Source organism: Quercus robur, chromosome 8 (assembly GCF_932294415.1).
Source record: "Quercus robur chromosome 8, dhQueRobu3.1, whole genome shotgun sequence".
NCBI lineage: Eukaryota > Viridiplantae > Streptophyta > Magnoliopsida > Fagales > Fagaceae > Quercus > Quercus robur.
In genome coordinates this window covers 63,149,713-63,271,695 of record NC_065541.1, presented here as the reverse complement: position 1 = coordinate 63,271,695, position 121,983 = coordinate 63,149,713, and the positions used below count along the sequence as shown (strand labels likewise).

At 35.7% G+C, this 121,983-nt stretch overlaps 8 protein-coding genes, 1 long non-coding RNA gene and 5 pseudogenes across 10 annotated transcripts; 4 read left to right on the top strand and 10 right to left on the bottom strand.

Annotated features, from left to right (window-relative positions):
- Positions 1-2,647: 2,647 nt before the first annotated feature.
- Positions 2,648-4,900, bottom strand: LOC126697580 (uncharacterized protein At2g39795, mitochondrial-like). Its single transcript, XM_050394644.1, has 3 exons — positions 4,561-4,900; positions 3,167-3,561; positions 2,648-3,070 (listed from the first exon to the last, which is right to left on the bottom strand). The coding sequence occupies exons 1-3, from the start codon at positions 4,804-4,806 to the stop codon at positions 2,911-2,913; spliced, it is 801 nt and encodes a 266-aa protein (XP_050250601.1). The 5' UTR covers positions 4,807-4,900; the 3' UTR covers positions 2,648-2,910.
- A 7,001-nt stretch (positions 4,901-11,901) lies between these two features.
- Positions 11,902-14,151, bottom strand: LOC126697582 (uncharacterized protein At2g39795, mitochondrial-like; annotated as a pseudogene).
- Positions 13,826-18,055, top strand: LOC126697583 (uncharacterized). The gene is made up of 2 exons (XR_007646224.1): positions 13,826-13,896; positions 18,019-18,055. It is a non-coding gene; the product is annotated as an uncharacterized LOC126697583 (long non-coding RNA).
- LOC126697581 (uncharacterized protein At2g39795, mitochondrial-like) lies at positions 15,977-18,291 on the bottom strand. The gene is made up of 3 exons (XM_050394645.1): positions 17,914-18,291; positions 16,510-16,847; positions 15,977-16,409 (listed from the first exon to the last, which is right to left on the bottom strand). The coding sequence occupies exons 1-3, from the start codon at positions 18,187-18,189 to the stop codon at positions 16,250-16,252; spliced, it is 774 nt and encodes a 257-aa protein (XP_050250602.1). The 5' UTR covers positions 18,190-18,291; the 3' UTR covers positions 15,977-16,249.
- A 530-nt stretch (positions 18,292-18,821) lies between these two features.
- On the bottom strand, positions 18,822-22,928 carry LOC126696606 (uncharacterized). The gene has a single exon (XM_050393308.1). It carries the CDS (start codon positions 22,926-22,928, stop codon positions 18,822-18,824), a length of 4,107 nt encoding a protein of 1,368 aa, XP_050249265.1.
- Positions 22,929-25,589: 2,661 nt separating this feature from the next.
- On the bottom strand, positions 25,590-29,285 carry LOC126696605 (putative receptor-like protein kinase At3g47110; annotated as a pseudogene).
- Positions 29,286-34,056: 4,771 nt separating this feature from the next.
- LOC126696604 (putative receptor-like protein kinase At3g47110) lies at positions 34,057-36,377 on the bottom strand. Its single transcript, XM_050393307.1, has 4 exons — positions 36,203-36,377; positions 35,527-35,979; positions 35,351-35,457; positions 34,057-34,575 (listed from the first exon to the last, which is right to left on the bottom strand). Exons 1-4 carry the CDS (start codon positions 36,375-36,377, stop codon positions 34,057-34,059), a joined length of 1,254 nt encoding a protein of 417 aa, XP_050249264.1.
- Positions 36,378-36,548: 171 nt separating this feature from the next.
- LOC126696603 (protein-S-isoprenylcysteine O-methyltransferase B-like) lies at positions 36,549-40,379 on the top strand (annotated as a pseudogene).
- A 335-nt stretch (positions 40,380-40,714) lies between these two features.
- LOC126696602 (probable LRR receptor-like serine/threonine-protein kinase At3g47570) lies at positions 40,715-60,764 on the bottom strand (annotated as a pseudogene).
- A 5,787-nt stretch (positions 60,765-66,551) lies between these two features.
- Positions 66,552-82,932, bottom strand: LOC126697578 (probable LRR receptor-like serine/threonine-protein kinase At3g47570). 2 transcript variants are annotated; one of them, XM_050394642.1, is made up of 3 exons: positions 82,519-82,932; positions 68,037-70,486; positions 66,552-67,201 (listed from the first exon to the last, which is right to left on the bottom strand). In XM_050394642.1, exons 1-3 carry the CDS (start codon positions 82,740-82,742, stop codon positions 66,756-66,758), a joined length of 3,120 nt encoding a protein of 1,039 aa, XP_050250599.1. In that variant the 5' UTR covers positions 82,743-82,932; the 3' UTR covers positions 66,552-66,755. The 2 variants fall into 2 exon arrangements, with proteins under 2 accessions (XP_050250599.1, XP_050250598.1); XM_050394641.1 differs by lacking the exon at positions 82,519-82,932 and having other exon boundaries at positions 68,037-70,993.
- Positions 80,073-81,217, bottom strand: LOC126697579 (probable LRR receptor-like serine/threonine-protein kinase At3g47570). The gene has a single exon (XM_050394643.1). The coding sequence runs from the start codon at positions 81,058-81,060 to the stop codon at positions 80,206-80,208; it is 855 nt and encodes a 284-aa protein (XP_050250600.1). The 5' UTR covers positions 81,061-81,217; the 3' UTR covers positions 80,073-80,205.
- Positions 82,933-85,321: 2,389 nt separating the features above from the next.
- On the bottom strand, positions 85,322-88,988 carry LOC126697577 (mannose-1-phosphate guanylyltransferase 1). Its single transcript, XM_050394640.1, has 5 exons — positions 88,515-88,988; positions 87,260-87,393; positions 86,654-86,716; positions 86,330-86,569; positions 85,322-86,244 (listed from the first exon to the last, which is right to left on the bottom strand). Exons 2-5 carry the CDS (start codon positions 87,368-87,370, stop codon positions 85,573-85,575), a joined length of 1,086 nt encoding a protein of 361 aa, XP_050250597.1. The 5' UTR covers positions 87,371-87,393; positions 88,515-88,988; the 3' UTR covers positions 85,322-85,572.
- A 9,362-nt stretch (positions 88,989-98,350) lies between these two features.
- On the top strand, positions 98,351-101,781 carry LOC126696601 (uncharacterized; annotated as a pseudogene).
- Positions 101,782-103,516: 1,735 nt separating this feature from the next.
- Positions 103,517-105,801, top strand: LOC126694203 (uncharacterized). The gene is made up of 2 exons (XM_050390278.1): positions 103,517-103,923; positions 105,134-105,801. The coding sequence occupies exons 1-2, from the start codon at positions 103,545-103,547 to the stop codon at positions 105,616-105,618; spliced, it is 864 nt and encodes a 287-aa protein (XP_050246235.1). The 5' UTR covers positions 103,517-103,544; the 3' UTR covers positions 105,619-105,801.
- The last annotated feature ends 16,182 nt before the right edge of the window (positions 105,802-121,983 follow it).

Below are 121,983 nucleotides of genomic sequence, written 5' to 3'. Positions count from 1 at the left end.
TGCATAAGGAAGAGATCTCTGGAATCTAACAGGGAAAAAAAAAAAAAAAAAAAAAACTCAAATTTTATTTTCTAAGTTAAAATGATCTTAAATGGATTTTAATTAAAATAGTATCATAAGAGCACTCATATTTGTTCAGAAATCAAACTGAAATAAAATCTTGATTTCTAGAATTTTGAGAACTGGCTTTGTATTTCCATGCCATTCGGTTTGTATTTATATTGATTTGTCTAGTTTTTTATTTTATTTTATTTGGAGAGGGTAATATTGTATGTATAATTATCAAGTGATCTTGAGTCAAAAGCATATGAATTGTTTTAAGGGTAATATCAATTATTCTAGTTTTTTGACCATGCATATATGAATTTAGTGTGAATGCAAGTATTGCTAGGAAGCATCTTGTTATGTCGTAATGTCTGCTTTTTGTTTCTATTGGATAAAGAGTCAAAGTAAGTAGGGGAAACTTTTCTCAACAAAAGAAAGAAAAAGTAAGTGGGAAAAGAGGAGGAACATGCACCGGGACCTACTCGGTAAAAATCTTTACGAGTTAAATGGGAAGAGTTGTGGACCACGGAAATAAATACAAGATTGCTGACAGGATTGATAGTTTTACGTGGAAAGAGGAGTTAAAAACAGTAGCACCTCGATGGATGAAATGATTTCTTCCTTCCTTCATCTTCATGTGGAGGCACTGTTGTGTTGGGCACCGTTTTTGCTATATTGTATCTTTACCATCATCCCTCAAAACGCTTTCATTTTTATACTAAAAGCAACTTAACTAACCTCTCAATAAAAACCTGCCATTAATACAACATTTTCTCAAACTACTCAAGATTTTTCACCCAACAACTGTTTCTTCTATGGTATGTTTGGCAGTTCGGAAAGAAAGGAAAGGAAAAGGTATAATGGGGGAGGTAGAGGAGAGAGAGGAGAATGACATCTTAGAGAGTTACTTTGATTCATCTAAGCAAAAAAAATCGTTTTATAGCTGTTTGAGACCAGAAATTTGCGAAAATATTCTGCAGAAACCGTTTCTCTGTTCAGTCAAATCAGCACTTTCACACAGCGCCACTGAACCACACCATAAAGTAAATTTACTCACAAATTAGATCCTACATTGTATATATGCGCCTGGACATTTGTAATGTATACGTTCCCTTCAAAATGAAACAACAGTTTAATTTTGCTAGGAAGCATCTTGTTATGTAATGTCTTGTTATGTAAAAGTCTTCCCAGTTTATAACTACCACTCGAGGGGGTGGCCTATTAGTAGGAAGCCCTTATGACCCATTAAACCTATGAGTTTCGGAGTTGTGATTTCGAGTAGTGGCAAGTCCCATTAGTGCTTAAATAGTCTTATGCCATAATGCAATGCGGAGTTCAATGAGTGACCATACTTGCAAGTCCTCCTTTTTGTTTTTTTTGTTTTAGCTATTAAAAAAAAAAAAAGATTTATTGCGCCTGCGAAGTATTAAGTAGGGAAAAGAGGAGGAACATGCGCTTTGAGCTACTCTAATTGACACCGTAAACGTTTTATAAATTGTCATAGTACTGGACCACTGAAATAAATAGAAGGGTATCTCAAAAGATGAATGTTCACAAGATTTATGGTTTTATGTGGAAGAGGAGTTAGCAGACTAGCAGTAGCACCTTGATGGAGAAAATGAGTTTTGCATTCATGTGGAAGCAGCCTGTGTTGGGCACCATCTTGCTAGCAATGGACTCCACGAGTCCTTTCCTTTCCCCACTCTAGCTTCGGTTCTGCAATTGAGCTCCAATTGCAATCTCCAAGTCACGTTGGTAGTTTTGTGGTGGTTGCAATACTTCCTAAGCTCCAAGCAACACTAACAACTCAAAGGTAGTGATGGGTTTGATCTCCTCTCTTGAATTTGGTTGTTGAGAGAGGGAGAGAGAGAGAGACATCTGAGTTTTGTTCTAGGGTTTATGGGTTCTCACCAAATCTTATGGGAATTCAAGGTGTCAAAATCGTGGGAAATGATACTTAAAAAATGGGCTAAGAGGCTTAAACTGTAGAGAATTCAATTATGAGATTCTCTTCGGTTCTCTGATTTTCATACAATACAAACTTTGTATGAATAAGCCGCGAACTCACTAGTCCAACAAATTTTCAAACTTCAATTCCGTATCTTCTTTCGATTTCTTGCCTTGCAATCATAGGAGTGAAAATACTCAGCCGACTTCCCTTTTTGCACTATGACCACTTGAACTCACAAGCTCAATAAAATTGAAAGCCCACAAAATTACATAAAAACAATTAAAGTTGAGACCTAAAATACGATCAAATTTGTCATGGAATCAGCCAACATTACAAGTGCTAACATCATGCAATCCAGAGAACTACTGGGGGTCGAATCCAAGATGTCTAGGAATACAACTTATCCCAAGCCTCTAACCACTAAGCTGCAACCTGACAGGCCATATATGGCCTAAACATTCCCTCCAGAAAATATCATGCATTCATGTGAGCATGATACAACAACATCACAGCTTTGCTTTAAGCTACTATAAGCAGCATATGACCTTTTTCCCCAAATAATTGATATGGATCTTCATCAGAACATTGAAAGAGTTTACAGAACACTTCAGGAGTTATAAACAGATCCATTCAATCTTATTTAATTCTAAATTTAATTGAAACAACACCTTCATTTTTATATCAAAGCAACTTAACCAACTTTTCAAATACAAGCCTGCATAATGTCAAACTAGATTAGTTTTTCATGCCACAACTATTTGTTAATGACCAAGTGTGTAACTATCATACTCTTTTACATGATAGGTACTGTAAATAAATTGCAGCAACAGTATACCTCTATGCATAAGAAAACAAATAATCCAAACTTCGTCTTCGAGTTCTCTTCTACCAAAGTTGCTGTATTAGGCAAAAGTTCAGGCTTCTAAGAACTTCTTAAGTTTCTTCATCCAAATCAAATCTTCTTTACTGTGCTTATTGATCATGTACTTGTGCAAGAAATTAAATGTGCTGGGCTTGATTCCTCTTATTCTCAAATACCTCTTGAAAGCCTTCTGCAGGTCCTTATCCATATCACTGGAAGAGAAAACAGGAAGATACTCATTGATCATAAAAATATATAAACCACGATAATGAATTGATGATATACGAGTAAGAAGAATATATGCTTACATGAAGCTAGGGCCCTCATAGGTATTCTCATCATCAGAAATTTCAGGAAGTTTAAATACCAAGCTGTCAATCTCAATTTCATCAGGGTAAGAAATGCAACTGAACTCTAGACATCTGTCACCATACTCAAGCCTATATGGGTAAAAACCTAAACGTTCTTTTCGACTAGGTTTCATCTGCTTAGAGACACTAACAACTAGTGGCAAGATAGATAGTCTGGGCTTTTCACTGTTATCATTCCCATCATGATGATCATTATTTTCACCAGTAAATATATCAGGCATGTGAACTTCAACTTCTATATCTTCACCTTGGTATTTTCTTTTCAGTGTTAGAGTCTGAAGCCCTGGCTTATCCACGATTTCAAAAGGAAAATCACTTGGAATCTGTTCAACCTATCAAATAAAAAGAAGCAATCGCCACCATCAGTAAGGTAATAAATGATTGTAAAAGCAAAAGAAGAAAAAAGAAAATGATATGGTAAGATCCTAAAGCACTACTTTACTTGAGTATCAATAGTTTAAAAGATATCTACATCAAAGGAAGTTTTCACAAGCAATTGACAAATGTATACAAAAACGTTCAGTGAACATTAACAAACCAGTAAACGCTTCAACGAGTTCTGCAAAATCAAAACTATTCAGAGTATTATCTCCAAAATCTACCTCTGAGAACTCTGGATCATCTGGCTCTTTTAATAAAGCCAATGAGTACAGCTGAATAACAACCCATATAAGAGGCGTTACTAGCTATCACCGTAACTATCACGAGTCTTAATTCTGTTTGTCTATTTGAAAAGTCACAAGAATAAAAAGAGTAACTTCAACTTTTAAAAAACCTCCTCTAGCAGCTCGCAACTGATTTGCATTATTCAAAACTCTATCCTCCTTTCTTTTCTTGCCTCCTCTTTTTTTTTTTCAGTGACAATACAGAGAATGAAATTCCCATTCTTACTGAAGTTATTGACAATTCAGGACCCGAAAACAGAAGCAAAATCTCAACTCCACCTAACTACATTTTTTGACTAAGTTTATGCAATTCAGAACATCTAAAGTCATAACTTTTGAAGCTTCATTTCCCTCCATTACATTCCTCTTGGAGCAACAAAAGTCGCCTGAATTTTATTCTTTTTGAGAAAGAAAACCTTTACTACACAAGCAAACAGAGCAGCATGTAGCAAACGTTCAAGGAAATAAGATCCTAGATATCAAATTATTGATTTTTCCGTGCCCAAACACAACCATTCGATGAAATTGAGGTGGATTTTTCATCTTCTCCCAAAAACTAAAAAAAAAAAATCCATATAAGTTCCACTTTCTTTTCATTTTCCCACACTTTCTCATCAACCAAACAGCCCATAAACCCCCCCCCCCCCACAAAAAAAAAAGACTTACGCGGCCATGACCATCAGTCTCCCGCAAGCATTGAATCTTAGACTGAATCACAGGTAGAAGGGTCTCATCAGAACTGTGCTTATTCGAAACAGAAGAGTAGTGAAGGTTGGGAACCAAAGGGCTCAAAGAGGAGTGGGTTATGGCTGTAAAGAGGGCACAGTGGTAATTTCCATGGCCACGAGCGAGTTGACTTGCGAGTGTGGTCAAAGAAGAAGCCGACTTACGAAGAATGGAAGTGAAAGCCATTTCTCCGACTTGCAGAGAAGCCCTACAGGGTTTTAGAGTCACACGGGTACAAGGATTTTGGGCTCTCGGACTCGAAGGGTTTTAAGGGTTTTGACTAATTAGCACGTTTAACGTTTTGGAATTGTTTTTACTTTAGTTTTTATGTTTCAATATTTTATTTTAGCCTTTTGATTTCATTTTCATTTTTGCTCTTTCAGTTTCAAAATTTTCATTTTTATGTTTGATTCAATTTTTTGTTTGAAAATTTTATTAAGTTCTACATTGTGTAATTGTTTAATAAAAATTCAACTCGACATTTAACAAAAAATTTATTAGATCACCTCATTGCTTCATTCATTAGCCATGTATACAAGAAAATTAACAGGATTAGAGAGTCCAATAGTCTTTTTTGTTAAACTTTAGGGATTAAAGACACTTGTTTAAAAAATTAAGGACAAAAAGCATTTATCATGTCAATTTGAATCCCACATGTTTTTCTCTTTTAGAAATACCAAAATGTGTCAATTAGTTGAGCTACAAGAGTTAAACTTTCATAAATGGCCTAAATGTTCCCACCAAAAAAGATCATTTAAGCATGATACTATATTTTGTAGCAAATGGGTGGGGTGAGTTGGGTCATAAATAGGATGGGTATATAATTACCCATTTATTACTTGTTTAAATATAAATTAAATATCCATTATCCACCAAACCCATTTAATATTGTGACCCGCCCATTTAAACCAAAATGACCTCAATATCCTCTTGACCTCCAAAAATACCAAAATACCCCAAAATATACAAAATTACAAAAACACCCCTTTTGGCTTCTAAGATAACCTGACCAGTGTTTGGTATCCGAGAAATTGATTTACCCACCGTTTGGTTTCTTAGAAAATTGAGAATCGACCAAGATGAATATTCACTTTTGACTATGATCTTACACACAATTCTAATTTTAAGAGTAAAAGTTACTCAAATAAGCAAAATAAATTTAGATCAAATTTGAGTTAGATTCACAAAATCACCAAGAATTCAATTAAAAGCAAAACACCTATATGCATAACAACATCATATTAGTACCAAATCAAATGAAATAACGAACTATGATCGTATAGTACACAACTCCAAACACCGTTTGTTTCCCAAGAAAACTTTAACACCTAAATTTTCTTGAGAAAATATAATTTACAAAAAAAAAAAAAAAATCAGCATAAATTGAAAATTTTTTACCGATTTAAGATGATTTCTTTGTTGTTGTTTCAAGCTTCAACCTAAGATTTGTAGATTTCATGAACTACAAATCAAAATTGTAGGGTCACGTTTTGCGTCAACCCGCAGTAGAGTTGGGTTCGCACATAAATGGGCCCATACAATATCATTTGTAGAGAGTGGGATCGAAAGGCTAAGTCGTGTTTACCCGGCGGTGGTTTTATTAAGGAGCTCATGTATGGTTCGGGTGTATTCACCTCTAGAACCCCTCCTCCTTTTTTTTTCCGTGGGATTCCAGCCCCTTCTTTAGGTTACATATTTTCCTTTTATACTAGCATGCGTTCAATTTCCTTCGTCCACGTGTAGGGTCGACCTTTCCAAGACTGATACTTGTCCCATTTGTCCTAGACCTAAGTCGTTGGGAGTAGTTGATAAAGCTAAAGAGCATAGCTCTGTTAGGTGCCAAGTTCAGTCGGGGAAAAGGCAGTAAGGGCAGCCTGTCCTAGATATTTCAGATTTTATTTTAAGATTATCCCTATGCCGCTTTTGCCCCTTTTCTTGGTGGAGCTTTGGGCCAGCCGAGGGCTGTACCGTCCTCGGCCGCTTTTCTGGGCCCATTTGTGCTTTGCGCTAATGAGCTTGGACTGCCACCTTCTTCGGCTTTGGGCCTTAAAGCTTCTCGTGAACAAGTGGGCCTGGCCCATATATTGTTGGGCCCCACAATAGCCCCTCAAAACCCTGCTGTCCGACCTCTTGGTTGGAAAGGGGGGTTTTGGTAACTCCGAGCATTCATTACGGTTCATTTAATTTGACCCTTCCCTGACGTTGGCAATTCTCCAAATGCCCAGGAAACGCTCCGATATACGAGATATCCTTCTTGATTTAGCCTTGATACGTTCTGTCCGTTTGGCTACCCGAAGTAGGTCTTTAATGTTTTCCCTTCACGAGACCTCTCTAGTTCAACGGCTTCTGATAACGTAGGGGAGCGGAACAGGCGCATTCTTGTTGACAGATTTCCTTGAAGATCTGAACGTATTCAATACCATCCTCTTCGTCTCATATATAAAGAGGGTGAACATGTGTTGTTTCTTTCATATGTGAATCCCTTAATTCCTCAGAAAACTGAAGTCCTTAGATTCCTCCCAGAACTTACATTTACCCTCTGATTATACTTCTACTCTTAATACATTCACTACAGTCATAGGTGATGAAGAAACCTTCTCCGCCCCAAAAATGCCTTGTTCTGGCTAAGCTCGAGATGGCTCGATCGGGGCAAGGGTGGCGGAGACTCAAGATTCGTCTCGCCTACCTTTCAGCCAAAATCCGAAGCAGGAACTCGTCACGTTGCACCTTCGACGTGACTGAGCCGAGAACACACAGCATCATCACCACCCGCTCTCTCATGAGCATATCTAATGTGGTACCGGTGTGCTAGGAGTCAGGACTGGGGCAGGGACTAAATGCCCCTGCTTCTTCCTCTCTTCGTTCACTGGCGCCACCCTTTACTTTTCTTTCTTCTTCTTTCCCCCACCAGATCCATCCTGGTGCTTTTCTTTCTCCCTCTTTTGCTCCTTTTACTTTCTTTTCATTGCTTCCCTCTTCTTCTCCTCCTTCTCTTGCTCATGTCCTCCATCTTCTTCCTTTGCACTCTTCGGCGACAAGAGCTTGCTGAAGTGCTTCCATGTGTTCCAATTCTTCTTCCTTCTCCTTTATCTTTTTCTAAAAAAGGTTCTTCTCCTGATACGAGCAGTACTGAGGCAGAGATTGGAAAAGCTTTGAAGGCGAGTTTGAAAGGCAGCTGACTATTTACTTATCTGTATTGCAGATGCTAGTGTTGCTTTGACAGTTCATTTTTTGTATAGGCTTGTTCAAGCCCTTCTTTGTACGTTGTAACAATTTTCCATATTAATAAAAGTTGCTATTCATTTATTTCGTATGTTATGTTTTTATGCTTTTACAAGTTTACCAACGCTGCTCGGCACCGTAATATAGTATTTGAATCAATAATGACTAAGGCTAAAATGTTTGCTAATAAAAAAGGTGTCACCATGACTTTAATAAAATTATTTAACATAGCAAAGCCGACCAGTGAGGGACGAAACTCACCTTAAATTAGTCGGGATGGGGGCTAAGTGCTAGATAAGGTGTAAGAAGTAGCTATCCGAGGACATGTCACCTTTCCAATGAGTAGTTTCCTTAGGCTAACGATCATCAGGCCGTTTCGTCATCTCCTGAGCATACTGACCTTAACCTTTTCCAGTATTTGAGCCGAGAAACTTCTCCATCCGAGCAGTTGATTTCCCAAAAGGCTTGAGTCTGAGGACTTCGTAGCGCCTAGGTTCTGTCTTAAACTTAGATTTTTTCTCATTACTTGGTTTCCCCATAGGCTTGAGTCCGAGGACCATGCAAGCCCTAGGTTCTGTCCAAAACAAACTTAGGTTTTCTCAGCATTTGGTTTCCCCATAGGCTTGGGTCCGAGGACCACACAAGGCCTAGGTTCTGTCCAAGATTCTTTGAGTTCAGTTTCTCCTTTTTCTCAGGTATTTCACGAGGTGCCGAGCAACAAGTTGTCCTCGGCAACAGTTATTCCTCGGTGTGGGCCATGGCCCCTGGGCCCCCATGCAGAACAGGCCTGGACCGCGAATTTACTTGGCCCATAATTTTAGGGGTATTTACGTAGTTTATGGTTACGTGGTGCTTTCTGGCGTCCCAATGCTCGAGGTGCACCTTCCAGAGACTCCTTTAATCCCATGGTTACAGGTGGCATTGGAGATTGAGCCTAAGCCATCTTGTCCGTAGCGTTCCTTGGGGCGCTGCGTGCATTAAATGCCACCAACTTATTTCTTTAGATAAATAAATAGGAGAGAAAGTTACTTCACCCTCGCACCAACTCTTTAGTTTTCTCCCAAATCACAGCTCCTATACTCAGTGCTGTCCTCCCTTAGCATAACATATTCGAGGCGAGAGTTGGGAAGAAAGAATTCCCTCCGCCACAGGAGCGCCGTGCCCCTATGAGACTAAAAATGGTGAGGTATGGGCACAGGAAGCATAAGTTCAAGAGAGTGCTCCATTTCAATCGAGGGGAAAGGATGTTTCTCCCTCTTTTAGTCAAAATCCGAAGCAGGTCCTGTTCATGCCAGAACTTTGGTGTGTCAGAAGAAAGATTCTCCGCCATCACCGTCTCTGCCTTGTGGCGGGCGAATATTTAGAGAAAGCCCCTTAGCTTCCAACTCCCTGCACCTTTCCTTCAGCGGTGTCAGGCTCAAGTTGGGTCTCTTTTGCTGTTTGAGTTGTGGGCAAGTGAAAGCATTGAGGAAGAGCAGGGTCTTGGAGCTGTAGCCAACCTCTCCTCTGATCTACTTCCTCGGCTTTTATTTATTCTCTTGTATCTTCCTTTCTTTTGGTCGTGTAGTGAGCTTTGACATAAACTGATTCTAGCTTTTCATTGTACACTGTACTATCTCTTTGCTTTAATAAAAAAAAATGGCGATTTCTTTACTTGTTTTGAATGCTGTTCCTTTGATAAAGCCACTTGGTGAGTTGGTGCGCTCCATGTGTGTGTTTCTCCTCGGCAGTATTTAAAGCAAAAACTTTTGAAACACGATCCAACTAATTCTAATCTATCGACACTATCAGGCAGAATAATAATAATTCATAGCAAGTTAAACTTAGGAAACTAACCGAGATAACGGTTGAACGTTCCATAGTAAGCACGAGAATATTGTATGAGGACGACAAATTCTAAATAACTCATCCGAGGGAGTGACCGAGCATTGCATGACTTCAGTTATGCTTTCGGAAACACATTACTCCATTCCATACTGGTCCCTTTAGTGTCGAGGATCCGAGGGCAAACTAGAGAATCCATGTAACACAGTTTTCCCTTTTAAGTAGTTGGTTTCCCCAGAGGCTTGGGTCCGAGGACCATACAAGGCCTTGGTTCTGTCCAAAACTTGTATTCTCTTTTTAAGTAGTTGGTTTCCCCAGAGGCTTGGGTCCAAGGACCATACAAGGCCTTGGTTCTGTCCAAAACTTGTATTCTTCTTTTTAAGTAGTTGGTTTCCCCAGAGGCTTGGGTCCGAGGACCATACAAGGCCTTGGTTCTGTCCAAAACTTGTATTCTTCTTTTTAAGTAGTTGGTTTCCCCAGAGGCTTGGGTCCGAGGACCATACAAGGCCTTGGTTCTGTCCAAAACTTGTATTCTTCTTTTTAAGTAGTTGGTTTCCCCAGAGGCTTGGGTCCGAGGACCATACAAGGCCTTGGTTCTGTCCAAAACTTGTATTCTCTTTTATTTGCTTATCTTCCGAAGGTTTAACTCCTCGAATAAGGTGGGGGAAGCTGGCCTGATGTTTGAAGCCCCTAGGCTTGCCCATGTCGTTGACACCGTGGAACGTAGCCCCTAGTGGGAGCTTATGTTGGAATAGCAACAATGTGTCGCCGGTGATACAGGCACCCTCGTAGTCCCTTGTTCGACAGAAGCTCAACTTCGCCACCGCTCGAGCTAACACGCAAGCCTTCCCACAGACGGCGCCAATTGTAGGGTCACGTTTTGTGTCAACCCGCAGTAGAGTTGGGTTCGCACATAAATGGGCCCATACAATATCATTTGTAGAGAGTGGGATCGAAAGGCTAAGTCGTGTTTACCCGGCGGTGGTTTTATTAAGGAGCTCATGTATGGTTCGGGTGTATTCACCTCTAGAACCCCTCCTCCTTTTTTTTTTTCGTGGGATTCCAGCCCCTTCTTTAGGTTACATATTTTCCTTTTATACTAGCATGCGTTCAATTTCCTTCGTCCACGTGTAGGGTCGACCTTTCCAAGACTGATACTTGTCCCATTTGTCCTAGACCTAAGTCGTTGGGAGTAGTTGATAAAGCTAAAGAGCATAGCTCTGTTAGGTGCCAAGTTCAGTCGGGGAAAAGGCAGTAAGGGCAGCCTGTCCTAGATATTTCAGATTTTATTTTAAGATTATCCCTATGCCGCTTTTGCCCCTTTTCTTGGTGGAGCTTTGGGCCAGCCGAGGGCTGTACCGTCCTCGGCCGCTTTTCTGGGCCCATTTGTGCTTTGCGCTAATGAGCTTGGACTGCCACCTTCTTCGGCTTTGGGCCTTAAAGCTTCCCGTGAACAAGTGGGCCTGGCCCATATATTGTTGGGCCCCACAAAAATATTTTTGTTTTTTTCCAATCAAATTGAAAGGAAATCGAAAAATTTTCAAGAAATTTGGTGTTTTTGGCATTGGCTTAAAAAATCATTTTTTTTTACTATTCAGCTTATTTTTGCACTTTTTAGTACTATTAATGTGTTCCACTATACTATTTCAACTACTTTTTAGCTTTATCTACAGTACTTTCAACAAAAAGTTTTCAGTTTTAGCTAAATAAGTTGTTCCCAAACAGATACTTAGACAAGGAACTCTAAGGGCTTGGAGATATTGAAAGTTCTTGGTTGGAAAAATGAGCAAGAGATAGAGAGGGGTAGAGAATACGTTTGGTAGCTAAGAAAATGTGAAGGAAAAGGCAAGAAAGTCAATAGGAAGAAAGGTGAGGGAGATAGGGTTTGGCAGTTGTGTAGAGAAGCTAAGTTAGGCTTGGGGTATTATTATTAATTTTTTTAATGTATTAAAATTTTTAGATGGGTATCACTTGGTATCCAGTGGGTTTACCAATTAAAACTCATTTAATTGAATTACCCAATGTCTTTACCCATTTAACCCAAATGTTTAATTAGACTAGATTAATGCTTAATCAAATTAGGCGGATAATGGATTGATTGATAGGTTTAAATAAAAATTGCCACCCCTATACAACAATTACGCAACATCACGGCTCTGCTTTAAGCTACTATAAGCTCATATGACCTTTTTCACCAAATTATTTGAGATAGATATGGATCTTCATCAGAACATTAAAAAAGGTTATGGAACAAAAGGATTTATAAACAGATCCATTCGATCATAGTTGGTTCTAAATTCTAATTGAAACAACACTTCCATTCTATATCAAAAGCAACCTAACTAACCTCTCAATAAAAGACCTCACCCAACAGGGCCAACACGACTAGTTGCTAAAGACCAAGTGTAACTATCATAGGCCTTACATAAAAGGCTCTGTAAATAAATTGCAGCAACAGTATATCTCTATGCAGAAGAAAATATACAATATCAAAACTTGGTCCGTGAGTTCTTTACTACCAAAGTAGCTGTATTGGGCAAAAGTTCAGGCTTCAATGAACTTCTTAAGTTTCTTTATCCATATCAATTTTTTTTTACTGTTCTTATTGATCATGTACTCACGCAAGAACTTAATTGTGCTGGGCTTGATTCCTCTTAGTTTTAAGTACCTCTTGAAAGGCTTCCGCAGGTGAGGCAAATCACTGGAGAAGAAAATGTGAAGGCACTCATAAATTATAGATATTTATATAAAAAAAAAAAAAAAAAAAAACATATACCATGATATTGAATAGATGATATACAAGTATGAACAATAAATTCTTACTTGAAGCTAGGGCCCTTATAGGCAATCTCATCCTCAGAAATCCGGGACGTTTAACTGCCAAACTGTCAATCTCAATTTCATCAGGGTAAGAAATGCAATTAAACTCTAAACTACGTCTATTCTTCTTAGAGACACAAACAACCAGTGACAAGCTAGATATACTAGCCTTTTCACTATCATCCCCATCAGGATCATCATCATTTTCACTAGTAACTAGATCGGGCATGTGAACTTCAAGTTCTATCTCTTCACCTTGATAAGTTCTTTTCAGTGTTAGAGTTTGAAGTCCTGGATTATCCACAATTTTGAAAGGAAAATCACTTGGAATCTGTTCAACCTATTAAATAAAAAGATGCGATCACCACTATCAGTAAGGCAATAAGTAAGTGTATAAGCATACCCATCAAAAGAAGAAAAAAGAAAAAGACATGGTAAGATCCTAAAGCACTACTTTACCAGTATCAATAGTTAAAAGACATCCACATCAAAGGAAGTTTCCACGATTGAAGGACAAACGTATATAGGGATATTCGTTGAACATTAACAAACCAATAAATGTTTCTCTGAGTAATGCAAAACCAACACTATTCAGAGTATTATCTCCAAAATCCATCTGAAAACTCTGGATCATCGGGCTCTTTTTTATTAAAACCAAGAAGTGCAGCTGAATAAAAAACCCAAGTATGAGGCAACAATAACTATCATCATAAGTTAATAACTATCACAAGTCTTAATTCTGTTTATCTATTCAAAAAGTCAGAAGAATCAAAAGAATAACAACAACTATTAAAATACCTCCTATTGCTGCTTGCATGCTAAGAATTGCATTAATCAAAACTTGAGGCACAAACCTCTATCCTTCTTTCATTTCTTGCCTATTTTTGTTTTGTGACCGCTCAACCCCGCTTAACTACATTTTTTTTTTTACCAAGTTTCTGCAATTCAGAACATATAAAGTCATAACATTTAAAGCTTCATTTCCTTCCATTACATTCCTCTTGGAGCAACTAAATTCACCTGAATTTTTATTTTTTATTTTATTTATATATTAAAAAGACAACCTTTACCCCACAAGCAAACCGAGCAGCATCAGCATGTGCCTTCTATTGCCTAGAAAGATGGTAAACATTCAAGAAATTAAAATCCTAGATATCAAATTATTGATTTTTTCGGTGCCCAAACACAACCATTCGACGACATTGAGGTGGGTTTTTTCATCTTCTTTCCATTTTCCCACACATTCTCAGCAACCAAACAGCCCCTAAACCTCAAAAATATTTATTAAAAAAAAAAAAAAACAACCCGATCATGATCATCATTCTCCTGCAAGCATTGAATCTCTGACTGAATCACTCGTAAAAGGGTCTCATCAGAGCTGGGCTTCTTCGAAGCAGAAGAGTAGTGAAGGTTGGGAACCAAAGGACTCAGAAATGAGGGACTGTGACTGTTAGAAAAATTGGAGTGGGTTTTGGCAGTGAAGAGGGCATGATGGTAATTTCCCTGGCCACGAACAAGTCGAGTTGCGAGCGGGGCCAAAGAAGAACCGGACTTGCGAAGAATGGAAGTGAAAGCCATTTCTCTGACTTGAGTTTGAGTTGCAGAGAGAAGGGGTTTAGGGTTTTGGATTTTAGGGAGAAGGGAACAAGGATTTTGGACTAAGGTTTTAAGTAAATAGTACATACACCTTTTAAAGTTTGGTTTGGATTTATTTTTATTTTAGCTTTTAAGTTTCAAATTTTTTATTTTGAAATTATATTAACTTTTTACGTTTTAAAATTTTTATTTTTTGATTCAGTTCTTTATTTGCCTTTCATAAAAATGAAAATTTCAAACCTCAAGGGCCAGTAAGAAAATTGAAAATTAAAAACAAAAGGTTTTATACAAATACTTTTGGGTACTTTCTATTTAATAAAAATTCGACTCCACAATGTTCACATCTCTAAACAAAGTCACCTCATTGCTTTGTTAATCACATATACAAGAAAAACTAACCTACTTAGAGAGATTAATTGCATTCGTCTGTTAAACTTTAGTATGCATTTGAGAATTACTTTTCTTTTTTTTTTAAGAGAATTTCAATCTATGGCGTCCGTTCTTATTAATAGCTCTTTATTATCAAATCAAGACACCAATCAGTTTTTGGTGTAGGCAGGATTGAATCCTAGATCTCTTCTACAAGTATCAGAAACTTTATTAGTTAAGTAACGCGAATTACTTATTTCTAGTAGCTTATTTATATAGTGTGAGACAAAGCTAAAAGTTAGCTTATTTTTAAAAAACTGAAAGTTAGATTATGTGAAATAAAACTGAGAGTTTGAGGCAAAAGGTAATTTAGGAAACAGTGAATAATTTGAGCAAAAGACTAGTTTTTAATCCATCATCAAATGCACACTTATTTAAGACATTAGGGACAAAAGGTGTTTAATGTGTAAATTTTATGGATGAACAATGTATTTTGGCCAAAGTTGTTACTCCAACATTTTTATACAGCAAATTTAGTTGTACAATCAAGATCATCTGCAAAAAAAAAAAAAAAAAAAAAAAAAAAAAAAAAAAAAAAAAAAGGTTAAAAATTGGTTGACTCCACACTAGTGTTTATGAAAAAAAGAAAAGAAAAAAACCCCTTCATGGCCAGTATATTTCACTTGGGACATCTTCAACCATTTTATGAGATAATTGTCATGTGCAATTTTACCGGAGTGAATTCAAATTTGAAAGGTAGAAGTACCTCAACTTGGATTCTACCAAGTCTTCAGATCCTAGAACCAAGAAAAGCATTCTTTCTTTTGGTCATTCCACGCTACATGCAAGTCCAATCCCAAGGACCAAGACTATGCACTTATACACATTGGCTTCCAATTGACAAATGTTCACAATACCCTGAGTTTCTTCATCTGCTTCAATTTCATTCTCATTATTATCTTCTCTAGCTGCCACTGTTGCTGCTGGCAATGGCATTTCTTCAACCTCTTTAATGAGAAGGGTTTGGTCCACAACTTGAACAAGCCCATCCCGGCAATACTATATTAACAAAATTGTGGAGATTGATATCATTTTTATGTATTTCATCAGTTGGTCTCTTTCCCAGGCACAATTCTAGTAGAAATACTCCAAAGCTGTACACACCCCCTTGATTGATGCCTCGCTGCCCATGGCGTATCCTACAGTTTATCTTTATCATATGTAAGAAGATTTTGCAGTTATTGTTTATAATGAGATTTGATTTTTAATGAGAGTGCAAATACATTTCATTTGTCAAAAAAAGCAAAAAGAAGTTGAACTTAAGGAAGAACGGTATGGCACATTCTATCATTTCAAAATTTCATGTTAGAAAATATGATAATTTCTATATTAAAATGGCACCTCGTACATGTAGAATGGAAAATATGGTTAATGGTCTGGATTATGATAATCTAATTTAATTATTTTACACCTGTTACAATTTGCACACTTTATTAGGTACTAGACTTCCTAATGAAACACTTCAGGAGTTATAAACAGATCCATTCAATCATAGTTGGTTCTAAATTCTAATTGAAACAACACATTCATTCTATATCAAAAGCAACTTAACCAACTTCTCAATAAAAGACCTCTAACACAACTATTTGTTAATGACCAAGTGAAACTATCATAGGCCTTGCATAAAAGGCTCTGTAAATAAATTGCAGCAATGTATATCTCTATGCAGAAGAAAATACAATATCAAAACTTGGTCCTTGAGTTCTCTTCTACCAAAGTTGCTGTATAGGGCAAAAGTTCAGGCTTCAACAAACTTCTTAAGTTTCTTCATCCAAATCAATTCTTCTTTACTGTTCTTGTTGATCATGTACTCATGCAAGAAATTAATTGTGCTGGGCTTGATTCCTCTTATATTTAAATACCTCTTGAAAGCCTTCTGCAGGTCCTCATCCAAATCACTGGAAAAGAAAACGTGAAGACCCTCATAAATTATATATATAAATACATATACCATGATATTGAATTGATGATATAAAAGTAAGAACAATAAATTCTTACATGAAGCTAGGGCCCTTATAGGCAATCTCCTCATCAGAAATTTCTGGACGTTTAGCTGCCAAGCTGTCAATCTCAATTTCATCAGGGTAAGAAATGCAACTAAACTCTAGACTAGGTCCATCCTTCTTAGAGACACTAACAACCAGTGGCAAGCTAGATAGACTAGCCTTTTCACTATTATCCCCATCAGGATCATCATCATTTTCACCAGTAACTAGATCGGGCATGTGAACTTCAACTTCTATCTCTTCACCTTGATAAGTTCTTTTCAGTGTTAGAGTTTGAAGTCCTGGATTATCCACAATTTCGAAAGGAAAATCGCTTGGAATCTGTTCAACCTATCAAATAAAAAGATGTGATCACCACTATCAGTAAGGCAATTAATAAGTGTATAAGCATATTCATTAAAAGAAGAAAAAAAGAAAAAAAGAAGGTAAGCTCCTAAAGCACTACATTACAAGAGCATCAATAGTTAAAAGACATCCACATCAAAGGAAGTTTCCACAAGCGATCGACAAATGTATACAAGGATATCCGTTGAACATTAACAAACCAATAAATGTTTCTCTAAGTAAACCAAAACCAACACTATTCAGAGTATTATCTTGAAAATCCATCTGAAAACTCTGGATCATCTGGCTCTTTTTTATTAAAAACCAAGAATTACAGCCGAATAACAACCCAAGTATGAGGCAGCAATAACTATCACAAGTCTTAATTCTGTTTGTCTAACTGGAAAGTAATAAGAATAAAAAGAATAATTACAACTTTTAAAAAACCTCCTCTAGCTGCTTGCATATTAAGAATTGCAATAATCAAAACTTGAAGCACAAACCTCTATCCTTCTCTTTCATTTCTTGCCTTTTTTTTTTTGTTGACAATAAAGAAACTGAAATTCCCATTCTTACTAAAATTATTCACAATTCAGGTCCTAGGGCCTGAAAACAGAAGCAACCACTCAACCCCGCCTAAGTACATTTTTTTTACCAAGTTTCTGCAATTCAAAACATATAAAGTCATAACATTTAAAGCTTCATTTCCTTCCATTACATTCCTCTTGGAGCAACTAAATTTGCCTCACTTTTTTTGTTTTTAATTGTAAAAAGACAACCTTTAGTCCACAAGCAAACCGAGCAGCATCAGCATGTGCCTTATATTGCCTAGAAAGATAGTAAACATTCAAGAAATTAAAATCCTAGATATCAAATTATCATTGATTTTTCCGCGCCCAAACACAACCCTTCGATGACATTGAGTGGGTTTTTCATCTTCCCAAAAAACTACAAAAATAGCCCTATAAGTTCCATTTTCTTTTCATTTTCCCACACTTTCTCAGCAACCAAACAGCCCATAAACCCCAAAAAAAATTTATAAAAAATAGAATAAAATAACATAAATACCTACCCGATCATGATCATCAGTCTCCTGCAAGCACTGGATCTCTGACAGAATCACTCGTAAAAGGATCTCATCAGAGCTGGGCTTCTTCGAAGCAGAAGAGTAGTGAAGGTTGGGAACCAAAAGAGGGCTCAGAAATGAGATCCTGTGACTGTGAGAGAGATTGGAGTGGGTTTTGGCCGTGAAGAGGGCACGATGGTAATTTCTCTGGCCACGAACGAGTCGAGTTGCGAGTGGGGCCAAAGAAGAACCCGACTTGCGAAGAATGGAAGCGAAAGCCATTTCTCTAACTTGAGTTTGAGTTGCAGAGAGAAGGGGTTTAGGGTTTTAGGGACAAGGGTACAATGATTTTGGACTCTCAGAGGGTTTTAACTTTTAGTTACTTTTTAAAGTTTGGTTTGGTGCTATTTTTATTTGGCCTTTAAGTTTCAAAATTTTTTATTTTGATCCTTCCTATTTGAATTTTCTTGTTATTGACCTTTTACCTTTCAAATACTTTATTTTGGTCATTTTTATTTGATTCAGTTTTTTATTTGGCTCTTCATAAAACTGAAAATTTTGAAACTCAAGGGCCAGTAAGAAAATTTAAAATTTAAAACAAAAATTAAAATTTATTTGGCCCTTTTTTTTCCATGTTGTAATTATTTAATAAAAATTCAATTGCTAGATTTGGCAACATTTTGGATGATATACGCATGCTCTCTGCTGTTTTTCAGTTTGTAGACTTTGTTTTTGTTAGTCATCATTGTAATACAGTAACTGATGCTCTAGCTAAAAAAGCTAAGCTAATTGTTGGGGCTCAGGTTTGGCTGCATGAAGTGTCAGCAGACATTGCCCCTTTTTTTTTTTTTTGAGAAACCAGACTCGAAGGTCAGAATAAATTAAGAAAGAAAAAAAAGGAAAAAAACAGGGAATTACAAAAAGTCCCTCATTACAAGGGGAGCTATGTCCTCAGGAATGGCCTCACGCCAAACCTGTAGCTCATTGCCAAACTTGGCATGTCTAGCAAGAAAATGGGCAACCGAGTTACCTACACGTTTAATGTGAGCAAAATTACAAGCTCGAAAACTATCTGCTAAAACAAGGGCGTCCTGCAACACATGTCTGAATTCAGGATGAACCACCTCCTTAGCCAGTAATGCTCTAATGATAACTTCTGCGTCACCTTCACAAACGAACTCACTAATACCGAACTCTTTTGCAAAGTGAAGGGCACAGCGACACGCAAGAGCTTCCACCGTAGCAGCAGACATTGGAATTGGAATGCGTTCAACCAATGCTCCCACCACCAGCCCGCGCGAGTCACGAATCACCACGCCTAAGCCAGCAGCCCGGAGATCACTAAAGAGCGCTCCATCAAAATTAATTTTGAAGAGTGGGGAGTTGGGGGCCCTCCACCTAACTGCACTAGTACAAGCAGTTGGCAACCGATGCACAGGCCCCTGGGCCGATTGAAAGTCCAGCAAGAACACCTCTGCCTTAGCCCGAATATGATGGAGCTCCACCACTGAGTCCCCGACTCTAGCCGAGTTTCTTCTGTTCCAGACTAACCACATAATTATGCATAATAGATTTACATCAATTCGGTCCCTTAGAGAGAAGAACAACTCCAGTAAATCAGCAAAAACAGAGTACTTAAATCTTGAACACTTCAATAGCTCCGCATCCTTCTCCCAAACCACCACCAGCCTGTGACAGCCCCATAATGCGTGTACTGTATCCTCACAAGCAGCCTTACAATTTTGGCAGTAAGCGGTTTGAACCACCCTCCTTCTCTGCAGATTGTACAAGGTTGGAAGAGCTTCATTTGCTGCCCTCCAAATAAAGTGACGAACCTTGTACGGTACCTGCAAACTCCAAATGCCCTGCCAAATTTTACTAGATCTTCTGTTTGTAGAGCATGTTGGGATATTATTCCTCTTCGCTGAAGCCAGCAACTTGTAAGCAGACCGAGTTGTATAGACTCCATGTGATGAGGCTTGCCACACCTGTTTATCTGGGATATTTCGGTCACTTAGGGGGATGCCTTTTATTATGTTGGCTTCATGGGGTAAAAATTCTCGTGCGATCAAATCAGATTTCCACTGATGCTCGTCTTGATTAATGAGGTCGCAAACCATTGACCCGGGAGGCAAGACAGAGATTGGGGACACTATTTTTGGGGCTGTATTTTGGGGGAGCCACCTATCTCCCCTGATCTTAACTGATTTCCCGTCTCCTATTCTCCAAACCGAGCCCAAATCCATAACGTGCCTAGCCTGTACAATGCTTTTCCAAGCGTATGAACCCTTCGTAGAAACCTCACAGTCAAAGACCGAACAGTTGGGAAAGAACTTGGCCTTGAGCACTCTATGGAAAAGACACCCCTCATTACTCCCGAGTCTCCAAATCTGTTTTGCAAGCATAGAATCATTGAACTTGATTAACTCTTTGAAGCCCATCCCACCCTCCTTCTTGGGTTGACATAATTTTTCCCAACTAATCCAATGTATCTTCTTTTGGTCCCCTCTATAACCCCACCAGAATTTTCTTATTAGGGTCTCAATTTCTCTGATCAGACCTTTTGGCAACCTAAAACAGGACATAGTGAAGATAGGGATCGCTTGGATGACGGCCTTGACAAGAATTTCGCGGCCAGCCTGCGATAAGAGCCTCTCTTTCCACCCCTTCAACTTCTTCCAAATCCTTTCTTTGATGAGACTAAAAGACTTCTTCTTTGATCTGCCCACTAAGGACGGCAATCCCAAATATTGTTCAAATCTCGAAGTTACCGGTAAACCCAGGAAAGCTTTTATGGCTGCTTGAACCTCCGGGTGTGTATTTGAACTGAAAAAAAGATTTGTCTTGCCTTTGTTAATGCTCTGTCCAGAAGCATGCTCGTATCTGTAGAGAATGGATTGAATCTTTACACTTTCTGCAACTGTGGCTCTACAAAAGACTAAACTATCGTCTGCAAACAGTAGATGAGAAATCCGCGGACCCATCGGGCATAGAGAGACACCCCTAATTTCTCCACTGTCCTTAGCTTCTTCAAACAGAGCATGTAAACCCTCCGTCACTAGCAGGAAAAGGTAAGGCGATAATGGATCGCCTTGACGCAGCCCCCTGGTTGGAGCAATCAAGCCGTGGGGTTGACCGTTAAGCATAATTGAATACGTCACAGACCGGATACACATAGCAATTAGGTTGATCCATTTGCAGTTAAATCCCATTTTCTCCATGATCTTTTCTAAATAGATCCATTCGACTCGGTCGTAAGCTTTGGACATGTCAAGCTTCATGGACATAAAACCCATCTTACTCGTTCTTTTAGTCTTCAAGTAATGCAGAGTCTCATGTGCAATGAGAATATTGTCTGTAATAAGCCTCTCGGACATAAAGGCGCTTTGAGACTCAGAGATCAGAGTAGGCAGCATGGGTTTTAACCGGTTTGCCAATACTTTTGCAATTAATTTATATAACACATTACACAAGCTGATCGGCCGGAATTCAGTAACTTTCCTGGGGCTTTTGATTTTTGGAATCAAAGAAATGAAAGTGTGGTTTAGATGAGGAGGAAGGGTACCAGAGTTTAGCACTGAAAGGACTGCTTCCGACACCTCTGCACCCACCTTCTCCCAGAAATTCTTATAGAATAAAGGTGGGAAACCGTCTGGACCAGGGGCAGTATCCGGTTTCATTTGCTTGAGAGCAATGTGAACCTCCTCCATTCTGAAAGGTTTTAGCAGTTCCAAATTCATCGCTTCGGACACCCTTGGTTGCACTCCTCTGAGGACTGATTCCAACTCAGTTGGGTTAACTGTGGTAAAAAGATTTGAGTAGTAACTAGTTAACATCTCCCCAATCTGCTCCTCCCCCTCAATCCACTCCCCATGAGCATTTTCCAGCCCTGAGATAAAATTCTTTTTATTTCTCTCAGTTGCTCGACAGTGGAAATACTTAGTATTTTGGTCTCCGTATCTTAGCCACTCTGTTTTAGACCTCTGACTCCACATTCGTTCTTCGCAGTCCATTAGCCTAGATATTTCCTCAGAGAGGCGTTTAACCCGAGCATGATTCTTTCCAGCCATGGAATCACCTTCTGCTATAACCAGGAGCTTTCTATTTCTAGCCAAAGCCTTGCGAACATTCCCAAAAACGTTTTTGTCCCAAAGTTTAAGTTGGGTTTGACACTCCCCAACCTTACTCATTACCTTACTCACTGGGTCTCCGCCTGTATTCCTATCCCAAACAGAGTGAACCACACCCTCGCAACGCTCGTCATTGAGCCACATGGCCTCAAACCTAAACGGTTTTTTAGCTCGATTAAATCGGGTTTGGAGATCATCAGAAACCAGCCATAAAGGTTTGTGATCCAAGGACGAACCTGGCAAATGATGAAGGCGAGCCGTGGGGAATTTGAGAATCCAATCTGCTGTAGCCACCGCTCTATCTAGGCGAACCCAAACTAAAGCTTCATTGTATCTTCTATTACACCAAGTAAAAGGCAGACCCGAAAAACCCAGGTCCTTAAGACCACAAACATCCAAACAATCTCTGAAGTCTTGCATCTGTTTCTCTGGACGAATAGCCCCTCCCGATTTCTCGTCCACTCTTGTGATTTCATTAAAATCCCCGATACACACCCAAGGCAAGGCAAACTGGGCGCCGAGGTGTCGCAACACTGACCAAGAATCTTCCCGGTTGGCCGCTTCAGGAGCTCCGTAGAACCCCGTAAAGCGCCAGGCGTCATCAATTCCTGGATTTACCACAGCATCGATATGTCGCGGCGAGAACGTCCTAATATGCAAGTTAAGATCATTATTCCATAGCAAAGCCAGCCCACCCCCTAAATTCCTCCTTGGGACGATGAACATATTATCGTACTTCAACCGACATCTCAATCTCTCCAAATATGACTTTTTCTTCCTGGTTTCCATCAAGAAGATCACCCTGGGACCTTTCGCCTTCACTAATTCTGAAAGCTCGCGAACTCGCCGGTGGTTCCCAAGCCCCCGGCAGTTCCAGCTTAAGCAATTCATGGCTGACGGCGGGGCTGGGAGACAGCCACCACCGATGGGAGTTGATCGACTTCATTAATACTCACTGCTCTGCGTTTTTGTGCATGGGAGTCTGAGGGGTCAATCGCTGGACGTTCTCTAAACTTATCATAAGTAGCTTCCTTAAGTTTTGGCTCGTTGGTTGGGTGAATCAGCCTAGTCCACTTGCTCCCTAGGCTGCTTTGTTGAGTTTTTGACGGCCCAGTTTCGTTGGTTAAGTCCTTAAGGGGCGATCTGGGCCTCTTCACTTCTAAGCCCGCACAAGGAGAGTTGTTGGTGGTTAATTTGGGCCCAACAGCATTCAGCCCAACAGTATTTTCCTTGCCCGGTCCATTTCCCAAACCCCCCTCTCCTTTTTTAGTCTGAGCACTACCACATAATGGAACTTGATTTGACCTCTCTAACACCTCTGAAGAGCCTCCATACTTTTTGCCGTCACCTTTCTTGATATCACCGTAGTTAGTCTGAGGGGCAACCAAAGCAGTACCATCATGTTGACACTGATCCGAATTTTCCGTGGTTGGAAAGCCATGAGAAGCAACTTGCTCGGGAGCCACCCTGTCAAAACAGTAGATATCTCTGTCAATTTCAGCAATCACTTGTTCAAAAGAAGTAGGTTGGGTAGGTTGCAGCGGGGAAACCAAAAAGGAGGTCTCAGAGAAGTTCGGATTTTGAGCTGTCACATCTCCAGATTTGTCAGAAGCGTGATTTGCGTTTTCCTCCATGAGTTTTGGCGGCAAATTTTGTGGAGGTTCACACGCCATTACTGATGGAGTATTCTGATCATGGTGTTGTGCTCCGGTCTGGTTCGGATTGAATTTTTCAGCTTTCTTGTGGGCGTAAAAGCCCGGGACCGATAAAAATCCCTTTCTAGAGGCCGTGAAAGGTGCAGCTCTTAACCAAGGGCCGAAATGTTGATCCTCCTTTCTGAGTGTTCCCTCACTTTCGATCTATTTTTCGCAGTCTTTGTCAGGGTGAGTAAGACACCCACACCAGTAACACACGTTGGGGAGGCGTTCAAACCTGAAGGAGACCCAATGAGCCTCGTCATTTTCAAGGGTGAGGAGCCTACCACGACACAGAGGGAGCGTGATGTTTAAGGCCACTCGAACCCGAATAAAACTACCACCGTCGCTGTCGTTTGGGTTTTGCAGCTTTATCACAGTGCCCATAGCCTCACATATCTGTTCAGCCACTTCTCTGTTTCTGAATCGTAATGGAATATTGTGTACCTGTACCCAAAATGGCACAGTGGTCATGTCCGTGCTGCTAACAACTGCCGTATTCTCATATCTTGATACAACCATGATATGCTTATCAAAGCTCCATGGTGCTGCTGCCAGGATCCTGTTTACATCTTCCTCGGAGTCAAAAGAAAATAGAATAAGGTGGTCGCCAATAAATTTCATTCTAAACCCCGTCTTTGTTCTCCACAGGGGGTTGAAAGTTTGTGCTATGGCGTCCAGGTTAAGGGGGCGCTTTGTTAGGAATCGTGCCACCATCGAAACTTCTGTGGTGGCTTGGTCGGATTTCAGAGCCAAACCAGAGCCTTCCTTCTCCGATAGGGAGAGAGATTTCCACCGGTTCGACAGATCTTCCATAATGAGTTCGTAATAAGAAAGAAAGTGTTAGGGGAGAAGAAAAAAGTGTTTCCCTGTAATCCCAGTAAAAAAAAACCCAGCTAGCCTGTGAATAATAGTGTTATTCGCAGGGACGGTAACTCCTGTGAGAAGGAAACGGCAGTGCTACGAGGCAGGGAGAGGTTTTCAGAGAAAAACTTTCACTGTCAGGAGCCACTTTTTAGAATTCAAATAGGAATAATATTCAGACATTGCCCCTTTAGTTCTTCATGATGTCCACTGACTTTGAGTTTGGTTTCAATAAATGGCCCAGGTCCATGATCTGGCTTCTCAAAAAAAAAAAAAAAAAAGTTACTAAACAAAGTTTTTCCTAAAAAAAAAAAAAAACTAAACTAAACAAAGTCATCTCATTGCTTTGTTAGCCATATATACCAGAAAAATTAATGTAATTAGAGAGATTAATAGCATTAGTTTGTTAAACTTTAGTATCTGTTTTGAGAATTGCTTATTTCTAGTAGTTTATTTTTATTTGCATAATGTGAAACAAAAAGTTAAAAGTTAGGTTGTTTTATATAAAAAAAAACTGAAAGTTAGAATATTTAAAATAAAGTTTGAGACAAAAAGTAATTTAGGACCCACAAACAATGAATAATTTAAGCAAAAAGTTAGTTTTTAATTGGTTTCCAAAATGCACACTTATTTATTTATTTTTTTTCTGCTAAGAAAAATGCACACTTATTTAAGACATTAGGGACAAAATACATTTAATGATCCATATATAAATTTTATGGATCAACATATTTTGGCCAAAGTTGTTACTCCAACATTTTTATACAGAAATTTTAGTTGTACAATCAAGATCATCTGCACACACACACACACACACTCACACACACAAATTGAGACTCCACACTTGTGTTTATGAAAAAATACCCTTCATGGCCAGTACATTTCACTTCGGACGTCTTCAACAATTTTATGAGATAATTGTCATGTGAAATTTTGCTGGAGTAAATTCAAATTTGAAAGGTAGCAGGACCTCAACTTGGATTCTACTAAGTCTTCAAATCCTAGAACTAAGAAAAGTAATTTTGATCAAATGTAGTTCCCTGGTGACTTCCTCCATATTTATTCTTTCTTTTCGTGACTCCACGCTACATGCAAGTCCAATCTCTAGTACTGAGACTAAGCACTTGTACACATTGGCTTCCACTTGACAGAGGTTTACAATACCCTGAGTTTCTTCATCTGCTTCAATTTCATTCTCATTATTATCTTCTCTGGCTGCCAGTATTGCTGTTGGCATCTCTTCAACTTCTCTAATGAGAAGGGTTTGGTCCACAACTTGAACAAATCCTTCCGGCAATGCCATCTTAAGTTGTTAACAAAATTGTAGAGATTGAGATCATCTTTAAACATTTCATTAGTTGGTCTCTTTCCCAGGAACAACTCTAGTAGAAATACTCCAAAGCTATACACATCCCCCTCGATTGATGCCTTGCAGCCCATGCCATACTCTACAGTTTATGATATGTAAGAAGATTTGCAGTTCTTATTTGTAATGAGATTTGAGATTTAATGGGAGTACAAATTCATTTCACTTGCCAAAAAAGCAAAAAGAAGTTGAACTTAAGGAGACGGTATGATATGTATCATTTCAAAATTTCATTTATAAAAGATGATAATTTCTATATTAGAATAGCACCTGGTACATGTTGAACAGAAAATATGGTTAATGGTCAGGATTATGATAACCTAATTTAATTATTTTACAACTGTTACAATTTGCACACTTTACTTTAGGTACTTGACTAGAGCCAGGTTCAAATAAAATCACGAGTCCTATTATTATCTATTACTTGAATATTATTTGTTGACAGACGCAATAACAAATAACAAAAAACAATAGCATAATTCTGTTTTGAGGCCAGCTATTCCATATTTGATGTTGTTGATTGACAGGCTATCATCTTAACTTATAGAGTTGAGGAAGTGAATGCCGAAAAAAAATGCTTAGTCAATGGATAGTCAATTTGATGTCTGCCAATTAATCAAATCTATGATTTATCATGGCATAATTCATGTTTAGAGCTGTGTGTGTTTCTGTGCTGCATGTTAATACAAATAGAATAGGTTTTACCTAGAGCAGCATAGCCAATAGATCCTTTTACCCCAATTGTACTAGTTTGCGTTTCAGAAGAATAAGTCATGGTTGGGAGTAATTTCGCCAAACCAAAATCGCTTACATGATCAACAAGGTCATTGTCAAGAAGAATATTGCTAGGCTTCAAATCACAATGAATGATTGGTTGCATAGAATGGCTATGAAGATAATCTAATGCCGAGGCAACATCAATTGCAATATTTAGTCTTTGAAGAAGGCTCAAGTCCCTTGATCAATCTTCCCTATCTATCTCTGAATGCAGCTAGATATCTAAACTCCCATTTCTCATGAATTCAAAGACTAAAGCTTTGAATTGATTCCCACTGTAATCTATGCAGGAGCAACATGTTAATATCTTAACAAGATTCCTATACCAGATATTTGTTAACACATTACATTCAGCCAAAAAACTCCTAGAAGCACCCTTTCGTTGAAGGTTAAGGACCTTTATAGCAACTAATCTTTCTTCGGGGTGAAGAACTCCATTATATACAAATCCATAACTGCTAGTTCCAATTAAGTTACTTGGAGAAAATCCATTGGTTGCTTGATAAAGCATTTTGTATGACACATTTGGAAGGAGTTCTATTGTTGAGACAAAAGAAGAATCCCTTTTTGATTTTTTCCTCCAAAAAGGAACAAGAAGGAATGAAAATAGAAGGAAACATAGAATAACAACAACGATTGCAATTATTAGTTTGAATGAAAGGGACTTCCTTGGTTTCATGACTTTGACAGGACATGGAGGCAACTGCAGTTGTGGAACACCACCACATAGTTTAGTATTTCCGTTTACTGATATAGCACTTGCATTTTTGAAAACTCCCTCTGCTGGTACCTTACCCTCGATATCATTGAATGAGAGGTTCAATTTTTTTTTTTAGAAATGGAAGCTTTTCTAAACCTTTTGGAGTTGATCCTGACAGGTGATTTCTTGAAACATCAAGGAATTGAAGGCCTTTTAAGTAGGCCATAGATGAAGGTAAAGATCCTTCAAAGGAATTCCCTTGCAAGCTAAGGTATTCCAAGCTCAAAACAATTTCCTATAGAGCTAGGAATTTCCCAAACAAATTATTTTCTAAGATATCAAGTTGGTTAATGTTTTTCAGATTGCCTACTTCAGAAGGCAGTTTGCCATCAAATGAGTTGTGAGACAAATTGAGTAGTGTTGTAAGGGAAGTTAGACCAATAAGCTGCTGGGGGATGAATCCATGAAAATTATTTTGTGAAAGGTCTAAGTATTGCAAATTTTGGCAATTACCAATACTTGGAGGTATGCTTCCTTCTAATCTGCTTTCATCTAAATCAAGTAGGAATAACTGAGTAAGGTTGCCTATGGAAGTCGATATCTCTCCTAACAATCTATTTCCATTTAAAGCCAATAGTTGAATTTTCTAAAACTTCTTGAAAATAGTGGGAATGAGGCCTGTGAAAAGATTATACTCCATGCCTAAGGCAATTAAGTTGACAAGATTCCCTAATGTTACAGGAATAGTTCCAGAAATTTCATTGCTTCCAAATATAATTCAGTAAGTTGGGTTGACAAGTTGCCTACAAATATGGGCAAAACACCTCCAAATTGGTTTGTACTCAAATCCATTGTTTCTAGTTTACTACAATTTGTCAAAGATGTTAAGAAATCCAGGCTCCCTCCTAGGTCATTGTCACTCAAGGCTAGCCAATAAAAATATGGCAGATTTCCCAAATTAGTTGGAACTAATCCCAAAAAATAGTTTTCACCTAGATCAAGTATTTGAAGCTGAGATGCATTGCATAATGAAACAGGAATTGGCCCAGGGAATTTATTATTACCAAAGAGAAGACTATTGAGATTAGGAAGAGTGAGGCCTATGTTGTTTGGAAGTGCACCTTCAAGTTGGTTTTCTGAAAATGAAATGGTTTGGAGAGATGATATATTGTAAAGGGAAGAGGGGATTGTACCTGGTGGATTATTGACTGAAATTGAGAAAAAGCATAAGCCTTTTAGATTACCTATGCCATTTGGAATATTTCCCACCAATTTGTTATCTGATAGAGACAAAATTCTGAGTGAGGAAAGATTTACTTTTTTGTTAACGAGGAAAGATTTACAAAAGATGTTGGGATTTCTCCTGTCAGATTGTTTCCACTAAGCTGAAGTGTTTGAAGCTTCAACAAAGATCCTAACTCCGCTGGAAATTTCCCATTAAGTCTATTATGAAGAAGATTGATGAATTTGGCATTGGAGCAGTTGGACAAGCTGGATGGTATTTCACCTTCCAATGTGTTGTTGTTAAGGTTGAGTGTTTGTAGTCGGAACAAATGACCAACTTCATGTATGATTTCACCAAAAAAGTTGTTGTTTTGAAGACTGATGAACCTAAGAAAGGTGAGGTTGCTGATGTAAGGTGATATGGATCCTTGCAATATATAGCCTTGTAAGTACAAGGCCATGACTCTTTGGTGTCGTCGGCCACATGTGATTCCAAACCAGTTGCAGAAGTGCATAGAATCATTCCATGAGCTCAACATCATATATGGATCATGAGATATTGATTCTTTGAATTTTAGCAAAGCCAAACGATCAGTCTCATTTGTTGGAGCGTTGGCAGTCATGGTGGGTTGCAATAAACATAGGTTCATAGCAACGATAAGGTATATAGGCCAAAATGCATATAAATGTTTTTGGTGAAGCTTCATGTGGTTTAAGGAGCAGGAAGTTGGTAATTTTTTTGGTGTCACTCTCAGATATGCAACTGAACAACCTATTTCGCTTGGTTACAATTATGTAAGGGAGATGAGTGAAGGATTTAAAATAGAATTTATTTTATGTAAAGGTGACCTTACAATGAGAGCTAAGGTTGAAAAAAAAAAAAAAAAAAAAAAACAATCCTCATTGACCATAAAAGAATGACCTCTCAAATCAGCATCTCCTATACTGCATTGTCTTGCCGGCTCCTAATGCTCAATCCATGCTTCTTTCCCTCTTTTATGATAAAGAATATCAATTCTTGTGCCAATTGGATTCCATCGATGTCTCCACCTCATAGATCTTCTAGTCAATCGAACATTGTATGACTGAAATCATTTCACTCAATTGTATAATATGGGGTTGACCCTAATTATTTTTTTGAGAAAACATACTCGACTCCCAAAATTTTAGGATTAAGACTTGATTGTTGAAGAGTTTTCAGAATCCAAATAAAATGGAGTTAATACTTAGGAGTTTTTAGTCAAGTGAAGAGTCAATAGTTTTATTTGGTGAAAATTTCTTTTGACAAAGTATGATGTTCTTCAGTCATGTGAGTCTCTATGAACATCAAGTGTTAAACAGTGGCCATTTATCTAATGAGTTCCACTTAATTTAATATTTTGAAAGAGAAATTTTCACTGTTCCATACTAATTTCTTGTAGAAAAGAAGAAAAAGAATTTTGAAATTGAAAAAAATTAAGGCCAGGGGACCAAGGCCCCTGTGGTTTAAAGCATAGGTCCACCCCCGATGATATGCATATACAAGTATGACCCAAAAGAAGAGTGCACAACAAAAGGAAAATGCTAAAGTTAATATTAATTTTACCACAAAAATTTTACAAACTGAGTTGACAATGAATATCAACCATATAATAAATAATTTTTATTAATTTTGTTAATTAATAAATTAATTTATAAATCTATGTAATAAAATTTGTAGCATCATTAGTGCCATAACATGATAACAAAATCATCCACTAAAATTTTCAAACAAGATTTAACAAACATGAGAACATATTTTACGTATAAATGCCAAATCAACTGTAGAGTAAGGAGAATCCACAAATCTAGTTTTAATGTAGTTTCTTGCAATGCAATCCAAGTAAAAAATAGTTAAGTTTGTCATTTCATGTAAAATTAATATCCTGTCCAGTAAGGTCAGGTCTAAAAAACCGAATATGTTACTCAAATAATTTAATACATAAAATTTAGTTATACAATCAAGATCATCAACCCAAAAGAAAAAAAAAAAAGAAAAAAAAATAGTAATGGCCAGTATGTTACAACTTAGGACATCAACAATTTATGAGACAATTGTCATGTGCAATTTTATTTAAGCAAATTCAAATTTGAAATGTAGCAGGACCACAGCTTGGATTCTCTAACCTCTTCAAATCCTAGAACCAAGAAAAGCATTTTTTTATTGAATGTAGTTCCTTGCTAACTTCCTCCATATTCATTCTTTCTTTTGGTGACTCCACGAAACATGCAAGATCAATTTCAAGGACTGAGAATAAGCACTTATACACATTAGCTTCCACTTGGCAGTGATTAACATTACCTTGATTTACTTCATCTGCTTCAATTTCATTCTCATTATTATATTCTCTAGCTGCCACTACAGCTATTGGAATTTCTTCAACTTCTCTTATGAGAAGTGTTGGGTCCACAATTTGAACAAGTCGTTTTGGCAATGCCATCTTAACAAAATTGTGGAGATTGAGATCATCTTTAAACATTTCATCAGTTGGTCTCTTTCCCAAGAACATCTCCATTAGAAATACTCCAAAGCTATACACGTTCCCCTCTGTTGATACCTTGCCGCCCATGCCATACTCTACAATTTATGATATGTAAGAAGATTTTGCAGTTTTTATTATAATGAGATTTGGGATTTAATGAGAGTGCAAATTCATTTGATTCAACAAAAACCAAAAAGAATTTGAACTTAAGAAAGAAGGATAAGAAAGATGCTATCATTTCAAAATTTCATGTGAAAAAAATGAGAATTTCTACATTAGAATAGAACCTTAGGGTCTTTGGTGGAACTTGGGAGGTATTTTTTGATTTATATGAAGCACAAGAAACATGGTTAATGGTTAGGACTATGAAAATGTAACCAAATTATTTTACAATTGATATGGATATGTTGCACCCATTAGGTATTGGCATTCCTAAATGCCTTTGCTGGACCCATGTTCAAATAAAATCAGAGGTCCAATTATTATCCATTACTTGAATAATGTTGGTTGACATGCAGTAAAAAAAAAACATAAAACAATACATTAGATCTGTTTTGAGACCAGCTATACCATATCTGATATAGTTGATTGACAAGCTGTCATCACAACATACAGAGTTGAGGAAATAAATGTCTAAAAAAAGGCACAGCCAATGCACAGTCAATAATTAGCTCTGTCAATTAATGAAATTTATGATTTATCAAGATATAAATCATGTTGTGAGTTTGTGTGTTTCTGTGCTGCATATTAATACAAAGATAATTTTATATTGATAGTAGGATAATTGTAAAAACCAATTCAATATGTTTCAAAAACTATTATTAACTAGCCGCGAATCCGCGCGTTGCGCGTGATAATTATTTTTATGGTGGTTTTATTAATTTTTTTTTTACAATTTAAACTAATCTAATAATGAGTAATGTATTTCATAATTATATTTTTATTTATTATAGGAACAATCATAAATGTAATACAGGAACAATCCAAAACACCAAAAAAAACGTAAACTAAAAAAAATTAATAAAACTTAACGACGATTAATTGAACCAATATGAGGATAAAATTTTGTTTTTGATAATCTATTAAGGTTATTTTCTTTGTAGAAGTTATAATTTCGGCCGCCTAAAACATATTATCAAATAAACAATTATTAGCAAAACCTAAGAATTAAATTTCTATACATGCATTGTTATAAAATAATAATAATAATAAAAATAAAATTGCAAAAGTTAAAATTTGTCACCTATCCGATTATTTTCGTTCGGCTAACCTTTGCTTTTCTTTAAATAAATGGCATTATAAAGTACTTCTAATACAACTATTAGGAGTACTTTGTCCACCACAAAGAATTAGAAAATAAACAAAAATTAGTAAAGTCTCATAGTTTAACATCTAAATTGAGCACTATAAAAAATTATGCTAGGTAACAGAATAAATATCAAATTATCCAAATTATGCTATGTAATAGAATAATATTATATTTTTATATGCTATATTTAATTCTTTAGAACGCAATAGGATAACATTTAACAATCAAAGAGAATAAAAAAAAAAAAAAAAAACAATTTAAGAAACAAAACTAAATTATAATTTAAAAAACAAAACTAAATCGCATTAACCCAAAATAGGGTTTTAAAGAATATAAAAAATAAAAAAATCCACCAAAAAATTTAGAGAGAGAGAAGGAACCTTTTTTTTTTTTTTTTTTTTGTGAGGGAAAACTATGCATAGAATAGAATAGATAGTGACAAATTTATAGTAAGAGGTGAATAAGAAGAGACAAAAATAAAGGAAGATGAAGGGAAAGAGGAAAAATGATATGAATGTAGAGGGTAGTGGAAAGATGAAAAGGTAAGGGAAGGAGAAAGATTGAAAAAGTAGTGGGGAGATGAAAATGTAAATATTAAAAAAATAAATGTTAAAAAACAATTATAAGAAAATTGGAAAGAAAAAAAAAACCCTAAAGCTTGAAAGGCTTCAACGTTTTTTTTTTTTTTTTTTTTTTTTTTTTTTTTCAAAACGCTGAAAAGGCTCACACAAAACCCTAAAACTGAATTGAAAAGGCTTTGGGTTGGGCTTGATAGTGGAATTAAATAAATAAGAGGTGGGCTGAATTAATTATACAGATTTATTATAGGGTGATAGTGGAAGTAAATAAATAAGTAGTGGGCTGCATATATAGGGTTGAAAATCATAAAAACCATTTTAAAATTGTAGGACAAATTATATTTTAAAAAAGAAAAAAAAAAAAAAAGAATGATGTGGCAGCTGATGTGGTGCAACATGAGTGCAACAGCATTAAACGCTATGCTTCAACTTTTAGTAATATATAGGCAAGATCCATAATCATTTTTAAGAAATTAGACAGTTGGAAAGATAGTTACCTAGAGCAGCATAGCCAATAGACCCCTTTATCCCAATTGTACTAGTTTGCTTTTAATAAGAATCAGTAACAGTTGAGACGAGTCTTGCTAAACCAAAATCACTTACATGAGCCACCATGTCATTGTCAATAAGAATATTGCTTGGCTTCAAATCACAATGAATGATTGGTTGCACAAAATGGTTGTGAAGATAATCTAATGCATAAGCAATATCAATTGCAATGTTTAGTCTTTGACGAAGGCTCAAGACCCCTAATTGATCTTCCCTATCTATCTTTAGATGCAGCTAGGTATCTAGACTCCCACTTGTCAAGAATTCAAAGACTAGAGCATTAAATTGATTCCCACTGTAATCCATGCTTGAGCAACATGTTAATATCTTGACAAGATTCCTATGCCGGATATTTCTTAGTACATTACATTCAGCCATAAAACTCTTGGAAGCACCTTTTCGTTGAAGGTTAAGGACATTTACAGCCACTAATCTTTCCTCGTGGTGAAGAACTCCTTTATATACAACCAAAACTGCCAGTCCCAACTAAGTTACTAGGAGAAAATCCATTGGTTGCCTGATAAAGCATTTTATAAGAAACATTTGGAAGGAGGTCTATTGTTGAACCTAAAGAAGATGAATTTCTTTTTGATTTTTTCCTCCGATGAAGAAAAAGAATGAATGAAAACAGAAATAAACATACAACGACAACAATGATTGCAATTTTAAGTTTGAATGAAAGGGACTTTGTAGGTTTTATGACTTCAACAGGACATGGAGGCAACAATAATTGTGGAACACCACCACAAAGTTTAGTATTTCCAATCACTGATATAGCACTTGCATTTTTTAAAACTCCCTCTAGTGGTAACTCACCTTTGATATCATTGAATGAGAGGTTCAATTCTTTTAAAGAAGGAAGCTTTTCTAAACCTTTTGGAATTGAGCCTGATAGGTTATTTCTTGAAACATCAAGGAATTGGAGGCCTTTTAAGAAAGCCATGGATGACGGTAAGGATCCTTCAAAAGGAATTACCTTGCAAGCTAAGGTACTCCAAGCTCAAACAATTTCCTATAGAGCTAGGAATTTCCCTAGACAAATTATTCTCAGAGATATCAAGTTGGTTAATATTTTTCAGATTGCCTACTTCAAAAGGTAGTTTGCCGGTAAATGAGTTGTGAGACAAGTTAAGTAGTATTGAAAGGGAATGATGTGAACCCCATCAAGAATAACGAGACCCAACAGCGAAAGGGAACCCAAGATCGTTCTATGGACAGATTCAAATGGGAGACCTCGACCAGTTGTTTATGACAAACAAGAACCTCGGTATAAGGAAGACGCCACAAACGGTGGTGGAAACTCTGTTTGATAAGTCGAGATGAATGCCACGGGAATTCCCGATAAGTTCGAGTAGTTCTTCAAAGAACCAAAGAGAATAAACCTCACCAGTTTTATCAATAATATCTAAAAAACGTTTACAGACTTAGATGACTATTTAAGGGCTTCTTAAAACTTGACAGACAAGAAAATATATTCTAAAATAACTCCTAATTGATACCTAACCATATTAGGAATAAAGTTTGACCTAAAAAACATTAAATGCACCTAAAAACAAGGAAATAAATCACCTAAACCTAGAATAACGTTTTTTACATAGATCCAAAATATTTCATGCCAATTCTTAGCCTTGACCGGATCCTTCTAGAACTTGAATCAATGTGACGATTTTTTGTTGCCCACGTGGATCATGCTCAATGGGCCTCCACGAGTTTGCTTGAGCCCATAACTCTTGGATGAGTCTGTTGAGTACATTCTTGAACTTCTTTGCTCGTGCTCTTGTAACCGGCCCAATTGGTACTTGAACGAGATCCTTCGAAGCAATACCTTGATCTCCATCAGGGAAGATAGACCAATAAGCTGCAGGGGGGATGAATCCACTAAGATTATTTTATGAAATGTCTAAGATTTGCAAATTTTGGCAATTACCTAGACTTGGAGGTATGCTTCCTTCTAATCTGTTTTCATGTAAATTGAGTAGGAATAACGTAAGGTTGCCAATGGAGGTTGGTAATTCTCCTAACAATCTATTTCCTCCTAAATACAATGCTTGAATTTTTTGAAACTTCTTTAAAGTAGTGGGAATGAGGCCTGTGAAAAGATTATGCTCCAAGCCTAAGCCAATTAAGTTGACAAGATTCCCTAATGTTACTGGAATAGTTCCAGAAATTTCATTGCTTCCAAAATATAATTCAGTAAGTTGAGTTGACAAGTTGCCTACAGGTATAGGCAAAACACCTCCAAATTGGTTTCTACTTAAACCCAATATATCTAGTTTACTACAATTGGTCAAAGATTTTAAGAAATCCAGGCTCCGTCCTAGGTAATTGTTACTCAAGTCTAGCAACCGAAGATCAGGCAGATTTCCCAAATTAGTTGGAACTAATCCCAAAAATTGTTTTCATCAAGACCAATACTTTGAAGCCGAGATGCATTGCATAATGAAATGGGAATTGGCCCAAAGAATTCATTACCACCCAAAAAAGTACTTTTAGATTAGGGAGAGTGAGGCCAATGTTGGCTAGCAGTGTATCGTTGAGTTGGTTTATTGAGACTGAGATTCCTTGGAGAGATGATATATTGTAAAGGGAGGACGGTATTGTACCTGAGATTTTATTGGCTGAAATGCTGAAATGGACTAAGCTTTTTAGATGACCAACGCGATATGGTATATTTCCCACCAATTTGTTAACTGCTAGAGATAAATTTCTAATTGATGAAAGATTACCAAAAGATGGTGGAATTCTTCCTGTCAGATTGTTTGCACCAAGCCCAAGCATTTCAAGCTTCTTCAAAGAGCCTAACTCTGCTGGAATTTTCCCATTAAGTTTATTCCAATTAAAATTTATGATTTTAGCATTGGAGTAGTTGGATAAGATAGATGGTACTTCACCTTCCAATGTGTTATTGTTAAGATAGAGCTCTTGTAGTCGGAACAAACGACCAACTTCATGTGGGATTTTGTCATAGAAGCTGTTGTTTTGGAGATTGATGATCCTAAGGAAGGTGAGGTTGCTGATGTAAGGTGATATGGATCCTCGTAATTTATAGCCTTGTAGGTCAAGGCCGTGACTCTTTGGTGTCGTCGGCCACATGTGATTCCAAACCAGTTGCAGAAGTGCATAGAATCATTCCATGAGCTCAACATCATATATGGGTCATGAGTTATAGATTCATTGAATTTAATCAAAGCCAAATGATCAGTCTCATTTGTTGGAGCATTGGCAGTAATGGTGGGTTGCAATAAGTTTAAAGAAAAAAGAAGAATGACATGAAGGTGCATAGGCCAAAGTGCATATAAATTGGTTTGCTGAAGCTGCATTTGGTCTGAGGGGGCAGGAAGCTGTTAAATTTTTTGCTGGTGTCAGGTATGCAACTGAACAACCGACTTCACTTGGTTGCAATTATGTAAGGGAGACAAGTGAAGAGCTTTATGTAGAATTTATTTTTTGTGAAGGTGAACTTAAAATGAGAGCTAAGGTAAGGTTGGAACAGAAGCACGATATGTCACGAAAGTCTTAAAATAAATTTTTTTTTAATGTTTATTCAAATTGAAGGATAAAATAAGACCTGCAGTCAACCTCACAAACGGACTTTAGAACCTCCAGAAGACTAATAAGATTTATTTTTTTTTTGAGAATCAAACAAGGGAAGAATCAAAAGAAGACTAATAAGATTATTAAAACAGGACTCAAAAGTCCTGAGAGAAAGTCTAGCACCCCCGTCGTCAACTGAGTTGCATTCTCTCTTGGCCAACGAAATCTACAACTAGGAATTCAAACTTTGATAATTTTTTTTTTTTGAAAAAGTTAAAATATTACTAATGACATTGAAAATAGACCAATCAGGAGTTGAGTCCAGCGTGGTGTTATGTTTATGTGGTACCAAGATGCGTACCATTAGTCCATAACTAATAATACCAAGATAGCACCATTTAAAAAAAAAAAAAAAAAAAAAAAAAAAAAACCCACATTGACCATAAAAGAAGGACAACGTTTGGCTACAAGCTTAGTTGTAGCAAAAGGTTACAACTTCCATTAAAATATTTAATGTAACTATATATTTTGAAAATTTAACTATTGGATTGTATATTCTTTATGCTCTTAATATACAGGTTAAATTTTGTGTCAATCGGATGTTTATGCATAATTTTAGACTACAAAACCTTGCAAATTAAATAATTGATTGATGACGTAGCTATTGATCTTTAATCTTTTAAAAATTTTGCAACCATGGAGGATATAAAAAGTAAATGCAATCCAATGGTGGATTTACCAAAATTCATATCCAATAAAAAGATATTGAGTGAAGCTGTAACCTCAAACTACAACTAAGTTTGTAGCCAAACTTTGTCCTCCTATTAGCATCTCCTACTAAGTGTTGTTTGGGAACAGTTTATTTGACTGAAACTGAAAATTTTTTACTGAAAGTATTGTAAATAAAGCTAAGAGGTAGCTGAAATAGTACAGTGGATTTATGAATAGTACCAAAAAGTGCAATGAGACCCATGAATAGTAGCAAAAATAAATTGAATAGTAAAAAAAACTGGCTTTTTAAGCAATGCCAAATGCACACTAAGTCTTGGCGGCTCCTACTGGCTACTGCTAAGCTCGTGCTTCTTTCACTTTGCTATAGCACCCTCCATTGGAGTTGCTAAAGTTATTTATTTATTTTTTTTAGCAGCTAGTAAGTAACAACTTACTATAGCAAGTTGCTACTTCCTTTTTTATTATTATTTTATTTATTTCTCTCTCTCTCTCTCTCATCTTTTTTACTACCTCTCTCTTTCTCTCATCTCATTAAGTTGTTTTATTTTATTTTAATAGATTGTTTATATTATTTTAATGGGATGTATGTAAAAATATGAGATAAATTAACTTTTTGAGTTATTAAAAGCTTAATTTATTAGTATCACCAATGTGAATGCTCTTATGCTAAGAATGTCAATTCTTATGCCGGTTGGATTCATTAGTCTCCATTACCTCATTAGTCTTTTAGTCAATTGAACAGAAATCATTTCACTCATTCATTGTATTGGAATACTACTAGAGTACAACGAATATGTTGTCAACCTTCATTAATTAGTTGAGAATTCATTACTAATGCCCAAAATTGACTTGACTGTAGAGCGTTTTTAGAATTCTAATAAAACGGAGTTATTAGTTAGAGCACTTGAATCAGTGTTTGCATAATAGAAACAGTATCATATTTTAACCAATCAAGCCCAAAATTTACCCACATCAGGTTAAGCAAAGTTATGTAAAAATATATGGTTGCTATAGTAATCTTGTAAATTTACATTGGTACTATTCATTTTACATTTAGTTTTTAATTCTTACTTATATATAAAATAGTTTTATTTTTTGTTAAATAAAGGGTCTTCGGTGTGGACTCATCGACCCTACACCACATGTACCACTAGGACCTCCTGGGACAATCGCTCAAACCGCTGACCAAGCCACACTCCAATGGTGGTTATAAAATAGTTTTATTTATTGAAGATTTCTTTTGACAATGGATGATCAATGGTGTTGTTCAGTCATGTGACTCTCTAGTCTCAATGAACATTAAGTGATAAACAACGACCATTTTATCTAATGAGTTCCAATTAATTTAATATGTTGAAAGAGAAATTTTCATCTTTCCACAAAGAATTCTTGTCGAAAAAGAAGAACCAGATTTTCAAAATTTTAAAAACAACTTCTTGATAATTGTTATGTAGATTCTAGAAGCAAGAGCTTGCCTTGCTTGACGGTGCCAGAGGCCCAAGTCCCAGGACTTGATGGCTTTGCTTTGTGGATTGTAAGCCACTAGTTGGACCTTCTGTTGGGTCAATACTGCACACAGTCATACTTGTTGGGCTTATTTTCTGGCCTATCACTGCACACCAAAGGCTCACCATCAAGGACTCTTTTTTACATCATATCTCTCCTTACAATTTGTTTATGCTACAGTGTAGGCTCCCACTTGACATGATAGGCCACGCATTCTCTTCAATTTCACATTGTAATTAGTCTGCTTCCTTGCGGACACATGTTTGGGGGGATAAGATTTGGAACAGTTGTGTGTCATGTTACAGTTTTCTAGTTCTACACAGGTCTCTTGTTTTGATTCCTGGTTCTTTTGGCAGGAGATTTCATTCTTGAAGCGACTTTGGGGTGATTTGGAGATTCAATTTTCCATATTAATGTTTTATTCCCCTGCATCTTTTTCAGGTCTACAGTTAGCACCAAAACGTTTCTTTATCTAGTCCTTCAGTGAGGATAGCTATATATATGCCATTGAGGTCAGACTAGAATGAATTTGAGACAAAAACTGATTCCTTTTATTTGCAAAAATGACAAAAATCTTCACTTACTCAGCTTACAGACAGTTATGTCAGATGTTCGTTGCAATAATCTTCTTTCACAGTTCTGAATACATTTTAGCAATTGCCATTCATGGGACATCGAATGTTACTCTTAAATCTCTTCTGATCAGCAAAAACTATATCATGGCAATGCTCTTCTCACTGCTGGAGTAATTTATTGAAAATTTTTTTATTACCTGGGTTGAAGGAACACCAGTAGGTAAGCAACTTGGGCCTTGCAGTGGTTATATTTGGCGAAATCATTAGGAAAACATCAATTATTACAGCTGGTCAGTCCTTCACACATCTTATCAGGATTAATCATGAGGAGCATCACAAACTGATTACTCATGGAATCTATAAATGTGTCTGAAATCTTGGAAACTGGGGTTTCTTCATCTGGTCGGTTGGTACTCAGATAAATGCTCTATAATCCCCAAAACATGTATCCCCAGACGTAGTTTCTTGCGGTGCAACCCAATTAAAAATTAGTTATTTTTGTCCTTTCTTGTAAAGTTAATATCCCGTCCGGGGGTCTAAACAACCGAATATGTTACTCCAACATTTTGATAAAGAAGAAAATTTAGTTGTACAATCAAGATCATCTATCCAAAAAAAAAAAAAAAAAAGACCATAATGACCAGTATATTACAACTTAGGACATCACCATTTTATGAGGCAATTCTCATTTGCAATTTTATTTAAGCTAATTTGAAATTGAAATGTAGCATTACAACTTAGGACCTCAACTTGGATCCATTAACCTCTTCAAATCCTAGAACCTAGAAAAGCATTTTTTATTGAATGTAGTTCCTTGCTAACTTCCTCCATTTTCATTCTTTCCTTTTGCGACTCCACAGAGCATGCAAGACCAATTTCAAGGATTGAGACTAAGCACTTATACACATTAGCTTTCACTTGGCTGTGGTTGACAATACCTTGAGTTTCTTCATCTGCTTCAATTTCATTATCATTATAATATTCTCTAGCTGCCACTACGGTTGCTGGCATTTCTTCAACTTCTCTTATGAGAAGTGTTGAGTCCACGATTTGAACAAGTCGTTCTGGCAATGCCATCCTAACAAAACTATGGAGATTGAGATCATCTTTAAACATTTCATCAGTTGGTCTTTTTCCCAAAAACATCTCCAGTAGAAATACTCCAAAGCTATACACGTCCCCCTTAGTTGATACCTTGCTGCCCATGCCATACTCTACAATTTATGATATCTAAGAAGATTTTGCACTCCATGTTATAATGAGATTTGGGATTTAATAAGAGTGCAAATTCATTTGATTCATCAAAAACCAAAAAGAATTTGAACTTCAGAAAGAAGGGTATGATAGATGCTGTCATTTCAAAATTTCATGTGAGAAAAATGATAATTTCTACATTAGAATAGCACCATAGGGCCTTTGGTGGAATTTTTTTTTTCTTTTATATATATATATATATATATATATGAAGCAGAAGAAATATGGTTAATGGTTACGATTATGACAATGTAATCAAATTATTTTACAATTGATATCGATATGTTGCATACATTAGGTACTGGCCTTCCTAAATGGCTTCGCTAGACCCATGTTCAAATAAAATCAGGTGTCCTATTATTATTCATTACTTGATTAATGGTGGTTGACATGCAATGACAAAAAACATAAAACAAAACATTAGATCTGTTTTGAGACCAGCTATAACATATCTGATATAGTTGATTGACAAGCTATCATCACAACATACAGAGTTGAGGAAATAAATGCCTAAAAAAAAAGGCATGGCCAATGGATAGTCAATAATTGATGTCTGTCAATTAATCAAATTTATGATTTATCAAGGTATGAATCATGCCGTGAGTTTGTGTGTTTCTATGTTGCATATTAATACAAAGATAATTTTATATTAATAGTAAGATAATTTCAAAAAATAGCTCAATATGTTATGGGGAGAAGTACAATTCAATATGTTTTGAACAACTATTATTAACAAGATCTATAATCATTTTTAAGAAATTAGACACAGTTGGAAAGATAATTACCTGAAGCAGGATAGCCAATAGATCCCTTTATCCCAATTGTACTAGTTTGTTTTTGAGAAGAATCAGTAATGGTTGAGAGGAGTCTCGCTAAACCAAAAATCACTTAGATGAGCAATCATGTCATTGTCAAGAAGAATATTGCTTGGCTTCAAATCACAATGAATGATTGGTTGCACATAATAGTTGTGAAGATAATCTAATGCACAAGCAATATCAATTGCAATATTTAGTCTTTGAAGAAGGCTTAAGACCCCTGATTGATCTTCCCTGTCTATCTTTGGATGAAGCCAAATATCTAGACTCCCATTTGTCATGAATTCAAAGACTAGAGCTTTAAATTGATTCCTACTGTAATCCATGCTTGAGCAACATGTAAATATCTTGATGGTATTCCTATGTCGGATATTTCTTAGTACATTACATTCAGCCATAAAACTCTTGGAAGCACCCTTTCGTTGAAGGTTAAGGACCTTTATAGCAACTAATCTTTCCTCGGGGAGAAGAAATCCTATATATACAAAGCCAAAATTGCCAGTCCCAACTAAGTTACTAGGAGAAAATCCATTAGTTGCTTGATAAAGCATTTTATAAGAAACATTTGGAAGGAGGTCTATTGTTAAGCCCAAAGAAGATGAATTCTTTTTTGATATTTTCCTCCAATGAAGAAAAAGAATGAATGAAAACAGAAGGAAACATGCAACGACAACAATGATTGCAATTTTAAGTTTGAATGAAAGGGACTTTTTAGGTTTCATGACTTTAATTGCACATGGAGGCAACATCAGTTTGAAACACCACCACAAAGTTTAGTCTTTCCAATCATTGATATAGCACTTCCATTTTTTAAAACTCCCTCTGTTGACACCTCACCCTCGATATCATTGAATGAGAGGTTCAATTTTTTTAAAGAAGGAAGCTTTTCTAAACCCTTTGGAGTTGAGCCTAACAGGTTGTTTCTTGAAACATCAAGGAATTTGAGGCCTTTTAAAAAAGCTATAGATGAAGGTAAGGATCCTTCAAAGGAATTACCTTGCAAGCTAAGGTACTCCAAGCTCAAACAATTTCCTATGTAGCTAGGAATTTCCCCAGACAAATTATTCTCAGAGATATCAAGTTGGTTAATATTTTTCAGATTGCCTACTTCAAAAGGTAGTTTGCCGGTAAATGAGTTGTAAGACAAGTTAAGTAGTATAGAAAGGGAAGATAGACCAATAAGCTGCGAGGGGATGAATCCACTAAGATTATTTTGTGAAATGTCTAAGATCTGTAAATTTTGGTAATTACCTAGACTTGCAGGTATACTTCCTTCTAATCTATTTTCATCTAAATCGAGTAGGAATAACTAAGGTTGCCTATGGAGGTTGGTATCTCTCCTGACAATCTATTTCCATTTAAAGCCAATGCTTGAATTTTCTGAAACTTCTCGAAAATAGTGGGAATGAGGCCTATGAAAAGATTATACTCCAAGCCTAAGGCAATTAAGTTGACAAGATTCCCTAATGTTACCGGAATAGTTCCAGAAATTTCATTGCTTTTAAAATATAATTTAGTAAGTTGAGTTGACAAGTTGCCTACAGGTATAGGCAAAACAGCTCCAAATTGGTTTGTACCTAAATCCAATATATCTAGTTTACTACAATTGGTCAAAGATTTTAAGAAATCCAGGCTCCTTCCTAGGTAATTGTTACTCAAGTCTAGCGATCGAAGATCTGGCAGATTTCCCAAATTAGTTGGAACTAATCCAAAAAAATTGTTTTCATCAAGACCAATACTTTGAAGCCGAGACGCATTGCATAATGAAATAGGAATTGGCCCAGAGAATTCATTAGAATCAAATAAAAGTACTTTTTGATTAGGGAGAGTGAGGCCAATGTTGGCTGGCAATGTATCGTTAAGTTGGTTTATTGAGACTGAGAATATTTGGAGAGATGATATATTGTAAAGGGAGGAAGGGATTGTCCCTGAGATTTTATTGGCTGAAATGCTGAAATGGACTAAGCTTTTTAGATGACCAATGCGATATGGTATATTTCCCACCAATTTGTTAACTGCTAGAGATAAATCTCTAATTGATGAAAGATTACCAAAGATGGGGGAATTCTTCCTTTCAGATTGTTTGCACGAAGCCCAAGCGTTTCAAGCTTCTTCAAAGAGCCTAACTCTGCTGGAATTTTCCCATTAAGTTCATTCCAATTAAAATTTATGATTCTAGCATGGGAGTAGTTGGATAAGATGGATGGTACTTCACCTTCCAATGTGTTATTGTTAAGACAGAGCTGTTGCGGTCGGAACAAATGACCAACTTCATGTGGGATTTTGCCATAGAAGCTATTGTTTCAGAGATTGATAATTCTAAGGAAGGTGAGGTTACTGATGTAAGGTGATATGGATCCTCGTAACTTATAGCCTTGTAGGTCCAAGGCCGTGACTTTTTGGTGTCGTCGACCACATGTGATTCTAGACTAGTGGCAGAAGTGCATAGAATCATCCCATGAGCTCAACATCATATATGTGTCAGTGATTGATTCTTTGAATTTAAGCAAAGCCGAATGATCAATCTCATTTGTTGGAGGGATGGCAGTCATGGTAGGTTGCTGTTAGGTTCTAAAACTTTAGGAACTAATGTATTAGAGCTTCAATTTGTATATGTTGGCAAACCATGATCAAAACAATGAGTCTAGGTTTAGGCTTGCTCAAATTTTATTTGTTATAGTGTAAATTGAGCTGAATGCAAAAACTTACTGTGCAAAATTGCAAAGCTCGATCGATCGAGAATCGTATCTGCAGAATTTGAATTAAGCCCAAATAGCAGTTCAAGCCCATTAAAGATTAGAGTTTCAGATTTACTTCTCCAAGTATATAAAGGAAACCCTAAACATGTTTTTAAAAGGGCTTTTAGAGAGAGATTAGAGTGCATCTTGTGCCTTTTTTTGTAGATCTAGGGTTTTGTACCCAAAAACTCTCTAAGGTCTTTGTTGAGTTGTATGTTGAATCTTTTGTGAGATCTGAGAGGTGTTTACCTTCATACATGCACATAAAGCTATCAAGATCAAGATTTGCATCAAGAACTTGATGGTGGTTTCAGTTGCTGCATAAAGAACTTTCAAGATGATCCAAAACCTTTGAGTGGAATCTCAAAGTCACAAGTAGGAGAACTTGTGGTTGCTGCAGATCAAAGAAAGAAGTAGTCCGTGGACTCGGAGCTATCATGGGGTCGTGGTAGTAAGTTCTCTACTCGAGGTAGCAATAGAATGTTAGTGGTCTAAGTTTTATTGTACAAACTTCAATTCTTTCATAGTGAATTTGCTTTTTACTTTAAGGATAGCTAGGTTAAATCCTCCCCAAGTTTTTTATTGGTTTGGTTTTCCTAGGTTATCATATCATTGTGTTATTTATTTTCTGCACTGTTCAATGATATGATTTATCTATGTTAACCTAGACTTGCATAATTTACCTAAATTAATCACTTGGCTAAATAACTAGGTTAATCTGGTTATGTTTAAGGGGTCTAAAATGTACAAGTGGTATCAAAGCGGGTTAGCTCTTGATTTAGGTTATTATACCTAGAGTTGATCCTTGATTCCTGTTATCATGGATAATTTTAAGTGTCTTACTGTTTTTGATTGTGATGATTTGAATAAAAAGGACACTGTTGTTTCTGTTGATCTTATTGATGCCTATGAAACTCTTCGTAAGGAATTATTGAAATCTATGAAAATTGCTAAGAAATTCAAGGAAGAGTTAAAATTGGCTAATCTTGGAAAAGAGGAATTGGTTGTTAAATTAGATGAATCTAATAAAAAGAATGAATTTTCGATAATCAAATTTCCTCTCAAGATGAGAAGATGAAAAGCTTGGAACAAGAGTTAGTTGAATCTAAAGCTAAAATTGAAAATTTGACTAGTACCAAGCCTGTTGTTGATAATAGAAGTGTTTCTGTTTCTCTTTAGCCTAAAAATGAGAAAGTTTATATCCCTCATTTCAAGAGGAATAATAAAGAAAATGCTTATTTTGCTAGGTTAGACAAAGGTAAAAATTCCGATGAAGACACTGAAGTTTCTAAACCTATATCTAAACGTACTATTAGAGAGTATAATAAATCTGTTTTTGTGCCTACTTGTCACATTTGTGGTGTTGTTGGTCATATTAGACCAAATTGTTCTTTGTTATTAGGAATACTGATGTTAGGCAAAAACCAAAATCTGAGATTAGATTTGTTGTTAGGAATACTGATGTTCCTAAATTTGTTCTTGTTTGTCACTTTTGTGGTGTCTTTGGTCACATTCGTTCTAGTTGTCATAAATTGAAATTTAAAAATTTTGTATTTTAATCTACGATATGTGATGATATTTCTCTTACCATAAGTCCATATAAATTGTTTCATATTCTTTTGAAAAATTTAAGCTTGTTGGCTTGTGAAAGGAATTTACAGGATTTCAGTCTTTCTCAGAAGATTGGTGTAATCCCTCAAATACATTCTGCTTCTCATGGATTTTCACCTACAAAGTCGAAGATTCGTGCTATATGGGTGAGAAAAGACTTGCTAAGGTGAGTGTTGTTTACTTGTCCTTGATTTAATTCTTTCAATTATTTGTGGACATGTTTTGTTTCTGTTTTTGGTTGTTTTGTTTTTTTTAGGTTGTTTTTTTTTTATTATTATTACAAAAGAAATCCAAAAACATTGAAAATTTTTCAAAAAGACAAAAATATTTTATTTTGAGTCTTGTTTTATTTTTCTTGAGGATTATATGAATTATGATATCTCTCTGTTGATTTAGAACATGCTTGACATTATGGAGAAACTTGAATAGTATGTGTTGTATAAGTGCTAAGCTATTTTTGATTTTATGTGAGTATGTACTAGTTTGTACTTAATTAAGAAATTGATATTTTTTGTTTGTGTACCCTCTATAACTTAGTTTAGCACTGTCATGCATTGTTTTTGCATTTTATTCATTAAGCATAATGTGTGCTTTTAGTTTTGGTCATAAAATTTTTTTAAACCATAAATATTTTTATGTGTTTTGTATTACACATCATGAATATGTAATTGAAGTTGACCTATTATCTTTGCATAACTAGGGATGGCAATTTAGATCCGACCCGTGGATACCCGGTCCGGCCCGATCTTAATGGGCCGGATTTTACCCGGTCCGATAAAGAATAGGATCGGGTATGGGTTTTAAAAAAAAAAACCCGAAGCGGATCCGGGTCGGGTTCGGGTTTTATAAAAAAAAAAAATCCGAAACCCGACCCAGATAAGACCCGGTTAAGACCCGGTTACCATAAAATTACTAAAAACCCCCCCTATATATATATAGCTAAACAGAACACAAACCCTAACTCCCTCATTTCTCAGCTCACGCCTCCAGCCTCCTCTCCCTCATTTCTGCTCAAACCTTTTCAGTCCTCACCCTCGCCCCTCACTGCCTTACACAGCACACGGCCTCACACCTCACGTAGCCATGCTCCGTCTCAGGGCCTCACACCTCACGCTCCGTCTCACGCATGGTTGTCGCCCCCCTCACGGACTCACTTTCACTCTCCAGGCACAGCCGATCGCACCAGATCCTTCAAAGGCCAGCGGATGTTTTTCCTTGTTGGCTGATTGTAAGACTCATCTAGTCATCTGTGTCAATCAAAACAGTGATGTCTTCCTCCGACGATCTATGCAACCTAGCCTCAGCTGCGCACGCCGCCGTGGCGCGTATGTCGCTCGGCGACATCGACGAGACGACGACGGTATCAGATACAAAAGAATCAAAATAGGGTTTTTTTTTTTTTTTTTGTGATTTGTGTTTTTTTTTCTTTTAGTAAAAATTATGTATTAACAGAGAAGAGCAAAAAATCAAGCTGATTTGTGTTTCTGTTCATGTTTGGGATTGTGATTTGTATTTTTTTTTTTTTTTTTTTTTTTTTTTTAATGGTGAAAAATTTGTATTAAAAAATAATATAAAAAAAATAAAAAAGAAAAAAAAAAGAACTGATTTGTTTCCTCTTTTTTTTACAAAAAAAAAAAAAAAAGGAAAAAAAATCTTACACTATGGCATAATGCATATGCATATACTCAAGATCTTTACACAAGCTGATTTGGTGTGAGATTTTTTTTTTTAATTTTTTTCCCCTTCACATTTTAAACTGGTTGGGCCTATTTTTGGCATCTGGGCGTTAAAAAAAAATTGGTTGTGATTGGGCCATGATTTGGTCCGAGAATTAGGCCCAAATTTGGCCTAGCTGGACGGGGCCCGCGGGGCCCGTGGAGCCCGGTGGGGCGGGTCTGGGCCCTAGAAAAAAACCCGTTTAGTAAACGGGCCGGGTCCGGGCCGTGGGTCTTGGCCCGCGGGTCGGGTCCGGGTATGGAAAAACCCGGCCCGAACCCGACCCGTTGCCATCCCTATGCATAACATGTCTGTGTACCTTGTTTAGCTTGGATGAGCTTATTTTTTATGCACTTTGCTAGTTTTAGCTATGTAGTGCATGTTGTGTGAGAGTGTTTATAGTTTTTGATCATATGATCTTGATTTTGAAGTCACATGTTTTTGATTGTAAAGATTAAAAAATCCTAAGAGAAAGTCATAAATACCATCTCACCACTGTTTACTAGCCAATCATGAACACCTTAGTGCATATCTTAAGATTTTGTGCTTGAGAAAGTGTAGCACATGCACAAAAAGAACATAAGATGTAGTCTCGGATTAATAATAAAATTGGTGTGTACATTATTGGGCTATAATAAAGATGAAACAAAGAAATAAAATTGGTGTGTACATTATGAGGCAAAATAAAAAAAATTACATGATTACAAACTTGTTTTCTAGGAGATGTGAGAGTTATATGATGTAACTCTTTAGGTGATAGTCACTTTCAAACTTATGTGATGAAAATGTAGAAATTGTGATTGATTACTATCTACTTATTACCTCACATGTGTCTCATGCTTTTACTAGTTGCACACACTACACAAGTTATTATTTGCTAAACTTAGTACATGAAATTGTGTGTGAATTTGGTTTGGCCATCCAAGATTATGTTTTCTCTGGTGTTTAATACAAAATATATTCATTGATTGAAAATTCGAAAAAAAAAAAAAGTGTGAAAATCTTGTTTTTGAAGTTTTGGGTTGAAAACAAATGTTTTTGAAAAACTTTTAAACTCATTCTTATGTATTTCATTCATGAAATTATTTGTTTTGAGTGATTTCTGCATAAACTTGCTATGTTTTTCAAAATACTCATTTTTCCAGATTTTCGATCGATCGAAGCTGTTGCTCGACTGATTGAAATTGCGCTTAAATTTTTGGTTTGAATCTGCCTGACTCGATTGGTACTCGATCGATTGAAATTTGAAAATTTTCAGTTTTTAGATTTTTGACCAAATTTTTTTTCATGCATCATTTATGTTTAGGATTGACATGCATTGTATTGTTTTTTATATCTATCTTGCAGTTTTGCAGTTATATCTCTCATTGTTTTCACACATAACATGCATACACTTTGCTAAATTGGATACTCAACTTGATTTAAAAATTGATTGATTAATTTTTGAGTCCTTGTACATTTTAGTATATGCTATTTTTCTTGAAGTGTGAAGTGCTGAAAACTTAGGAAATTTTTTTTGAGATATGATGGATAATAATTGTTCAAATATTTTCTCTACTTGATTTGAGTTCACAAGACCATTTGTTTATGGGTCACATAGTGTCAAGTTTGCACTTATTAAAAGAGAGAATATTTGTGTTCATGTGTATCCTCAACTTAATTTTTTTAAGTTTGGTTTGTGTCTTTTTATTTATCCCCACCTCCTAAATTTTCCCCAAAACTGTTTTTCCCAAAATTTGTTTTGTTTTTCCTATTTTTATAGGAATGAAATCTGTTTTTAAAACCTAACAGGTGTTCATAAGGGGAGTTGTTGCTCTTCATTTGTTTCCTTGATTTTTTATTTTCTCTTGACTTTTGTTGTGTATGTTTTCTGTTTACTCTTTATTTGAGTTGTCTTTGTCAATACGTGACAAAAAGGGGGGAGATTTAGATGAAATGTGGGAATATGTGGGAATCCTATTTGTTTTGTTTAGAGGGAGTTGAAATTGTTTTTGAAAGGGGGAGAAAATAATATATATATATATATATATATTTTTTTTTTTATGTATCTAACTTAGGGGGAGAGTTAGTTTGCATATTTGTTATTTGCTTTAGTTTGTTTATTTTGTTTTACTTGTATTTTCCACACATGCATTTATGTGTTTGTTAAGTGTTTCAGGAATTTACAAGTTAATTCAGTCATGGTTGCTGTCTACTTTAGCAACTGATAGATAGTGGTTTTGGTTGAATTGTAATTAGGGCTTTTTTAATAGAATGGGCTGTTTTTAACTTTGAGCATTTTATCTTTGTGATGTGTTTTGTCACGGATTGTCAAAGGGGTTTGTTAGGTTCTAAGACTTTATGAACTAATGTATTAGAACTTCACTTTGTATATGTTGGCAAACCATGATCAAAACAATGAGTCTAGGTTTAGGCTTGCTCAAAGTTTATTTGTTATAGTTTAAATTGAGCTGAATGCAAAAACTTACTGTGCAAAATTGCAAAGCTCGATTGATTGAAAGTAAGGCTTGATCGATCAAGAATCGTATCTGTAGAATTTGAATTAAGCCCAAACAATAGTTCAAGCCCATTAAGGATTAGAGTTTCAGATCTACTTCTCCAAGTATATAAATGAAACCCTAAGCACGTTTTTAAAAGGGCTTTTAGAGAGAGATTAGAGTGCATCTTGTGCCTTTTTTTGTAGATCTAGGGTTTTGTACCCAAAAGCTCTCTAAGGTCTTTGTTGAGTTGTGTGTTGAATCTTTTGTGAGATCTGAAAGGTGTTTACCTTCATACACGCACATAAAGCTATCAAAATCAAGATTTGCATCAAGAACTTGATGGTGGTTTCAGTTGCTGCATAAAGAACTTTCAAGAAGATCCAAAACCTTTGAGTGGAGTCTCAAAGTCACAAGTAGGAGAACTTGTGGTTGCTGCAGATCAAAGAAAAAAGTAGTTCGTGGACTCGCAACTATCATGGGGTCGTGGTAGTAAGTTTTCTACTCGAGGTAGTAATAGAATGTTAGTGGTCTAAGTTCTATTGTACAAAATTCAATTCTTTCATAGGAGATTTTCTTTTTATCTTAAGGATAGCTAGGTTAAATCCTCCCCAGGTTTTTTACCGGTTTGGTTTTCCTAGGTTATCATATCGTTGTGTTATTTATTTTTCGCACTGTTCAATGATATGATTTATCTGTGTTAACCTAGACTTGCATAATTTACCTAAGTTAATCACTTGGCTAAATAACTAGGTTAATTTGGTTGTTTTTAAGGGGTCTAAATACGTACAGTTGCAATAAGCATAGTAGGCTTATAGAAAAGAGGAGTATAGGCCAAAATGCAAATAAATTGGTATGGTATAGCTTCATTTGGTTTGAGAAGCAGAAGGTTGGGAGATGTTTTGGTCTCAGATATGCAAATGAATAACCAACTTCACTTGGTTGTAGTTATACATATGAAGTCAAGATAAGTTGGCCTTACAATGAGAGGCCAAGGTGGGACAGAAACGGATGAGGATATATTTACCGAATCCGGATCCTCTCCATTTCAAAGAGAAATGGAGAGTGTCAAGTTAATGGACATGATTAATTTGAAATACATCTAAGGTCTAAGATGTGCCACGTCAATTAAAATGTTAAAAACTTAACTTTGGAAAGCTCAACTGTGGTTAACAAAAGGGTTAACTTAGCAAACCCATCTTATTCTTATCTGAGATTCGAATATATCAAAATCACTCTTTTGCTCTCTCTCAATTTCTCTTCTCCATCACCGTCTCGCTCAACCTTGCCGTCACCGTTGCCATAATCACCAACGTATGCCAAGCCACCATTGTTTCTTCGACCACGTTTCACACCAGCCTAACATCACTGAACCCACTGCTCGATAAATTTTCTCAATCTTATTTCTTCTTTATAAGCTCTGTTTGGTTGCTTGGAAAACAAAGGAAAACAAATTAATATATTGCTTTTTTTTTTTTTTTTTTAATTTCGTCATGTTGAGTTTGGTTTCTATTCTCTGAGTGTTTTTTTTTTTTTTTTTTGAGCTTTGGGATTGTTTGAAAACAAAACAGTTGGTGGGTGTTTAAGCTTTGCAGGGTTTATGGTTTGTTTTGATCTGAATCCGTTCCAAAAGGTATGAGATTTTTGGGTTGTTTTGATACCGCACCCAAGTTTCTTGAGACTATGATGAAAAATCTGAAAAACGAAAACAACAAGCAAAGCTAATACTGGAAGGGCGTGGGAGGAAATAGAATTAATGATCAAAATACAAGCTTGCTGTTTTACTTAATCATAATTGTTCACTCGATTAATTTTTAATTGTTCACTCTATTATGAACGTAGATCCATTTTTAATTGGTCATTAACTTCTACCAGTTTAGCTTATAAGCTGAATTAAACCTTTTACTTTCAAATTAACTTGTCAATGTTAACACTTTTAGGTTCTAATAGGAAGAAGTCAATATGGGGTTAAATGCTCTTTCGAGCTGTAACTCTTCTGTGGTATAGAACTGCTTTGTGATATGTTCATTCCATTATCAAATTCTTCTATAAAAAAATTCCACCCTTCCCATACCTTTATCAATTTTACCTCAAGAATGGTTGCTGCAGTTCTTGGCATTAATTCTAAATTTAAGAACTTGGTTAACAATAATGCTTGATGATTGGTTTAATGCAAAACATGCTTCTTTGAACTTCTTTGTGCATTAACAATACTTTTAAGTATCTTGCTGAAATTTGTCCCTAACCTTACTTGTTATCAGTAGTGCTTTGTAGAATTATCATTTAATTTTTTATCACATTAGTTTTGCATCTTGGCATGCTTGAATTTACTCCTACATTATATCATATGCTTTATGTATCATAGCTATTTATCATGGTTGAGTATATGAATCACTTATAGTTTGTTATAGTGTATTTGCCATATGTGTAGAACTTTCATTTGATGGTATGTATTTTTGTCATAATGCATTTGATTTTTATTTTTATAGAAAATGAGTTGAAGCAGCTAGCAGCCATCTATTAAAAAGTCTGAAGAGAAGGATATCTGTACAAAAGTCTGTAGAGAAGGTTATAGTTGTTCAAGAAGTCAAGCGCAAGATATATGCAAAGCTTCATGTACCAAATTTTACACACTTGTTATCAAGAAAAGGTTTTGAAGTATTCCATGACCAATTGAAGACAATGTATTTTGAAGCTAGCAAGGCTTATTTTTAGTTTTAGTAAAGATTTAGATTTGATGTGTTCGCTTGTAGGACAACTTGAGCAATTGCTTCAAATTGATCAATTTTGATGTCACATGAAATTTGATCCAACAGAGTAGACAAGAAAGGAATATAATAAAAAATGAACAAATTTTATTAGTCCTTTGAATATTTCCATATACTGTGTGAATAGATACTTTGATGTAATTTCCTTTGGTTTGGGCAAAAAGCAATTAGAATTTATTTATTTATTTAATAATTCAGTATTTCATTGAACTAAGAACATAATATAGTGATTTCCTTTGGTTTGGGGATTTATTGCTAGAAAGTGAGGATTTATTTTGTTTAGTATAGATTTTTAAAATTCTTTTTAATTTGTTTATATACTAAAGTTCATTTGAAGCTCATTATAAACGTGATTTTGGGTATCCTTGTTTACCAGCCTAGTTGCATAAATCTATTGTAGATTGGGATATAAGTATGTCAGGCAGGCCTTAGTACTTCAGAACCAACTTTCTGTAGAAGTTGTTGTTTTCTGCATAATTGTTATGCTATTAGGAGTGGATCAATTTCCCACTTTCTTTTACATTGCTTAGCTAATCTATGTACTTGGGTTGCACCCCTATGAGTTACTTGGCATTACAATCAAAATTCAATCCAACAGAGTAGACAATAAGAGAATTTAATAAAAAAAAAAGAACAAATTTTATTAAAATGTACACTTTGATCACATAACAAGAATTCCATTGAAATAAACACTTTGATTATATGATTATAATAACATGAAACTTCTACAATTGGTGTGCTTATTGCTTGACTATACATTCCACCTCTTGCTTCTTGATTATACATTCCATCCAAAGTCTACAATTTTCAATCTTAGCTTGATCACTTCGACTTGCCTCGTGTTAAACAACTTGCCCCATCTCTTGGTACGAATGTATGATGCTTCTTTGTTTTATAAGTTCTTTTGGTATCAAAGCTTTGGGATGTATCATAGCTCCAAAGGCCCTTCCAAATTACTAATGATTAGGATCAATGAAACCTACAAGCAATATTAACAAATCTCAATCCTTTAGAATTATAGAGAAACCAATAACAGAACCTGTCCAAAAAATTATGCAAACTTTCCAAATGGATAACCAAAAGGCCAATACAAGAACCAATCTACAAAAAGAGAGGGACAAAAAACAGCCAGGAAATTCAATTATTTTTCCTATAAGAGCTTCAAATACCAACCACAAAAGGGTTCTCAAGAATCCCAACAACTCAGATTTTTGAAAATCAAAAATTCATCTGCCTCACCCTAAAAAGCCAGTGTATATCAATAGCCAACAACCAGTAAACATAAATCCAGCCATAGGCTGAATGTTTTCTTTAGCAGTTCATCATCAAAATATAATTATGTGCATTTCATTCCTACAAAGGAAAATTTACACACACCCAATTTTGCAATCAGTAGCATGACAAAGAAACAAAGAAACAGTCACAATACATTCCCCAAAACCTTTCATAATAGAGTGAACAATTAAAAACACAATACATTCCCTAAAACCTTTCATAGTAGAGTGAACAATTAAAAATTAATCGAGTGAACAATTATGATTAAGTAAAACAGCAAGCTTGTATTTTGATCATAATTCTATTTCCTCCCACACCCTTCCAGTATTAGCTTTGCTTGTTGTTTTCGTTTTTCAGATTTTTCATCCTGGTCTCAAGAAACTTGGGTGCGGTATCAAAACAACCCAAAAATCTCATACCTTTTGGAACGGATTCAGATCAAAACAAACCATAAACCTTGCAAAGCTTAAACACCCACCAACTGTTTTGTTTTCAAACAATCCCAAAGCTCAAAACCCAAAAAAAAAAAAAAAAAAAAAAAAAAATACAAAGAGAATAGAAACCAAACTCAACATGACGAAATCAAAAAAAAAAAAAAATGGCAGTATACTAATTTATTTTCCTTTGTTTTCCAAGCAACCAAATAGAGCTCATAAAGAAGAAATAAGATTGAGAAATTTTACCAAGCAGTGGGTTCGGTGATGTTAGGCTGGTGTGAGACGTGGTCGAAGAAACAACGGTGGCTTGGCATAAGTTGATGATTGTGGCAGTGGCAACGGCAAGGTTGAGCGAGACGGCGATGGAGAAGAGAAATTGAGAGAGAGCAAAAAAGTGATTTTGATATATTTGAATCTTAGATAAGAATAAGATGGGTTTGCTGAGTTAACCCTTTTGTTAACCACGGTTGAGCTCTCCAGAGTTAAGTTTTTAACATTTTAATTGATGTGGCACATCTTAGACCCTAGATGTATTTCAAATAAATCCTGTCCATTAACTGGACACTCTCCATTTCTCTTTGAAATGGAGAGGATCTGTATCCATATTTACCAGCTTTCTGCTCCTTAAACTAAGGGGCCGTTTGGATTGAGTTTTTTGATAACTCAATTCTCTGTTTCCATAACTCATAACTCAAAAATGGTGGGACCCATGGTAAAAAGGTTGTTTGGCCAAACGATAACTCTGTTTCCATAACTCTGTTTCCATCACTCAATTATCTGATTTTTGAGTTATGAGTTATGGAAACTGAAAACAACAAAAGGCTGTTTTCAGTTTCCATAACTCATAACTCAATGGCATTTCCGTAAATAAACACACATGAGGGACCCACAGCCGCAACTTTTGACCACCTTTTGACTTTTTTTTTTTTTTTTTTTTTTTTTTTTTTTTTTTTTTTTTTTTTTTTTTCTGGGTTGGCGTTGGCTGTTTTTTTTTTTTTTTTTTTTTTTTCTTTTTCTTTTCCTGGGTTGGCCGTTCAGGTTTTTTTTTTTTTTTTTTTTTTTCTTTTCTTGTTGTGTTGGGGTTTTGTTTTTTTTTTTTTTTTTTTTTTTTTTTCTGGGTTGGCGTTGTTCTTTTTTTTTTTTTTTCTTTTTCTTTTTCTTTTCCTGGGTTGGCTGTTCGGTTTTTTTTTTTTTTTTTAATTTTTTTTTAAGCTTCGGTGAGTTGGGTATTAATAAAAAAAAAAAAAAAAAAACTACTGTACTGGCTGACAGGTGTGGGACCCATGAATAGTGTGAAAAAATTGAGTGATGAAAATAAAAGTGATGTTGCCAAATGAGTGTGAAAAAATGAGTGATGAGTGATGAGTGATGAGTTATGAGTTATGAGTGATGAGTGATGAGTGATGGAAATTGAGTGACGGAAATTGAGTGATGAAAAAATGTTACCCAAACAGGCCCTAATATTCGCGGATAAGTATAATCTCGATTTCAGTTTAAATCAGGGCCAAGTCTATTTAAAATAAATCAATGGTTACCATAAATAAATAAATAAATCTATGGTGTAGAATCCACCACCTCATTTAAAACACAATAACTATGCTCATGACCCTTAACGAAAAGAAAGTAAACAAAGCATTAAGTTTATAGATTAAATAAATAAATAAACCAAAGAATAAGACTTTTTTTTTTTTTTGAGGGGGAAAGAATAAGACTTAATGGAACCAAAGTAAACAGTTTTTTTTTTTTTTTACTAGAAAAACGTTAAGTTTATAGTATTGAAGGTAATGAGAGTGAAAATTCATTTCATTTGTCAAAAAAAGGCAAAAAAGATTTTTTTTTTTTTTTTTTTTGAGATGAGCAAAAAAGAAGTTGAACTTCAGGAAAACAATATGGTACATGCTATCCGTAGTTATTAAATATTTAAATCTGGACTGAATGTTGACCCCGTTTTTGAGTCGGGTCATTAGGTTATTGATTCAACCAGTGGATTAACGGTCAAATCACAGGTCAAAAAAAAAAATTGCCTAAAATAAACTTGCCATTATAATTCAAAATTACGATTTCACAAGCAATAGTGTGGGGGTCAAAACACAAACCGAGGAAAATAGTGAATGTGTTCTTGATCAACACAACTAATTTCTAATAAAAAGGGATTAAAATCCACAATGGGAAGATAAGATAGATAATTGAAGATAAGAAAAGCAGAAAAAGACACTTTAATTTATGAAAATCGATTTCCCGAGGTACAAGCGAAGGTTTTAAGTGGAAACACAAGTTCTTGCTCTCACTTTTAATTTCTCTCTCTTGTTCTTCTCAATTTTTATGGATCCCCCATCCTGTGGGTGGCTTCCTTCTTTTATACTCCCCCTCCCTCCTTTCCAGTTGTTCCTCTCTTAGCTAGATTTGTGGAGATATTTGTCCCATCAGACTCCCCTTTGCCATTTCTTGATCATGAAGGCAGACTTTTGAGGTGTCTTACTATTCAGGCTAGTCATTCAGCATTGAATGGGGCTGACATTAGGTAGGAAGAGCTCATTAATGCAGAGGTAACTATTACATTGGGCCCTATGTCTTCTTCTTCACGTTCCTTTGGGAGATAGCCGAAGCTATATCCTTGGTGAGTCAGCTGGTCGCTCCTCGTTCAGATCATCTTACCTTAGGACAAATAGGTACCTTAGATTATCTTCATAATAAGTCTAGATGTTCTCTCTTCTTCTGGGCTTTGGCTATTCCATGTTTGCATATGGGCCGAGCCATTGCCGTGGAAGGGGATCTTTGGAATCTTCTTCTTGACTCAAAGTCTACAGGGCAGCCGTATCCCGACCCCCCATAAATAGCATTAGAAATTCTATAAAATTTACAAACAAAATAAACGAATTTCATAAGATTGCAACAAAGTTTTTGCTAAATAAAATCTTGTTATATGTCTTAAAATTTTGTATATTAAAAAAGAAAAGAAAAAAGAAGGCAAATCTCAAACTACATAAACAAAAGAAGAGGAAAAAAAAAGGCTAAAGACTTAAACTTAAAACAATACAAAATTAAAGCTCAAACAATATAAAAAAAAGAAGAGAAAAAAAAAGTTTAAGCAAATTATATAATATATACAAATATACTCATACCTACATGCTAATTAACTATGTGAAATTGAAAAGTGCATTTATTTATTTACGTTTTCTCTTTCTTAAATTATCATATTATCACACATTAAACAGTAAATAAGTCAATCAGATGGGCCTATTAACATAATTTTAAACAATTCACAAGGTTGTAATAACCCAGCCAGATCACATAGTTTGCTTAGAACCCATCGGGTTGTACCAGTTTTGACCAGATCTTGTGCACATCCGATATGATTGATGACCCAGACTGGTCTATGTGTTGAGTCACCGAGTTACAACAAAAGGATGACCCAAAACAAGAGTGCACAGCAAAAGGAAAATGCTAAAGTTATTATTAATTTTACGACAAAAATTTTGCAAATTGAGTTGACAATGAATATCAACCGCATAATAAATAAATCTCTTAATTTTATTAAATTAATATATATTTTAAGCATTATTAGTGCCATAACATGATAACAAAATCATCCACTAAAATTTTTAAACAAGATCTAACAAGCATGTGAACATATTTCACTTATAAATGTTGAATCCAACTATAGAGTAAGGAGAATCCACAAATCAATTTTTGAGGTAGTTTCTTGCTGTGCAATCCAAGTAAAAATTAGTTATGTGTGTTATTTCATGCAAAATTAATATCTTCTCTAGTAAGGTCGGGCCTAAACAATCGAATATGTTACTCAACAATTCAATATAGAAAATTTAGTTATACAATCAAGATCATTTGCCCAAAAGAAAAAAAAAATAGTAATGGCCAGTAAATTTCAACTTAGGACATCACCATTTTATGAGACAATTGTCATGTGCAATTTTATTTAAGCAAATTCAAATTTGAAATGTAGCAGGACCTCAGCTTGGATTCTCTAACCTCTTCAAATCCTAGAACCAAGAAAAGCATTTTTTATTGAATGTAGTTCCTTGCTAACTTCCTCCATATTCTTTCTTTCTTTTGGTGACTCAACGGAACATGCAAGACCAATTTCAAGGACTGAGACTAAGCACTTATACACATTAGCTTCCACTTGGCAGTGATTAACATTACTTTGAGTTTCTTCATCTGCTTCAATTTCATTATCATTATTATGTTCTCTAGTCGCCACTACAGTTGCTGGAATTTCTTCAACTTCTCTTATGAAAAGTGTTTGGTCCACAATTTGAACAAGTCATTCTAGCAATGCCATCTTAACAAAATTGTGGAGATTAAGATCATCTTTAAACATTTCATCAGTTGGTCTCTTTCCCAATAACATCTCCAGTAGAAATACTCTAAAGCTATACACGTCCCCTTCTGTTGATACCTTGCTGCCCATGCCATACTCTACAATTTTTGTTATGTAAGAAGATTTTGCAGTTCTTGTTATAATGAGATTTGGGATTTAATGAGAGTGCAAATTTGTTTGATTCATCAAAAACCAAAAAGAATTTGAACTTAAGAAAGAAGGGTATGATAGATGCTATCATTTCAAAATTTCATGTGAGAAAAATGATAATTTCTACATTAGAATAAGAACCTTAGGGTCTCTGGTGGAACTTGGGATGTAATTTTTTGATTTATATTAAGCACAAGAAACATGGTTAATGGTTAGGATTATGACAATGTAATCAAATTATTTTACAATTGATATGGATATGTTGCACACATTAGATACTGGCCTTCCTAAATGCATTCGCTGGATCCATGTTCAAATAAAATCAGGGGTCCAAATATTATCCATTACTTGAATAATGTTGGTTGACATGCTGTAAAAAAAACATAAAACAATACATTAGATCTATTTTGAGACCAACTATACCATATATGATTTAGTTGATTGACAAGCTACCATCACAACATACAGAGTTGAGGAAATAAATGCCTAAAAAAAAGGCATGGCCAATGCATAGTCAATAATTGATGTCTGTCAATTAATCAAATTTATGATTTATCAAAGTATAAATCACGTTGTGAGTTTGTGTGTTTCTGTGCTGCATATTAATACAAAGAAAATTTTATACTAATAGTAAGACAATTGTAAAAAATAGTTCAATATGTTTCAAACAACTATTATTAACAAGATCCATAAGCATTTTTAAGAAATTAGACAAAGTTCGAAAGATAGTTTACCTAGAGCAGCATAGCCAATCGATCCCTTTATCCCAATTGTACTAGTTTGCTTTTGAGAAGAATCAGTAATAGTTGAGATGAGTCTTGCTAAACCAAAATCGCTTACATGAGCCACCATGTCATTGTCAAGAAGAATATTGCTTGGCTTCAAATCACAATGAATGATTGGTTGCACAGAATGGTTGTGAAGATAATCTAATGCATAAGCAACATCAATTGCAATATTTAGTCTTTGAAGAAGGCTCAAGACCCCCTTGATTGATCTTCCCTATCTATCTTTAGATGCAGGCAAATATCTAGACTCCCATTTGTCGTGAATTCAAAGACTAGAGCTGTAAATTGATTTCCACTATAATGCATGCTCGAGCAACGAGTTAATATCTTGACAAGATTCCTATGTTGGATATTTCTTAGTACATTACATTCAGCCATAAAACTCTTGGAAGCACCCTTTTGTTGAAGGTTAAGGACCTTTGTAGCAACTAATCTTTCTCTCATCTCATTAAGTTGTTTTATTTTATTTTAATAGATTGTTTATATTATTTTAATGGGATGTATGTGAAAATATGAGATAAATTAACTTTTTGAGTTCTTAAAAGCTTAATTTATTAGTATCACCAATGCGAATGCTCTTATGCTAAGAATGTCAATTCTTATGGTTGGATTCATTAGTCTCCATTACCTCATTAGTCTTCTAGTCAATTGAATAGAAATTATTTCACTCATTCATTGTATTGGAATACTGCTAGAGTACAATGAATATGTTGTCAACCATCATTAATTAGTTGAGAATTCATTACTAATGCCCAAAATTTTAAAATTAAGACTTGATTGCAGAGCGTGTTTTCAGAATTCTAATGAAACTAAGTTATTACTTAGAGCACTTGAATTAGTATTTGCATAATAGAAATGGTATCACATTTTAACCAATCAAGCCCAAAATTTACCCACATTAGATCAAGTAAAGTTATGTAAAAATACATGATTGCTATAGTAATCTGGTAAATTTACACTGTTACTATTCATTTTACATTTAGTTTTTAATTTTTACTTATATAAAAAATAGTTTTATTTTTTGCTAAATAAAAAAAGGGGGTTTTCGGTGTGGACTCATCGACCTCACACCACGTGTACCACTAGGACCTCTTGGGACAATCACTCAAACTGCTGACCAAGCCACACTCCAACAGTGGTTATAAAATAGTTTTATTTGTTGAAGATTTCTTCTGACAATGTATGATCAATGATGTTGTTCAATCATGTGGCTCTCTAGTCTCAATGAACATTTAGTGATAAACAACGACAATTTTATCTAATGAGTTCCAATTAATTTAATATCTTGAAAGAGAAATTTTCATCTTTCCACAAAGAATTCTTGTCGAAAAAGAAGAACCAGATTTTTGAAAATTTAAAAACAACTTCTAGTCTATATATCTATCTATATATATATATATATATATATATATATAAAACCGAAGCCTCTGCTAGCTCCACAATTTTCCACGTCACCTTTTTTTTTTTAATTCTTTTTGATGTTTTATTATATTAGAATTTATCCATTTAATCCCCCCACACACCCCCCCCCCATCAGCTTTCACGTTACCTCTTTTTTTTTTTTTTTTTTTTTTTTCTTATAATTCTTCTTAACATTATATATATATATATTTATATTTATATAGATTATCAAATTAGAACCCTAATCCAAGTTACAACTCCCTCTTCAGCCTTCACGTCTAAACCCCACAACCTCTCTGTTTTCTAATACGCTGGCACGCCAAAGCTCGATCCTCCCACCGCCGCCGCCACCATGGATCACTGCCACTACATCGATTTCTCTTTGTCTCTCCATCATCGCTCAATCCAGCCCATCATGTTTTATTTTGAGGTAATTAAAACATGTTTTTTACTCTCCTTAATTTCTATATATTGCTCTCTCTCTATCCGCTTCAATTGTTTATGGAATTTTGTTAGTTTGTGGTTGTGGGTTGCTCTGGATTTAAGTTTTTTTGTTTTTGTTTTCATGGAATTTTGTTGGTTTGTGGTTGTGGGTTGCGGGTTGCTCTGGATTTAAGTTTTTTTTTTTTTTTTCTTTGCAGTTTTCCACGTTTTCTTCTTCTTACTTTGTTGTCAAATCTATGGCAAAGAAGAATCACGAAATTTTTGTAATTAGATTTTCTTTTTCCCTTTTTTTTTGTATGCAATTTTTATTGGATTTTTGGTTTCTTGGGATTCTTCTATTTGGTTTTAATTCTGGGTTTGTTTTAGTTGATATATAGTGTTTTCCTCATCTTCATTTTACATTGGTTTGGATTTTCTTTTTCCCTTTTTTTGGTTATGCAATTTTTATTGGATTTTTGTTTCTTGGGATTCTTCTATTTGATTTCAATTTTGGGTTTGTTTTCGTTTGATATATAGTGTCACTGTCGTCTTCATTTACATTGGTTTTCCCTTTTTATAAATTATTATAATCTCTGGGTCTTATTATATGATAGCCTATGGAATGTTATGTTGGGGCTGCCACTATTTTGGATTTTGTGGGAATTTTTTTTGAAGCTTGGGGTTGGTTAGTATAGTTGTTTGAGATTGCTGAACATGTGTTTGATAGAATGCTCAGATGCTGGTGTTGCTACAACATGGTACTCTTTTTTCTTTTTAAAATTCTCTCTTTTCATTAAGTTTTTTTTTTCCTTACACGTACACAAGCCGTTTGATAAAATTTGTAAGTGATTTTTTGTTGTTGTTCTAGAAGTCATAATACATGGAGAGTGGTAAGGAGGAAGATAAGTAGGGAATGTGATGCTGTGTTGTTGATTTAATCAGGGTGAGATGTATTTGTTGGCCTTATTTTCTCAATGTCATTTTTTGTGTGATGTAAAAACATGACTGTCATTTTTTTTATGCTTTTTCAATTGAACCAGGATGGATTTTTTTTCTCCAACTTAAATGAATGACTGGCTTTTATGTACTGCACCTATTCTTTGAACTTGCTTTCAAGTTTCACATGATTATATTCTTTAAGAAAACATGTACATACTCCAAATTAAAAGGTAGACTCTAACTATTTGTACTAAAAATTTGTTGTTTTTTTCCTCTTGGAATATACTTTTAAATCCTTTATGAGATTTTGTGTTACCAATATTTGCTATAGCTCAATTTGTTGTATAATTTATAGTGGTGGAACTACTGAGTGTGTATTTTGGTTTCTACAATGAAAATGGTTGGTTTGAGATCTCTAAATGTGACAAGAATTATTTGCGAAGTTGTGAAGTTTTGTTTAAAGGTGGGGCGAAGAATTTTGTGTTGGGCAGGAAACATAGGCAACCACAAAATTTTAGAGGGTGGTTAGAGATGATCATCCGGAATGGAAGTGGTGGTTGGATGGTATGGATGATATAATATATTAAGTAAATGTTTTGAGTTGTTGTGAGAGTGAATATTATTTTTTCACTTTAACGTTAGAGAAATCGTTGCATCAATAATAAAATTTATATATTATTTTTATTAATATATTTCATTCTATTTTTCTCCTCAAAATTTTGATAGAGATGGTAGTAGCTTCAAAGCATACACAAGTAATTTATTCATATTATTTTTTTCCTATAAAGTTTTATTCTCTCATCATCACCATTATCTACTCATCAATATATTTTAGCGTACCAATTACTTGCATTGGAACCAATTAATGAATTTCCAATAGGTTTAATTCTTTTTCTTGGTGATAGGTTTCAAATTTGCTATATAGAACGTTTGGTCTTTGTTTTCCTTTTTGTTCTTGAAAAGATATAATAATTTCATCATTAGATGATAGTTGGAAATATTTACAAATTTTCAATTAGTCCAGAAATTTGATTTTCCAGGTTCCAGGGATGAAGGAGATCAAGATTTCAAAGGCCAATTTGATGTAAGCCGTGGCTTTTGTGATGGGTGGAATTCAAGAAGCCTGCAATGATATTTAAATCTTTCAACGGTATCATATACATAATACCAAGTTTTGTATTTTTATATTCCCAGTATGTGATATATTGTTTTAACCAATCCAGTTGATTGTATTTTTATACTCCCAGTATTTGATAATTGTTTTAACCAATCCAGTTGATTGTATTAGTTGCGGTGGAGGTTGGCTATTATGGTCAAATCGAAACCAAAGGCATGTGGATGAAACTTTGAAGTTAGTAGTGGATTTGGTGCAAACAACCTGTACACTTGTTGTGGGATATATGGAAGCTCAGAGAAATAATCAGTCTAGATAGCCTATTGAAGGGTGTACATGGCCTCTATGGATTTGGGGCTTCAAGTAGTAGAGATAGAGTGTGAATTTAATAGTCCGATAGATGAAGTAAAGTCAGTTGGACCTACCAATTTGAGCATTGGCCACATCCTTAATGATGTTAGACTACTTGGTAGTTGGTTCTTCTATTAGGAATATATTTTTCTCTTGTGGCTTTCCTTGAACAAACGGACCAACAGAGAAGATAGCATTTGAAGCAAAAAACTGGCTGGGTTTGCTAGACAATGATGTATTGGATGGAGGAGCATCCCCCCATGTATTAAGACTCTACTAAACAGTAATGTACTTGCTCATTGGAAAAAAAAAAAAAAAAAAACCCAAATGTATTTGTAGCATTTTTCAGTGGAATTTCTTGCTTCCTTTCGGCATTTTTACTATAGTGATACTCCAAAAAATTTTAAATCAAAAATTTTTTTTTTCTATTAAAAGTTGTGCTATTACCCCAATCCATTAAAAATCACTACTCATGTTTTAGTTTTAAAGTTGTAATATCTATTGGACAATATAGTATTTTGTGTTTAAATGCATTAATATTGTTCTTTTTTTAAAACCAAAAAATTGTCATATTTGAATGATATCTTGAATAATCACTAACTATATATAGTATATTATTAATGTCATCTCTTATTTATAAGCATTTCATTTAATTATATAAGTTATTCCAACTAAAATAAAATGAAATGAAGATTTGAAATAATATTTTAAACTACCATAAATAAATATTTGATATAAACTAAAATTAATAAAATTCTCTTTTTAAAATCTTATTTTCAATAGTTTTCCCGTGTATCGCACGGGTTAGCGACTAGTTATGTAGATTCTAGAAGCAAGAGCTTGCCTTGCTTGACGGTGCCAGAGGCCCAGGTCCCAGGACTTGATGGCTTTGCTTTGTGGATTGTAAGCCACTAGTTGGACCTTGGGTCCGCTCAATACTCCATACAGTCATACTTATTGGGCTTCTTTTCTGGCCCATCACTGCACACCTAAGGCCCACCATCAAGGACTCTTTTTTACATCATCTCTCTTCTTACAATTTGTTTGTGCTACAGTGTAGGCTCCCACTTGACATGGTAGGCCACGCATTCTCTTCAATTTCACATTGTAATTAGTCTGCCTCCTTGCGGATACATGTTTGGGGGGATAAGAAGTTTTTTGGAACAATTCTGTGTCATGTTACAGTTTTCAAGTTCTACACAGGTCTCTTGTTTTGATCCTTGGGTCTTTTTGGCAGGAGATTTCATTCTTGAAGCGACTTTGGGGTGATTTGGAGATTCAATTTTCCATATTAATGTTGTATTCTCCTGCATCTTTTTCAGGTCTACAGTTAGCACCAAAAAGTTTCTTCATCTAGTTCTTCAGTGAGGATAGCTACATATATGCCATATAGGTCTCACTACATTGAATTTGAGACAAAAACTTATTCCTTTTATTTGCCAAAAATGACAAATCTTCACGTACCCAGCTTACTGACAGTTATGTCAGATGTTCGTTGCAATAATCTTGTTTCACAGTTCTGAATGCATTTTAGCAATTGCCATTCATGGGACATCAAATGTTACTCTTAAATCTCTTCTGATCAGCAAAAACTAGATCATGGCAATGCTCTTCTCACTGCTGGAGTACTTCATTGAAAGTTTTTTATTTCCTGGCCTGAAAGAACACTGGTGGTTAAGCAACTTGGGCCTTGCAGTGGTTATAGTTGACGAAATCATTAGGAAAACATCAATTATTACAGCTGGTCAAGCCTTCACACATCTTATCAGGATTAATCATGAGGAGCAACACAAACTGATTAATCATGGAATCTATAGATGTGTCCAACATCCTTGATACTGTGGTTTCTTCATCTGGTTAGTTGGTACTCTGATAAATGCTCTGTAATCCCCAAAACATGTATCCCCAAATGTAGTTTCTTGCGGTGTGATCCAAGTATAAATTAGTTATTTTTGTCATTTCTTGTAAATTGATATCCTGTCTGGGGTCTAAACAACCGAATATGTTACTCCAACATTTTGATATAGAAGAAAATTTAGTTGTACAATCAAGATCATTAATCCAAAAAAAAAAAAAAAAACCGTAATGGCCAGTGTATTACAACTTAGGACATCACCATTTTATGAGACATTTCTCATTTGCAATTTTATTTAAGCTAATTTGAATTTGAAATGTAGTAGGACCTCAACTTGGATTCTCTAACCACTTCAAATCCTAGAACCTAGAAAAGCATTTTTTATTGAATGTAGTTCCTTGCTAACTTCCTCCATTTTCATTCTTTCCTTTTGGGACTCCACGGAACATGCAAGACCAATTTCAAGGACCAAGACTAAGCACTTATACACATTAGATTCCACATGGCCGTGGTTAACAATACCTTGAGTTTCTTCATCTGCTTCAATTTCATTCTCATTATAATATTCTCTAGCTGCCACTGCAGCTGCTGGCATCTCTTCAACTTCTCTTATAAGAAGTGCTGGGTCCACAATTTGAACAAGTCGTTCTGGCAATGCATTCCTAACAAAACTGTGGAGATTGAGATCATCTTTAAACATTTCATCAGTTGGTCTCTTCCCCAAAAACATCTCTAGTAGAAATACTCCAAAGCTGTACACATCTCCCTCAGTTGATACCTCGTTGCCCATACCATACTCTACAATTTATGATATATAAGAAGATTTTGCAGTTCATGTTATAATGAGATTTGGGATTTAATGAGAGTGCAAATTCATCTGATTCATCAAAAACCAAAAAGAATTTGAACTTCAGAAAGAAGGGTATGATAGATGTTATCATTTCAAAATTTCATGTGAGAAAAATGATAATTTCTACATTAGAATAGCAGCATAGGGTCTTTGGTGGAATTTTTTTTTTTTTTTTTTTTTTGAGGAACTTGGGAGGTAATTTTTTTTATTTATATGAAGCACAAGAAACATGGTTAATGGTTAGGATTATGACAATGTAATCAAACTATTTTACAAATATGGATATGTTGCACACATTAGGTACTGGCCTTCCTAAATGCCTTGGCTAGACCCATGTTCAAATAAAATCAGGGGTTCTATTCTTATTTATTACTTGATTAATGGTGGTTGACATGCAATGACAAAAAACATAAAACAAACGTTAGATCTGTTTCGAGACTAGCTATATCATATTTGATATAGTTGATTGACAAGCTATCATCACAACATATAGAGTTGAGGAAATAAATGCCTAAAAAAAAAGGCATGGCCAATGGATAGTCAATAATTGATGTTTGTCAATTAATCAAATTTATGATTTATCAAGGAATAAATCATGCCGCGAGTTTGTTTGTTTTTGTGTTGCATATTAATACAAAGAAAATTTTATATTCATGGTAAGAAATTTCAAAAATCAATTCAATATATTTTGGGGAGAAGTACAATTCAATATGTTTTGAACAACTATTACTAACAGGATCTATAAGCATTTTTAAGAAATTAGACAGTTGGAAAGATAATTACCTGGAGCAGCATAGCCAATAGATCCCTTTATCCCAATTGTACTAGTTTGCTTTTGAGAAGAATCAGTAACAGTTGAGAGGAGTCTCGCTAAACCAAAATCACTTAGATGAGCAATCATGTCATTGTCAAGAAGAATATTGCTTGGCTTCAAATCACAATGAATGATTGGTTGCATAGAATGGTTGTGAAGATAATCTAGTGCACAAGCAACATCAATTGCAATATTTAGTCTTTGACGAAGGCTCAAGACCCCCGAATGATCTTCCTTGTCTATCTTTAGATGCAGCCAGGTATCTAGACTCCCATTTGTCAAGAATTCAAAGACTAGAGCTTTAAATTGATTCCCATTGTAATCCATGCTTGAGCAACATGTTAATATCTTGACAAGATTCCTATGCCGGATATTTCTTAGTACATTACATTCAGCCATAAAACTCTTGGAAGCACCCTTTCGTTGAAGGTTAAGGACCTTTACAGCAACTAATCTTTCCTCAGGTTGAAGAACTCCTTTATATACAGAGCCAAAACTACCAGTCCCAACTAAGTTACTAGGAGAAAATCCATTGGTTGCCTGATAAAGCATTTTATAAGAAACATTTGGAAGGAGGTCTATTGTTGAACCCAAAGAAGATGAATTCCTTTTTGATTTTTTCCTCCGATGAAGAAAAAGAATGAATGAAAATAGAAGGAAACATACAACGACACCAATGATTGAAATTTTAAGTTTGAATGAAAGGGACTTTGTAGGTTTCATGACTTCAACAACACATGGAGGCAACATCAGTTGTGGAACACCACCACAAAGTTTAGTATTTCCGATCACTGATATAGCACTTGCATTTTTGAAAACTCCCTCTGTTGGCACCTCACCCTCGATATCATTGAATGAGATGTTCAAATCTTTTAAAAAAGGAAGTTTTTCTAAACCTTTTGGAATTGATCCTGACAGGTTATTTCTTGAAATATCAAGGAATTGGAGGCCTTTTAAGAAAGCCATAGATGAAGGTAAGGATCCTTCAAAGGAATTACCTTGCAAGCTAAGGTACTCCAAGCTCAAACAATTTCCTATGGAGCCAGGAATTTTCCCAGACAAATTATTCTCAGAGATATCAAGTTGGTTAATATTTTTCAGATTGCCTACTTCAAAAGGTAGTTTGCCGGTAAATGAGTTGTGAGACAAGTTAAGTCGTATTGAAAAGGAAGATAGACCAATAAGGGGGATGAATCCACTAAGATTATTTTGTGAAATGTCTAAGATTTGCAAATTTGGGCAATTACCTAGACTTGGAGGTATGCTTCCTTCTAATATGTTTTCTTCTAATTGGAGTATGAATAACTGAGTAAGGTTGCCTATGGATGTTGGTATCTCTCCTGACAATCTATTTCCATTTAAAGCCAATACTTGAATTTTCTGAAACTTCTCAAAAATGGTGGGAATGAGGCCTGTGAAAAGATTTTCTTCCATGCCTAAGATAATTAAGTTGACAAGATTCCCTAATGTTACAGGAATAGCTCCTGAAATTTCATTGCCTCCAAAATATAATTTAGTAAGTTGGGTTGACAAGTTACCTACAGATATGGGCAAAACACCTCCAAATTGGTTTCCACTTAAATCCAATGTATCTAGTTTACTGCAATTGGTCAAAGATTTTAAGAAATCCAGGCTCCTTCCTAGGTAATTGGAACTCAAGCCTAGCCAGTGAAGATCTGGCAGATTTCCCAAATTAATTGGAACTAATCCCGAAAAATTGTTTCTATATAGATCAAGGATTTGAAGCTCAGATGCATTGCATAATGAAAGAGGAATTGGTCCCGAAAATTCATTTCCACCAAAAGAAAGTACTTTCAGATTAGGGAGAGCAAGGCCAATGTTGGCTGGAAGTGTATCTTTAAGTTGGTTTTCTGAAATTGAAATGATTTGGAGAGATGATATATTGTAAAGGGAGGAAGGGATTGTACCTGAGATTTTATTGGCTGTAATGGTGAAATTGACTAAGCTTTTTAGATGACCAATGCTATATGGCATATTTCCCACCAATTTGTTAGATGCTAGAGAGAAAGATCTAATTGATGAAAGATTTCCAAACGATGGTGGGATTCTTCCTGTCAGATTGTTTGCACCAAGCATAAGCCTTTCAAGCTTCTTCAAACAGCCTAACTCTGCTGGAATTTTCCCAAGAAGTTCATTCCAACCAAAATGTATAATTCTAGCATTGGAGCAGTTGGATAAGATGGATGGTACTTCACCTTGCAATGTGTTATTGTTAAGATAGAGCTCTTGCAGTCGGAACAAATGACCAACTTCATTCGGGATTTTGCCATAGAAGCTATTGTTTCGGAGATTGATGATCCTAAGGAAGGTGAGGTTGCTGATGTAAGGTGATATGGATCCTTGTAACTTATAGCCTTGTAGGTCCAAGGCCGTGACTCTTTGATGTCGTCGGCCACACGTGATTCCAAACCAGTTGCAGTAGTCCATAGAATCATTCCATGAGCTCAACATCATATGTGGGTCATGAGTTATAGAATCTTTGAATTTAATCAAAGCCAAACGATCAGTCTCGTTTGTTGAAGCATTGGCAGTAATGGTGGGTTGCAACAAGTTTATAGAAAAAAGAAGAATGACATAAAGGTGCATAGGCCAAAGTGCATATAGGTTGGTCTGGTGAAGCTTCATTTGGTTTGAGGGGGCAGGAAGCTGGTAAATTGTTTGTTGGTGTCAGATATGCAACTGAACAATCAACTTCACTTGGTTGCAATTATGTAAGGGGGACGAGTGAAGATCTATATATAGAATATATTTTTGGTAAAGGTGGACTTGCAATGAATGAGAGCTAAGGTTGTTGGAAGTGGAACAGAAACACAATGTGCCAGGAAAGTCTGGGAAGGCCTTAAAGGCTTAGGAATCACACCAAGATAACACCATTTAGGAGAAAAAAAAAAATTATCGTTGACCAAGAATGACACCAAGAATGACCTCTCATATCAGCAGCTCCCACTAAGTCTTGCCAGTTGGATTCCATGGACGTCTCCATCACCTCATTAGTCTTCTAGTTAATTGAACGGAAATCATTTCACTCATTCATTGTATTGGAGTAGTGCTAGAGTTACAGCAATTGGTCATAGAGTTTAAAAATTGTAAATTGTTGTTTAAAAAGATATGAAAACTGTGGTTTAAAAAGTGTTGTTGAAAAACATGTTTTAGTGTTTATAAATCAAAAAAAAATATGTTTGGTATCATTGTTTAAATAACATGTTTTAGTGTTCGAAAAATATAAATATGTGTTTGGTATGTGGGAGAATGATTTAAAAAAAAGCTGACATCCCATACAAAATAAAATTTTTTATTTGATGAGGGCAGGAAGGTCTGATGAGAGGAAGAGAACTGAACACGGATATATCACATCAGGTGGTCCCTATGGTGTTTGAAGGTATTTACAGTATTGCCACTTCCTATCAAAAAAATGTTGTTTGTTGTTTGAAAAGAGGCCACGGGTGATTTCAAAAAGTATCATTTAAAAACCATATTTCCAACAACAATTTTCAAGCATCACTTAACACAGATATGTTGCCAAACGCGCTTTTCTATTTTTGAACACTAGTGTTCAGTGTTTAAACACTGAACACTAGTGTTTAAACTCGGTGATCAAACGGCCACTATGTTGCCCACCATGATTTATTTGCAGAGAATTCATAATTTATTCCCAAAATTTTAAGAGTACAACTTAATTGTAAGTGTTTTCAAAATTTTAATAAGAGGAAGTTATTACTTAGAGTACTTGTATTGTATCCGTGTTTGCATATATCCGAGCCGCTCACAAAATATTAGGGTATGCTCCAGTTCAGAAGTCATTTGTCGATGCTAGGCACGTGATCAGCACCAGCCATCCTCGGCTTCCAAAAATTACCGTGGTCGAGACAGGTTTTTTAATCTCCGAGGTACCATTTGTCCCAGAGAGCATCCCACTGGTGGACCTCTCCTCATCTCATCAAGTAGCAGAGGACGAAGGCGAGTTAGATCAGCTTGAGGAAGGGTTTGGGGTATTTGACCTAGCCAACCAATCCGAGGATCCTCCTGGTGATATAGGTGACACAGCCTTGTCCGAGGCGGAATTGTCATCAGTAGGCACATCTTCTCAAGCCGAGATGGGACTCAAGAGGAAGCCCCCGACCACCCTATTCGAACTCCTCGAGGGTCAACCAGGGAAGGATGCGCAGGGAACGCCACAACCCAATGCTCCTTCCCCACCACCTCAGCCCTAAACTGTCCAGACTAGGTCATCTTCCACAAAGTCATAGCCACAATCCCCCTGCCCCAAACTTCCTGCCCCAAACTTCCCAACCAGCTCTGCCTCCTTGGCCGGAAGGTACTGATTCAAAGAGAAAAAGGAGCCCCAAGGGCAAGGAAACCATGGATAGGGGAAAATCTCAACCTTCTAAGGAGAGGGAAGAAGCCCCGCGTGCAAAACAACTGAAGATTGGGCACCAAAGCAAGGGTAAAGAGACTGAAGTCCAATCTTCCCAAGGCAAGGGAAAGGGGATCGAGGCCCAGTCCTCGCCAAGCGCCTGACTTCCCGCTCCAATGCTCCGTGGGGGTCCACTGCTCGAAACCGCGTCCATGAGGGACCTTGGAGACGACGAGGGTGGTTACGTGGCAGACGCACTAGTGAGAACCATGCTACTTCCCACCGACATGGATGGGCTGAAGAAAATGAGGATGCAGGAGGTCTTCCTTAGTACGAAGAGGTACTTGGGCATGGTAAGGCTCTTGAAACCTAAAACTTTATTAACTCTTACTCCCGGCTTGATATTCACGATGTACTTATCTCCCTTGACAGGCTCTCCAAGCCACCTATAGGATGGAGGAAGAGGTGAACAATTAGAGTAAAGTGGCCGAGAATGAACGCTCCAAGCGCTTACTGGCCACGCGGACTCTTAAAGCTTCTGAGGACGACCTTGCCAAGGCCAAGACTGCCCTAACAGACGCTATCCGAGAGAGGGATAGCACCTCGGCGGGTTTAGCCAGCGCCCAAAAACAGGCCGAGGACCAAACAAAACGTCTGCTAGAAGCCGAGGATCAGTTGCAAATAGCTAAAGAACTGATCAAGGATTTAAATAAAAGACTGGTCACGGCAGAGCATGACAAAGGTGTGGCGGAGTATGCCCGTGACGAAGCCATAAGGGCCAAGCGGGAGGCCGAATTTGCCAGAAACGAGGCTGAGGCTGCCAAGGAAACGGCCGAGGATGATGGTTAAAACGCAGGGGTAGCTGAAACCCAAGCCATCCTTAAAGCCCAGATTCCCGGAGTATGCAGGCTTTACTGCGCCCAGGTTTGGGAAGAGGCCTTGAAGCGAGCTGGGGTGGATGCGTCTTCCGATTTGTGGAAAGCGGAGAACATATTCTACCCTACAGCCATCCGTGAGGCCACTCCCACCAGATCCATGGCTGTGAGCGACCAACACGAGGAAGGGGTCACTTAGTCGGAATCCGTACAGGTCGGCGCCTCTCCTGGCGAGCCGCCTAAAGAAGGGGAGCTTCAGGGTGTGATAGAAGCATCTCAGCATACGGATCCCGAGGTACCTAAAGAGGTTGCTGAGCCCGTGGCTGGCACTCAGATGCCTAATGCCGAAGAGCCAGCCATACCTGCCCAGCCCCTATAGGCAATTCCCCTTGCTGTGGTCCCCCAGAGCCCCAACGCCGATCTTGCTCTGCCTTCTCCAGAAGGGACTGTCCTCCAGGACACCGAAGCTGATCTCGTTCCTCCTTCCCCGGACGTGGTCGATGCAAAATTAAAGAAGTAGAAACCCCGGCCAGGCTTCGTACTTGTTTTTAGTTTAACGATTAACTTGTTTCTTTTTCATTTTGAAAACTTTGTAATCTGCTAGTAGATTGAACCTGTTGAACATGTATATGAAATTCTTTTCTTCCTTTTTCCTTTTGGTTACTTGTTAGTTGCCCTCGTCGATACTTACTATTGTTTATGAATTTTGAACTAATTATTTTAACACGTATGAGTAGTTGTGCATGCGATATATTTAGAATCATGTTTCAGAAAGTTAGCTTACCTGCTCTTGCAGAGCCTTAAACTCATGTTTGACCCTCATTCAATGGAGATATAGGCATTATCCGAGATGTCACGTGTAGTGTTAGGTCCTGCTTAGTATCCAGGTTTCTTTAAAGTAGTTGGTTTCCCCATAGGTTTGAGTCCGAAGACCATGCAATACCTTGGTTCTGTCCAAAACTTGATTTTTAAGTAGTTGGTTTCCCCATAGGTTTGAGTCCGAGGACCATGCAATACCTTGGTTCTGTCCAAAACTTGATTTTGATAAGTAGTTGGTTTCCCCATAGGTTTGAGTCCGAGGACCATGCAATACCTTGGTTCTGTCCAAAACTTGATTTTTAAGTAGTTGGTTTCCCCATAGGTTTGAGTCCGAGGACCATGCAATACCTTGGTTCTGTCTAAAACTTGATTTTGATAAGTAGTTGGTTTCCCCATAGGTTTGAGTCCGAGGACCATGCAATACCTTAGTTCTGTCAAAAACTTGATTTTGATAAGTTGGGGGAATTATCCCTTCGGCTATGGTGTGGGACCTTGGTTTAAGGGGATTAGCTCCTCGGCCAAGCCCCTAGAACCATCCGTGTTGCTGACGCTACAAAGCGCAGCTCCTAGTGAAGAAACGTAGCCCCTAGTGGGACTTTACTCTAAAACACTATATCCGGCTAATGAAAATGATGTGAAGGATTGTATCAACCCACCACCAGTGCCAAGACACAATACTTCCCCACAGACGGCGCCAATTGTAAGGACACGATTTGTAACGACCCATAATAATGTTGGGTTCGCATTAAAAAGGCCCAAACAATATCATTTATAGAGCGTGGGTTTGAAAGGTTAGGTCTTGATCACCAGACAGTGGATTTTTCGTGGTGTTCATACATAGTTAAATCGTGTTCGCCCTAGGAGTTTTTCTCCAGGAGGCGGGCTGGAAGGCTCTGGTTTTTGGCCATTTTTTTCAGCCCCCCTCTTGGTGCATTAACCTTCGCATTATATAGCCCTTCTTGGTTGATCTTAGCCCTCCACTTGTTAGTCAGGCAGGTGCCTACTTCTGTACCCGTCCCATCAGCTGTCCCTCCTTACTTTCTGTTAGTTGCGATGATCGAAGTTACCTTGTCTAGGCGTCTTTTCTCATTAACATGGTCAGGACGCTGGCGGGTGCATTTAATGCAGAGGGAACGTATTTAACCTGAACCAGCTTTGCACCGTACCCCCACGTGGATCCCATTCTACTCGCATCTCCTTCAGGGGGCTTTTTGGGGGCAGCCATCATCGAGACGTTGCTCTTCCCCTTGAGGTCCTGGAGTGCTGAGGACAGGGTCGTCCTCGGCGGTTCCTTTTGACACTTCGGCCTTTCCCCATTCGTCCTCGGCACTTACCCTCCTCGGCACGGGCCCCGAGCCTTAATAGAGCGTGGGCCAGATCATAAGCTCCCTGGACCCACATATCCGATTGACAACAATTTTGTCGTGTATTAAGAGAGTAAGAAACATGCAATTTAACGGTTAGATTTTCAAAATATGTAGTAATATTTATTTTATTGAGTAAGATTGTAGGCTTAGGCTTCAACCAATTTTATAACTGAATTTTGTCCATTTAGTAATTAAAGAGTACTAGCATAAGTGCATAATAAAAAATGTATCATAGTTTAGTCAACTATGCCCAAAACTTAGCCACATTAGACCACGCAAAGTTATCCACATTAAGTCATGCAAAATTATGAAAAAAATATACAGTTGCTATAGTAATCGTGTAAATTTTGTATTTAATTTTTTGTTCTTTCTTTATGCATCAAGAAGATTAAAAAAAAAAATAGTCAATGATGATTATTGTGTGTGAAGAAAAAAGAAACAATTAAAAAAAAATCAAGAAAATTTAATATTTTAATAACATGTAATGTAAAATAAATAATCTAATGTGGGATGTTTTGAAAAGTGAGTATGTAAAATAAAAAAGTAAGTTTTTATGCTAAAATAGAAAGAATTTTTTGCACAAAATTATACGAATACTCTTACTTGCTTTTTTACTTATCTAAGCAGAAAGACTTTTATATATATATATATATATATATATATAAAAGCGAAGAGTCAATAGTTTATTTGGTGAAAATTTCTTTTGATAATGTATAATCAATGATGCTATTTAGTCATATGACTTTGAAGTCTCAATAAACATCAAGTGATAAACAATGACCATTTATCGAATGAGTTCCACTTAATTTAATATTTAGAAAGAGAAATTTTCATCTTTCCACAATGAATTCTTGTCGAAAAAGAAGAACCAGATTTTTGAAAATTGAAAAAAAATTAAAAACAACTTCTTGTTATGTAGATTCTAGAAGCAAGAGCTTGCCTTGCTTGACGGTGCCAGAGGCCCAGGTCCCAGGACTTGATGGCCTTACTTTATGGATCGTAAGCCACTAGTTGGACCTTGGGTCGGCTCAATACTCCACACAATCATACTTGTTGGGCATCTTTTCTAGCCCATCATTGCACACGAAAGGCTCGTCAGCAAGGACTCTTAAAGTGATTGGACTTTGGACATGGTTCCATACTCCCATGAGGAACATTATAGCCTAATTGACAAACTTTGAAACATAAAGGACTGAGATGACAAAACTAAAACTAAAAAAAAACTAAAATAACTCATACTCTGTGCTTTTGAATGGAGAGCCTAAGGGCTTAATCCGACCAACACATGGTATTCGACAAGGCAATCCCATATCGCCGTACCTTTTCTTATTATGTGGGGAAGGTCTCTTTGTCCTGTTAAAGCAAGCAGAAAACAGAGGAAGCATTAATGGTGTCTCAGTATGCTGGAGAGCCCCTCAGATCTCCCACTTACTATTTGCTGATGATAGCCTTGTTTTTTGCAAAGCCAACATGACTGAGTGCTCCAACATTTGGAAAATTCTTCGGGATTATGACATGGCGTCGGGGTAGAAGATGAACAGGGACAAAACATCCTTGTTTTTCAGCAAAAACACGCCTACAGAAACCTAAGACTTCGTCAAAGAATTATTTGGAGCACAAATCATTAAACAGCATGAGCAATATCTGGGACTACCATCATTAGTTGGTAGAGGGAAAAAGAAAGCCTTTAACAAAATTAAGGACCAAGTGGGAAAGAAGATTGCCGGTTGGAAGGGGAAGTTACTGTCCAGTGCTGGTAGAGAAACACTTATAAAGGAAGTGGCCCAAGCCACACCGACATATTCCATGAGCTGTTTTAAGCTTTCGGACTCATTATGTAAGGAGCTTGGAGCCATGATTAGCCGGTTTTGGTGGGGACGAAAAAAGGAGGAAAGGAAAATCCCGTGGATCGCATGGGATAAGTTATGCAAGCCTAAGGCAGATGGAGGAATGTGATTCAAAGATTTAAAAGCCTTTAACTTAGCTCTCCTTGCAAAACAGGGGTGGAGATTAATGCATAACCAAAACACACTTTTTCACCAGGTCTTCAAAGCCAAGTATTTTGAGGACTCCACATTCCTTGAAGCCGAATTAAGGAAGCGCCCCTCCTTTGCATGGAGAAGCATTATGGCAGCCAAGAATATTGTGGTGGAAGGTACCAGATGGAGCGTCAGCAACGACAACAAGATCAAGTTATGGGAAGACAAATGGTTGCCAACACCTACCCACTTCAAGCCTGTTAGTCCGAGGAAGAATCTCCAGGAGGGAAGCCAAGTATCAAGCTTGATTGATCAGACTTTGCGCACCTGGAGAGAAGATGTTGTGCGTAATACTTTCCTCCCACATGAGGCAGAGGTTATCCTCGGCATCCCCCTCAGCTCATTCCCCACTGAAGACAGACAAGTTTGGTCAGCCACTGCAAATGGTTTGTTCTCCATTCGTAGTGCATACCGAGTTGCTCAACAACTCCAAGAAAACGAAGATATTGGCCAAAGCTCGAACAGTACAGTAATGGAAAGCCTTTGGAAGACCATTTGGAGCCTCAAATGCCCATGCAAACTAAGAAACTTTGCATGGTGGGCAAGCAAAAATATTCTTCCCACCAAGACTTGCCTCAGAGACCACCACATGCAAGTTGACGTAGAATGTGACATGTGCAAAGCAACAGAGACACCGGGACATGTTTTCTGGGGCTGCGGCTTGGCCATGGAAGTATGGACAATCCTCGGTGTCAAGCCACTTAATACCACTTGGGAGCCAAAAGATTTCTGTGACTTACTTTGGCTGTTTAAAGAGCGACTCCAAAATGCCGACTTGGAAGTCCTTATTGCAGCGGCATGGGGCATTGGGAACAATAGAAACGATGTCAAGCATGGTGGTTTCTCTAAAACAACAACGGTTATAGTCACAAATGCTTACAGGTACATGAAGGAGTTCAGACAAGCAACAACCATCACGGTCCCAAGGTGTGAATCTACGCAGGAACGGTGGAAGCCTCCACCCCACGGGTGGTACAAGATAAACATAGATGGAGCAACGTTTAAGGATGAAGGGCATTTTGGATTGGGAATAATAGTTCGAAATGATAGAGGAGAGATCATGGAAGCTCTGTCGAAGAGGATTCGTTTCCCTCTGGGAGCATTAGAAGCTGAAGCCAAAGCAGTGGAGTGTGGTATTATTTTTGCATGGGAGCTGGGACTTAGAGAAGTCATTATTGAAGGGGATTCGCAGGTGGTCATTCATGCTTTGTCTACAAAGCAACTTGCCCCTTTATCAATCCAGCAACTCATCTCGGGGACTAAGACATGGCTGCCAAATTTCAGGTCCTGGAAGGCATGTTTTGCACGAAGGGACTGTAACAAAGCAGCTCATTTAATGGCTAGACATGCTAAGGAAATTGAAGATTGTATTATTTGGGTGGAGGACACTCCCCCTTTTATTGTATCTAAAGTTAACTCTGATGTAATTTCTCTGGGTTCTACCTAAGTTTAATGATATTGCAGACTTCCAAAAAAAAAAAAAAAAAAAAACTAAAATGACAAAAGGTGAAACTTAAAAGGTGAGTTTTACATTTTAGCCTAATTTTTATTTTAAGATCAGGCCACTCATCGTGATTGCTCTCTATGTACTTCACATGGTAGCCCACGCATTCTCTTCAATTTCACCTCGTAATTAGTCTGCTTGATAAGAAGTTTTTGGAATAGTTCTGTGTCATGTTATAGTTTTCTAGTTCTACACAGGTTTCTTGTTTTGATCCTCGGTTCTTTTTGGCTAGAGATTTCATTCTTGAAGCAACTTTGGGGTGATTTGGAGATTCAATTTTTCATATTAATGTTGTATTCCCCTGCAGCTTTTTTAGGTCTACAATTAGCAGCAAAAAGTTTCTTAATCTAGTTCTTCAGTGAGGATAGCTATATATATGCCATAGAGATCTCACTACATTGAATTTGAGACAAAAACTGATTCCTTTTATTTGCCAAAAATGACAGAAATCTTCACTTATTCAGCTTACAAACAGTTATGTCAGATGTTCGTTTCAATAATCTTCTTTCACAATTCTGAATACATTTTAGCAATTGCCATTCAAGGGACATCAAAATGTTACTCTTAAATCTCTTCTAATCAGGGGTCCTATTATTATTTATTACTTGATTAGGTTGACATGCAATGACAAAAAACATAAAACAAAACATTAGATATGTTTTGAGACTAGCTATACCATATCTGGTATAATTGATTGACAAGCTATCATCACAACAGATAGAGTTGAGGAAATAAATGCCTAGAAAAAAAAGCATGGCCAATGGATAGTCAATAATTGATGTCTGTCAATTAATCAAATTTATGATTTATCAAGGAATAAATCATGTCGTGAGTTTGTGTTTGTGTTTTTGTGTTGCATATTAATACAAAGAAAATTTTATATTCATAGTAAGATAATTTCAAAAAAAAATTCAATATGTCTTGGGGAGAAGTACAATTCAATATGTTTTGAACAACTATTATTAACAAGATCTATAAGCATTTTTAAGAAATTGGACAATTGGAAAGATAATTACCTGGAGTAGCATAGCCAATAGATCCCTTTTATACCAATTGTACTAGTTTGCTTTTGAGAAGAATCGATAACAGTTGAAAGGAGTCTCACTAAACCAAAATCACTTAGATGAGCAATCATATCATTGTCAAGAAGAATATTGCTTCACTTCAAATCACAATGAATGATTGGTTGCACAGAATGGTTGTGAAGATAATCTAATGCACAAGCAACATCAATTGCAATATTTAGTCTTTGAAGAAAGCTCAAGACCCCTAATTGATCTTCCCTATCTATATTTGGATGAAGCCAAATATCTAGACTCCCATTTGTCATGAATTCAAAGATTAGAGCTTTAAATTGATTCCCACTGTAATCCATGCTCGAGCAACATATTAATATCTTGACAAGATTCCTATGTCGGATATTTCTTAGTACATTACATTCAGCCATAAAACTCTTGGAAGCACCCTTTTGTTGAAGGTTAAGGACCTTTACAGGAACTAATCTTTCCTTGGGGTGAAGAAATCTTTTATATACAAAGCCAAAACTACCAATCCCAACTAAGTTACTAGAAGAAAATCCATTGGTTGCCTGATAAAGCATTTTATAAGAAACATTTGGAAGGAGGTCTATTATTGAGCCCAAAGAAGATGAATTCCTTTTTGATATTTTCCTCCAATGAAGAAAAAGAATGAGTGAAAATAGAAGGAAACATACAATGACAATAATGATTGCAATTTTAAGTTTGAATGAAAGGGGCTTTGTAGGTTTCATAACTTCAACTAGACAGGGAGGCAACATCAATTGTGGAACACCACCACAAAGTTTAGTATTTTCGATCACTGATATAGCACTTGCATTTTTGAAAACTCCCTCTATTGGCACCTCACCCTCGATATCATTGAATGAAAGGTTCAATTTTTTTAAAGAAGGAAGCTCTTCTAAAGCTTTTGGAATTGAGCCTGACAGGTTATTTCTTGAAACATTAAGGAATTTGAGGCCTTTTAAGAAAGCCATAAATGAAGGTAAGGATCCTTCAAAGGAATTACCTTGCAAGCTAAGGTACTCCAAACTCAAACAATTTCCTATGGAGTTAGGAATTTCCCCAGACAAATTATTCTCAGAAATATCAAGTTAATATTTTTCAGATTGCCTACTTCAAAAGGTAGTTTGCAGACAAATGAGTTGTGAGACAAGTTAAGTAGTATTGAAAGGGAAGATAGACCAATAAGCTGTGTGGGGGGATAAATCCACTAAGATTATTTTGTGAAATGTCTAAGATTTGCAAATTTGGGCAATTACCAAGACTTGGAGGTATGCTTCCTTCTAATCTGTTTTCATCTAAATCGAGTAAGAATAACTGAGTAAGGTTGCCTATGGAGGTTGGTATCTCTCCTAACAATCTATTTCCATTTAAAGCCAATCCTTGAATTTTCTGAAACTTCTCGAAAATAGTGGGAACGAGGCCTATGAAAAGATTATGCTCCATGCCTAAGACAATTAAGTTGTTAAGATTCCCTAATGTTACAGGAATAGTTCTTGAAATTTCATTGGCTCCAAAATATAATTCAGTAAGTTGGGTTGACAAGTTACCTACAAGTATGGGCAAAACGCCTCCAAATTGGTTTCTACTTAAATCCAATATATCTAATTTACTACAATTGGTCAAAGATTTTAAGAAATCCACGCTCCTTCCTAGGTAATTGTTACTCAAGCCTAGCCACTAAAGATCTGACAGATTTCCCAAATTAGTTGGAACTAATCCCAAAAAATTGTTTTCACTTAGATCAAGGATTTGAAGCTAAGATTCATTGCATGATGAAATAGGAATTGGCCCAGATAATTCATTAGAACAAAAAAAAAGGTACTTTTAGATTAGGGAGAGCGAGGCCAATGTTGGCTGGCAGAGTATCGTTGAGTTGGTTTAGTGAGAATGAGATTTTTTGGAGAGAAGATATATTGTAAAGGGAGGAAGGGATTGTACCTGAGATTTTATTGGTTGAAATGCTGAAAATGACTAACCTTTTTAGATGACCAATGCGATATGGTATATTTCCCACCAAATTGTTATATGCTAAAGAGAAACTTCTAATTGATATAAGATTTCCAAAGGATGGTGGGATTCTTCCTGTCAGATTGTTTGTAACAAGTAGAAGCATTTCAAGCATCTTCAAAGAGCCTAACTCTGCTGGAATTTTCCCATTAAGTTCATTCCAACTAAAATTTATGATTCTAGCATTGGAGCAGTTGGACAAGATGGATGGCACTTCACCTTCCAATGTGTTCTTGTTAAGATAGACCTCTTGCAACCGGAACAAATGACCAACTTCATGTGGGATTTTGCCATAGAAGCTGTTGTTTCGGAGATTGATGATCCTAAGGAAGGTGAGGTTGCTGATGTGAGGTGATATGGACCCTCGTAACTTATAGCCTTGTAGGTCCAAGACAGTGACTCTTTGGTGTCGTCGGCCACAGGTGATTCCAAACCAGTTGCAGAAGTGCATAGAATCATTCCATGAGCTCAACATCATATCTGGGTCATGAGTTATAGATTCTTTGAATTTAATCAAAGCCAAACGATCAGTCTCGTTTGTTGGAGCATTGGCAGTAATGGTGGGTTGCAACAAGTTTATAGAAAAAATAATGACATGAAGGTGCATAGGCCAAAGTTCATATAGGTTGGTCTGGTGAAGCTTCATTTGGTTTGAGGGGGCAGGAAGCTGGTAAATTGTTTGTTGGTGTCAGATTTGCAACTGAACAATCAACTTCACTTGGTTGCAATTATGTAAGGGGGACGAGTGAAGATCTATATATAGAATATATTTTTGGTAAAGGTGGACTTGCAATGAATGAGAGCTAAGGTTGTTGGAAGTGGAACAGAAACACAATGTGCCAGGAAAGTCTGGGAAAGCCTTAATGACTTAGGAATCACACCAAGATAAGATAACACCATTTAGGAGAAAAAAAAATTCTCGTTGACCATAAAAGAATGACATCTCATATCAGCAGCTCCCACTAAGTCTTGCCGGTTGGATTCCATGGACGTCTCCATTACCTCATTAGTCTTCTGGTTAATTCAACAGAAATCATTTCACTCATTCATTGTACTGGAGTAGTGCTAGAGTTACAGCAATTATGTTGTCTACCATGATTTATTTGCAGAGAATTCATAATTGATTCCCAGAATTTAAGAGTACAATTAATTGTTAAGTGTTTTCAGAATTCTAATAAGACCGGAGTTATTAGTTAGACCACTTGTATCAGTGTTTGCATATATCACATTTTAGCCAATCAAACCCAAAATTTATACAAATTAGGCCATGTAAAATTATATAAAAATACGTGGTTGTTACAATAATCATGTCAATTTACACTAGCATTATTTATTTTACATTTAATTTTTATTATTTCTTTACGTATCCATAGATAAAGAAAGAAAGTCGATGATAATTATTGTGTGTGAAGAAAGAGAAAAAATTTTAAAAAAATTCAAGAAATTTGATTTTTTATTAAAATGAAGTGTAAAATAGATAATTTGATATGAAGTGTTTTGAAAAGTGAATATATAAATTAGAAAAAGTAAGTTCCAATACTAAAATAAAACCAAAAAAAAAAAAAAAAATTACATGTACTTATATGAATTCTCTTACTAGCATTTTTTATTTAAGCTAATCGACCTTTTTTTTTTTTTTAATATATATATATATATATATATATATTTATATGTATAAAAGAGGATAGTTTTATTTGGTGAAAATTTCTTTTGAAAATGTATGAACAATGATGTTGTTCAGTCATGTGACTCTTAAGTCTCAATGAACATCAAGTGATAAACAGCGACGTGTTCCACTTAATTTAATATTTTGACAGAGAAATTTTCAATCTTCCACAATGAATTCTTCTCAAAAAGAAAAACAAGATTTTCTTAAATTGAAAATATTTAAAAACAACTTCTTTTTATGTAGAGCTTGCCTTGCTTGACGGTGATAGAGGCCCAGGTCCCAGGACTTGATGTCCTCGCCTCGCTTTGTGGGTTGTAAGCCAGTAGTTCAACTTTGGGTTGGCCCAATACTCCACACAGTCATACTTGTTGGGCTTCTTTTCTGGCCCATCACTGCACACCAAGGGTCCACCATGAAGGACTTTTTTAATGCATCTTATAAGTGATTGGACTTTGGACATGGTTCCATAGTCCATACTCCCATGAGGAACTGCACGTGTTTTAATTTTTATTTTAAGATCAGGTCACTCATACTGATTGCTCTCTATGTACTTTATTACTTTCCAATTGTTTTCTATATTTTCTTTTCACAAAAGAATGTACTCAGCAATTATTGAAGAGATTCGGCCAGCTAATCAGCTCACATCAAACATTTTCCATAAGCCATTAATCTGTAGAACCTTTTATACTGTCGGTGCCGCTCTGTGAAGTATGGATGTGGCATAAATAGTCCAAAAGTTTTGGCTCTTTTATTATATTGTTAATTTTGCTAAACAATGAGATAGAAAAATGAAATTTTCAGATCAGGAAAACATCAACCCAGATCTTTAGTTAGCTCTGACCTATGATTTAGAAGAAGAAATCATAGGGCTCTAATTTCTCTTCTAGCCCAATATGTACTCTCGATACATTTTAGGTGGGGGGGAGAGGAGTTGAATCTTGATGTTTCGGTTGAAATTTTGAAATACCAAACAATGTCATTGAGCTAAACGTATTATACATATTAGTTGAAATAAAACATCTACTTCATTTTTGCATTGTATCCCATTGATATTAGGATCGCCATGTTTTCCTAAAGCTTGTGAAAGCTATGCAGGAAAAAGAATGCATGACAAACTTGTCCCACTCAAACAAGCAATTTTATGAGTGCGTATTTGATAGTATACATTGCATTACAAAATGTCACATAACTTATAATTTCTTTTATAAAAAAATGCCATGCTCAAACGCATACTTGTTCTTCACCCTGTTTCTCTATCAAAAAAAAAAAGCTCTTCACCCTATGTTGCATGTGTCAAGCAAGCATTACTATTCAGCAAATCAGACAAGAGATGATAGCGAAAGATCTGTATAGGCCCACCCTGTAAAATATCTATTGTCGTTATGATTGAGATGAATAAAGAATTCAGAACCTATGCTACCGACACTGGGACACAGGATCTTCAAGAACAAATCACAGAATACAAACATTGAAAACATTGTAACAACCATCTGGTTAAAAATGTTATTAAAAACAAAATATTCATAGAATATTCATCTCGATAAGTTACACAAAGCTGGAGAAACCAACAAATAATTTATTTCTATATATACACTTTAAGATACACGTCACACCAATGTGCATTTTATGCCCTTCAATAAAAAGACACCGACCCTTCCAATAATTTAACTCACATCACTCAGATTTGAAGAACTTTTACAAAGAAGAGAAAAGGGGAAAAAATAGAACAAACATGTTTCAGAGAATCAGATGCAATAACTTTACTACTTCCTAAACACAGCACACTAATTTCACAAACACTCCCTGCTCACATTACTATCTCTGGCTTCAAAATGCTTGCTTTGATCTCTTTGTGGGGCAAAACCACACCACCATTACTGTAAATTTCATCACACACATGTACATCTTCACCAAGAATGGTCATGTTCTCCACACGGGCCCATTGCCCAACAGTGGAGTGCCAGCCAATGATGCTGCTGGAAATGCAAGCATGCTTCTTGATGCGGACTCCCCGCATTACCGTGCAGCGAGAGAGCCTAACTCCCGACTCAACAACACAACCAGGGCCAATGGCAACATCAGGCCCAATCAGACATCCCTCGCCAATTTTGGCAGTCTCATCCACTATAACATTCCCCACAATGTGGGGGCCATTGGCCAACTTTGATGGGGAATTCTTTCTCAATGAGTCTAGGTAGAGTCTCAGCCCTGTAATGTAATCCCTCGGTTGTCCAATGTCCATCCAAAACCCTGGTAGCACCATAGCATAGAGCTTGTTCTCTGCTGCAATTTTTGGGAAGACCTCTTTCTCAATTGAGGTGGGCCGCAGTTCAATTCGATCAAGAACTGAGGGGTTCAACAAGTAAATTCCAGCATTTATTTTGTTACCAACAAATAATTTTGGCTTCTCCACAAATTTCTCAACTTTTCCAGTAGATTGTTCCATAACCACCACACCATATTTTGATGGCTCATCCACCTAGACAATAAGAAGAAAATATTTGTTATCACCTTTCCCCGCGTGTTTCACAGTGTCTTCAAGTAAGATATATTTAGAGTGTTACCTTGGTCACCATTATTGAAGCTTCTCCTCCATGGGACTTGTGGAATGCAATCATTTCCTTAAGAGGATATTCACTAATAACATCACTGTTGAGAACAAAAAATGGCTCACCAGAATCATCTAATAGTTTGTCCCTAGCAAGAGCAAGAGGACCAGCAGTGCCGAGTGGCTCAGTCTCTTGTGAGCATGTGATCTTGATCCCAAGCTTTGTTTCAAAATCCTTCAAGAAGTTCAACATTACCTGCAGAACTTAAGCAACATTAATGTCTGCAGCATTAAATCATCACTATACCATAGTAGTAAGAAGAAAGGCCATATTCTTTACCTCTGGTTGGTAATTGATAGCCAAAACCACTTCACTGACTCCAATAGCCTTAAGAGCCTCTATCTGATGAAAAATTTAAAAGATATGTCAACTTACATTTATCACACAAACAAACAAGGGAAAGGCAGGTAAGGTGGGGGAAAGGAGGCTGTACAACCACAACAGGGATTAAGAAAGTAATAAAACAGAATCTATAGTAATGTTTGCAATATATTATAGCATTTTCTTCTCAATCAAACAAGTTCATTAATGTTATTTAAATTTTGTATTCATTTTCTAAGAAAAATTGGAAAATTTTCACCATCAATACCAAAAAAGAAATGATATTTATATAAAGAATTCAGAATACCAAGTCAGAGGTTGAATTTCAAAACTTCAGGACTTCAGGATTATAGGTGGACAAGGAACATGGTGAAAAAATATTCAATATCATACTTGGTCAACCATTGGAACTTTTCTTAACACTTTACCCAATTACAAATTTCACATTAGTAGCTTCTCAATTACAAATTTCAATAATGAAAATCAAAATAATTATTTCTCTAACAAAAAAGCTCACAGAGAATATTTTCCAATTGATGAACATAGTTGAACATAAACTAATACCTGATGAAGGATCATAGGTTTGTTAGCAAAATCAACAAGAGGCTTAGGGAAACTAAGTGTCAATGGCCTCAACCTTGTTCCAAACCCTCCAACGAGAATAAGTGCCTTCATTGTGATATGCCCCTTGCTTTTTCCTGATGATTACATGGTCAGAATGTTAGCAACAGTTTTGAACACAGACTAATAAAGAATGCAAGTCAAAGTTCGGATGGCAGATAAATACCCATTATCTCCTATATGTACAATAACGCCACAAACAAATACGTGCCTACAGAACAACCAAAAGCTTCACACAAGTATTATAAGATAAATCATATCGCTGAAAACAGTTAGTGAAAATCCATCCACAAATTATTTAGCTCGAATTATAAAACCGAGACAAATTCCAGCTACGCCAAAGGCCAGAGCTGTCAACAAGGCAAACCCGTTTTATTTTGTTATTAATCAATATAGGACATGGAATCAAAACAGGATATATTACCAAAAAAACAACAATTGCTTCGAGTAAATGATGCGGTCTAAAATATTCTTAATTATCTTTCATAGACCAGACTGTTTGAACCATTCTAAATGTCCAAAAAACATTCTTTCCTTATTTCCACAAAACCCCAAAGACTGTCATACATTTCAAACTCCATACAATTAGTAAAATGCAGCAACTTCAGAGCCAAAAACAATTGAACACGGACTTTCTAGAACATTCTCGTTTCTACACGCTAATACGATTCTTATTTTGCCATTCTGTTTACTCTTAAAATTATGATTTGAACCAATAAGCAACAATTAAGCAGCATCTATATCACAATTTTTAAAATTTTTAGAAACACAACCCTTATTGGTTGTGTTTGGCTACAAGAATCATAATCCTCAATTAATCCGTTTGCATGTAATAAATATAAGTTCAATTGTGTGCCAAACAAACACAGATCAAAAGAGAAAACACTGTAGTGCGTAATTCAAGCTCAATTGTAAATTTTAGCTACAAAAATCACAAACCAAAGAAAGAAAACATACAGAGCAGCAATATAGTTACCAGATCTGACAAAATAAGCAAAATGAATTCAAGCAATTCAACATGCAAATCGAAATGAGCTCAAATTCAGCACAAAAAATTCATTAAAAAACTAGTAAAATACGTACATTCAAAACAACTAAACGAAAATTCGAACCACATTGCGCGTAGAGCTCAAAGCAAAAAAACTAAAACCATCAGATCCGACGAAACTCGTAACAAAAAATCAACATGCAGAATTACCTTTAGATCTCAGCAATTTCGAGCTCAAACTCAGATCCGGACGGACGAGTCACAAAACCACTGAGTCGACTCGGTGAGTTTGAGTTTGAGTTGGAGACTGGCGCTCTAAATTTTTTTTTTTTCTTTTTTTTCTTTTTGATTGGGTTTGCTAAAATACCTCCCTAACGGTCGTTAGTACCGTTCCGTCAGGGACTGGTCTGAGCTGTGAAAAAACTGAAAACAGAAAAGAGAGTCTTGGTTGTTGAGGTCAGAGAAATTGGCTATGGGGTATGGCTATTTATACCCGCGTGAAACTGACAAGAGTAACATGGCATTTTGGCGGACTTGAATTAAAAAAAAAAAAAAATTGAATTTTGTTGGAGTGAAGGTGGGGCTGGCTTTTTTTTTGAGTTGTTAAAGAAAACACGGTCAGTTTCACGTTGGCTGAGAGAGAGAGAGAGAGAGAATTGAGTAGGGAGTAAGGTAAGGCTCTGTTTGGAAAGTGCAGTTTCGGGGTGGTTTCGGATTTTTGGTTGCTTTTGCGTTTTGTGGATAAAGATAAATTAGTACCACGGATACGGGATATAGAAGGAAAGAGATGAGTAACGGTGGGTCAATGTTGGCTGTAATTGTGGTAGTCACAGTCATTTGAGAAACCCCTACTTTTTAGTAAAAAAAAAAAAAAAAAAAAGGGCTTATTATTATTATTATTTTGCTTTTTGTTAATGAGTGCATGAGGAAGTGCATCTTATCATTTTTGGTAATGCAATAATTTTTCTTTAAAAAATAATATAAATAATTAATGTCAAATTTTGCACTCATTATATTCTATATTATAAAAAGTTTGGCTTAAAAATTGTGATTTGACCAAGTTGATATTTTGTGTTTAGATGCCAAGTTGGTGCACCAAATTGCAACAATTTTTTAGATGGAAAAAACAATTTAATTGTTCTAATAAACTTTTTTTTTTAGAATGAAGCAACAACTTAATTGTTCTAATAAACTTTTTCTCTACTGTTTTATTAATTCTTTTAATAGACATAGTTTGTGTCAATTTAATTATAGTAAAATTTTCAACCCTATTTAGCTTAGATCGTAATCTATAATTTATATTTATCTATATATCAATTTTTTTTTTTAATTTTGATTCTGCAATTATTATCTCCAACTCAAAAGTAAATTTATGGATCCCAATTCAAGATTCTCAAAAAAAAAAAAAATGGATCCCAATTCAAAAGAAAATAATATCTCCAAATTTTTTTTTTTGGATAGATACGATATAATTTGAACATATGTTATCCGCTCTATGATAATTGTTCTTTATTATCAGTTTAAGATACCAATCAATTTTTAATATGGCCAAAATTAAAATCTCATATTCTTATTCAACAACAAGAGACTTTACTAGTTGATGATTTATGAGGGAAATTAAAAGTTGAGAAAATGAAGGAATAAAAAAACAAAGTGAGGGTGACTTTTTTTTATATATATATATAATGTGATTTATATCCTATTAGAGTCTCATTTGAAAAAAAAAAAAAAAAAAAAAAAAAACAAACAAACAAATAGAGAAAGAGTAGATTTATTGCAAAGCTATCAATGCCTATCAGCTTAAAAAATTTCAATGCTCTAATCTACACATAAACCACCTTCACTAGAAGAGATTCTAAATGCCAATAGAGCCTTATAAGTTATAACTCAAATGCGATTTTACTAACTTTTTTTCTTTTTTTGAGAAAGCGGCCATATTTTAAAGTGTTTTGGGAGACTTTTATTTTATTTTTCGAAGTTCCTAATGCCCAAAAGCATAAATAACATCCTAGAAAGATCATATTTAATAACCCTCTAAACTCTAAAAAATGCTTTAAAAAAACTATGCACAACAACCATAATCGGATTAACCCTATCCATATTATATGTACAAAATAATTTTAATGATACTAAAGGGTTCAACTCAATTCTAAAAAAAGGGGGGTTCAACTCTTAATAGCTAGGGTTGTGTTTTTAATTCATTGTAGTTTAAAAAGAGAATAGAGACTATTAACACAGCTATATATATAGGAAAAGGTAAGTACATCATCCAAATTTGGTGGTAGTCTTATAAACTATGTTGGTCCACTTTACAAAATATTTTTAATGATACTAAAGGGTTCAACTCGATTCTTAAAAAAAAAAAAAAAGGGGGGGGGGGGGGGAGTTCAACTCTTAATAGCTAGGGTTATGTTCTTAATTTATTATAGTTTAAAAAGAGAATAGAGACTGATAGGGGTATTTTGGACAAGAATTTAATACCACTAAACGCATCATGCAAGGAAGTCGACGACGCCTACAGACCCGTCAACTCCACAAAAATAAACGGAAGACCCAGAGTGACGAGAGCTCAAGGGACAGCCTCGCAATGATACCCAACAGACGCCTCTACAAGCCGAAGGGAAACCCTCGGATAGGGCGAAGGGCAAACTGAGTGAAGAGATCAACGGGTCCAGCATGGCTTGACATGGTCCCCACGAATACCCATACATGGAAACATCTTGCATAACACGCAAGATAAAACCCATTACTCACCAATATCTCTCTCACGTGGAAAGCACCCTAAAATCTTGGAAACCCTAAGTGCCAAATCCTCCTAGCAAGGAAAGATCCCTACTTCGAAGGGATTTCGATTCACCCTTTACCACAATATAAGCACCAGATCTCCACTTTTCTCAGGTATACAAAAACTCTCTAGCTCTCTCACTATAGAGTTCTTAGAGGCTTCTCATTCACTAACTTGACTTTCGGAGGGTTTTAGGACGATACCACACTGGTGCTTTCTGTTTGATCCATTTGTTCTTATTCACAGGTACCCATTGGAGCGACTTGGAGCTTACAACTCACTGACAATTTTAGCACATCATCAACGACTATTAAAGTTACTATATATACAAAATATTTTTAATAATACTAAAGGGTTCGACTCAATTCTAAAAAAAAGGGGGTTCAACTCTTAATAACTAGGGTTGTGTTCTTAATTTATTATAGTTTAAAAAGAGAATAAAGACTACTAACACAGCTATATATAAACTATCAAACTATCTTGGTCCACTTTAGATTTAATTGATCTATCAAACTAAAACATAAATTTCAGTCTCTTTGTAAAGCACAAGCTCTATTACTAGTGCATATGAATACTTAATATATAAAAAATTATTATCTTCAGTGTGATAGACTAATATAAACTTTTTTTTTTTGCTAAAGATTAATATAAATAAATGAGATTGGTATTATAAATGAAGGATTTTGTTAATAGAAGCCATAGAAAATACCTTTAGAGTTTGTTCTTTACATTTTTCTTTTAATTTTTCCAAAAAAATGGTAACAAAACATTTATAAAATAACTTATTAACAAATATTTTAAAAATGCCAGTTAACTAAACCAATATAAGATCCAATTAACGAATGTATTAAGAGTACGAAACTCAACGCAATTGAGCTACTTTTTATCAGCAACAGAGTTACCTCCAATCATAAAGTCTTTATCTCTAATATTGGATTGCTTATTTAATTTTATCTTGAACCTGAGTTCAATAATAAAATTTAAATATATATATTATTTGTTTAAGCCAAGCACAAGTCTTTTATATATATATATATATATATATATATATATATATATATAAAGCTCAAATTTGCTTACAAGGATGAAGAAGATTCCACATAGATAGACATAGCAGAATTTTTTTGTTTTAATGAGAGACCTATAATGAACTCCAACGCAGATCTAAGTTCCAACATGAATTCCAGCTAATTTATCCCTCGAATATTCTTCTTTCTTTCTTTTTTTCTTTTTTCTATTTTTTGAGAGAACCCTCGAATATTCTATATTCTTTTCGTATGCTAGAAAATTTGGCACCGAGTGGTTAAATTTCAATAGACACTGTCAAAACAGGACGTGGTCTAGGAAATAAATTAAAATATCTATGCAACCAACATGGCAAAACTATATCCATATATGGAACTTGCATAGAGAACTAATCTTGTTGAACTTTGATTCTCGAATTTTTTTAATTTGTTCTTAACTAATGGAAAGCGTCTCATAAGTCATGCCCAATCTAATTTCCTAGGTGTTGACCAGCTGCATCACCCTCGGGAGTATAAAAATCTAATTTGTGTTTCTGTGGGTACATCAAAATTCGCAAAATTAAAACTACTTTCTTAAGTGCAAATCGACCCACCAAGGCCTCGTGCAGGCGAGTTGGTACCCGGATTGTATAAAGACCTAATACTCGGGGTTCAAGCCCCTGCATTTACCTAGCAAACAAAAAAAAAAAAAAAAAAGTGCAAATCAACCCATAAATCACATTCTCCTCCCTGAATAACCGGCTGCACATTTTAAAAATGGAGAAATAGTTCTCATTCTTTTTTACTTGTGGACACTACCATAAATATAATGAGTAAACTCTATTATGAATGTGAGAAAAAAAAAAGTACAATTTTTCATATTACAAAAATACTTAAGAATTACTCTTTAAAATTTTAAAAATTAATACTATTTACTTTTCTTTCTTGATCTAAGTGTGTGTTTGCGTAGCAGCATGCGTGTGCATTTTGCGTTTTTTTTTTGGGTCCCGTGCACTGTTCATGGACCAGCAAGTACGGAAAAAACACAGCAATAACTTTAAAATTGGGTCCCATAAGTACTATTTATAGTTTAAAATTTATTTTACTACAGTGTTTTCAATAATAAGTTTTCAGTTTTCAGTAATAAGGGGTATTCAAACAGACCCTAACACAACCTGTGAGCCACTAATCAAACCTGTGGGTACATCAAAGTATGGCATATGTACGTTGCTGTACAATAATAACATGTTCAATATTAATAGAAATTTTTTCTAAGTCAGAAAATCTCTAATGTTGGTTTTAAACTAATCTTAGTAAACCATTAGTGTGTGAGAATGTAGTAAACCATTAGTAGATCAGTAAATTTGCACTTTTTTATTTTTATTTTTTAACTATTTCTTTTCCTTTCAAATTGAAAGGCTGACACTATATAAAGTATAGGATACGAGATTAGTCATTAGCTCAGTCGTAAAATAAAAGATGAGACAATGAGATCGGCTTTAAAAAATATTCATTATTATCTTAATATGTAGAGCTTACATTATAAATTGGAATAATTTCGTATTTATAAAAAGGAAAAAAAAATTCAGATATAAGATAAATCCGTAAGCTGCATGCAAAAGTGCAAATAGCCTAACATAATATTAACAATTCATATGGGTTGACCTCTCGGTGTGCGGTGTGCCCTTTGACAATATAGCAAGGCATAGATTTGGGCGGCCTAAAATTGGAAACCTCACTTTATGAGTGTTCATTGCTTATTATACCAAATAGTGAAAGTCAATGAAATACGATCATTTGAAGCAAAAGCAACAATCAAAGCTTAGCAAACCTTATCAGAACGCATGGGTTCAAAAAGCAGTATAGACTATCATTTCTTGATTATTAATTGGCGTAATGAGGACCAAAAGGCACCCTTTGACTTTCTCTTCGAATTTCTAAATCTTTGAGGAGCAAAAGACACCAAAGCATTGTTTCTCTACGGGATTGGCGCACAGATGATAGAGCACAGCTAGTTCTGCCACATGGAAATTATAGTAGGGGAGAGGATTTCTTATTGAATGAATATTCATCCTCTCACATACAATGATACTCACATATCTGAAGTCATTTTGTGAGAGACTTCTATGTGTTAGGAATATATTAAATTTTCAAATAAAGCAATTAGATAAGAACTAGTGCCACCACGGAGGAATGGCATTGGCACATATGAAGGGAATATAAATTGTCACGTTACATTTTAAAACATGGAAATGAGGTTATAGCATCAAAATTCACAAATATAATTGAAGTGTGAAAATTCTTGCAATTACAAAGATCTAAACTAGCAAGATAACAACCAGAACTTAATGACAAGTCTCTTATAAAATTAGAAGAATGAAGCTCCATATGGAAACAATAATCTTCTATAACCGTCGAAACTTAGATGAGTCACTTTTCAATTCAACGAAAAAGAAAAAAAGACTAATTTCAAAAAGCGAACACACATCCAAGCCAATCATACTTCACTTGTCAATCCCTAGCTTAGGATTATTGTAATGCATTAATGCAAGTATGTAGCACAGTTTATTGTAGTTGTTAAACTTTTATTTATGTAGTATTGTTAACAATTTGCATAGATTCATAAATTGTTTGATTCCTTAGTTGTTTTGTAGTGAAGTGTTTTCCATCAATCTAATTGTAATTCAACATTTTCTCTAATAATCCACGTAGTTTGATTTAAAACCATTAATATCGGTAGAATAGAAGTCCTCTTATTAATGTGAAATGAATCCACAATCCACAATTATATTCCACATATTAAAATTGAAAGATGTTAAAACAAGAGGTGAGAAGTGAGATGCATATCGCTGCCTGATATCATTACTTCCACGTGCATAGATTTCAAAGATTTTTCCTTGTATTTATTTAATGAATTCTTTCTTTTTCTTTTTTTCGTTTCTTGTGGTTGGGATTGGGCGGCTCAGCTGGCAACTGGAATAATGTTGGTAGGGTCAGTTGAAAATCTACCCATATGGCTTGTTTATGATCATATGTTGCTTTTCGAAAATTTATGGTAACTATTGTTTTGAGCATCAATGACAACAAATAAATGGTGAGATAGTAATAGTTAACCAGCTAATTAGATTCTGAAAGACAATGACTTATAGTAGTGATGGAAATGTAATTAATTATCAGAAAATGTCACTTTCAGTCCTGCGAAGCATGAATGTATAATATTTGTTGATCAACAGCCAGGGCAGTCAACTATATATCAATATAATGCTTGTTGAAACAGCTATAATGACTACTCTGAATTAGTATGACCATCAACCATCAATTCATTGTGTTGGTGGCTTTTCTTCCTATTTCACCTATCTTTGCAAGTTCCTTCTTTAAGCAGAATCTAAACTCAGTTTGTATCATTTACCAAACATAGGTCACAAATCACACTGATCATTCCTTAGTGACCATATACATTATCAAATAATAAAGAAAGAAGATAGCTAATTAAGAAAATTTGAAAATAAAATTTAAACAAAAAAAAAAGGAATAAGAATAAGAACAAAATTGTGAATTACAAAAATAAATATACTTTTGTCTAAGAGAAGTTCTCTTAGAGAACAGTAATAAAGTATACTTTTGTTGGAAGGAAGAATGTAATAGAACATTTTAGGAAGGGAATCAAAATAATAATATTCTCCTAACCACACCCCCCCCCCCCCCAAAAAAAAAGCTTTGATAAAGTGTGTATATATATATTAAAGGTAATTACAATGGCAACCTCTTGTTAATGTCAAGACTCATTACTCATTAGTGTCCTATTAGAAAAACTTAATTTTATTGGCTTCTTTGGCTTAATGATTAATTTAGGTTAAAGTATATACATTTCTAGAAGATAGTTAAAATTTTTAAAATCTATATATAAGTTGGCTTCAAAAATAAGTCAATTTATAAACTTAAACAAAAGGTCCTTGTGGGGGCCAGTCAGTCAACAGGCCCATTAAGGTCAGGGTCGTTGGGCCTGTGGCCCATCCAAGGATGCATATCCGTCCGAGGAGGTCCAAGTCAGGTCTTGAGGGTAACTACCGAGGGGGGTGGTAGTCAATATCACGAAAGTAGAGTTCCGTATTCGTCCGAGGACGCTATACTCCTCGGCAGTATGCGTCCGAGGACGATCAGGACGCGGTCTTGTTACAACCGGACCTCGGAATTATGTCACCACTAAAGATGGGATAACAGACCAAGGGTAGGAAAGAAAAGGCAAACAAATATCTACAACTACAGCTGCCTCCGCATTAATTGCCTCTCAACCAACTCTCTGGCCGCATTAATGTGGAGGTGATACCTGAACAGTAAGGAGGCAGCCTTACAGTTGCCCATAGGAAGTTCTAAGAGGCGCTAGATGGGACAGAAAGAAATCCCCCGAACCCAACCTACACATGTGTGGTGAGGATGGAACACAGAGGGTGGTATATAAACTGAAAGAAGAACATGCAAAAAGGTGGGGGTGTATAAAAAAAGAAAAGAAAAGCAAGACTGAAGAAGAAGAACGTAAAAAGCAAAAGAACTGTATCGATTACAAGAAAAAAACCGATTGTTATGCCAGCTCTGAGCCTTCATTATACGTGAGAGTGAATCTTTTCATTCTAAAAAAGTTAATCTAGTTCTTAATACTCACGCTCTACAATTATATTGTTTGGACCTATTTACGTGCGAACCCAGTATCATTTTGAGTCGTTACAAGTCGAGTCCTTACAGTCCTTAATTGTAAACATAACATTGTGGCTCAAAAAACGACAAAAATTTAATTTTATAACCCCATAGTATAAAAAGACTATAATTTTTTGCTCAGCTATCCATTTGAAACTTTTTTTTTCCTTTTCTTTTTTACATAAATTCCTGGTATCTATATTATAGAGAATTTGTTAAAGGGCGTTTGCTCATTCTAAGCAAGTTAATCAACATAATGGAACAACATCTATATATGTTAAAGATAACATATAAAATCATGTTTAAATGTTTGTTGAACAAAAAATCAAACAATTCTTTTTATTAGTGAGTTATACACAAACTCTGTAGATTTTGAATCCATCACCTCACCCCTTCACTTCATTTTTTATGGCGGGAAGATATGTCATTTCAGTTAGTGCTTATTGACATAACAATAAAAATCAATTACACATATAAATGGTAATAATATATAAGTTTAGCATATTAAGTAAAATGTAAATTATGTTGTTCATAAAAAAAAAGATGTGAATTATGTGATCACTTAAATGATCGACTCTAAATACCATATCATGCATTACAAATCTTACATGTCCTTTTTGTTCCATTACTATGATATTTCTCTTTCTCTGGTATTATTCTCTTTTATATTTCTCTTAAAATTAAAATTATAAGAACTCAAGCTAGATAGACTTCCATTGTCACTACTCGTTACTCGTTAAGGGGAAAATATCATTTTCAAAGAAAACTAATTAAAAAAGCGAAAAGCCTTTAACAATTCACACGTTTCTCATATTCAAGAGAAAAAAATTCAACAATTTCATTCTTTCATAAAAAAATATATTTCTATGTAAACCATGTGATGTTTGGTAGATTTGTCAGCAAGCATTTTGCTTAAGTTTTTCGACAGTCAAAGAGGGGATCTGTTTAGTTTTGTTGCTTTCGACAAAGAGAAATATTAGTTTTAGTATGACAAATCTAATATATCAATTGGATATATAATTTATAAGGTGGCCTTGATGGATAGCTTGCCTATCGTGGGCCGAGGTTGAATTAGAAGACTTTTAGGCCTAACTTTCCATCATTACCTAACTTTTTTAGTCCAAAAGAAACAAGCTATAATGTTTTTAGATTATATCAAAATAAGGACGAACCACCTTTTCCAACGAGATTGCTACCTAACAACCACTTTTATAGTTGCCTAATTCCGATTTGTTTTTCTTAATTACTTACCTTGACCAATCATTACTAATTTTACGTTGCTAACGGAATATTCGATATATCAAAATTTTCAAGGTCTATATATATATATATATATATATATATATATGTCTTGTTCTCTTTCTTTCTTATTGAATTAACATTTATAAGGATGGTTGAATAAGAGATTTGGGATTCAATTCCTACCTACACCAAAAATCGATTGATGTCTTATGTAATGCCCCAATTTGATTGATTGTGTAATGTGTGTGAGTGTGTGGTGAATCCCACATCGGGTATTTGTTGGATAGATCTAGGCTTTATTAATAACTACAGGAGTCTCAATTATGACTAGTCATTTTGAGGTATAGCGCAGATATAACTAGTACTTTTTCTTGGATCGTTACATATGGTATCAGAGCCTATTTACTGGGTAGTGATCACTTCATACGAAGACTCTAGTCATTAAAAAAACCTAGCACTTTCTCTTCCCGATATTAATTATGTGATCACTTCATATGAAGACTCTAGTCATTAAAAAAACAAAAACCTAGCGCTTTCTTTTCCCGATATTATTTATGTCATCACTTCATATGAAGACTCTAGTCATTAAAAAAATAAAAAACAAAACTCTCTCATTATTTCCTATTATTTCATTGGGTCATGTATTCACAAACTCAAACTTGTTGACTTGACAAGTACAATGTCCCACATGTTTCTACATATGGATCTAGTTCTATGCAAAACATGATTTTGTTATTGTTATTCACGAAATTATGGCTATGATGCCTCCATACAAAAAAAAAAAAAAACAACATGCACAAATACAAATTCCCACATCTTGAATTCATGGTGATAGATAAATTCAAGTCGACTCCGAGATTATTAAATTTTCAAAATTCCATAGGTAATAAATGTCAACTTATAATAATCTACAAAATCTGAAAATAGATTTTATATTGCTCCGCTTGATATATAATATGGACGATTTTATGGGTGATAAAAGTGAGAAAACAAAGTCAGATGTTTTGCGTTCTCTCATTTGGAAATGTGAAGCCATAAAGAGCAATGCTTAAATGAATATTGTGAGGGCCTAATTCTGACTTTGGATTTTAGAAATATAGCCATCCCTTAGTGATTGTGATTAGGAGTAATAGCATGATATAATTCTCACATACAACAAATCCCAACAATTCTCACAAGTTCTAAAATTTATCATAATAAGAATTTATGTCCAAACCCCAACACTTCTTAACAACTAAGCTCTAAAATTTATGATAAAAAATTAATAGGGCACAATTTGTTTTTGGCGTAAATGCAATTTTAGTCACTACATTTTGATTTTTTTCCATTTTAGTCCCTGCATTTTATTTCTACCAATTTTAGTCCCTAAACCAATTAACGCGGGACATTTAAGTCCTTGAAGCACTATTATGTCACCAAACTAACGGTAAAACTAGACGTGGCTGATGTGGGCATTAAAATATTATTAAAAAAATTATTTAGCATTTTTTAAATGCAAAAATTAAAAAAAAAATAATTAATTACTCAATTTTCTTTTCATTATTTGTGTTCTTCCCGTGTTCTTCCCTATAATCAATCTCCAACAAAAAACAAACCCTAAACCCAGATCCTAACCAAACCCCAAACCCATATCCCCAGTGAAGCAAACCTTAGCCTTCAAACCCATAAATTTTCTTGGCAAACAAACACAAAAAAAAAAAAAAAAAAAAAAAAAAAAAAAACTCCAAATCACCACCATCGAATTAAAGAACATGAAGATCAAACCCAAACAAAAGAATAGAAACCCAACAACCAAATGGCAAAAAATAATAATAAGTATGGTGGACGACATTTTTACACCATCCAAGATTTTTTTTATCGATCTGAAAATTTCAAATTTTTTAAAATATCTCAAACGGACACAGAGAGAGAGAGAGAGAGAGAGAGAGAGAGAGAGAGAGAAACTCTGTGAGCGAGTGTGAGTGAGAGATGGAGACAAGAGAGAAAAACCAAAAGAAAAGAGAGAGAAAAAAAAAAGATACAATTTTTTCTTTTTTTTTGAAGCAAAGCAAAGAAAAACGAAGATAAAGAACAACGGTAAAGTATACCCATCTCCATCCTCATCCTCATCTTCTTCTTCAATGATTTCATGCCATTTCAATGGAGATTTTCTCTCTGTGTTAAAGCTCCTCCCAACTACGATTCTAGCTCTAGCTTCTGTTCTTTCTCTTGAAGACCGTGAAGTCCTTGCTTACATGATTACCCGCTCCATGAAAACCATAACCCCATCTCCAATCACGCAAGATTCCAAGTGAAAACCTCCAAAGAAAGCCCCAAATAGCCACAACAAGAACAGTAACAACAACAACAACAACACCACCAACAATACCCATAAGCCACCTATGTTTGAGTGTGGCTGTTTCGACTACTACACAAGCTACTGGTTCAAATGGGACTCCTCACCAAACCGCGAGCTTATCCACCAAGCCATTGAAGTGTTTGAGGACCACTTAGCTCACGGCGAGAAGTCAAAGAAGGTCAACAGCAGAGGCAAGTGTAGAGACAAACCCACTCATCGTGTCCCAGAGAAACCCTCCTCCAATGATGTTTCTCAAACCCCATTACCAGAAATTGAAGAAAGCTTCAATTTTTCCAAGGAGAAAGATGATAAAGTTGTTGTGATAGCTGATGATGATGTTGAAGAAAGGGATACTGAGAAGTACGAGGTCGAAGAGTGCGAGGAAGACGATAAGGAAGAAGAGATGGTCACAGTTCGAACAATGGTGGCGGCGACAACCAACAACAACACACCAGTGAGTGGGTTTTTTTTGTGTTTGTTTGCCAAGAAAATTTATGGGTTTGAAGGCTAAGGTTTGCTTTACTGGGGATATGGGTTTGGGGTTTGGTTAGGATCTGGGTTTAGGGTTTGTTTTTTGCTGGAGATTGATTATAGGAAAGAACACGGGAAGAACACAAATAATGAAAAGAAAATTGAGTAATTAATTTTTTTTTTAATTTTGACATTTAATAAATACTAAATAATTTTTTTAATAATATTTTAATGCCCACGTCAGCCACGTCTAGTTTTCCCGTTAATTTGGTAACGGAATAGTACTTCAAGGACTTAAATGTCCCGCGCTAATTGGTTTAGGGACTAAAAGTGGTAAAAATAAAATGTAGGGACTAAAATGGAAAAAAGTCAAATGTAGGGACTAAAAGTACATTTATACCTTTGTTTTTAATTTCCTCCAATACTTTATCTCTAATTGTGCCATAAAATTAATTAAATCAATAAAAAAAAAATTCTAGTTATAATATCCATTTTTTCTTTTACAAACCATCCAATTAAAAAACAATCAAAGAAACTCAAATTATATCATTTAAAAATAAAATTGTATGATTATAAGATTTTAGCGCAGATGCATTCATTGGATAAGAATCTTTTTTTTTAGAAACAAGAACACACACAAGAGAGATGAAAAGAGGTTCTAACTTAAAGGCCTTAATAAATAAGAATCACATTTCCATATAGATGGTCAATAATATAGTGATCATTCATATATAACATGCAATAAAAATGCTTCATGCATATTATATATACATACATATATACACACATACATAGTTAGCAAAAGTTTGGTTAGGTTACGAGGCATAATTTGAATGAAATCGACTTACTAAAAAAAGGTATTAATTCAAATGACATTTTACTATTTTTCTTCTTTCTATGTTCAAGGTTGTTAAAATCAAAATCCTACGTAAGATTGGTGGATGAGCTTTAGGGATTAGATCAAGAAACATGAGATCTAAATTTTTATTTAAAAAAAAAATTAAAAGTGATGATTGTGTATGTCAAATAATCATTAGAATCATCCTTTATAATATTTTTATTATTGAACCAAATAAATATAAGTTTAATATAAATTTTTCATTGTCACCCTGTATAAGATAACTTAATCAAACCCATTACATAGAAGTAGATAACTCATAGACCCACATACAAATAAGCTTATAATCCACAAGCATTTGACTATGAAATTGAATTATCCAAATTATCAAAAAATAAAAATCCCAACCCCACAAAAGATTTAACTCTAAATCAAAGTGTTTTCTTTCTTGATAAATGGAGCATTTCCAAAAAAAAAAAAAAGTTCACTATTATAGGGAAAAATAAATATCGAATGGAGCATTTCTTGATAAATGGGCTCCGCCCAAAGGCGTGGATATAGATGGAGCGGCCTGGGAAAATAAAAGACAACTCCTTGGGATAGAATCCCTTGGAGACTCGAGCTAACTCCCACTACTAAGGTCTACTGCCAAGGTAACAAGCGGAACCTTTACCGTAACAAATACTAAAGGAACCTTTGATGACTAGTTCCCTTCTGTACCGAAGTGACACCATCTATCAAACTCACCTCAGGAAACACCAAGAAGAGATAAGGACCATTGGAGCAGTCACCTCCACATTAATGAGATGTTCCCACCTAATCTCTGCCACATTAAATGTTGATTGACTGGCTTGAACAGTGAAAACACCCCTAAAGTCCTATTTCATGGTGAAAGAGTGGCAAAACAGACGGATGATGGGACAAGTATCCCCCCAAATCCAACTAGGAACAGGCCAGCTATCGAGAGAGGGAAGAAAAAAATGCCTATAAAAGGAGGAGAGGTGCAACAGGAAGAGGGGTTCATAAAAATTTAGGAAGAAACCTTAGAGAGAGAGAGAGAGAGAGAGAGAGAGAGAGAGAGAGAGAGAGAGTTGTAATAGATCAATATTTCTAAGAGTTTTTAGTCTTTAATTTCTACCCCTTGTACCTTGGGAATCCTGTTTCTATATCAATAAAAGTCTTTCTGGGTTCTTATTATCTTTCAATCTACTATTTAGAACCCCTATTGTGGAATTTTTACTCTTTCTTTTATAAATTAATTATGCGAGTTATTTTCCCTCATCACTATCTTCACAGCAGTAGTTGTTTTTGAAGCCCACAAGTACAATAAACTAAAACAAGAGGAATTTCAATGTAGACGTGAAAAACCAAAATACAAACATGAAAGAATAAAGAAACATTGTTAAAATCAAGATCTTATGTTAAATTGGTGGAGTGGTTTTATGATTCCATCGAGAATTGTAATATCATACTTTTCATTTAATTTTTTTTTTAACAGTAAAATGATAAACAAACTTATATACATCTAAATCTTGAAAATTAAAATGATAAAATTAAAATTACCCTAAACGTTAAGGGTTTAGATTTTTTTTAAAAAATATTATATTTATAAATCTTTGTGGCTTAGAAAAAACGAATAAAACAAATTTCTCTTTTTACTTCGTTGGGTCAGGAATTACATTATAGAAAAGAGCCCAACTCAAATTAAAACTTTTAGAAGAGTAACTTACCCAGCCCAAATGAGCAAATCCGAAACTAAAACGCCACCGACTCTCTGTGTCGGTTCGTGTGTGAAATAAAACAGTTCGAAACCCTACAGACGTTACAGAGTAACGACAACAAACACATACTCAAATCACAGAGCGAAACCATGGCGATAGACAAATTAAGTAACGATCCGAACCCGAACCAGAACCCGAAGCCGAAGCAGAAAAAGTTCCAGTGGTGCGAGCTAGTTGATGAGGACGATGGGAAGGACTTGGATTTTCTGTTGCCGCCTCGGCAAGTGATTGGGCCGGACGAGAGGGGCGTGAAGAAGGTGGTCGAGTACAAGTTCGACGACGAAGGGAACGAGGTGAAGAAAACGACGACGACCCTGGTCCAAAAGTTGGCGAAGACCCAGTTGAGCAAACGAGCCATGGAGCGCAGGGCCTGGCCCAAGTTCGGCGACGCCGTCCATGACGACGTTGGTGCTCGTCTCACCATGGTCTCCACTGAGGACATCTTTCTTGAACGCCCTAGGCCTCATGGTTCGTCTTCTCTGTGTGTGTGTGTTTAATTTCTAGCTATGTGTGGGTTTGGTTTTGATTTCTTTAATATTTTGAGTCTATTTTTCAAGGGTGTTTTGGGTTCTAGAACTGTGAAAGAATTGAACTAAACTAGGCTTAATGGTTGAATTATAAGTATTTCATGCTAAGAAAGTACGAACACTTCACTTCATTTAAAGTGCTTTACTCATATGATCATATCATATAATTGTTCAAAAATTACTTTATAAATTGCTTATGCCGCCATGTCGTACTCATACTGTGTCTATGTCTGTTGTTCCTGGATTTTATGGAGCTTTTGTTTCCTTAAATTAAGCTGAATGTACAAGCTTTAGAATTTTTCAATTTTTTAAAATTCTATTGAAATAGTAGTACTTACAAAAAGTGAGCTTTAAAAAGCTATAATTTGAAAACTACTGAAACAAATAAACCCTTTACGCATTGACTTGTAATGTGGTTATGAAAATTTAGTATTGGCGGTTATGCAAACCTAGGAACCAGACTACTTACTCGCATTCTGTGGTTAGTGGGTCTTTTACATGGATTGTACATTGTTGAGGCCTCACCGATTTCGGTTCCTTACTCATGGATTTCAGGATTTGATAATTTTTTTTCTTTCAATGTGCTCTCTCATTTTGTGTATGCCTCAGTTTGGTTCATCCAAGTGAACTGAAACTATTACCTGCTTTGCATCTTTCCTTTTGTGTTTATAATAGAATGTTAACATTGTAGAATATGGAAGCTAATTTTCTGTTCTCATGAATCTGGTTAGTTTTTTTTTTTTTTTTTTTGAAATTATGAATCTGGTTAGTTGGTAGTTGTCTATGTGAATTCTTAATTCCCGTCATAATAGATTTCACACTGTTGCATTTACATGTGAATAAAAAAATCACAAAAAAAAAAAGAAGATGTGGTGTGTGTGTGTGTGTGTGTGTGTACCTGGTATCATTGTAATTAAGGCATAGGTATTTCACAGCCCAATGATGTGGTATAGAAATTTTGATGAATAACTGCCATGACATTGTGGTATATTGGAAACAATTCATAGCCTCTACATACAGAAATCTCAAGCCTCCTTTGTGGCATACAAAATGTAAATTACTTGGAAAATGGGAATCTTATGTGCTTTCGGTTGATAATTTTCTTTTAGGGAAACTCTTACGTTTAAGTTTCAATTTGAACTTGCCAACAGGTAGCAAACCAGAAGAAACCGAGGTAGCTGGAAACTTAGGTAACGCAGGTGCCGTTCTCATGGTATGCAGGATTTGTAATACGAAAGGTGTTCACTGGACAGCAAAGTGCCCTGACCGGTATCTTGCCCATCACACTGATGATCCTAGAGCCAACGAGGGAGCTTATGTGCCTCCAAGCTTGAGACGAGGCGCAGAAAGACCCGGTGGATCAGATGTGAGGCGCCAGAGTGATGAAAATTCAGTTCGGGTCACCAATTTATCAGAGGATACTAGAGAGCCTGACTTGCTTGAACTATTCCAAACATTTGGCCATGTTACTCGTGCGTATGTTGCTATTGATCAAAAGACGGGCATGAGCAGAGGCTTTGGTTTTGTCAATTTTGTAAACAGAGAAGATGCTGAGAGAGCAATCAACAAGCTCAATGGGTATGGTTATGATAACCTCATCCTTCGAGTTGAATGGGCGACACCCAGATCAAATTAGAATATTGTTTTTCTGAGGAAGTTAGCCTTCACAGAAATTTTGTAGAGTTTCTGTCAAATTTTGCTAGTAGTGGTGGTTTTAGGTTTTCGTTTTTCTGTCCTGGAGTCTCTTTGTTATATTACCTCTTGGGTTAATTTTTTGAGTTAAATTCATCATTTGGTAGCTTAATATAAATTCTTTCGTTGTGGGGTTTCTAAATTTTATCTACATTAATTGCATTGTAAATCATATATTTTGATCTTTACAAACCCTATATCTCGGGTAGCTTTGAGATATTGGTTGGCTTCCGCTAGAGTTGAAAATTTGCGTACCGAGGGATGGTAATATTTGACATAACTTGCAAACATAATATGGTTTTTTGCAGGTTAATATTTAGGGTAAATGGGTCGTGTGAAAAACGGGTCGACACATTTTAACATGATTAATAAATTGGTCAAATCCCATTGATCTTCTTAATCCACAATAAATAATAAATAAAAATAAAATAAAAAACCCAATCAATATTAATATATATATATATATATATATCATATATTATATATAATAGCAAAAGCCTTTAAAGAGGTGCTGCCACGTTAGAAAAAATGACCGCTTAAAATTCTGACATGTGTGCAATTAAAAGTTTCAAAATACCGTACGTTGCACCGATTGTGGGCTTCAAATTCTATCCATTTACCATGCTGTGCACACGGTTTAATACAAAAACACCATTAAATTGAAAGAGACTGACCAGCTGAGAGAGACTCTAATAAACAGAGAGAAACTGGAGCCAATTAGGTGTAGAAAAATCTGAGAAATCAGACATAAACTACATATTCCCCATGGTTTCCTAGTATATATAAAAGTAGAAACCTCATGTGGGAATGCATGAGGTCCTGCCATGTGGCGCTCTAAACTTCCATTTAGTTTTTTAAACATTTTTCATTAAGTTTTTAAACTATTATCCAATAACTTATAGTAATTTATTTTTACTATTAGTTATTGATATGGGCTGAGGTTGACAATTAGATCAAACAAATGTAATTATCTAAAAACAAATGACTACCTTCTCAAAATAGACAAAAAGTCTAAGCCCAACCATTATTATTTATGACCCAAGTCTAAACTTTCCACCCACGTGTAGCTCAAAACCTACAAGGTCTGACCCATTCCCAAACCTATGTACATCAAAGATTAAACCTCTGTGTCGGTTGTTTATCCTCAAAGAAGATTAAAGCTTCGTGCAGCAAAATTTTGTATTATTAATTCGATTATAAATATTTAAAATAGTAATCAGTATTTAGAGTGTAGACTGTGGAGTAATTTATCTTTATCTTTTTTTTATTATTATCTTTTTCTTTCTATATGGTACTTTACTTTCAAGAAATAAAGTATTAGGTAATTTTTTTTTCACATTTTTTTAATTTTGTAAATTTTATATTATTAAGTGAATTATAAATATTTAAGATAGTAATTAGTATTTAGAGTGTAGACTGTGAAAAAAAAAAAAAAAAAAGATAGTAATTATTTTCTAGAGGACCATGGAGTGATTTATCATTTTTTTTTCTTTTTCTTTTTGTATGGTACTTTATTTTCAAGAAATCAAGTATTTGGTAAATCTTTTTTCACTTTTTTTTTTTTTTTTGTAAATTCTATATTATTAAGTGGATTATAAATATTTAAGATAGTAATTAGTATTTGGAGTATGGACCGCGGAGTGATATATCTTTATCTTTTTTTTATTCTTTTTGTATGGTACTTTACTATTAAGAAATCTAGTATAGGGTAAATTATTTTTTTCACGTTTTTTTCTTTTGTAAATTTTATATTATTAAGTAGATTATAAATATTTAAGATAGTAATTAGTATTTAGAGTGTGAACTATGAAGTGATTTATCTTTTCTTTTTCTTTTTCTTTTTGTATGGTACTTTACTTCCAAGAAATAAAGTACTAGATAATTTTTATTTTTATTTTTTAAATTTTATATTATTAAGTGGATAATAAATATTTAAGATAGTTATTAGTATTTGAAGTTTGGACTGTGGAGTGACTTATCTTTATATCTTTTTTTTTGTATAGTACTTTATTTTCAAGAAATCATGTACTGGATAGATTTTCTTTTCAATATTTTTTTTCTTTTGTAAATTGTATATTATTAAGTCGATTATAAATATTTAAGATAGTAATTAATATTTAGAGTGTGGACTGTGGAATGATTTACCTTTATCTTTCTTTTTTTTTCTTTTTCTTTTTGTATGGTACTTTACTTTTAAGAAATCAAGTACTGGGTAATTTTTTTTTTCTTTTTTTTTTCTTTTGTAAATTATATATTATTAAGTGGATTATAAATATTTAAGATAACAATTATTATTTAGAGTGTGGATCGACTTTGGAATGATTTATCTTTATCTTTTCTTTTTTTTTCCCTTTTTGTATAGTACTTTACTTTGAAGAAATCAAGTATTGAGTAATTTTTTTTTCACTTTTTTCTTTTGTAAATTTTATATTATTTAGTGGATTATAAATATTTAAAATAATAATTAGTATTTAGAGTGTGAACTGTGGAGTGATTTTTCTTTATATTTTGTCCCCTTTTTTTGTATAGTACATTACTTTCAAGAAATCAAGTGCTGGAGAAATTTTTTTTCACTTTTTTTTTTCTTTTGCAAATTTTATATTATTAAGTGTATTACAAATATTTAAGATAATAATTAGTATTTAGAATGTGAACTGTGGAGTAATTTTTCTTTTTGTATGGTACTTTACTTTTAAAAAATAAAGTACTGAGAAATTTTTTTTCTTTTATAAATTTTATATTATTATGTAGATTATAAATATTTAAGATAGTTATTAGTATTTATAAGAGTATGGACTGTGAAATGATTTATCTTTTTTTTTTTTTTTATGGTACTTTACTTTCAAGAAATCAAGTACTAGGTAAGTTTTTTTTTTTTTTTTTTTTTTCATTTTTTTCTTCTGTAAATTTTATATTATTAAGTGGATTATAAATATTTAAGATAGTTATTAGCATTTAAAGTGTAGATTGTGAAATGATTTATCTTTATCTTTTTTTTTTTCTTTTTGTATGGTACTTTACTTTCGAAAAATCAAGTATTGGGTGAATTTTTATTTTTCACTTTTTTTTTTGTAAATTTTATATTATTATGTGGATTATAAATATTTAAGATAGTAATTAGTATTTAGAGTGTGGACTGTGGAGTAATTTATCTTTATCTTTTTTTCTTTCTTTTTCTTTTTGTACTGTACTTTACTTTGAAGAAATCAAGTATTGGGTCAATTTTTTTTTTTTCACTTTTTTTTCTTTTGTAAATTTTATATTATTAAGTGAATTATAAATATTTAAGATAGTAATTAGTATTTAGAGTGTGAACTGTGAAGTGATTTTTCTTTATTTATTTTTCCTTTTTCTTTTTGTATGGTACTTTACTTTCATGAAATCAAGTACAGGTTAAATTTTTTTTTCACTTTTTTTTTTATTTTGTAAATTTTATATTATTAAGTGGATTATAAATATTTAAGATAGTAATTAGTATTTAGAGTATAGATTGTGGAGTGATTTTTTTTTTCTTTACTTTGAAGAAATCAAATACTGGGTAAATTTTTTTTTTTCACTTTTTTCTTTTGTAAATTTTATATTATTAAGTTGATTATAAATATTTAAGATAATAATTAATAATTAGTATTTAGAGTGTGAACTATGAAGTGATTTTTCTTTATATTTTTATCTTTTTTTTTTTATATATAGTATTTTACTTTCAAGAAATCAAGTACTGGGTAATTTTTTTTCACTTTTTTTTTTTGTAAATTTTATATTATTAAGTGGATTACAAATATTTAAGATAGTAATTAGTATTTTGAGCGTGGACTGTGGAGTAATTTTTCTTTTTTTCTTTTTCTTTTTGTATGGTACTTTACTTTCAAGAAATAAAGTACTGTTACTTTCAAGAAATAAAGTACTGTGAAATTTTTTTTCTTTTGTAAATTTTATATTATTAAGTAGATTATAAATAGTTAAGATAGTTATTAGTATTTAGAGTATGAACTATGGAATAATTTATCTTTATCTTTTTTTTTTTTTTTTTGGTGCTTTACTTTCAAGAAATCAAGTACTAGGTAATTTTTTTTTTCATTTTTTTTCTTTTGTAAATTTTACATTATTAAGTGGATTATAAATATTTAAGATAGTTATTAGTATTTAGAGTATAGATTGTGGAATGATTTATCTTTATCTTTTTGTATGGTACTTTACTTTCAAGAAATCAAGTATTGGGCAAATTTTTTTTTTCACTTTTTTTTTTGTAAATTTTATTTTATTAAGTGGATTATAAATATTTAAGATAGTAATTAGTATAGATAGTGTTTTGTAGTAGTTTTTTGACGTACCTTAGCAAATGGACAGATTGTCCCTTTTATAGGTGACTTAGGTAGCTGTTGGACATAAATGAGGGTGATTATTACCCTAATTGTAACATTTTTTGTCTTGATGAAAGGGTTTAAGGCCTTTGATGATTGTTATTGAATGTGTTGGGCGGTTACTCATAAATCTTTGATGGCCTACTAATGACGCAATGACCGTCCATTAAGATGGACGACCTTAATAGTTTTTATGGACTCATCAGTTGCCCCCTATTCCCAAGTCTGATTTTGCTTTGTGCTAGTCAGGCTTTGGGAATATTCTTGACTTGTTTAGATTCAGACTTCTTTATTTTCAATTACCTTTTTCTTCAAGAATGATAGTATTTTTGTGACGACTTCTTAGTATCTGCCTTTTGAAAGTCTTTTTGGGTGTTCGAGGGATCATAGCTTGATCTTGAAAATGAGCTAATTTCTTTGGACGATCATTTTTTATTTCTGCTGAAGAGAAAAGTAATTTCTTTGGACGACCATTTTTTATCACTGCTGAGGAGCGAGATGATTTCTTTGGACGACCATTTTTTATCACTTCAATGCTTCTTCTTTCCTTCATTCTCTGGTTGTCATGTTTTGATATTCTTGATTTGTATGTGACTTTTGTTTGTGTGAGAATCCTTGTCTGCTTACACTCATCTAAGAGTATTTAGTCACTTAGCCACTTTTAGGTGACTTATATCCAGTTACAGAGTTTCGTCATTTAGACTTTGTTATCGTTTTATATCAGTCTAGCGGAATCTTGTCCATTTTTTTTTTGTGACTTACATTCATTTAAGGAATCTTGTCATTTAGACTTCGTCAATGATTTACATCCGTCATGGCAGAATTTTATCACTTAGCCATTTTTTGGTGACTTACATCCATTTAAGGAATCTTGTCACTTTGGCTTTGTCAGTGATTTACATCCATCTTGGCGGAATCTTATCACTTAACTGTTTTTTTGGTGACTTACATCCATTTAAGGAATCTTGTCACTTAGGCTTCGTCAGTGATTTACATCCGTCTTGGCGGAATCTTATCACTTAACCCTTTTTTTGGTGACTTACATCCATTTAAGGAATCTTGTCACTTATTGCTAGAAAGATTCCTTGACGCTATGTTGTTTTGGACCTTCTTGAGGCCATGTTGATATCTGCATTAAGTTGCACATGCACTTGCCAAGACTTGGTTAGACAAGAATTTTAGAACAATTCATATATAAATAATAAGTTACCAATAGCCTAGGTGGACCTTTTTCTTATTTCCTTGTAATCCTAGAGTTTTACCTATTTTGTGATCTATCTAGTAATACATATATTTTTGTGTGAAACCTTACTACTTGTAAATTTTTATAGAAGAATATAAAAGAGACAGAAATAAATGTGTTACCTTAAATGACAACATTATTTAGTCACATAGCTCGATCTTTTTATTGTTGGGACCTTCTTGACAAACTCTTCTCTTTTCAAGATGATGAGCTCCTCTTTTCAAGATTTTTTAAGCTTAACGTGATACTTCATGTCTAAGACCTAGATCTCTTTTGCCTTCAATTTTTTGAAGGCGTAAAAACTAGGCCATGTTGTTTCCTCCATTCAAACATGAAGAATGTAATTCTCGTTTATTGACGACTAGAGGAATGCTCTATCATGATTAGATTTTTTTTTTTTTTTTTTTTTTTTTTTTTTTTTTACGACTATGGTCATTGTTGTTTGTAATAGCAACTCCCTCTTCCTTCTTCTTTAGTTGTATGCTTAAGTCACTTCAATAGTGCTAGTTGCATTTTGTTAGGAATGACAATGTACAAATATGCAACTACATTCTATACAATTATGGATGTCATTTGATGAAGTGCATTCTATATGAATCATAGAGAAGTATTCTATGATATATAAAAAGTAAAGCTTCTTGACTATACGCTTCTTTAAACTAATCTTTGTTAGGTGCTTGCACAGTAAATAATTTTAAAAGCAATTTAAAAAGATTTTGGTGAGTTGACGAAGATATTGGAAATTTATTGAGACTTAAACTCATGACTATATTGTGAACACGATCATCTTATCATTTTAAGTCTAGGAGACTTAATAGATCTTCTCAGATTCACGTCGATGAAACATATGCTACTAATAATATAGTCATACTAATTGTGATAATTGTAAACAATTTCATAGCAATATTTTCAACATGTTCCACATACACATTTGTAATAATCATGCAAGCTTGATATCCACTTAGTTCTAACAAGATCATATCTAGCATGGTTAATTAGAAAGGAATAAATAAATGAGTTACCTTAACAAGAGACCCTAAATCATGATACTATTTTGTATGTACTTCGATCTTCTCACTGTTGTATTCTTCTTGACAAGTTCCCCTGCCTTTAAGATCTCTTTTGTTAAGCTTAACATGATATTCCGTGTTTAAGGCTTAGATCTCTTTTACTTCATTCTTTTGAAGGTGCAAGGACTAGGGCATGTTGACCATTCAAGGTTATATTTCCTTCCTTTAGGGACAAAAACAATCCCACGGGCTTCTATTATTACTTCCTTTATCGTTTGATCACGACCAGTGAAATGACCCTTTGCTTTTTGTCTCTTTGTTGAGACAGTGGCCTAGTTGGCCAAATTCTTCTTAGGCTATTCACTTGACTATTATGATCGATTGTCTAAAGTCCTGTCATTCTGTAATTTATACATGTACTTGCAAAGTGTTTCATTAAACACATGTTACATGAATAAGAGACCACTGGTAAGATTTTATAAGGCGTTTAGCCTTTGTTACAGTTTGTTTTAAGGGGTGATCCCATTAAGGTCAAGATTGGCATGTGCATAGGATAAGATTCTTCTGAACACATGCCTAATTGGTTACGAATATAATACAATTTAAAAAGAGTACTTATACTTGATACATGATCTATCATCATACTTTCACATTCAATATATATTCAAGCTAAGGTTTTAACACCATGTCCCTTACATATCATTGTGTGAGCCATTATGTATTAGACATATAGTGTACTGATATAGCTTTTTTTTTTTTTTAAAGAAAGAAATATTCATGATGCTATGGAAAGACTCTAGGCTTTTCCATGATTTTTGGCCTTGGTACAAAATTACCTTATAGCAGTGTCAATCAATTATACATAGATAGAGATATGGGGTGATATGATGCTATCATGTCACATACCTTTGATCTTCTTAGCAAGCTCTTCTTGATAGATTCTCATTCTTGATCCAGTGGACTTAAGAGTATATGTACAGTCGAGATAGTCTAGTTAAACTAACTTGGTGGTTGTACTATCTATATTCTTGCAGCGTAAAACATTAGGCCTGGAGCAATATTGCCAGGCAAGAAATCATAAATAACATTAAGACAAATGCATAAAATTTGTTGTGGCTTGAGCCTAGAGGCATTATGACTTTTCAAATGGAGTCATCTAAGCAATAAAAATATCTCTTAGAAAAAGAGAAATCGCAATTTCCTATTGAGATTCAGATTTGATATTGCCCAAATATCACAATTTTTTGTTTCTAATACATCGTGATGTAAATTTTGCTATTTTACATAAATGTATAATTCTATTGATCTCTTTATCAGTTGGTCATTTTCTTAGACCGTATATCATCAACATAGAAAATACATGGAGTTGCAGTCAACATTATTATTTTATAATTGTTATGGTGACTGTTGCTATATTAGCTTTTTTGGACATGTATATATAATGCTCTTGCCAAACTTGTATGTCATGTATAATCGATTTATTTAAACCTACGTAAATCATACATAAATTATGAAAGTTTTCCCAAGGTGCAGTTGCAACAGAAAACTAGAATATTCATTGTCATTGGCTTCCACCTACCTAATATTGATTAGGTTTGGCCAGGCTCATTGGACTTTCTTTTATGTCCAAAAATAGTCTTTTTAAATTTGGTAAGATAGTAAAATCTGACATTAGCCTCTTTAGTGTCTAAACTCTAAAATCATGATATAATTTTGGAAAGACAAAAACACTTTGGCAAGGCAGTAATAATAGGTTTCACCTTTCCTATTTTAGCATGACATATTAGGAAAGGAGAGCGGTGATAGAGCATCTCTGTATTTTTCTTTACTACCCAATATGAAGGTTTCGACTTTGTCTGATATCTACTGTAGTACTCTTGAGAATAACTAACATAGTTGACTAATTGCTCTAAGGAACATTTATAGAATTAACTTTCATTAGGAAAGTAATGGTAGAAAGAAGAAACATATATTTACTAACTTTCTTTATCCAAAAATTCTTTGAAATTCTTAAACTTAATTTCAAAATTCTAAAATCGCAACCCAATAACTTTTGGTTTTAATGCTTTCTAAATCTTGAAATACATTAAGGTTTGACTTCACATATTTAATGTCTAAAATTACGATATATAATTTTGGTAAGATGGTATATTTTTGGCTTCATTTTTCTTTAATATTCAAAATTAGTTTCTTTAAATTTGGTAGAGCCTTTACCTTAAGTGGTCCTTAATTGCAAAACTTAAGCACCATAAACTTATTCACCGTGTAAGGAAGATAATCCAGGGGTTTTAATTCATAACCAAAATAATATCCCCTAATTATTTCTTTGTTTGGTTTCAGCCTATAATTAGTTATTCAAAGGCTTGTTTAATGATTCATTTCAAATGACATAAGAAACAATAACATGAAATTGGTGAATATGATAAACATGAAAGGCGCATGACGACACATGCTGCTAGTGGATAACAAAAGGCTTGGCCTCGTGGGTAGACAGTTAAGCTGAATAAAAGGTGGTTTACACCTATCCCATCTTATTACCCATCTAGTCTCATGACTTATAACTTATGAGTCATGAATCATGACACACAGGCTTTAGGGTTCCCCATCTTCCAGCAGATGGATGACCTAGACTTGTTAATCATAAACAATATATTGAGTTGAAATTATCTGATAACATACCTGGCATCATGTTGGTTTGATCTTTGAAGAGAAAATTCCCATCTTTCATAGAAAACAAATTGGTTCTTAGTTACCTTCACTGAAATAAGGGCTCTCCAGCTTAAACACATATAACCACGAAAGTTGATCTCTTTTGCCTCCTCTTGTATTTGGCCCTTAACATAGAAATTATCTGCTAGGAAAACATCTACAATATTCTCAACAATTATTGCAGGTCCATGTCCATGACCTTTTTCTGCTGGATGATTTATTTCATGTCAAGCTTTTTTTTTTTTTTTTTTTTTGAGCTTTACAAGCTTCATTTTACTCCGAAAAATATTAACAAATTAATAATCTTGATTGCTCTCAAATAATGACTTTAATAAGTGTATACCCTTCAGGTCATACGTTTGAGTACTGACTGCTTAAAACATGGTCCATCATTAATTTCCATTGAGAAACTAGAGGTGTAAAAAGATGTACATACTTATTATCTTTTTTTTTTCTTTTTTTTTTTTTAAATCTTTGAAGTCATTAAAAATAATTCCAAATTCTAAAAAGACAATAGAATGAATTCTGGTTTTAATGCTTGAAATGGGTTTTTATTTTTATAACTTGAAACAGCAATAAAATTTGACCTTGCCATTTAATGTCCAAAATTATAATTTTGGTAAGATAATAAATATTTTCCAATATTCAAGCGTTGAGTTTTATTACCTATTGCAAGGCAATAACATGCTTACTCCATCTTTCCTATTTAAGCTAGATACGTTTAGGAAAGAAAAGGGGTGATAAACTGGTAAGTGGCAGCATACGTGTCAATACCAACATTGGTGAATTATGTGCCAAACAAGTATGTCTAACATCAAACATGCAACTGAATAGTACATGTGAAATTGTGAATGATCAAAATGGGATTTGCTCCACATTGGGTTGACTATTGTGGGGTCATGGGCAAAAAATCATACAATGGGGCGTGAGGTTTTGGCCGAGAGCGCGGTAGTCCAAGTCCGAGGAGGAATATATCCTCGGACCAGCTAAAGCACGGTCAGATATAAGTCCTAAATAGTCAGAGTGACCTTCTAGGAAGTTCTAAAGGATAGGAACTCAGGAATATTTAAGGGAAAGTTGCTAACACCGCATTTATGTGGACAAGACCCTTGAACAGTGCTATCTTGGTTACCGCAACTCACAGAATGCCAGAAAGGGTGTCTGATGGGATATGCACTCAAGTATAGGGTTGGATAATCAACAAGTGGAAGGCCAAGATCGTTCAAAGGGGACTGTATAATAAGAGAGACTCACCATGGAGAAGGGGCCCGGGGATTAAGAGAGAAAGCACTGTAGAAATCTCAAGAACTCCTGTAACCATTATCATCCAATATATACTAGAACAGAGCTCCTCGGATTGTGCCGAGGACAAACTTTCTTGTACAAACTTGGTTCGTTTCCGTTTGATTGCCTTGGAGACTCATTATAACTGCTATCCCATTCACTAAAGCCTAGTTCTTCCACCCACTCTCTACAAATTTATTGTACTGGGTTCACTGGGCCAGTATCCCAAACATTTTGGACCTGGGCTGAAAACATTGTCCCAACAATTCGCGCTGTCTGTGGGAAGAGTTTGTGTGATAGTGAGTGCAACGGTCAACTATGGTGGGTTCGGGGCCTCACCAGGAAGAGCCCACGGCGTCCCAACGCGAAAATTCTTTCGCCAACCTTGTGCGTAGGAGGAATCGAGAGGACAGCGTGTATACTACGCATACAAGCAAAAGCCACTCTCGAGTTGGAAGTCACATCTCTAAGGAGCAACGTAGAATCTGGGACCCGTGGCGGTGAGATGGTTCGATAGCCTAAGAGCAAATTCCATAGACTCCTTCAAGGGGATCCCCTCGGGGCTGAGCCTTATAAGGCACCCGGGAAAAGTGGTTAAACAGAACCTTAGTCATGCTTGTAGTCCTCGGACCAGATGCTAAGGGGAAATTAACACACAGTGACTCCTTTGCACTCGGGGCTGAGCCTTATAAGGCACTCGGGGAAAGTGGTTAAACAGAACCTTAGTCATGCCTGTAGTCCTCGGACCAGATGCTAAGGGCAAATTAACACACAGTGACATCTTTGCACTCGAGGCTGAGCCTTATAAGGCACCCGGGGAAAGTGGTTAAACAGAACCTTAGTCATGCCTGTAGTCTTCAGACCAGATGCTAAGGGGAAATTAACACACAGTGACATCTTTGCACTCGAGGCTGAGCCTTATAAGGCACCCGGGGAAAGTGGTTAAACAGAACCTTATTCATGTCTGTAGTCCTCGGACCAGATGCTAAGGGGAAATTAACACACAGTGACATCTTTGCACTCGGGGCTGAGCCTTATAAGGCACCCGGGGAAAGTGGTTAAACAGAACCTTAGTCATGCCTGTAGTCCTCGGACCAGATGCTAAGGGAAAATTAACACACAGTAACATCTTTGCACTCGAGGTTGAGCCTTATAAGGCACCCGGGGAAAGTGGTTAAACAGAACCCTAGTCATGCCTGTAATCCTCGGACCAGATGCTAAGGGGAAATTATCACGCACTGACATCTTTAGAAGCAGTTAAACAGAGCCTTAGCTATGTCGGGTCCCTCAGACCTCCTGCTAAGAAGAATCTTAGCTAGGTCGGATCCCCTCAGACCTCCTACTAAGCGTTATACAGCGCCTTAGCTATGTCAGGTCCCTTAGACCTCCTACTAAGAAAAGCCTTAGCTATGTCGGGTCTCTCAGACCTCCTGCTAAGAAGAACCTTGGGTATGTTGGGTCTATCATACCTCCTGCTAAGTGTTAAGCAGAAACCTTAGCCATGCATAAGTCCTCGGACCAGATGATGCGGGAAGGTTAACATTCCATGACGACTTGTCAAGTGTTTAAACAGAACTTTAGTCATGCCTAGCTCCTCGGACCACATACTTTGGGGAAATTAACGTTCCATGATATCTGTTTGTTTCTCACTAAATGTCAAGACGGACCCAAGATTATAACCGACTCCTCAGATTTTTAGCTCTGAAGTGTGCAATTTACAGTACAAATATAGAGTGCGTGAAACGGCACTCCCACGGGTGTAAATCAAAGGATCAAGTAGAGTTAACTCTTAAAAAATTTCAAAACCCCACTTTTCTACTCGGGTGAGAGGAAAAAACCGGAGTTTTGAGGGGCTATTGTGGGGTCATGGGCTAAAAATCATACAATGCGGCGTGAGGTTTTGGCCGAGAGCGCGGTAGCCCAAGTCCGAGGAGGAATATATCCTCGGACCAGCTAAAGCACGGTCAGATATAAGTCCTAAATAGTCAGAGTGACCTTCTAGGAAGTTCTAAAGGATAGGAACTCAGGAATATTTAAGGGAAAGTTGCTAACACCGCATTTATGTGGACAAGACCCTTGAACAGTGCTATCTCGGTTACCGCAACTCACAGAACGCTAGAGAGGGTGTCTGATGGGACAGGCACTTAAGTATAGGCTTGGATGATCAACAAGAAGAAGGCCAAGATCGTTCAAAGGGGATTGTATAATAGGAGAGACTTACCATGGAGAAGGGGCCCGAGGATTAAGAGAGAAAGCACTGTAGAAATCTCAAGAACTCCTGTAACCATTATCATCCAATATATACTAGAACAGAGCTCCTCGGATTGTGCCGAGGACAAACTTTCTTGTACAAACTTGGTTCGTTTCCGTTTGATTGCCTTAGAGACTCATTATAACTGCTATCCGATTCACTAAAGCCTAGTTCTTCCACCCACTCTCTACAAATTTATTGTACTGGGTTCACTGGGCCAGTATCCCATACATTTTGGGCCTGGGCTGAAAACCGTGTCCCTACAATTGGCGCCGTCTGTGGGAAGAGCTTGTGTGATAGTGAGTGCAACGGTCAACTATGGTGGGTTCGGGTCCTTACCAGGTAGAGCCCACGGCGTCCCAACGCGAAAATTCTTTCGCCAACCTTGAGCGTAGGAGGAATCGAGAGGGCAGCGTGTATACTACGCATACAAGCAAAAGCCACTCTCGAGTTGGAAGTCACATCTCTAAGGAGCAACGTAAAGTCTGGGACCCGTGGCAGTGAGATGGTTCGATGGCCTAAGAGCAAATTCCATAGACTCCTTCAAGGGGCTCCCCTCGGGGCTGAGCCTTATAAGGCACCCGGGGAAAGTGGTTAAACAGAACCTTTGTCATGCCTGTAGTCATCGGACCAGATGCTAAGGGGAAATTAACACACAGTGACATCTTTGCACTCGGGGCTGAGCCTTATAAGGCACCCGGGGAAAGTGGTTAAACAGAACCTTAGTCATGCCTGTAGTCCTCGGACCAGATGCTAAGGGGAAATTAACTCACAGTGACATCTTTGCACTCGGGGCTGAGCCTTATAAGGCACCCGGGGAAAGTGGTTAAACAGAACTTTAGTCATGCCTGTAGTCCTCGGACCAGATGCTAAGGGGAAATTAACACACAGTGACATCTTTGCACTCGAGGCTGAGCCTTATAAGGCACCCGGGGAAAGTGGTTAAACAGAACCTTAGTCATGTCTGTAGTCCTCGGACCAGATGCTAAGGGGAAATTAACACACAGTGACATCTTTGCACTCGGGGCTGAGCCTTATAAGGCACCCGGGGAAAGTGGTTAAACAGAACCTTAATCATGCCTATAGTCCTCGGACCAGATGCTAAGGGGAAATTAACACACAGTAACATCTTTGCACTCGGGGCTGAGCCTTATAAGGCACCCGGGGAAAGTGGTTAAACAGAACCTTAGTCATGCTTGTAGTCCTTGGACCAGATGCTAAGGGGAAATTAACACACAGTGACATCTTTGCACTCGGGGCTGAGCCTTATAAGGCACTCAGGGAAAGTGGTTAAATAGAACCCTAGTCATGCCTGTAGTCTTCGGACCAGATGCTAAGGGGAAATTATCACGCACTGACATCTTTAGAAGCAGTTAAACAGAGCCTTAGCTATGTCGGGTCCCTCAGACCTTCTGCTAAAAAGAACCTTAGCTAGGTCGGTTCCCCTCAGACCTCCTGCTAAGCGTTATACAGCGCCTTAACTATGTCAGGTCGCTCAGACCTCCTACTAAGAAAAGTCTTAGCTATGTCGGGTCTCTCAGACCTCCTACTAAGAAGAACCTTGGGTATGTTGGGTCTATCATACCTCCTGCTAAGTGTTAAGCAGAAACCTTAGCCATGCATAAGTCCTCGGACCAGATGATGCGGGAAGGTTAACATTCCATGACGACTTGTCAAGTGTTTAAACAGAACTTTAGTCATGCCTGGCTCCTCGGACCACATACTTTGGGGAAAGTAACGTTCCATGATATCTGTTTGTTTCTCACTAAATGTCAAGACGAACCCATGATTATAACCGACTCCTCAGATTTTTAGCTCTGAAATGTGCAATTTACAGTACAAATATAGGGCGCGTGAAATGGCACTCCCACGGGTGTAAATCAAAGGATCAAGTAGAGTTAACTCTTAAAAAAATTCAAAACCCCACTTTTCTCCTCGGGTGAGAGGAAAAAACCGGAGTTTTGAGGGGCTATTGTGGGGTCATGGGCTAAAAATCATACAATGGGGCTTGAGGTTTTGGCCGAGAGCGCGGTAGTCCAAGTCCGAGGAGGAATATATCCTCGGACCAGCTAAAGCACGGTCAGATATAAGTCCTAAATAGTCAGAGTGACCTTGTAGGAAGTTCTAAAGGATAGGAACTCAGGAATATTTAAGGGAAAGTTGCTAACACCGCATTTATGTGGACAAGACCCTTGAACAGTGCTATCTCGGTTACCGCAACTCACAGAACGCTAGAGAGGGTGTCTGATGGGACAGGCACTCAAGTATAGGCTTGGATGATCAACAAGTGGAAGACCAAGATCGTTCAAAGGGGACTATATAATAGGAGAGACTCACCATGGAGAAGGGGCCGGGGGATTAAGAGAGAAAGTACTGTAGAAATCTCAAGAACTCCTGTAACCATTATCATCCAATATATACTAGAACAGAGCTCCTCGGATTGTGCCGAGGACAAACTTTCTTGTACAAACTTGGTTCGTTTCCGTTTGATTGCCTTGGAGACTCATTATAACTGCTATCCTATTCACTAAAGCCTAGTTCTTCCACCCACTCTCTACAAATTTATTGTACTGGGTTCACTGGGCCAGTATCCCATACATTTTGGTCCTGGGCTGAAAACCGTGTCCCTACAATTCGCGCCGTCTGTGGGAAGAGCTTGTTTGATAGTGAGTGCAACGGTCAACTATGGTGGGTTCGGGTCCTTACTAGGTAGAGCCCACGGCGTCCCAACGCGAAAATTCTTTCGCCAACATTGAGCGTAGGAGGAATCGAGAGGGCAGCGTGTATACTACGTATACAAGCAAAAGCCACTCTCGAGTTGGAAGTCACATCTCTAAGGAGCAACGTAGAGTCTGGGACCCGTGGCAGTGAGATGGTTCGATGGCCTAAGAGCAAATTCCAAAGACTCCTTCAAGGGGCTCCCCTCGGGGCTGAGCCTTATAAGGCACCCGGGGAAAGTGGTTAAATAGAACCTTAGTCATGCCTGTAGTCCTCGGACCAGATGCTAAGAGGAAATTAACACACAGTGACATCTTTGCACTCGGGGCTGAGCCTTATAAGGCACCCGGGGAAAATGGTTAAACAAAACCTTAGTCATGCCTGTAGTCCTCGGACCAGATGCTAAGGGGAAATTAACACACAGTGACATCTTTGCACTCGGGGCTGAGCCTTATAAGGCGCCCGGGGAAAGTGGTTAAACAGAACCTTAGTCATGCCTGTAGTCCTCGGACCAGATGCTAAGGGGAAATTAACACACAGTGACATCTTTGCACTCGGGGCTGAGCCTTATAAAGAACCCAGGGAAAGTGGTTAAATAGAACCTTAGTCATGTCTGTAGTCCTCGGACCAGATGCTGAGGGGAAATTAACACACAGTGACATCTTTGCACTCGGGGTTGAGCCTTATAAGGCACCCGGGGAAAGTGGTTAAACAGAACCTTAGTCATGCCTGTAGT

Excerpts from the sequence above, each read along its gene's own strand:
- LOC126697580 (XM_050394644.1), bottom strand. The coding sequence starts at position 4,806 with ATGGCTTTCACTTCCATTCTTCGTAAGTCGGCTTCTTCTTTGACCACA. Across the intron at positions 3,562-4,560 it reads AGACTGATGGTCATGGCCGC|GTTGAACAGATTCCAAGTGA; the intron begins GTAAGTCTTTTT and ends TTTATTTGATAG. Across the intron at positions 3,071-3,166 it reads TATGAGGGCCCTAGCTTCAT|TGATATGGATAAGGACCTGC; the intron begins GTAAGCATATAT and ends TTTCTCTTCCAG.
- LOC126697581 (XM_050394645.1), bottom strand. The coding sequence starts at position 18,189 with ATGGCTTTCGCTTCCATTCTTCGCAAGTCGGGTTCTTCTTTGGCCCCA. Across the intron at positions 16,848-17,913 it reads AGACTGATGATCATGATCGG|GTTGAACAGATTCCAAGCGA; the intron begins GTAGGTATTTAT and ends TTTATTTGATAG. Across the intron at positions 16,410-16,509 it reads TATAAGGGCCCTAGCTTCAT|TGATTTGGATGAGGACCTGC; the intron begins GTAAGAATTTAT and ends TTTCTTTTCCAG.
- LOC126696606 (XM_050393308.1), bottom strand. The coding sequence starts at position 22,928 with ATGAATTGCTTAAGCTGGAACTGCCGGGGGCTTGGGAACCACCGGCGA.
- LOC126696604 (XM_050393307.1), bottom strand. The coding sequence starts at position 36,377 with ATGCTTGGGCTTGGTGCAAACAATCTGACAGGAAGAATTCCACCATCT. Across the intron at positions 35,980-36,202 it reads TTCAGCCAATAAAATCTCAG|TTCCAACTAATTTGGGAAAT; the intron begins GTACAATACCGT and ends TTTTGGGATTAG. Across the intron at positions 35,458-35,526 it reads AAGCATACCTCCAAGTCTAG|CTTATTGGTCTATCTTCCCT; the intron begins GTAATTGCCAAA and ends TCCCCCCTGCAG.
- LOC126697578 (XM_050394641.1), bottom strand. The coding sequence starts at position 70,713 with ATGAAGCTTCACCAGACCAACCTATATGCACTTTGGCCTATGCACCTT. Across the intron at positions 67,202-68,036 it reads TATTGGCTATGCTGCTCCAG|AGTATGGTATGGGCAACGAG; the intron begins GTAATTATCTTT and ends CATAAATTGTAG.
- LOC126697579 (XM_050394643.1), bottom strand. The coding sequence starts at position 81,060 with ATGGCTTTCTTAAAAGGCCTCAAATTCCTTAATGTTTCAAGAAATAAC.
- LOC126697577 (XM_050394640.1), bottom strand. The coding sequence starts at position 87,370 with ATGAAGGCACTTATTCTCGTTGGAGGGTTTGGAACAAGGTTGAGGCCA. Across the intron at positions 86,717-87,259 it reads AACCTATGATCCTTCATCAG|ATAGAGGCTCTTAAGGCTAT; the intron begins GTATTAGTTTAT and ends ATTTTTCATCAG. Across the intron at positions 86,245-86,329 it reads CTTCAATAATGGTGACCAAG|GTGGATGAGCCATCAAAATA; the intron begins GTAACACTCTAA and ends CTTATTGTCTAG.
- LOC126694203 (XM_050390278.1), top strand. The coding sequence starts at position 103,545 with ATGGCGATAGACAAATTAAGTAACGATCCGAACCCGAACCAGAACCCG. Across the intron at positions 103,924-105,133 it reads TGAACGCCCTAGGCCTCATG|GTAGCAAACCAGAAGAAACC; the intron begins GTTCGTCTTCTC and ends ACTTGCCAACAG.